We start from the raw sequence: 125,546 nt of genomic DNA, 5'->3' as shown, positions 1-125,546 counted from the left end.
CCTCATTACCCATTTTTGACTTACCATTTCTGCTATGAACGCTCATGTACTGAGCTTCGGTGCAATACTTCACGAGCTAATCTACGGATAAATCTTCGCACCAAAATGACCTGCGTAAACTCCGGATAGGGACGTAACTTATTTGTTTAGTTTGTGTAATTTATTGTCAGAAAATGTAAATCAATAACCCGAATGAACAAAATAGCTCGTATCTGGGCACAGTTCAACAATGAATGCAGAATTATCAACTTACAATGCAGCACTAAGTATGGCGTAATAATTTTAATGTAAGCAAAAAATACGTACAGCAATAACAAGAAATAACGTGAAAATCAGGAAATTATGTCCAAATATTGCTGTACATCCAACTGCACACTAATGCAATGTAAACATCAAAACAACTGATCAGTTGCGAGTACTAGACGAGCTGTCTGCCATCCGGACAGTGATGCCAGATTGTCTACGTGACCTGACAATCAATGTTTCTTCAGTCGATTAATTCGAAATCTGTGAATTTTCTAATTAAAATACTGCTGCAACGTGAACATAATGTAACTTTTATATTTCAACAACAATGTGATTATCTTTAACCACACACCCGTCAACAATGGGTATTCCACTCAACACAAAAGTCGTTATTGCACTCCACAAAACGACAATGACAATTCATATGTATTATTGAGAAGAACAGTTTACTCCTAATTTCAACTTTTCACAAAGCACTATGTACAGAATAAAACTGTCAGTTCACAGTTCGTTCGCCTTAGCTAGTTCTTCTAGCTCAGTCACTCAAGTTCACTGTACGTCGAACCCAAGCCTTCCAGATGCATTTCACTACACATCGAACCCACGCCTTCCGGATGCGGTTCCCCACACTTCGAACCCAAGCCTCCGGATATGTCGTACTCGCCTGGATACTGCCACAGTCATAGACTCATTCAAGTTCACTGCACGTCGAACACAGGTCCTCGCCTGGACGCTGCCACAGTTATGGTCCTCACACCGAACCCGGTCTCGAAGGCTGGCTTCCTTGAACACTCACGTGTAGACTGACTAACTGCTCCGACGACTAACTCGAACTCAGATCCACCTTGCTTGCTGCCCAAGGCTGGCTCGCTCTCTCGCTACTGATTCACTGACTCACTTCGCCGGCACTCACTGTGTTATTTATCACGATCACCAAGAATGTTCTGCGTCGCGAAGCATCTGGAGCTCCATAACAATCGGTTTCCAGACACTTCCGCCGTGCTGCCCCGTAGCCTTGTTTCCCTCCGCACCGCGTCCAAGCATCTACCAAAGCCCGAGTTCCGCTTCCCCGCGCCTCCCTCTCTGCCAGACGCGCGCGAAACTCCCTGACGCAACCAGATATCACCAGAACGTTCCAGATGGGTGCCACAATAACAAACGTTCTCTTCGTTGTTATACAAGAAATTAAACCGTATTTTAAACAGTATTCGTAAAATTCTCGATCGAAATGTCGGCATAAAAGTATTATTTCTTCAAAAACCTCGCAAAAATGAGCAAAATGGTATTATACTTTTTTGTTCGTTATATTTCAAGGAATCACATCCTACAATATTAATGTACTACCTTACTTTCCACCCTGGATTCGCCCATTCATGGTACATGCCCTGCCCATTTCAAACGTCTGGATTTAATGTTCCTAATTATGTCAGGTGAAGAATAAAATGCATGCAGTTCTGCGTTATGTAACTTTCTCCATTCTCCTGTAACTTCATCCCTCTTAGCCACAAATATTTTCCTAAGCACCTTATTCTCAAACACTCTTAACCTATGTTCCTCTCTCAAAGTGAGAGTCCAAGTTTCACAAGCATACAGAAGAACCAGTAATATAATTGTTTTAATAAATTCTAACCTTAGCTTTTTTTGAGAGCAGACTAGACGATAATGCTTCTCAACCGAATAATAAATTGCATTTCTCATATTTATTCTGTGTTTAATTTCCTCCCGAGTGTCATTTATATTTGTTATTGTTGCTCCAAGATATTTGATATTATCTACCTCTCCAAGGATAAATTTCCAATTTTTACATTTACATTTCGTACAATATTCTGGTCACGAGACATAATCATATACTTTGTCTTTTCGGGATTTACTTCCAAACCTCTCTCTTTACTTGTTTCAAGTAAAATCCCTGTGTTTTTACCTAATAGTTTGTGGATTTTCTCCTAACATAGTCATGTCATCGGCAAAAACAAGTACCAGTAGCTGATGTAACCCGTTCAATTCCAAACTTCCTCTGTTATTCTGGACTTTAATAATAATATATACAGTAATATGTACAGACTGTCTGTGTTCATTAGTCCCACTTGACAGGTCATTATATAGAATGAATTCCTCTTCAAAAATACTAGGGTTTCAGCCCGCCTTGGGGAATAAGAATGATCTCCTGTCAGAAATAATTTGTCCTGCAGCAGAAAATATTTAAATACAATAATACCTTCGTCGTCGTCTGCTAGACCGAAGTGAAACACGTGAACTCTGTTTGAACTGACCGGTAACGGCTACGGTTAACCGAGTAACTTTGGTGCTCCGCTGCAAGCACATTAAACTGCTAGAACCGAGTTACTCAACAGTTCTACTCGCTCTGTCCCGAGCTCTAGTCTTTAGCAGGTATTTCTGGTGACTGCACCCTCTCGTGCGACCATCTGCAATTGGTTTAGAGAATTCCGAAGAGGTCGATGGTCCGTTGAAGATGAATCTCGCACAGGCCAGCCGCACACTGCAGTGACCCCCAATAACATTGAAGCTGTGCGAAAAATGATAGTGGAAGACACACACGACCTACGTAGAGATTCACAGGTCCTAAGGTTGGGTCGACAGCTATCAACACCATCTTGAAAGATCACCTGCAAATCACAAAGTGTTGTGCTGGTTTTGTCCCTCATTCTCTGATGGAGAGCAAAAAGCAGCTCGTGTTGAATGGTGCTATTTCATGCTCCAGAAGTTAGATAATAGGACAAGCAGGGACGATATACTATTATGGTCCGAAAACAAAATGGCAGTCGGCACTGTGGTGCTTTTGAGATGTACAACCACCAACAAAGATGCGGCAGAGCAGGAATTCAGGCAGAAATATGGTGGCATCTTTTTTCACTAAAAAGGGCTATTTAGGAACTGACTCTTGACACACAGACAGAATTAATGTGAGCCACTGTATCGCTGCACCCAAGGTCGACGAGTCCTCTGCAGCTTCACACCCCATCCACACAGCAGTCAGAACTCTCGATTCCTTGACCCGATTGTTACCTCTTGCCCCCTTCTCTCCTTTTCACAAAAACAAAAGGCTTCGTGACACCAGTTTCCATCCCGTGCAAGGCAGTTGCAGCTTATCTGGAGGCTGTTAACAGTGTTCCTGAAGAAGCCTTCACTTGGCTCCGGCGGATGGAAAAGTATATTTATGTTCATAGTGAATACTTCGAAAAGCTGTACAAGTTTCAAGTAAGTAAAAAATGTGATTGCTGATAAAAATTTTCAGAGTGACCCTCATATTCTGTCACCTCTGGTGCAAAGAGAGCTTCTTGGAATGGTAGTGATTTAAATTCGAATTTTACAAAGAGTATCAAAACTCAAGTTTCTGGATAGCAATAATTCTCTCGCAAAATTTAGTATTTGCTTGGGATCCAGCATATAAATATGGGATGATTTAGATTCGAATTTTACAATCAATGCCAGGTGACTACATGCTGGGTTAAGGGTAAAAAAAGGACAGTGGGCAATTCCACGATGTCCTCACATAGTGACAATATTTTGTACAATTCAAGTATATATACAGGTCATTATAAAATGGGCCCATCTACAAAATTAAAAACAAAATTTTTCAGGAGAAAAACTGAATACCATTCATATTATTTTCTACGCATCAACACAACTTTCTTGAGACTATAGATTTAATGGAACTGTAGACTTCTGGCCCATAGAGCAAATATTAGTGAACAGAATAATAATCTAATCAGATGATGTGGTATGCGAAATGCAGTGATTTCCGAACTTACGAAATTAGATGGAAATCTGCCAACTACATTTCACAGCACAAGTGACTTGGCAGATACCCCTTCAGAAGACACACTGACAGGCCAGACTAAGAACATTACAATCCACACAAGACTTTAAAATGCTTCTTACATCATCTTTATGTTTTATTTAACACTTAGCCATCATAAAAACTGTTTAAAAGAAGTACATTTAAGAAAACACTTGGCACACCGGGAATCTTGCATCTATGCCTCACATCATAAGACACTAATAATTGTGAACAGTTACCTCACATGGTGGCACACGAAAATGGATTTCTTCCATTCTGTTGCCAGTGTCAATGTTGTGCAAGTAAAATGTGTCAAACTTACTACAAAATATAAGTTACTGTTAGCAATTAATATATCAATCAATTAATACATCTTGTCCCAAGCAGCAGTTGATACTGACCTGCTAGTTTTGCTGACCACTACTCCAATGATGAATGAACTCTTTCCAATACTTGAGTAGCAATCTCTGTACAAAGACAACACAATGCACTCAACCTCGTAAGTGAAGGCAGCCATATCCAACATGAAAGAGCTGTGACACCAAGCTTGTTAATTCACTAGGTCACCACGACTCTAAAGAAAGGAAAGGCTTGACAGGATGACAGATGTAATAATAAGACAGTGCGAGTTAAAATCTGTATAATAATATAACATACAAACTCCAGGGGCTCACAGTTTGGTGTTTCGTCCTCTTTACCATAAAAATATATTTTGTATATAAATCTATTGTCAGTGCAACTCATACATGAGGATCAAACAAAGCTGTTCTTTTGGAAGACACCAGCTCATGACACCGACCCATCTGTCCAAGGCACATCACATCAAGCAGCATATTCCATCCAACACAAATTTTATTGCTGTTTTGTGGTGTCTACTCAACATGCATGAAGCAGAAGCGGTGCAGGAGCTCTGGTGGCTCCTCCAACAGAAATGTTAAGGTGGTGACATTAGTAACCTATGATACGAGAGTTGTGGTAAGTATATGGCAGTGCACGCACACGCAGTCTGGCGGTCCACTACAACACACAGCACTTCTTCTTGCTCTTCTTGTAGTTGGCCTTGAGTGGGGGCCGCTCGGATAGCTGGAACTTGCGCACGATGCGCACAAGCTCGTGGAATGCCTGATCCACATTCATGCGCAGCTTGGCACTGCACTCAATATAGGGTATCTTCAGTTGCCGAGACAAATTCTGTGCCTCCAGCTGTGACACCTGCAACCAGACAGATAGAGTGGGCCACAGTAAAGATAGCATCAGGTTCTGAGTGTTCTATTACAATTATTGTAAGTAACGCTGATTAAATTTCCAATTTCTTTACTGTGTTAATCTTTAGGATTTACCTTGCTTGACTAGTTTCGAAGTCTTGTGTTTCACTGTCCAAAGCCTGGAGATCCGAAGATAGCACGGGATTCCCACTAGGCTTTGGACAATGAAGCACAAGACTTCGAAACTAGTCAAGCAAGGTAAATCCTAAAATGAACACAGTAAAGAAATTGGAAATTTAATCAGTGATATATGTGTTAGAAGTGTATGTAGAAAAATGAAGATTCTAAGTAAGCTTAAGTCATCAAAACAGTGTTGAAATAATCTTCAGTTCTTCCTCTCTATAAGTAACATATAGATCTGGTGAGTCTTAAAAGTTACATCTAACAGGAAGCAATAGGAAAGATCAACTAAATTCATTGCGAGCATCTTTCAATATAACTTACACAGTAAACTTTCCGCCCAGAATACAAAGGGATTCAGCTACTGCAATAGACAACATATATCGTAAAAGAAAGAATAGGTATATCTCAAACAACCCCAATAATTAATGGTCTTTCGGATCGTGATGCTCAACTCCTACTTACTTACTTACTGGCTTTTAAGAAACCTGCAGGTTCATTGCCCCCTCACATAAGCCCGCCATTGGTCCCTATCCTGAGCAAGATTAATCCAGTCTCTATGATCATATCCCACCTCCAGCAAATCCATTTTAATGTTATCTTCCCATCTACGTCTCGGTCTCCCCAAAGGTCTTTTCCCCCCCGGCCTCCCAACTAACACTCTATATGCATTTCTGGATTCGCCCATATGTGCTACCTCCCTTTCCATCTCAAACATCTGGATTTAATGAGGTGAAGAATACAATGTGTGCAGTTCTGTGTTGTGTAACTTTCTTCATTCTCATGTAACTTCATCCCTCTTAGCCCCACATATTTTCCTAAGCACCTTATTCTCAAACGCCCTTAACCTAAGTTTCTCTCTCGAAGTGAGAGTTCAAGTTTCACAACCATAAAGAAGACCGGTAATATAACTGTTTTATAAATTCTAACTTTCAGATTTTTTGACAGCACACTGGATGATAAAAGCTTCTCAACCGAATAATAACAGGCATTTCCCATATTTATTCTGTGTTTAATTTCCTCCCAAATATCATTTATATTTGTTACTGTTGCTCCCAGATATTTGAATTTTTCCACCTCTTCAAAGGATAAATTTCCAAATTTTATATTTCCATTTCGTACAATATTCTTGTCACGAGACATAATCATATACTTTATCTTTTCGGGATTTACTTTCAAACCTATCTCTTTACTTGCTTCCAGTAAAATTCCAGTGTTTTCCCTAATCGTTTGTGAATTTTCTGCTAACATATTCACGTCATCCGCATAGACAAGCAGCTGATGTAACCCGTTCAATTCCAAACCCTCTCTGTTATCCTAGTTGCTTCCGCCCCTCAGGCAGGCCAGCTTGGAGCAGCCCCAACGAAGCATGCACTCGTAACGGGAACTTTGTAACACTTTGTGAATTTCCATCGGTAGTGAATGTGACATTGCACGCCGTGAACCATGGCAGTTGAGCACTGAAGTGATTCAAGTTGTGGGGCCCTTTGATGAGGGCCCAAGCTCACAATATTTAGTGTCATACAATCTTTGACGTTTTACTGACACTCACTGCATAATGTGATGAAATTTACTGAAACAATTATGAATCCAGTGCACTGTCTTGAACAAAATTTACGTATTTTAAACGCGAAAAAAAGTAATGGGGACGAAATATTGGTAGGGCACGGCCCCGGGCGCTCCTGATGAAGCGTGATGTGTGGGACAAATTCTTACTTGTGACTTCACAGGATGATAAAAAGGTGGGTTACGTTTCTTGTAAACATTGTTCAACTTTGTTGTCATTCTCTTCTGCTACAACTCATCTGAAGACGTGTGTAAATTTTGCTCAGAAAGAAGAAGATCTGATTATGTGCCACTTCGTATAAAAGAGCGATTCCATGAAAATGGAACATTGATGTGAATTTTTTTAAATTAACATGGGAATATTTTTGTTGAAGAAATGTTTCTTTATGGTGTAAGTTTATTTATTCCATTAGCTAATGTTCCAAATACTCTTTGTTTTAGTCTATCTTATCATATTGCAAACACTTAAAAATGACGGAAGGACAATGCATATTTAATATCACAATTTGGACACGTCAATTTTTTTTATTTCAATCGCTCTTTTTGTAACCATATTTTGGTCTTTCCTTGAACAAAATATGAAGTAGTTGGAGTATCCTAAGGTTCTAAGTAACTTAAAAACATTACAATTATTTGTACTGAAACTTATGGTCAGTCAGTCACAATAAATATACAAAAAGTCTTCCAAATAGCACAATAACTGACAGATTACAATTTTCTTTGAATTATCACTACATCACTAACAAAAAATTATTACATCGCTAACAAAAAAGTATTAGAAAACTTTTTTCTAACATTATTTCATTTTCCGCTGCAGCACCATTCCATTAGGATTAGACGTTTGTTATAAACGCAGAAAATAAATCCTTATTTTTTACGGTGTTAGCAAGATATTTGTGTATCTTATCTGTCGCCTTCCATACAAGATAAGACATGTCGGTGAGATGACCTTGTACTGCGCTTCGTGTTTCTTACGAGGTGTTACGACAGATCGTATCTCACTTGAGGGTGCGACACTCGACCGAATTGAAGCAAGGGGGAAGAGGGGTGGAGAGGGGGAGGGAGAGATGTACAAAAAGCATCGGACTCTGGATTAAATATCTGCAGTGTACACTGCCAGTCACAGCGTCACATACCAACACAAAATTAAATTATTTTGACAAGTAAAATTTAATTTAATATGAACTCCAAAACCCGGATAAAAACTACAACAGTTACAAAAAATTGATATTAAGAGAAATGTGCATACATTTCTTAAAAGCTTTTTGGCAATAAATGCATAAAGAAGGCTCTGCCAACCCAAGAATATCATCTGGCATCCAGTATTGCAATACTGTACAAAGTTGTACATTTATAATTTCGTAATCAACATAACTGAAAACAACTCAACTTATATACAATCAGAATTTTCTACTTGGGAACCAATAAATTAAGATGTCCAACAAGGTTGACACGCACGCGCATGCGCGCACGCACACACACACGCGCACACGCACACACACACACACTCACTCTCTCTCTCTCTCTCTCATTTAATCATTCGACATTGGCATTTGGCAGTACATGGATCCATCACACCCTGGATACTGTGTTATATGCACATGATAAAATCCTTTTTTGTCAATATCGAAGATGAATTGCAATACTCTACCCAACACCTACATCTCATAGCAAAAAATTACAATTCAAAAATCTCAAGAAGAAAAACAGGTAAGTTAATGGCTTTTAAGGATAAACAGCCAGTGAGAAGTAAGATTTGCATCGATAATTTCATGCTGGAGCAGGTCAACTCCTTCAAATATTTAGGTTACACCTTAACATATCTTGAAGAGAGTGATATTTATAATAAAATACAAAATTATAATAAATCTTTGAGAATCATTAACCAAGTCTTTCCAGTCACATCACAAGAGGAACACTGACGTTATAGACGAATTAGAAATAACACCCGTTGCACAAGACTGGCTTCAGCATGTGCATATAGACAGATGCTTCACTATACACCATGAGGGAAAAGACTTATTGGAAGACCTCACAAGAGATGTTGAAGACTGTAACAGGCCACTAGGCCTACTACTTGAAAGATTATTATTATTATTATTATTATTACTACACATATTTATACTGATGGTACTCTGTACGATAATTTATAAGAAGACAGTGCTGAAGCAGGAGTCCACTGTAGTCTGTTCAGTTTTTGTGTGTCAGCAGGAATTAACACAACTCATTTCCCAGAAATAGATATACCTTGTCACAACTACTAGGCAGGGTAAACATGTTCAGACAGCAGTAATTATTATTAGTGATTTTTCTTCTGTTATTCAAGCTATAAGTTAGCATCATGCAAAGTACCGCTAGCCATAAAATACTAGACACCCAAAAAGCTATTAATATTCTTACAATGGATACATGCACACTACAGCCCACAAGGGAATGAACAGGTAGATACTTTGGCTACAAGGCTAATTTTACAAAAACCATTGTCGTATCGTTCTGAAAATTAATAATAATGTAGAAATTTCCAAAAAGAAATACCTGAAAATTTTAAAGCTGGAAGTACACATAAAACATGGTCAATTCTCCTAAATGACTCTATAATATCAGAATCACCTAGACAGAATTCAGCGGCAATGACTGGTCATGACCGCTTGGCAGCACACTTATACACAATCTGCACTGACACCAAAATTGTACTGGGAAGTGAGAAGGCGAATGGAGGTCATCCAAGAGCCTGGCAATGCTAATTATTGTGTCCCAGTGCAATTAACAGTCAGATATCAATACACATGGTAACATGTATTTCTCATTACACTATTTACAAGTTCTTACTTTAGCTGTAACTCCAATGATAAAAATTCTTTTCCTATCACGGTTGTGGTTACTTCATGTAGAATCAGCCATATTAGATTTCACTGGATGCATTATGGGTATTTATACAAAGCTACTAGTACCCTCTAGTATTGCTTGATGCCTAACTAGCAGCACAGAATGAGTGCTGATTCAAACAAGTTTTCTCATCAAATTCCGACCAGTATTATTATGAACTGGTGCCCACCCACCATCATGATGAATTTGATGAACAAAATCTGGTTCTGTGAACCAGCTATTATGGTGGAAGAAATCATGCTAACCACACAATACCTCTGTCTTGAGTCAATGAATTGTCCAACCTCTCTGGCGAATGTGACCCAAGGCCAGCATTGGCTTTACGGGCTGTCACATCCAGGATTTTATTGCAACTCATATAATTCATTATTTTATTCACTGTGCTAAAAAGTAAGGAAAAGTAGCTGGTCCTTCAAGTCTACATACATCACCTGAAGATGTCAATAACCTGTCATGGGGCTGCCTTCAATCCCAGCATAGCGCCGTGCAACATAATCACACGGGAGCCTAAAACCTCGAAGTTACTGAACTAAAGGTGTCACACGCGACAGTGCAGTAGGTATCCTGTTCATGACTTTAACTACACTTAAAATATTACAATGCTGAAAGGATATGCGCACCAGCAGAACTGTTTCACAACTTCAGGAAAACGCAAATTAATACGCAAAGAAGGAAGCCTAAACACAAATGGAGAAGATCTGCAAATTGAAAAAGAAAGCACTCGTCAGGAATGATTACATCCAGCAAAATAAGAGAAGAGGGATAATAAGAAATATGCTGTCAATATCTCCACAGATGGGAGCAAAATTAAACAAGATGTAGGATCAGGAATAATAATGTACTTGAATGTTATGCCATTAAAACAATATCTCCACAGATGGGGGCGAAACTAAACTATCTCCTCTAAGGATGACGAAAAGGGAAATTTCTTTCTTTTCTCAGTAGCTGTGACTTGTCCAGAGCAATGGGTGTGCATTTTCAAACTACATTCCTACTTCACTCTCCTAAACAATTTACTGTCATTATTACGTACATTACAAAGTAACTACAGTTGGCTTTTAATGTTGCAACATCAGTTTCAAGTTACATAAAAAAAAAAGTATTTTCTGAAGTTTTGAGCTTTTGACCTCAGAAACCATCTACAAAGCTTACTGATTGTACCACAGAGATATAGCAATATTGTATGCTACACATTTCCAAATGCATCGCTATGCCACATGTAGGTTCAATCAGTGACGTACTGGTCCAAAAAACATTTCACGCCATTACGTGCAAGTTTGAATCTGCAGATCCCTAGTTCCCATCTTAAAACACTTGCCTAGGAGCCCTCTACAACCCCTTAAATTTATTCAGTTGAATTCTGAAACATGCTGTATATATCAGCTAATTTCAATTTCAGAAGATTATACAACTTCTACAGATATGAGGGTTGACCCCTATGCTGTGGCACACAAATGACTGGAATGTGTTATGACTACATGTCAAGTTGCAAGTCTGCACATATCCACGTTGGATCATAGCAGGTGTGCAAGTGCTGCATCAGTAGAGAGCAAAGAGCTGCAAAAGAAGGGAATGTCTCCATCTCAAATTCACCAGATATAACGGGTACTTTGACAGAAACTACTGTATCTTATGGTACACTGAAAGGCAGTGTCGAATGTTTTGGAATACCCAAGGTGTTATTCTGACAGGAACCACAACAATAGGCCTTTATTATGCAAAATGAATAAAAGAAATTGCGGTACGTCATGGCAAATTGAGGCTAAAGGTTCTTTTCCACCAAGACAAGTTCCAAGTCACAAGTCCTTAGTTGCAAAGGCTGCAAATTCAACAGCAGGATTTGAATTGCTGGACCATCTACCCTACTCATCAGATCTGGTATCCAGCAACTTCAGAAACTCAAATAACATCTGTGTGGGAAGAAGTTTTGATCCAATAATGAAGTCGTGCAGTCAGTAAACCAGTGTTTTGCAGAGCTGTAAAATGTTGGAGCACTGCAGGAAGAAGTGCATCAATCAATCTACTAGGGGACTATGTGGAAAAATGAAGTCAGTTCTACAACATAGGAACCACGAGGTATTGGGTTTACTTTAAGCACAGGTTTTCCTTGTTAACTTTCTGCACTATGCTGACACTTTGCATTGTCAATGTCCATTACTGAGTTCTCTGAACTGCATTTTAAATAATTTTCCTTGTTGAAGCATATCTGCTGAAGAAAAATTCGTACGATTTGTGTTTGTGTTTCATACATTTCTCTCATTCTCGGTCTTTAAATGTACTACCCGATGAGACATGGAATTTATTCTTTTTAGCCACATTTTTTATATTACAGAGAATGGATTTTGCTTCTGCATTGGACTGACACCATACAAACAACAACTGAATAGACTCAGTCGACTATAGTGGACTTTATGCTCGACCATGCCAAAATGTAGTAATTATACACCTGGCAGCAGTCCTTTAATGCTTGTCATTAAAGTATACCTACTCATTAAAGTACAGGTGTTCAGCCAATGACAACTCAGCTTACAGGTGTTCAGCCAATGACAACTCAGCTTACAGGTGTTCAGCCAATGACAAGTCAGCTTTGTACCGTTATAAAACCACAAGTATCGATTATTCTCGGATATGCAATCGAAAGAGAATTAGCGAAAAATCACGGAGGCTGGAAATCCAATACTGTCGCAGAAGGTTATGTTCTGTTACTATAATAATTAGCGTTAATTGTAAGTAATATTCAAATAAATTCAATTTGTCATCTCGTTTTTCAATGTCGAATTCAATAATCAAGGTTATATCAAGTTTAACGGGATTACATCAAGGTTAATGACATTATTGTTCCTCGGAAAAAATCAATACTTTCGCGTCTGCGCACATCTCACAATTCACGACCTAGAACAAGGTCATTCCGATCTTGTCAGATACAAATAAAATGTATACATCTGAATAATTTCAAGTTAGAAATATGGTTGAGCATAAAAAGTCGTATGAAACTTGCCTATAATGGTAATTAAGACGCTCGTATGAATATTATGAAAATCGCTTAAGCTCATTTCATAAATATCCATACTTGCGTCTTAATTACTATCATTATAGGCTCGTTGCATAATGTACTATTATGTTGTCAGCAAAGAGCTGGATACATTAGGAAGATTGATTCTTATTCTCATACATTTCTCTCATCAAGAAAGGTACCCGTTTCTTGCCACTTACGCAGCAAAACCTGTGTAAACAGAACTCGTACAGCTTCTTCTACTAGATATGTTTCAGCACAGCAGCGCTGTGTATCTGTGATTCAAAATAAGTTTTCCTCACTACAGTTCAGGTAACCCACTGCAATGCAAAGTTCCAGCAGAATTGTTCTGCTGGCTTGGTGCAGACTCTTGCCTATGCACTGTGTCCTGCACTGGACTCAACAGGAAAAAACTACCCAACATGCTACCTGCCAGCAAAAATACTGGTTACGTTAGTTCTGACTATCTCTGCATAAATCCAAGAAATTAAGGCATTTGCTCAAGACAAGGAATGAAACATCACCAATAAATACTTTCTTGGTGATATACCAAACAGTGCACTTGAACCAAATGTAATCTTTTTGAGAGATTTCATTGCCGAGCATACTCCATTTTATAACTGCAAGATAAACAATCGGCATGGAACAAATATTGCTAGAATTATACATAGCACCTCCTGCTATGACACATATTACACTAGAAACTAACATATAATTTTATGTACCAGCTGTCCATCAGCTTGCCGAAAGAGGACCTACTGAACAAAATGACACCAATGGCCTACACACGGGAAAGAATAGTGGTACTGAAAATAATTATAAATTACGAAATAATCTAGCACACGATTATGAAACATATTTAACACAAAAATTGAATTTTTAAAGCATGTCACATGACATCATAGTGAATTATTTTCTATTTACATAATTTAAAATACAACAGTTGGTAATTCATGTTCATCTACCACACCCACCAGTCGCTGGTGCTCCAGGTCTGCCTTGTTGCCCACCATCAGCATGGGAAACTCATCGCGGTCTTTGACACGCAGAATCTGGCGGTGGAACTTGTACATTTCGTCAAAGCTGGCCTTGTCTGTGACAGCGAACACCAGCAGGAAGCCCTCCCCCGAGCGCATGTACTGCTCACGCATGGCACTGAACTCCTCCTGGCCTGCTGTGTCCAGGACTGCACACAAACATCAAGCAGAGAACTCGGATCTATTTTATTTACTGTTCATGTTTACATTAGGTTTGTTTCTGCAGCAGTTTCCAACTCAGCACGTGCACATCGACTTTTCTGCTCGTGCAGCAATAACTTCAAACTCTTACCACTTGCTGGTTGAAGTCAGGCATTCTTGTAGCAAATCAAACCATGACCAAACCATTTCCTGATGACCAGAAAAAATTGCGGATCAAGTGCAACCAATTTAAAAAACACACTGAAGCATGAACATTAAGATGGAACATTGTGCTTTACTTTTATCCACTGGACTGGTACACATGTGCTTTTTGCATTAATATTTTATGTTTCCATGGTTATCTATATTTACATATTCAATATAAGAGATTAGAAAATTATTTTACAGGACATGAGTATTCATCCAAAGATTGTTTGAAATTAATTTCAATTCAAACCGATCGTCTCTGATCATGTGCAATAGTTTAGGTTGGAACAGTTTTTCAAACAGCTGTCAAACCATCACAAACTCGCTGCAGAAAGAAACCTAATATGTTATAGATATGCTAACCATTCTGACTTGGTCACTGGAAACAACATCATTCACAGCTTCCTGGCATGCACAGACTTCCTTGTCCTCTAATACAATCCACTCATTTGTTCTTATAGAATGTGATGCTGGTCCATACCCCAATGCAGGTACAAGACTGTCAGAATGTTAAAAACCAAGACTCAAGCTATCTAGCACAATATGCTGGTATTCATTTTTACCATTGTTTCTGGGTTTCAAGTAGTAGAAATTAACAAGATTCTTGCTATGTTGTGTTACATTTCAATGTGCTTCGTAACCTATGTTGGTAGGTTTCTAGTAACTAGGTCACTAGACTAACTGAAATCCATTTTCAATCTGAGCAAGAAGAAACCAGAGAAAGCACAAGACCTCACTAGAAGTCAGAAACTAGTCACTAAAACGGAGTACCATAACCGTTTCATTACTCAACACAAGTTTAACCACATCATTAGTGATCAGGGTTGCCAGATTCTACCATGAGGAATCCAGGACAGGTGCGTACCTTAACATGACTACATATTGCAATACAACTAATTTTATTCGTTTTATGTATTTCAACTGAACTTTTAATTTTGTTACTAATAGCTACATTATGAAGTTTCCTTTATAAATCATTATAAAGTCTGGAAAATATTGTCATATTACAGCCTGATCTATATAGAAAAAATGCAAGGTTCACAAGGTTCGAAAACTCAAAATAGGATTCAAACCATTATAACAAAATAATAATAAAATAAATCTATACTCGGAGGTGGTGATACATAAAGGCGAAATAGGCTGCCACCTACAGTCTCGCGCCTGAAAAGGCTGCATGACTACCAGTATTAAAAATTTGATTTTTCATTCAGATACCTGTGTTTCTTTTTATTTACTGTTATTTCTTCTTCTGTTTCCACATTCTTATTTATTTTCATCCTTAATGAAATATAATAACAATTGACACCAGAGTCTAGTTTTCAAAGTGCAGTCAACACTGCATCCATTCATTCATTCCTTCTCACTCGATTGTCTTTCTTGGAACTCATATTTCCATTCCTCCACTCCACGTGCACGTTCGATTAACAATGAGATATTATAAACAAAGATAAAACTGAAATAATTATCAAAATTATTAAATTAAATTTGAAATGTTCAACACACTTTATACAACGCAAGTAAATATATATTTTCAGTAATTATAAAGTTTATAAATATTCCATTATGGCTATCTAATAATGAATATAAAGTTACCTCACTCTGTCACTCAATATAAATTACAATTAGCCATATTTATGTTACGAGCAATATCATAGTTAACATCTGTTCTTGTTACAGTAAAGTTCCAGTGTAATTTATTCATTTATACTTTCCCAATAGTTTTCATTTTCTTTAAGTTTACAGTATTATGTCTTCGTTGTAATGTCCGGGAGAGAACGCGGCAGAGGTAAAAAATTCTAATCAGGCCATTTAAAAAGGCAAAAACGGGCTGCAACAGAGCAATTATTGAGAAAACAATTATGCAGTTCAATGTTGAAATATATTAAGATTGATGAAGTACCTGTAACTGAGCATTCTGCTATTCGACCCTTCAAGAACCTCCCACTTCTACAAATAGTGAGTACAATCAAGTATTGTAAATAGTGACACTAGTGGTGCGTCTTCTGATGAAAACGCTAATGCAGCAGGTGCAATAGTATTAATTTTTGTAAATTATTCATTGTAATCTGTGTCCTCCATTTTGTTATTATTATTTTCAATTATTTAGTTAATTCGTACCATAGTTGTTCATTTTATTGTATTAATTGTATCACTGTGCTGGACTTTTATTGGCCAATGGCTGTTGTCCAGCACATAAATATCAATAAATAAATAAATAAATATTGGTAGAGCACCTTGAATATAAGTTTGTCTACGACCTCGCAAATCCTAGTACCGCCACTGTCTCTAAATGGGTATATTTATTTTTAACTTCAATCAATTTTGCTACTTAAGTATAAAATTTAAATGTGCAGCTTTGGTATATTCAGTTAATATTCTAATATGTACAGAGCCACTAACGAATGCAGCAAAATGTCTTTTTGGGTTGCTAGACCTAGCACGCATGGAAGAATTCAACTGATAATTTCCAGTAATAGTAAAAAAAACATATTAGTCATAATTTTATTGCAACACTTTGAAAGGGCTTTCTTCAACTTGTGGTAATCCTTCTTAACTAAATTTTTCTCAGACTTCACTTGCTATATTATAATGAGGAACAAAGACACAAAATAGATATGATCCATTCCTTTATTATCCCACCACTCTCATCGTATCTTTATTAATCATTCAAGATCACATTCAAATGTTTGCAACTCTCACTGTACATCATTAATTCGATTTAAACCTGTGTCACAATATTTAAAAATCTTGTAATTATTAACCAAAATTTAACAAACCTCTTTTTCACTGCAGTACTCATTTCACTTATACCATTAAAACTAATCAAATAAAATATTACAACTAACTTTCATGCAAATTTGTATAATTATTCATTTTATCATCATTACAGAATGTACGAGTATTTAAACTTTTTTTTTCGAATAGGAGTGAAGTACCTTTATAATTTCCTCGTCCTCCCTATCTCTTAGACATTTTAAAACAAAATAAAAGAAGGCTATTTCATAGTACATAGAATTTATGGCTGTACTCGTACAATATAAACAGGAGTATACTATCATACTACAAAATAGTAACAGAAAACATTTCAACAATGAAGTGCCTGCGTAACACAGGCAACAATGCATTGCCACATGTATCCACAGATCTGTCTTGCACAATATTTTCCTGTATGAAAATTATATGGACAGTATAGTCGTTACAAGTCCCTACGAACATCATTACATTTCATAGACAGGAGAAGGAAAAAGAAAAATTTCATTTCACCATAATTATCTGCATAAATACTCACTGTCGAGCTTGGCAGGGATGTCATCAATGACGCACTGCTTAGTGTACGAATCCTCAATTGTGGGATCATAATCCGTCACGAAGTAACTCTGCAACAAACAAAGTTAAACCCTTTCTGTTTGAATATTAATAGTGGAATCTATCACAACTTGAAATTGGGAATTTTAACTGAACACTAGACCTACAATTTAAACACTCAACTGTTTGCAGATCATGAAGTGGTATCACATGATAAAATTACAATGAGTTGTATCCCAATTAAATAAAATGGTAAATAGAAAATTTGAAGCAAATTTCAAATTTTCAAGAGAAAGCCGCTAAATTAAAATCCACACCTGAGAACAGTAATAAGTACTGGACTCATCTAAAAGCTGTACAAGGGGCAACAGCAGAAGAAACAACAGGATAAGAATTAAGAAACCTTGGATCACAGAGAAAATGTTGGAGAAGATGAAGGAAAGGTGAAAATGGAAGAACATCAACACAGAAAAAGATAGAACAAACTACAGGAAACTTAACATCGAACTAAGAAGAGAAAATGATACGGACAAAGAAGACTAGATGAAAGAGAAATGTAAGACATCAAAGATCTAGATCTAGAAAAGAAAGATATTATTTAATGTACCGCAAAGTAAAATGTTTGGACTTCACAAATAAGTGACAAGAGATAGATATACTGTGTGCTTCACTTGTAAAGGACAACACTGTGACAAGAGATAGGTATATTGTGTGCTTCACTTGTAAAGGACAACACTGTGACAAGAGACAGGTATACTGTGTGCTTCACTTGTAAAGGACAACACTGTGACAAGAGACAGGTATACTGTGTGCTTCACTTGTAAAGGACAACACTGTGACAAGAGATAGGTATATTGTGTGCTTCACTTGTAAAGGACAACACTGTGACAAGAGATAGGTATACTGTGTGCTTCACTTGTAAAGGACAACACTGTGACAAGAGATAGGTATACTGTGTGCTTCACTTGTAAAGGACAACACTGTGACAAGAGATAGGTATACTGTGTGCTTCACTTGTAAAGGACAACACTGTGACAAGAGATAGGTATACTGTGTGCTGTGTGCTTCACTTGTAAAGGACAACACTGTGACAAGAGATAGGCCCACTGTGTAAGGTAAGAGCACCTATAGTCGATAGGACACCTATAGTTGACACCAATTTTTTAAATATTTGAAATAAGGTTAAATGTATCTGAAGGAGATCATGAATAAATCTGCTAACACTGTTGAACCCTTTCCTCTGCAACATCATTACTTGTGTGTCCATTACATTTGGATCATGGTGGACTGAAGAAGTGTGTGTTTAGAATGAAGTAGATATAGTGAATGGCTTAACAAAATCACAAGAAGGTATACATTTGACTTTTGCTTAAGATACATTTCTTTGCTTTTATATACTAGTTACATGCATTTTAGGATACAGAATATGTAATATGGTTGTTATTTCTTGTTGTTACAAAAAAAAAAACACGTTCTTAACCTAGTAGTAGGGATGTCAGGCATAGGTATTTATAATTTGTGTTTTCCCTAAGGCTGACAGTTATGTCAAAACTTTAAGTTCTCAACTAAATATTACATTTTATAACTAGTTTGAACATGCTTCCCACAGTGTGCATGAATATCTTCATTTTTTTTGTCTACAACTCTTAGAACCTATAGTTGACAGGGTCTGTCAATCTTAAGTACCCAATGTGTCAGCTTTAGGAGACAATATTGAAAAATCTTTTTTTAGACAAAACATGGCTCCTAAAAATAATTCAATAATATTCCCAGCATTCAACAGGTAAAGCACGTCTGTTGGAGAAGCATGTATCTGGTTTGATGAAGAAATTGGGATGGACACGTTGAAAACTTTCCAGGAAAATAATGGAGCCTGCCAAGCTTCACAGAGGATTCTCTGGAAGAAGGTAAATATTCTACAGCTACAACAAAACATACTAATAGATATGAATTTATTAGAGCTACAACCTCAAACAGAAGCTCCTAGGCCCATGACAACACAGCCAGTTCAACCAGAATCACCTATGCTCACATCACAGCCAGTTCAACCAGAATCACCTATGCTTACAACACCATAGCCAGTTCAACCAGAATCACCTATGCTCACAACAACACAGCCAGTTCAACCAGAATCACCTATGCTCACAACAACACAGCCAGTTCAACCAGAATCACCTATGCTCACAACACCACAGCCAGTTCAACCAGAATCACCTATGCTCACAACACCATAGCCAGTTCAACCAGAATCACCTATGCTCACAACACCACAGCCAGTTCAACCAGAATCACCTGTGCTCACAACACCACAGCCAGTTCAACCAGAATCACCTATGCTCACAACAACACAGCCAGTTCAACCAGAATCACCTATGCTCACAACAACACAGCCAGTTCAACCAGAATCACCTATGCTCACAACACCACAGCCAGTTCAACCAGAATCACCTATGCTCACAACAACACAGCCAGTTCAACCAGAATCACCTATGCTCACAACACCACAGCCAGTTCAACTATTAGAACATCCTTCACTGTCAGAAGACAAAGCACCTGAAATGGCATCCACAAGCAAGGATTTTGTGCCTTCACCGTTCAAAAGGAATTTATTTTGGCTCTGCCTTGTTGAAATAAATGCCCCAAAAAGAAAGAGAGAAAGAATGTCTGCTGTAATTACCTCACCATAAGCATTAGAATATCTTTAAAAGGAAGATAATAACAAGAAACTAGAAAAAGAGAAAAGAATGGAAGAGAGCAAGGAAAGAAAAAAGGATTGTTCAAAAGAAGAAAAAGTAGCAGCAATGGAAGAAAGAGAGAGAAATGCCAGAGTCAGAAAGCTCAGACAAAAGTGCAGTTTCATTGATGAATACTAGTGACTCTGAATGGTGTGAGGAGGATTCTGATGAGATGACGATAGAAAGTCTTGAGCAAGGAAATCTTAAAGAAGGGAATTTCATAGTTTGTGAATTTGCTGGGGGAAAGAGAAGTACATCCAGACTTACTTACCTATGTATTGTTCAAGAAATAATAGAATATGTAATAAAAGTAATGGGGTTGAAAAGCGTTAATGCAAGTAAAGCAGAATTTGAAGCTGATGAAAATGACATTTCTTGCATACTGGTATATTATAATCAAATAATTGGGTATGTAGAGACTCCAGAGCAGACTGTAAGGGGGGAATGGATAACATGTGTGTTCAAAAAGCGACAATGTCAAGGAGAAATAACTGGATCTTTCTTTGTCTTAAACTGATGTTTTAAAGTCTTTGTAATAAATTAAACTTGTTTTGTTTTAAAGTAATAATAATACAATTAAAGCTTAGTAACTTATATAAGGTCTTTTATTATGTATACATATACAAAATACCTCTAAATCCTACTCACATAATTTTCTTGAGGATATGAAAAATGTGTCAACTATAGGTTCTAGACATGTCAGCTTTAGGGTCCGTTCTATTTTCAGGTGCCAACTACAGGTGCATGTCAAGAGGTTATTGTTAAATTTATTTTTGAATATAACTATTCACAATGTAACTAATAACACTTATGTAGGTTAAAGTAGGAATTTTCAGGTGTCAGAATTCTTTCTTACGGTATTGTACAGTCGGAGAATTGAAAAAAAAAAAAAAACAAGTACACAATTCCTTAACATGTCGACTACCAGTGCTCTTACCTTACATGACTTGTAAAGGACAGCACTGTGAAAAGAGATAGGCCCACGGTGTATATGACTTGTACAGGACATTGTGAGTTTAAAGAGATAGCTAGGTCCAGTGTGTACATGACTTGTAGGCCTACAGGCCAACGCTGTGAGTTTCAAGAGCTAGGTCCACTCTGCACATCACTTGTCATTTTTCATTTTTGTTTTGTTTGCTACTGTAAAGAAAATAAGTACGAAAATAGACTGTGATTGAGGAAGACTTGGAAACAAGTGGTAGGATGTCAGGATAAAACTCTATCTTCAATTTTGAAACTTTTGTCAGATGTGATGGAAGAAACGCAGATCTTTCTGAACATCTTTTGGCAATTAAGCACAATAGAGATCCAGGGCACATACATAACCGAATATAAACATATATTTTAATTAAATGTTCGTTTTCTCAGGATGGACACATTTTCAGCCTCTTCACATCCTAACAGGAAAATATCTCCTGGACCTCTATTATGGGAAAATGGTGGCATGGCCAATGCTTACTACATAATTATCCATCATCTCTTAATGTAGGCCTACTCAGTTGAAATATGTCCTATCAACACCAGTTTCTGGAGCAAGACAATTTTCTAATGGACAAAAGACGAAGTACAGTAGTGTTATTTTACACACGATTATTACGAGGCGTGTTCTTAAAGTAAGTTCCGTTTTCAATTATAGCCGTCACTTTGCTGCAATCGTTATTTTGCGCATGCGTGTTTTCTTCTTCAGTCCTCAGGCAAGCTGTGCCTGCAGTTTCAGAGCTTCAGTCCGTGTGTGTGGTTAGTTGTGATCAGTTGAAATGTTTAAAGTGATCGAGCACCCCGCCAACTGTGAGATGCGGTCTGTTATCTGTTTCTTGAATGCGAGAAACATCAAACCAACTTTGTGAGGTGTATGGTGATGATGCCATTAGTGATGGAATGGTCAAGAGATGGGTTAGGAAGTTCAACGAGGGCCGCGTCTCTGTGCATGACGAGCAGCGTACCGGTCGGCCATCTTTGATCAATGACGATTTGGTGCGTGCTGTCGATGAAAAAATTCATGAGGGCAGGAGGTTCACAATTTCTTCACTTTCCTTGAATTTTCCACAAATGTCGCGGAGTGTTCTCTACAAAATTGTGACAGATCAATTACGATATCGAAAATTGTGCTCACGATGGGTACCCAAGATAATCACCGAGAAACACAAAACCAAACGAGCTTCCAGTGCATTGAGCTTTCTCACACATTACAGTGAGCAAGGCGATGAGTTTCTTAATCATATCGTGACAGGTGACGAGACTTGGGTGTCTCACATGACACCTGAATCGAAGCAGCTGTCCATGGAATGGAGGCACACTTCATCGCCAAGGAAAAAGAAATTCAAACAAACCATGTCAACACGCAAGATCATGTGCACTGTTTTTTGGGACAGAAAAGGAGTCCTACTCATCGAATTCTTGCCTAGGGGTAAAACCATTAATAGAGAAATCTATTGTCAGAACTTGAAGAAGCTCCATCGCGCAATTCAGAACAAGAGACGTGAGATGCTGACTGACGGAGTTGTGTTGCTTCATGACAACGCTCGGCCACACACAGCTCATGACACCCAAAATCTCATCTCGAAATTTGGCTGGGAACAAATTGACCATCCCCCTTACAGCCCGGATTTGGCTCCGAGTGACTTTCATCTCTTCCTGCACCTCAAGAAGTTCCTCGGTGGTCAACGTTTTGATGGCGACGATGAAGTGAAAACAGCAGTGCAGGAGTGGTTCGCATCGCAGGCGGGCGAATTCTACAATGAGAGGATAGAAAGACTTGTGTCACGACTCGATAAATGCCTCAATAATGGTGGAGATTATGTTGAGAAGTAATTGAAGTGTGGGGAATACAATGCAACAAAAATGGTTTGTAAATATCTTCCAGTTTACTTACTGCACCCTTTTCGAACTTACTTTAAGTACACGCCTCGCATGAGTAGGATGCAATGCCAATTAGGCCTATGTCAGATTGAAATATTAATTCTCATAATTTATTATTAACAGAAATGTCAAATGTCTAGTACATATGTTTCATTATTTTGCCGGTCACCGACTCTTAAATGTCAAGCAGCTTATCTCAGTCATGGGCGTCAGCAATTAAAAAAACATTAACAAGCTTTTGCTATCTCTTTTCACCCTCACCGATAACTGTGACGTTGCATACATGAAATAAAAGATCTGTGTATTTTAGGTTTTATAGTGCTCCAACCAGGAGAATATGCGGCGAGGCGCGCAGGGGCATCTATCGCTCGCAGATGAATTCAACACATGTGATTGGCCGTCGATAAGACGAGTCTTTCAACTACATCAGACTTGAAAACATTGCCCTTGTATTGCTCAATAGAACATTACATTACGATTTTGTGCCCGACTGCTGCTTTCTTGTTGACTAGTAGCGTGGTATAGGCTGTCACGCCTCGCCCTAGTGTTGTTCAGACGCGTTCTCCGGTTGGAGCACAGTATTTGGTCACGGAATTTATTTTAAGTGCCGAAAGTTTTCTGTTTCAAGAGCTAAAAATCTGAAATGCAGTATTGATTCTGTATTGTTGTGGAAAATGCCAAATGAATCACTTTATAAGATTTTTCTCGTTGTTTATACCTAATATGGGTTGACACCGTCCGCAACAGTCACTTTCCACAGTGACGTCCAAACGTGGGAGGACCGCCGGTGACGTCACCGACTTGCGTCATCATTTCCTGGCGTCCGGAGAGCAATTGACCTTTATCAGTGGGACTGACCTAGATTCGCAGCCTTCCCGCCCACACGGGTCGATCCCGGTCCATCCTCGCACGGCGCTTTGGGGTAGGTCACAGCCCCTTTACTTACTACCGCTGATAAGGCGTAAATGAGTAATGTGACAAGTGACGTAATCCGGAGACATACGAAAAAAACTTGAAGAATTTGGTTGCGGTGGCCTCGCTCCTTATATGTGCAGAGAGAGCGACGGCGTCTGCGAGTTGCTCAGGTGGGAAGAACGATCACAAAAGACAGCATCTATTGCGATTATTTGCACCGACCAATGTTTACGTTGGCCCAGACAAGGATAAAATTAGCCACAACAAATAAATAATACGTCAACATGCTATCTTTTATAGATCCTGAGTCAACTGTTGTTTTTTCATGTTTTAATAAAGGTTCAACTACACTGATAACTCAAATCTACGTAGCAATCATATACGTAAAATGGAATATCTCGTAATGTCACTTACCTGGATGAACTGTATCGTGATGGCTGACTTGCCAACGCCACCCCCACCCACGACCACCAACTTATAAGTCTGCGCGTAGCTGAGCCGGTCGCCCTGCTTGGACATCTTGATCAAATATCACCGAAGCACACTCGATTACTAAACCCACTTCATACTAAATAATGGCTGCGGATACTCGATCTGCCCACTTCCAAAGCGGCAGCCTTCGGAGTTCAACTTTTCCCCATGCTATGCCAAATACCCAATAGAGTGCAGCACAATATGAGAGAGATTGTACTTTCCCAACGAGTTAGAAAGAGAAAGATATCCTTCTCTTCCTAACTCGTACTTTTTTATCCTCTCAGTACTTTCCTATATAGGGTGCAGATACTTGCATTGGTAATATTTTTGTTAACCTCTCAGGTAATATCCAAAGAGTTTATTTGTAATACTCACTAGAGACCAATGAGCTCGTTGCTAGAGACATTAGCGTAAGTGGAAGAAAAATGTCAAAAATTGAAAGGGGAGGGAGCGTTTGCGGCGCGACATTTGAAAACAGCACCACAACAGTACATTGATGCAGTCTGGTGACAGGCACTATTTTAAACTTCTTTTACCAAAGATGGGTTGTGATGAAATAAAGGTGAATGACAGAGGAGCGCTATATTTGTTGAAGTATTATATGACTCATCTTTGGCAATATTATAAAATAAATAAAATTATCCATATATATATATATATATATATATATATATATATATATATATATATATATATATATATATACTCGGGATAAGTAAGTGAAATACTGAATAATGGCAATGCCAACTGAATTTTCAGTATTACCACAGTCTAGTATATACAGTCACGAAGCTCAATGCGTAGGGAATATGCATCTATAGATAGTTGATCGCCACTATCGCCTCATCACATACAATGTGAAACAGACCAGCACAGTCTATTGTTCCTAGTACCCTCATCAACTCAAACTTCGTGACTGTATATTCTACACTGTGGTATCACCGATATTGTTTTAAGGACATAATAATTATTATGTTATGTCCTAGATCATTTATGTTACATTATATGATCTAGGGTTATGTGCTGTAATAAGGGAAAGAGGAAGGGAAGAAACCAAAGATGGGAAAAGTATGAGAATTAAGGAGGAAAAGGAATTGGCTGGGTCACTGGCTGAGAAGAAACTGCCTATTGAAGGGTGCACTAGAAGGAATGGTGAACGGGAGAAGAGTTTGAGGCAGAAGAAGATATCAGATGATAGATAACATTAAGATATATGGATCATATGCGGCGACAAGGAGGAAGGCAGAAAGTAGGAAAAACTGGAGAATGCTGGGTCTGCCCTTGGGCAGAATACTATGAATGAATGAAAAAAAACAGTCCACACCTGTGGAGTAACGGTCAGCGCGTCTGGCTGCGAAACCAGGTGGCCCAGGTTCGAATCCTGGTAGGGGCAAGTTACCTGGTTGAGATTTTTTCCGGGGTTTTCCCTCAACCCAATACGAGCAAATGCTGGGTAACTTTCGGTGCTGGACCCCGGACTCATTTCACCGGCATTATCACCTTCATATCACTCAGATGCTAAATAACCTAGATGTTGATACAGCGTCGTAAAATAACCCAATAAAATATATAAAACAAAGAGGAAGGCAGAAAATAGAAAAGATTGGAGAATGCACTGTTTGCAGTGAAAGACCTGCCCTTGGGCAGAACACTATGATTGAATGAATGTCTCAATATTAAATACTGACGCATGTAGAGTTCACTTAACACTTTCCCATTGTATCATTTAAGCTCATCTTACCTCCATCATAATTTTGATTTAGATTAGGAACTACATAATTATGGTATTGAAAATGTATTGTTTATCATTGCTACTTTACATTAAATATTTTGACTGTTACGATGTTAATTTCAATCCCAATAAGGAATAGGCTATTGAACTTTAAGTAAGTTTATTGTAATAAATGTACACCTACAAATATATTGCATTAGTATCTATTAATTTGCTTAATGAATAGCGATATATCGAATCGTTCCGATACACCGATATATTTTCTGCAATATACATCGTTTATCGAAATTAGGTTTGCAATATATTGCAATATCAATATATCGGTATTTAAATTATTTCCTCCATCTCTAATCTTATCCACTTCTTCAAAATGACTTTGATAATATGAAAAATTTAGCATCTCATTTTCTATTTACTGGAGATTTAAACTTTGCAGTCCCAACAACAACAATTAAGGAAATTTCTATGATAGCTTTGAAGGGTCTCTGCAGATATTACGGCAACACTTGTATTTCAATTCAAATTACACTTGAATTTTCTCATTCTATTTTTTTATCTATATTTTTTATTTTACTACAAATTTTCATTATTGTGAAATATTATCTAGTGTAAATTTCAGTTGTAAACAAATTTCTTGTAAGACATTTTTAATGTCACACGTTAAATGTTACTGTTTAACATTCTTTGTCTTTGGCAACCTCACCAAGTTGAGGAAGATTAAATATTAAATTTTTCTTTACAGACTGGAATTCCAGGTTTACTAATAAAAGAGGTCGTCAGCTTGCCAAGCACACTGAAATTAATATATATGGAGAATCTACTAGAATGTAGTTCAGATCATTTGCCTGTCATTATGGAAATAGACTTAAACATTCAACGAAATATATTTTAGAACAAAATTAATGATCATAACTAATTAACTGGCTTCTATTTATACTAAATTTAGCTGATGTTCTTCCAACGTCTATTAACATCAATACAAAGCTACATTTAGACGACGAAATTAATACTCTCGTAAATACAATAGTCCAAGAAAAGAAATTTGCTATTGCTATAATAACACCTATAAAGTTAGTGCTAAATATATAATACCAAATCTGGACCAATTACTTTCCTATAAGAGACAAGTTCGTAGAAGATACAGACGATTTCGGCAAGCAGAAGACAAAACAGAATTAAATGCTCTGACCAAACGAATTCATAACCTAATTTTAAGCCATCGTCTTAAACTATTAGATGAAGACATTGAAGAGGCAGTTTAAAAAAACAATATCTGGCCAGTGGTGAAATGTTTAAGTCCCAAAACTAAAATGCGTTCAAATGCTATTAAAGGACGTTATGGCATATTATATATATTTAAAGATAAAGCAGATGTGATTCAGACGTTTTACAAGAACAGTTTCAGCCTCATTCTCCTCATGATGATTTAGATACCGGTACCAGAAGAAATCATCAGGAAATAGAATCTGCTGTACTTGATTTTTTTAAATAAACCCTCATCTCTTGGTGACATTACTGGAACAGTATCTCAAATAAAACTCTACATAAAACATACAAATTCTAAAAAGTCTCCAGGTCCTGATAATTTTACCAATGAAATTCTCAAAAATCATAGTCATAAAATACATTACAGAATTAATAAACGAGGCACTTTCTATTAATTATTTTGCAAACCTTGGAAAATTGCGCACATTATATCAATTCCAAAGCCTGGAAAAAACGCAATATATCCTCGGAATCTGAGACCAATTAGTCTCTTAAGTAGTATTGGAAAAATATATGAAAAAGTAATTCTTGCTCACATGACAGCCACAATAGATTCTGTTATACCAACACCCAATTCGGTTTCATGCCACAGCAACTTGTAAGAGTTGTAGAATATATACAATCAGGATTTAACTCACAAGAACATAGAACAGCAGCTTTCTTGGATGTCGAAAAGACATTTGACATTGTACGGCACACTGGGCTTCTATACAAATTAATACAATTAAAAATTTCGGAATCTATTATTTTCATACGTGCATCATATTTACAAGATAGATTTTTTTCAAGTTAAAATGGAAACAAAATTGTCATCACCCAGAAAAATACTGGCTGGTATTCCTCAGGGCTCAGTCTTGGCTCCTGCACTTTACAATATCTACACATCTGATCATGTCAAGTTGCTCAATACGCAGACGTTACAGTAATTTATTTTAGACATTTCAGTATTATACATTCAACAAATACAGTCCAAAGTCATTTGCAGAAATTAACTCAATGGTGTACAAAGTGGAGAATTAAAATAAAGGAAGAAAAGTCAAAGTTTTCACAAAAAGAAGACCTTTAATAACACCTCCATTACAAATTAAAAACAAAGATATACCATATGCAACAAACACAAAATATCTCGGAATAAAACTTGATAGAAGATTGACATGGCAGTATCATAGCAGTTACATAAGGCAGAGAACATTACAAAGAATACATCAATTGTATCCCCTGCTTTCCTCTCCGGTTCTGAAACTTCAGTTGGGTACAAATGTCTCATTCTTCCAGTAATGCTTTATGCAGCGCCTGCAGGAAAGACATATCTCCAAAGATTACAGGTCCTTCAAAATAAAGTTGGCAGAATAATTTCTGGAGCAGATTACGACATTCACATTGTTCAATTACATGAAGATCTTGGTTTTAAGTATACCACACAAGAGATTCAACAGACAGCCAGCACTTTCTACCTTCAGACTAGTGATAACTTCAATCCAATTTTCTCAAATTTAGGACACTATGATCCTCGAAATTTCAAGTACAAAATGCCTAAACAAATTTTAATAACAACTCCGTAAATAAATAAAAACACTGGTACCATGACCACCTCATCGGATCGCAGTGAAGTGTTATCATCCCGTGATCATATCACCTGACGTGTACTTTGTGGAGCGAGAGCTCGAAACTGTGTTCCACCATCTTTGAAGAGAGTGACTTTGATTCAAATCAATTAATAATCACCAATATACCGATACAACATGACAAAGAGTGTATACATTTTTTTTGCGGACTCTGCACATTACAAATGTTTTAGTAATATCAGAGCCATCTATATCTGGTAGTAGGCCTATTGGTACTGTATTTATCAACGAGTTGGAAAGAGTCTCAAAATTCACATTAATCCTACAAACCACATCATTGCAATCGATTCAATATTCCTAATGTTGTTAAAAATAGTGAACTTCGACTTAACGGTACTTTTTACCCTGCACCAATAATACAACCAAAGACATTATATTACACTATAACCTACAACGCCAACAAGGATCCTGTTCGACCGGACTGAGATCACTGTTGGTAACGAGTAATCCTGGAGGCCATTGAAATTAAATTAGAAATGAACAACTTCAACAGGGATGGTGGCCTGCAACTCAGCAAGGCCTTGAACAAGCTAAAGCTGTCTACACTAGATGATGTGGAGTCATTCAAGAGTAATCTAGAGGCAGCAGAAGACGTCATTGCAGTCATTTCAAGGTCAGTAATTTATACAGAAACCAGGCCTCAAATTGAATACTAATTCATATATCACAATAATCACGCTTATTTTCCCACACTTATAAGAGAGACAGCACAAAATTAAAAAAGTTTCGTATCAAAATATGCAAAAACTGACAAAACTGGAAGTTGTTTATAAATCGTCTATAGCAACGCATTGCAGATCAGGAACAAGGCAAAAAAATCACAATTTTCCAATAGCCAGTCAATAAATCATGATGCAAATATCACTATCAGTTAAAAAGAATAATTGCTGTGCATATGTTACAAGAAAAAGTCAAAACACCTTAAATGATACTAATAAGTACACATAAATTAACGTCAAACTGTTCTCTTTCTCCAACTCATTCCAAGGACCCTCTGTTGTGTGAATGAGGATGGACTTTGGAATTTGTTCCAAACTATAAAACTCAACTTCACTATTATTCACTTATTCAGTAGGTAATTACTGCTGACCTATTTCCTTAGAAAAATATTTAACAGGCCTATCTGTAAAGAAGAAAGTAAAATTCATTACAAATGATCTAAAAGTTCTTCAAAGAATTAAAAATGACCAAAAAATGACGAAAAAAATATAAAAATGACCTGTTAGTTCAAAAACGTCAAAAAATGCAATATAAGAAATTAATTTTTTACGTTGATATTAACATAGGCATCGTCCTAATGTGAAAAATAAGATTATGACTTTTCATTAACATTCGCCCCATAGTTATCACTAACAATGTCGCTACTTCTCAATAATATTGAGAACGAGGACGGGAGAGAGAAAAAATTAAATTTCTTCTGGTAATGACATCACAGGTAAACCATCATGCCCATATGTTGGCAATATTGTCTGCTTACTGTTATCATCATAATGGCATGGCTGAAAGCTGATGTACAGCTGTCAAAAAAAAAAAAAAGTGGCTGCACTTGTGAACAGCAAATATTTTCTAAGTCCACTTCGGATCACGGTGATGTTACATGATGCAATGCACATGCAGAAGCAGTTTCAGAACTATGGAGTTATTCAATATCTGCATCTCGTAGAGCTGCGGTAGAGAGCTTGCTTAATGGTTCGAGTCTTGTTCAAGTTATGATTTTATTTTGTTATCATTCGTTAGCGATATATATAATATTCAAGTTATCATTTGTTTTCTGTTATCGTTCTTTAGTGATAAAAATAATATTCCAGTTATCACTTGTATTCTGTTATCATTCTTTAGTGATATAAATAATATTCAAGTTATCATTTTATTTTGTTATCGTTCGTTTGTGATATAAACAATATTCACATCATCATTTTATTTTGTTATTTTCGGTTAGCGATATAAATAATATTAAAGTTATAATTTTATTTTGTCGTTCCTTAGCGGTAAGTATAAATTAATAATATTCGAGTTATCATTTGTATTCTGTTATCGTTCTTTAGTGATGTAAATAATATTCAAGTTATCATTTATATTCTGTTATCGTTCTTTAGTGATGTAAATAATATTCAAGTTATCATTTATATTCTGTTATCGTTCTTTAGTGATATAAGTAAAATAAATATAATATTAGATTTGGAACAATACAGTTACATAATACTAGTGTTAGTTTTCTCTTCTTATATTATTACATTATACTATCCTGTAACACAATAAAATGAAAAGAACTAACAATAATTTGGACCTGAGACGTTGACATCTAAATTCCAACTTTCTTCCAATTGAGCTATGGGAGAACAAGTAAAGAAGCATATGCGGAAAAACTGGCCCAATCCCTCTCCAAGACACCCTGTTGATTTGTGGAAACTCGTCCACGATGCCTGGGATGCCATGGCTGAGAACTGAAAAGACTAGTCAAGTCCATGCCCACTCGACTGCAACATATGATCGAGATGGGAGAATGATGGACTAAATATTGAATCGTGGCTTTTTGTTTTCTTTTTAGAACTTTTAATTGTTTGAATTTTCTAAGGCAGATGCCAGTAAGTTTGTTTTGTTTATGCCATAAAATATATTTTTGTTGAGAATATAATCTTTCTCTCTTTCCATTTGCAGCCATAATGTCATAATAAATAATGATAAGTCAGGGCATAATACATTCATGAACCTGATATTAATTACCAAAACAGTCCTAAAAGAGACAGAAGGAATTATATTTTCTCTTTCTCTTAAAAAAGAAAACATAAAAAGTACCAGCTTGTGTTTGAATGCATGACCTCACGAATATCAATCTGAAATGCTACCAATACACTACAAAAGTACGAGTGGGAATACTTTAATTATAACTGTAGCTATCAGGCAACGTGGTCCAACAACATGTAACATCGCCTGTCTCCGAATTGCAGCGGAGATACCCGAAGGAAACTTTGTTTCTGGAGAGCAACCACTTTTTCTTTTGACAACTGCACCTAATTCTTCGGTTTAGCAAAATAAATTAATTTTATTTGAGTAAATAATAATAGTTTCATATTCACATACTGCTGGGATGACTGAACATAAATATTGAATATGAAAAAAATCCTTTCCCTATCAGTAGGCCATTTATTCTATCATGGCAAAATTATCTCATTGTTTTTAATTGTCGAGGGAGGATATCATATCAACAAAGAACAACTCTCAAAATCACAGACATTTCTTGTGGAATATGAATAATGAGTACCAGGTAAATAATCTGAGGCAGTGCATAAACATGTAACAGATAATTTACTGAGACTCAAGTATGAAATATTTCTGACTAGGAACATGATGAAAGTCTACGAACTCAAGGGGGGCCATACAAAACTGAGGCACAATGGAACGGCGCATCAACAGAGCTTCCACAGAACTCACGACGCTCAGTTGGTAAGGCACAAACACAGTGCTGCAAGTCGTGAGTTCGAGATTTTCCCACGGATGTGCCACCTGTTGTATAAAAACAAGGGAAGACAAAAAATGCTATGAACACATCCCTGACAAATTCTAAAAGCATAGAAAACAGTTCATACTCACACACACATTGCAGTGCTAACTAAATCAGTTGGGTTGATATGAAATAGTTATGTTTTAAGATCTGTTCTCATTTATGTGCGGCCATACCGCAGCTCGAAAACGGAATGAGATTAGCAACAACATGATGACAAACAACGATATATAGTGCTGCTATCACGCTGCCCAACAACTATCACAGCGCTATACACTTACTCTACTCTAAATGCAATTTTGTACAACTGAAATGCTAGGGCTCCACAGCGTGACAGCAGGATTGCCAATTGTTCAGCCCAGACCTGCCATCTTTTCACAAAACATAACCATCTTTGGACCACCCACTAATCAAAATATCTTGTCTAATTTTCAGTATTCCAATGCTCACCTTCATTATGGAATTGCCATTACAGATTAAGAAACACAGCATTCCCAAGGTTAGGAATTGCTTGTTAGCATTCATGGAAGCTTAAAGAATGAAATAAAAACATTTGAATGAAGCAACTGAATAGTAAGAATTAGACAAGAAACTCTGCCTTTCCAAACTTGCTACACAGACATATGCTGCAGCAGACTGGAGGGTCACTACTTGATGGTGGGTGCCACCAGGCCCTGCAACATGTCGAAGGAGTTCCCGTCTGGATGGACGCTGAATATAGCCCCATCCTGGCCTCGAACCTTCAGGAAGCCGAAGTCATCAACTCCGATGACTGTTGCCTTTTGGCTCGAGCCGCGTGGTCCAACAACAGTGATCTCGGCATCTCTGCAACGAATATTAATTCACCCTGAACGTATGTCAAATAGCATTTACTTATCTTGCAAGATTTCTGTGTCTGTGATGCAATCTCATGGTCACAAGATCTCAAACAGAATTCAGACAAAATTATTCCAACTTAGATAATCTGATTATTTTTTGTGCAATTAGGTCAATTCAATTATTATTTATTTACCTACAGTTAAGACAAATGCACATCCAAATCTTCAAAATTAGAATCAATATGGTGCGAAATGTTTGGGTATTTGCACTCTGTCACACATTTCGACTCTACATCAGGGAAGCAGCGAGATAGGACAATAAATCTGTTGGAAGCATTACCGAGAGCCACTGTCCAGGACTGGATCAGTACTCAGACCTTAATGTGCCCATAGCATGATGACCACGTGGTTTTGTTATGATGTTTCTTGTGTTAATTACGTCGTGAAATGGGCAGTTTGTGTTGTAATTCTAATAGTGGATATGTGTCTCATATTTCAGCATTTAAGTTTCTGAAAAATACAACTTTACTATGCGACAAATGGTTTAGGTGCATAATCGTGACAATTTCCAAGTTAAGGAAATTACAGTTTGTTGTTGTTTAGTCAACTGTCCGAAGACAGGTCTGAACCTCACAAATGATACCAACAAGGTACCACTTATGAGGCAACTAAGCCAAGAGATAATGGGGTAGGGTGGCCAGTTCCTATCCTCCTAAAATCCAAAATCTGCTACTGACAGACAGCATTCAATAGACATGGTTGCGAAGATGATGGCCAGCCCTAAAAGGTCAGTGTGCTACATGGCTCGAGAAAGTATCAGTGGTTTCAGTAGAGAATCTGTTCGCAGAATATTGAAATCTGCACGTTTTCACCTCTACAAATTACAGCATTTACACACAATGCAAGAAGAGGATCCACTCAAGAGGTGAACATACTGATCAATCCTTTCTTCAGCCTGTTCTGTTCGGTTCAGTGTATGGGAAGTAAAGCCAGTACCCTCCACATTTGCTTCAACTCACGTGTGCAGCCAGAAGCTGTAGTACTGGTCCAGCACGTGTTGCACTTGGCCCGTCTGCACGGCATTCAGCAGCACCTCGAGTTGTGTGAACGTCAAAGCCAGAAGGCGCTCACGCGACAGAGGTGGCGGACAACCATCAAGCTGTGCCACCATCTCGTTGATGCAGGTGGTGGGCGTGCGGTTGTCTAGGTTCACGCCCAGTCCCACGTTGCACACGGCCGTGGCACCCTCCAGCACGGTGTGCACCACCAGGCCCCCTAACTTGGCGCTGCTCCCCGCGTAGACGTCGTTGGGCCATTTGAGGCGCAAGTCCAGCGCGTCGTAGCCGGGCAGGCCGCACACGGACGTCACGAGGGCCAGGGCCACCACGTGCTGCAGCAGCGAGATGTGCTGCCCCAAGTACGAGGCCAGCGGCAGATGCAGCTGCAGCGAGAACATGGCGCAGCCCTCTGGACTGAGCCAGACGTTGTCGCCGCGCCCTGCACCACGCGTCTGGACGCACGGCACCACTGCTAGACCATGCTGGAGCCTCGCCCCCGTCAGCACGTCCATGGAGCTGGACATCACCTGCGAGAAGATGACGAGGCGCCCCAGCACCTCAGACTGCAGGCTGTCGAAGTACTCGATGGTGGAGAAGTTGGTGGGGCAGGCATGCACCAAGATAGGTAGGAGTGCAGCTGTGGCACGCGGGGACTCCACCCCCTTGGCAGTGCAGAACTGCAGGCTCAGGCGCGTTAACTGTAGGGTGTTGTCATGCTCCAAGCGACTCTTCAGACTGACAAGGAACTGCAGCTTCGCCTCATGGCGTCCCAGGAAATAACCTGGAGTGTAGGCAGGGAGCTCGACCCTTGTAGAGCAGACCAGGCCCAGGTGCGTGGACAGCAGGTCGGCCAAGATCTCCAGGCGCGCTGTGTTGCTCTCCTCAGCATCGTATTCAGCGGGATCCACCTCCAGATGCACCTGCGAGAACACCACACAACCCTCGCCACCACTCACACTTGCCAGCAGTAGCGATGGCGTGTGCCATGTCTCCTCAGCACCTAGAACCTGTGAATCAACAAGCAAGTCAACCACTACACATCCCTCACCACCACTTCACTTGCCAAAAGTAACGATGGTGTGTTCCATGTCTCCTCAGCACCCAGAACCTGTGAACCAGCAAGCAAGTCAACCACCACACATCCCTCACCACCACTTCACTTGCCAAAAGTAACGATGACGTGTTCCATGTCTCCTCAGAACCTGTGAGCCAACAAGCAAGTCAACCACTACACATCCCTCACCACCACTTCACTTGCCAAAAGTAACGATGGTGTGTTCCATGTCTCCTCAGCACCCAGAACCTGTGAACCAACAAGCAAGTCAACCACCACACATCCCTCACCACCACTTCACTTGCCAAAAGTAACGACGACGTGTTCCATGTCTCCTCAGAACCTGTGAACCAACAAGCAAGTCAACCACTACACATCCCTCACCACCACTTCACTTGCCAAAAGTAACGATGGTGTGTTCCATGTCTCCTCAGAACCTGTGAACCAACAAGCAAGTCAACCACCACACATCCCTCACCACCACTTCACTTGCCAAAAGTAACGATGACGTGTTCCATGTCTCCTCAGAACCTGTGAACCAACAAGCAAGTCAACCACCACACATCCCTCACCACCACTTCACTTGCCAAAAGTAACGATGACGTGTTCCATGTCTCCTCAGAACCTGTGAACCAACAAGCAAGTCAACCACCACACATCCCTCACCACCACTTCACTTGCCAAAAGTAACGATGGTGTGTTCCATGTCTCCTCAGAACCTGTGAACCAACAAGCAAGTCAACCACTACACATCCCTCACCACCACTTCACTTGCCAAAAGTAACGATGACGTGTTCCATGTCTCCTCAGAACCTGTGAACCAACAAGCAAGTCAACCACCACACATCCCTCACCACCACTTCACTTGCCAAAAGTAACGATGGTGTGTTCCATGTCTCCTCAGAACCTGTGAACCAACAAGCAAGTCAACCACCACACATCCCTCACCACCACTTCACTTGCCAAAAGTAACGATGACGTGTTCCATGTCTCCTCAGAACCTGTGAACCAACAAGCAAGTCAACCACCACACATCCCTCACCACCACTTCACTTGCCAAAAGTAACGATGACGTGTTCCATGTCTCCTCAGAACCTGTGAGCCAACAAGCAAGTCAACCACCACACATCCCTCACCACCACTTCACTTGCCAAAAGTAACGATGACGTGTTCCATGTCTCCTCAGAACCTGTGAACCAACAAACAAGTCAACCACCACACATCCCTCACCACCACTTCACTTGCCAAAAGTAACGATGACGTGTTCCATGTCTCCTCAGAACCTGTGAACCAACAAGCAAGTCAACCACCACACATCCCTCACCACCACTCCACTTACCAAAAGTAATGATGGTGTGTTCCATGTCTCCTCAGCCATTTTCTGTCCAATTTCTGCTTCGTATTAAGAGCGAGTTTATTTCTTTCATGAACTATTTTCATTGGTGATTATTTCGTGTCTTACTTGTGATTGGATGCTTGATTTAAAAAATTTGTCTGTTACGGTCGTCTTTCCGGGACGTTTTGGGACGCGGAGCGGGAGCTCAGTGACTGATGGGAGTTCAGAGGAGAAAGTCACTCGGTAGTGACTGATGGGAGTTCAGAGGAGAAAGTCACTTGGGAGTGACTGATGGGAGTTCAGAGGAGAAAGTCACTCAGTAGTGACTGATGGGAGTTCAGAGCAGAAAGTCACTCGGTAGTGACTGATGGGAGTTCAGAGGAGAAAGTCACTTGGGAGTGACTGATGGGAGTTCAGAGGAGAAAGTCACTCGGTAGTGACTGATGGGAGTTCAGAGGAGAAAGTCACTTGGGAGTGACTGATCAGCGCTTGACCTAGAAGGTTGAGATTCGGCGATGGGACTTGAGAGGAGAAAGTCACCCACGGAGTGACTGGTTGGCGCCCAATCGAGAAACTTGGAATCCAGTCTGGGGGAGAGTTATCGGTTTACCGACATTACGACCTGTCATAGTGACTTAGCCCTGATCCAGGGGTTTGGAACTCTGTGTACTACTGCCTGACGATGTGGTGTGTATGACCGATACAAACTGGAGGGAACTTGCTTCGTGATGGGTGCAAGCAAGACGAGTTCGAGTGGAGCTGCAGATCGCCATATTATCTGGTATTTATTTCTTGCCTCATTTTTGTTCAGTGTTATTCTAGATTGATTCATGGCAGAATTGAGGAGGAATTAAACTTTATATTAAATTTGTGTAAAATCTGTTGCTTCGAAATTGGTATTTGTAATGGCGGATGCCAGCGAGGTCAATATGACTCGGCAGCTCAGTTTGCGGAGGCATAGCAGTTTAAAGGTAGATTGATATTTAGGCTTTGTCTGGCTTTAGTGCAGATGGTTTTTTTTGGGACACTCCCTTTTTTAATTCTAGTCAAGTCACCTTAGTTATTTTTATTAATTTCTTATATTATGTAAAGATTCATATTTCTAATCTATTGTTGTTTTTTGAATATAGTTTATATAGATATTACCTGATTTTTACTTAATAAATGTGTCAGGTAAATTGTAATTTTTAGGTGTTGATTTCATTTTCCCTCACCCAACGAGATATTCAACCTTATCCAACGATTTACGGTGGGGTTAGCCAGGGGCATCCGTTTCAATATTTTATGGGCTATTATATTCAAGTAAATATGGTACAACTTCATTCAGTAAAATGAAATGGGGAAGTACAAATGAAATGCTGAACCAAACCTACACTATACACATGAAATCTATTAGGAAAGTGAAGTCCTAATAACAGCCAAACGAACAACAATAAGTAAGTGTGAATGAAGTCAGAACAATGCACTCAGATTAATATCAGGAGCAGTAAAAACACCACCAATTTCAGCAATGCAACAATACACAAGTGATGCACACAACAAGCAATAAAAACATACATAAATACAAAGTCCCTCCAAGATCAAACATTGATAAGTAAATCACAATACCTGATAAAACTAAAAACGCAAAAGACACCAATCACACAAATCTGATATAAAAACCATACATCCTACATCCTACTCTGTAACCGGAAAACCCACTAAATTACCAAAAAATAGAAAGTCATCTTAACCTTAATGAAAGCAAGACACTCAACCAGACAGCAGTTCGATTTCCTACAGGAGATACAGGAGCAGGTATACACTGCAAATTGTTTTTCCATTATATCTCAGACAAACTTCATGGCTGAAATACAGGCTATACAATTTGCCACTCAACAGTTAATGCTAAGAACACACACAGTCAAGAAAGTGATCTTCCCAGTCGATTCCAAGGCAGCAATCAAAGCAGTAATAAATAACAACAAGCCATAGAAGAAATCAGAAAGAAAATTAAAACCTTACACCTAAATTAATATTGCAATAGATATCATTGCGTGTTGAAGTAGCAGGAAACGAAACAGCTGATTTACTTGTGAAAAAGTGAACGAAGCTACAAGAGCAAATTAGTGAACTTGACAAAAAATTAGTTAAAGGGATACACAGTACAATCAAACACAAGGAAAATCTTTGGTAAAATACCAAAACCAAGCAGGAAAGAAGCCCCACCTCTAGTCTGTTCTGGTCTTGACAGAAAATTACAAGAAGCAGAGAACATCTATTGGTCTGCTAGGCAAGAAATGGACTTATTCTGCAATGTTGGCCATTAGAAAAAGGAGATAATAACGATAAATAGTAATAATAATAATAATAATAATAATAATAATAATAATAAATGTGATAAAAGTTGCGGAATTTTCATTAACTGAAAATTAAATCAGAAGTGGGCCAGAGTCCTCACATACTGACTCCGTAGTTCATACAGATATTGAATATGTAAAGGCTCACTGCTGACAGCGACAATGGACTATGTTCACACTTACCATCACTTTCAAGATTGCTTTTGACCAAACATATGCATCTGCTTAACTATTCCAAGACTAAGTAAATAATTATGTTTGTTAAGGACTAACCTGCACGCGCAGGGTGTGGGCGTGACCCTCGGCATCCTGCACCTGCACAGATGTGGGGGGCTGCTGAGCCTCCTTTGGAGAGAACCGTGAGCGCGCAGGCGAGGCCTGGTAGCAGAAGATGTGGTGCAGCAGACGCACCTGGTGCCAGCGTGCGTAAGAGAAGCGCACCAGCTCACGCTCCCGCACCTCGGCCGTGTGGAAGGCAGGCAGCATGACGCTGAGCAGGTCGGAGCACAGGCACAGCACACGGCCCCCGCGCAGCAGGAAGCCCAGCACAGCCGGCGCCAGGGCTGCGGCCAACGACCCACAGACCACCAACAGTGCCGTGTGCTCCGCCCAGGGTGCCTGCAGCAGCGCTCCTTGGCTCACTGGATATATCGTGTACCTGCAAGTATGGCATATCATGCAATGCCTCTAGAGGGGTCACAGAAAAATAAAATGATAAATCCCCTGAAAATATGGAGGAGATATGGACACAACATAAATAAAGCACTCACCATATTCAGACTACACAATTCTAGCAATACTGACGGTAAACATTCATTACACTGCGTCATCTGCAATAAGAGTGACTAAAATCACATTTAATGTGCAACAATCAAATAGAACAAAGAATAATGGCCATCATTCTAAATCTCTCATCAGTAACAGTTGTAACAATGAGATCGTAAGTATTTTGTTACGTAATATAAAATACACGGCGTAATCATTATTATCATAACACAACCATTTCTACTTCTTCTTTACTATTACCAAAATCTTATCTATTGCATCACCATCCATTATCAATTATCACCACCATTATCAATAATAATAATAATAATGTTTTCAGAACATGGGAGGGGTGATAGGAGGAGGAAGAAGAATAAAGTGCATAAAATTTGATGATATGGCTTCTAAATCTCTCGTCAGTAACATTTTTTTTTCTTGCTGTTATTTATACTTGCTTTAACATCTTTGGTTATATCGCGAGTTAATGTTTGGTTGAAATCTGAAGGCCTGTGAACAGGGGCATAACGAATGTGATACAGGCCCACCTGCAAAAATAAAATTTCGGGCCCCTAAAATAAAATGTATTGGTGCACCCAAATGTATAACCTATCAATAACTAACAATAACATAAATATAATTACAGCAGATAGAAGTTCAACTTTAATGCAATATATTTCCACGTTATAAGAACAAAGGGATTAATCGTTCATTATTGTAAGATTATTAAAATAATAACAATTGTTAATAAACTTTATTAAAAAACATATAATATATACTTTAGTGATTGAAATTAAGTAGGCCTATCAACAAGTATACACTTCTATCTGCTGTTTGTTGCACTTATAAAACTTCACTGTACTCACATTGAACTCTAGTGAAACTGGACCATGCAGCGTGCTATCTGTGATCCGAAAGTATTCATGATTTCAATGACAGCCTATTTCTTTTTTCAGAACGTTCCTGAAACCTATTACCTGGTCTGGGAATTCACTGGATAAACCTTCCTCATAGTCACTTTGAAGAACCACTGCTGCATTGCGAATCTCTTCGTCAAAAACAGAATTTAGAAATTTTGGGGAAATAATTTTGAAGAAATGGTAATCATTGTGCATACCCTAAAATCTGTTTTTAATTGGGCTACAATAATGTGCAAACAGCCATTAAAAACAGTGGTTCTGAAATATATCTTTGGATCTACTAGCCGCTCATCCTAACACAATTCATCAAAATGTTTTTTTTTTTTTTTTTTTTTACTTTTCGAATGCTTTTATTTTCAAATTGTGGTGGAATGCCCCAGCTCTTTGCCAGAGATGTAGCTGATGACATTGCTTCTTCAAAATTATTTCGGTAACAAGATAAATAATTATTGGGTGCATTCTGAATAAGAGAACACACTTTATCAATCTGTACATTTTCCGACTGCATAATTTGTGGTGCTAGATTAAACACTATTTGAAAAATGAATTGAAATTTCTCTAATTGGTTTTTCAAAGCAACAGCTTGTTCTCTTTCTTCCCATTTTTTCTTTTGGACAGAGCCTTAAGTACATCGACATAAGCATAATGCAGGGCTTTAACAAACTGGTATCTCGAAGATCAACGTGTTGGGCAAAGTTTTTTTAAGGTATAAAAAGATACCAAATGTTCCCATCTTTCAATACTATGACTGAAGAAAAGTTACAACATTTCTACTGTGTCATAAAAGGATCTAACTTCTTGAATTCTACATGCAGCATCGTTAAATACTAGATTTAAATTATGTGCTGCACAATGCACATATTTTGCAGTTCTTTGTCTTTGTTCAGTTCTCGTTCTGATGCTTTGTATACGCCTGACATATTGGCACAACTGTCACACCCCTGACTACGGCATTTAGTTAATAAGAGTCCCTTTTCGTCTATTGCACCGAGTATTTCCTTCTCTATTCCTAATGCACTTTGATCTTTTATTTCGCGAAAACCTAAGAAGCTTTCATTTATCTTCACGTCACAAGGCTTTCCAGTTACATCATGTAAAACTGTAACATATCTAAATATCTGACCTAATTGTTACGTCCTGTGTTGTATCTGTAATTATTGAAAAGAATGGGGCAACTTTAACGTCATTAATAATTCCTTTTTCAACTGCACGGGATAAAACATTTATTAACTCATTTTGAATAGAAGGGTTTTGGTACTTTCGTGTATATTTTGGTTTATTTATGAGATCACGTAATACAGGATCGTACTTTGCGAGAAACCAAAACCACGTAACTTGTTTCAACCAGGATTTGAATCCTGGCCCCTCATTTCACGAACAGATATGCTAACCAATTACTCCACAACAGCGGACTCTCAGATTTTCGTGCACAGTCTTGTCCCCCCCCCCCCACCTGAAAATTTAAAGATGTCGGCGCTTATGAACACAAGTCCATAATCCAACACACTCTATTTTGCTCACCTGTCTGGCTGCAAGGTGGCGTGTAGCACGGTGCGGGCGTTGTCCAGTGCAACACTGCTCTCGGAGTAGACCAGTACGTTGGGCGGCTTGGTGCTGGCGCTGGAGCTGAAGGCCCTCACCTGCCGGGGCGGCACCTTGCAATGCGACGTCACGGACACCGTGCTAGCAGAACCCAGTGAACAGAATGAGTCGCTGCTCTTCGACTCCCTGGCAGAGATCAACCTGCAGTTAGAGCCTTGCTCACTCGCCAGGACATCTACCCTGCACCGCAGCCGCACTCACCTGGGGGACGCAGGCTGCTCCTCCTCGGGGATGGGGCTGGGCCCGTTCTTGGTGGGCATCTCGTCATCCATCTCCTCTGTCAGACTGTAGAACGAGTCGATGCTCTTCTCTTCATGCGGGCCTGCAGCCTCGGGAACAGCAATCACTGTGGGGGAGTGCAGACCAAGCGGCTGCGTGCCGGCCACCAGTGCGGCCGAGGTGTGTCCCCCCACCAGCACCTGCTCCTCACCACACGTCACACGCTTCGCAGCCTGTGTGAAGCTCTGCAGAAGCTCCAGGTGTGAACGCCACTGAACTGGTGACATCTGCACACCCACACGCCACTCACCTGAACATGCAACAACTTGGTTCCTACTGTTTCTAGTTTATTTTCTTCAACTTTATTCCAAACACATACACAGATGTTGTTAACTAATACAGTAAAGCCATCAACTCTCTTGTTCTCAAAAATCTATAACACAAAGGACACAGACATACATAAATGAAATCAATGGTGCACCCAGGAATTTCTGTTGGGAGTGGTCCAGTAAAAGGATGTTAAGTTACATAAATGCACACATACACATACAAACATACCTTTGTCTATTTTTTTACAAAACAAAGGCCAGTCTTCTTGGCTTTTTCTTTAGTTCGTTAACAACAACTTGTTGAGACACTGTGACATCATGATGGATGTCAAATCAAAAGTGTTATGTACATGTACGTGAATCATTTCGGTGAAATTATAGATAATGGAATTATATGGTATCAATGCTTAAAAATTCAGTAAAAATGTTACAACTTATCGCTTTGACAGGGGATCCGGGCCCAATGGACCCCCTCCCCCATCGGTGCACCCTTGAATGAAGTCACTTAATATGCATCAAATAAGAAGATGAACTTCAGCTCTGTGTCATGTTGTGAATGATATTACTGTTTATAGTTTATTTTCTTGAACTATTATTCAAAAGACATACATAAGTGAAATCATTTAATATGCACCAAATAAGATGAACTTCAGCTCTGTATCATGTTGTGAATGATATTACTGTTTATAGTTTATTCTCTTGAACTATTATTCAAAAGACATACATAAGTGAAATCATTTAATATGCACCAAATAAGATGAACTTCAGCTCTGTATCATGTTGTGAATGATATTACTGTTTATAGTTTATTTTCTTGAACTATTATTCAAAAGACATACATAAGTGAAATCATTTAATATGCACCAAATAAGATGAACTTCAGCTCTGTATCATGTTGTGAATGATATTACTGTTTATAGTTTATTCTCTTGAACTATTATTCAAAACACATACATAAATGAAATCATTTAATATGCACCAAATAAGAAGATGAACTTCAGCTCTGTATCATGTTGTGAATGATATTACTGTTTATAGTTTATTCTCTTGAACTATTATTCAAAACACATACATAAATGAAATCATTTAATATGCACCAAATAAGAAGATGAACTTCAGCTCTGTATCATGTTGTGAATGATATTACTGTTTATAGTTTATTTTCTTGAACTATTATTCAAAACACATACATAAATGAAATTATTTAATATGCACCAAATAAGAAGATGAACTTCAGCTCTGTATCATGTTGTGAATGATATTACTGTTTGTAGTTTATTTTCTTGAACTATTATTCAAAACACATACATAAATGAAATCATTTAATATGCACCAAATAAGAAGATGAACTTCAGCTCTGTATCATGTTGTGAATGATATTACTGTTTGTAGTTTATTTTCTTGAACTATTATTCAAAACACATACATAAATGAAATCATTTAATATGCACCAAATAAGAAGATGAACTTCAGCTCTGTATCATGTTGTGAATGATATTACTGTTTATAGTTTATTTTCTTGAACTATTATTCAAAACACATAAATAAATGAAATCATTTAATGTGCACCAAATAAGAAGATGAACTTCAGCTCTGTATCATGTTGTGAATGATATTACTGTTTATAGTTTATTTTCTTGAACTATTATTCAAAAGACATACATAAGTGAAATCATTTAATATGCACCAAATAAAAAGATGAACTTCAGCTCTGTATCATGTTGTGAATGATATTACTGTTTATAGTTTATTTTCTTGAACTATTATTCAAAAGACATACATAAGTGAAATCATTTAATATGCACCAAATAAGAAGATGAACTTCAGCTCTGTATCATGTTGTGAATGATATTACTGTTTATAGTTTATTTTCTTGAACTATTATTCAAAAGACATACATAAGTGAAATCATTTAATATGCACCAAACAAGAAGATGAACTTCAGCTCCTTTATCATGTTGTGAATGATATTACTGTTTATAGTTTATTTTCTTGAACTATTATTCAAAAGACATACATAAGTGAAATCATTTAATATGCACCAAATAAGAAGATGAACTTCAGCTCTGTATCATGTTGTGAAAAATATTACTGTTTATAGTTTATTTTCTTGAACTATTATTCAAAAGACATACATAAGTGAAATCATTTAATATGCACCAAACAAGAAGATGAACTTCAGCTCTGTATCATGTTGTGAATGATATTACTGTTTATAGTTTATTTTCTTGAACTATTATTCAAAAGACATACATGTTTTTGTTGTTGTTTTCTAATGCCAGCCATTTGAAATAAAGTCATTTGACCTCTTGCACTCCAATATTTTTCAAAGATATTATCATGGCCAGCCACTGAAGCACAGATTTTGAGGTGTTCTGAATCCATTTCTTGGTTTGAGTTGCACAATGGGCAGTTAGGGGACTGATATATTCCAATTCTATGCAGATGTTTGGCCAAACAGTCATGGCCTGTTGCCAATCTAAATGCAGCTGCAGACGATTTGCGTGGTAAATCGGAAATTAACTGTGGATTATGATGCAGAGTTCCATTTTTTCCCTTGAGATTGTGTTATCAAATTTTGTTTGTTGAAGTCTAAGCATGTAGACCAGGGGATGGTGTCTTGGCCCTCTTTTTATGCAGCTGTTCGAACTTCCGGATGCTGCAATGCATATCCTCTCCGTAAAGGTGAACAATGTATGACTTGAGGCTTTCCCGGCATTTGATGTGGAATACTCTTCTCGGGTTCTCAGCCAAGTGAGTTGGAAGCAACTATCCAATTCACCTGGCCGAGAAGCAGAGCAGAGTATTCCACAGTTAGAAATAAATTTCAAACCATCATTGCTGATCATGTGCAATAGCTGAGGTTGGAACAGTTGACAAACCATCACAAACTCGATGCAAAAACAAACCTAATAATCCCAAAAGGAAGATATTTTATTTGATTTGATAATGGTTTAAGTATATGCACGCCATTGACTTTGCATAAATTCATATAAAATAGCTATTTCTATATTGCAATCATTGGCTAGTTCAGTCTTCTTGGCTGATGTTATACCACCAGCATTCCATTGTAAAATGTTTAGTTGATTCTGTACCATTAAAGTAGTCCCCGCCCGGAGATCCGATTGGGGGACTATTTTACCTCCGGATAATTTTACCTTAATGGTACTCATTTCATATTGGAGTGGTTAAATGGTTAATTACTTCACCTTTCATAAACGAAATAGAATATGTTCAAAACCAAGCTCTCAGTCTCATTACTGGTGGAATCAAAACAACTCCAATAGATTCTATGAGATTCCTCACTAATATTAACGACATCAAAATGATAATAGAAGAAAAAGCACTGATTCAATATGAAAAACTTATCAGATTACCAGGTAACAACTGGCATTCATACAGTCCTCTCTGTAGATTGAAAACCCAAAAAAGTTTCATATCCATTGTTCAAGAATTAAAACAGAAAATCAATATCCCGAATTTAAAAGAAAACCTACAAATTAAACCAAACCCTTTAACTCTATTAAATATAGAATATAATCTAAATTTAACAGAAGAAATACTAAAATCAGAAGTAAACACTGAAATACTAAAACAATTGTCTTTAGAGACAATTAATATTAGGTACCCTCCACAAAACTGGCTTCATTTATACACTGACGGATCCTTGATCTCCAGAGAACAAGGTGTCGGTGCAGGTGTTACGTGCTGTCTCTTCTCACTTTATAGATCTCTTGGATATGGAACAAGTTTTGATGGTGAAATCATTGCAATAAGGGAAAGTCTCAGGAATCTTCTATGCCACATCAATAAATTTAGGAATGCAGTTATATTGTCAGACTCCAAAGCAGCTATTCTATCAATAGTCTCTAAACACACACCTTCATCTCAAACAGCAGAAATAACTAAAATGCTCTCTCAATTAATATCACTCAATAAAAAAATTGTATTCCAATGGATACCATCCCATTGTGGAATCCTGGGAAACGAGAATGCAGATGCTTTAGCAAAGAAGGGCAGCACTGCTACTTACAGACCTGTTACTAAATCTATATATGACTCTGTGAAAAGATTTATTAAATCTACATACTTAGACTTCACCAAACAAAATTTGATAACACAATCTCAAGGGAAAAAATGGAACTCTCTGCATCAAAATCCACAGTTAATTCCCGATTTATCACGAAAATCGTCTGTAGCTGCATTTAGATTGGCAACTGGCCATGATTGTTTGGCCAAACACCTGCATAGAATTGGAATATATCAGTCCCCTAACTGCCCATTGTGCAACTCAAACCAAGAAATGGATTCGGAACACCTCAAAATCTGTGCTTCATTGGCTGGCCATGATAATATCTTTGAAAAAATATTGGAGTGCATGAGGTCAAATGACTTCATTGTCAAACGCCTGGCATTAGAAAACAACAACAACATATTGCAATCATTTTTCTACTTACTAAAATGGGCACTTGCAGGTGATATAAATACTGGTACTTAAATTATTAGTGGTTTATAGAAACTGGCCACCCTACCCCTTTCCTTTATCAATTGGCTAAGTTGCCTCATGAGTGATGCTTTATTGGTGTCACTTATGGTATCACAACCATCGTAGCATGCATGTTTAGTGGGGAGATCTGATCATTCTTTTGCTCGGAAGGAAAACGCGAATCAGGGGTGAATGGCAATGATGTGGGCTTATACTCCTGCAGAAATAATGCGCAAAATATCATTAACATTATATCTTTTCTTTTCCTAGTCTCCATTTGTGAAGTTGACTACATCAGAGTAAAGCTTGTGCTGAAAGCTGCTAGACAGTGCTCCATGTACAATAGAAATACCGGAAAACTTTTGGTAGATGGTGCCATCTGTCCTCGACCATCAGTATGAAGGTGAGCATTTTGTTTTCCACATATTGTTTTCTCGACTCTTTGCAACTATGTCACTTTCAAGTGTTTTATGCATTTCTTAAGTTACTCACTGATTGAAGAATGAGGTCCTGCAAATCTGCACTCTTTTCTGAGGTTTTCCCGAGAACTTTCCATTGCTGTATTCACATCATCCACCATCTTTGTGTGTATGTGTATACTGTATGCATTTAATGGAATAGAAATTCATAGTGAACACTAAACTATAAATGGTGAAAAACAGTTCCTATGCAAAACTGGAGAAAAGAGATACCACAAATGCTCTGTTAATTGCACGAGTGGTACTTCTGCAGTACTCACCTGGACTCCTCTGTGCTGCTTCCTCCCCCTGGCGTGCAGGTGACCGCGTGACAGGAATGGACTCAGTGTGCAGCATCAGACAGGGGCGTCCCTCCACTTTTATAGCTGAAAGTTGAAGGCACGCTTAGGTCTATGCAATGTGTGAAATGCAATATGCAGAACGTGAGGTTTATCTTTCTTAAATCTTTTCGACGTGAGTTGCTGCACGACTTAACAACACTGTTGCTTAATAACAAGAACTGTCATACATTAGATAACTTCTCTGCATGTTAACAAATTTATATATACGTAAGTTCTGCTCATTGGTAAATCATAAACAATAAAATTCCATGTAGGACTTGAGGCTTCCCGGCACTGGATATGAAATAATTCTTCTCGGGTTCTCAGCCAGTTGAGTTGGATAGTTGCTTCCAAGCTTTCAATGACTAGCGATTGAAGCTATGTGTGAAATTCAATCCCTGAAGAAGATGGCCGATAACCCGAGAAGAATTATTCAATAAAATTCCACTTTCGTCGATATCAACCTGCATTACAGCAAAATTTCAAGTTACAGAAACTTGGGACTCAAGTATAAATTGGCAAAGCGAGAAGGAAGTGACCTTCACTACATCCTTATCTTACAGTTCACAGGACTGATATGTCCTGTCAAAACACAACTTTCATGTGCAGGGGGGAAATTTTGTAATATTGGAGGTTCTTTGTTAATACCAACATTCAAAAGATATGAACTGTTGTGCACGATGAACATGATGATAATGATGACGACGAAGACAATGCCAATGATGATAATACAGGTATCACCATTTCATATCATTATTATATTATGATTAATACTAGCAGCAGCAAGCTGGAATGTAGCAAGTCATGGATCTTGTCCATTGACCTAATCCTTCCAGCTCTGGGGTTACTCAGCCTCTAAAAGCAATGAGTACCAGGGGCATCAGACTGACACCCCTTGTACTAGCAGCTTTCATACTCACACTGAATGCGCACAAGCTCCATGCCGTCGTCGATTGAAAGTGTGCCCGTCATGAAGCGGCTGCCTAGTGTGGTGAGATGTTCCACGTCAGTCTCCAGGATTAGGCGGAACACGTCACCTGCCTGCCACACACGCAACGTCCCGAATTGTTCCAGCTGCAAACAAGTCAGCATCAGTGTTCTGTGGGTGAAATTTAAGAAATTACTACAAATATATCAAAAGAATAAAACTTTCATCACTTTTCTGCTACCATGTTCAAAACTGAAATAAATGTACTCAGTATTGTTTACAATTCATTAATAACATCAGATATCTTACTACTGTGATAGGATATTTAAAAATATGTCTTTCATACGTTGAGACAAAATTTTAATACTTATTACAAATTCGATAGAGCAAGCACCTTATCGCCTCAACTCTATGAACAGGCTCATAGATGCCGAGAAGCATAGACCACTTAGTCAGAGACTATCCACAAGCGATGAATGATGATGATGATGGGAGTTCTTGGGGAACCGGAGTGCCTGGAGAAACTCCTGCGTTGCCTAGACCAACAGACGTTATAAATTCAAGGTAGAGCAGGATTTGAACCCTGGCCCCCAGGTTTATAAGTGCAGCGCCCTGGCACTGAGCCAGAAATGCTTCGGAATGTCCTGCAGTTAGTGACGAAAACTGTCTGTTTATTAAGCTATGTCTTAATTTGGCAAGTTCTATAATATGCTGGTAGAAATATTAATTTTTCTGAAAATTTTTTCCTAACACATTTTTCTTGCTTACTGATTTTTTCTAAGTTTTATAATTTTAATGATATAATAATTTTATTACAAATTTCCCTGACAATTTTACCTCTATCACGTATTTCCCAATTATCCGGTACAATACATGGAACATTTTTTTATTTGCAGAAAATTTCCTTCTCATATCATTAGTACAGTACATTCAAGATATATGTAATGCAGGTTCTTACAAGTAAATAGTGGTTAGGTTAGGATTGACAATTTACTTTATGGACAGTATCTTCTTCTACTTCAAGATTTAGATCCTCAGGCCTGTCCGACTTCAAGATGGCTGAAACTGATCTTACCACATGGAGAGAAGTCGACCTCTATCTTTATGGCCTTAAGGTTTATAATTAAATAAAAGTTTAGGCCATCTGTAACCTAGCATCCTTGTCAGGCCTACATGTTGGTAGCAATTAATTCTTAAATAGTGTGCGCATTCTGTTAAATTATAACTTGTAATTCTTCACTTGTATCTGTATTTCGTTTTCTTTGTAGACAATATAAGGATTAATAATCCTCACAAATTATTTACTTACTGGCTTTTAAGGAACCCAGAGGTTCATTGTTGCCATCACAGAAGTTCGCCATTGGTCTCTATCCTGAGCAAGATTAATCCAGTCTCTACCATCATATCCCACCTCCCTCAAATCCATTTTAATATTATCCTCCCATCTATGTCTCTGCCTTCCCAGAGGTCTTTTTCCCTCCAGCCTCCCAACTAACACTCAGTATGCATTTCTGGATTCGCCCATACGTACTACATGCCCTGCCCATCTCAAATGTCTGGATTTTATGTTCCTAATTATGTCAGGTGAAGAATACAATGCGTGCAGTTCTGTGTTGTGTAACTTTCTCCATTCTCCTGTAACTTCATCCCTCTTAGCCCCAAATATTTTCCTAAGCACCTTATTCTCAAACACCCTTAACCTATGTTCCTCTCTCAAAGTGAGAGTCCAAGTTTCACAATCATACAGAACAACCGGTAATATAACTGTTTTATAAATTCTAACTTTAAGATTTTTTGACAGCAGACTGGATGATGAAAGCTAATCCTCACAAATATGTAACAATATATTATGTATAGCCTATATTCCAATATATAAATATTTTATTACAGTTCATTAGAATTGCTTCTGCAGGGAGAGGACACATCACTTTCTGCAGAGCACAAGAACAGGCATTCACCTGACAGTAGTTGGAGTCCCTGACGCTGGTGGCGTGCAGGTAGTCAGCCTCCACAAGCACGTGGAACCTCTGGTCATCGCGGAGTTCTGCCCCCTGTCCTCGCATCTCGATGGGGAAGGCTCCCCCTTCACTGCGAAAGCTGATCCAGCGTGACACGTCCACATGTTGCTGTGACGAAAATAAAAGTAGGATCTAAACAGTAAATACATCAAAAATCTCAAACTGCAAACCAATGTTCATCTATGTATACTGCATTAGGGTTTTAATTGTTGGTAATAAGGGCACTTAAGAGTATGAGATTATTATATTGTAACTTAAAATTTGTATCTGATGATGTCGTCCTGAACGATGAAAACGTTAATACTAAAATAAATCATGTAGTATAAAGGCTTATACCTTACATACAAATGAAGTTAAGTCATTGACTGAAAATATAAGTTAATGTGTATGACATGAGCAATGAGGATTACAGGAATGTAAGGAAGAAAGATCAGTTGTGGGATGAAGTAGGAAAATAACTGCACATCACTGCTTTATTACTATTTACTGTTTGACGTGTGTGTATACAAGCTGAATCTCAACCAGCGTTCGTATTTTGGTAGGTCCAACAATATGTAACCTAACAACAGAATACATATAACATCGTGTATTGCGATGTTATATAATTTTACCAGATTAGGACCTAGCAATAACAACATGGAAAAAGGGCATTCTGGAAGTGAGTGAGAGAAGACAGTTAAGAGGAGAATAAATTGTTAAATATAAAAGAGTGGTTTCTTGCAGTACGAGAAATTTATTGATTTGGCTGTCAGAAGATGTCAATATACATTGTAAACTGACTGAATAATAATAATAATAATAATAATAATAATAATAATAATAATAATAATAATAATGTAACAGTTTTATAGAATTACAGTAGCTTATATATTTACTCAGAAATTCTTCAAATAAATAGGTACCAAAAATTACATTAAAGTAGCCTATTATGCTCATTTTCAGAGTGCTGTAAAGCACGACTAATTAATTTGGTGCAATATTGTGTGCACGAAGTTTTATCATTACAAATGAACTCAACTTCAAGACCTCTGACACAGCTGCATTTATGATAAAGTAATGACAGTTTCTTCACTGATTACTTTTTAATCCCTGCTTTACGAAGAAGTACTTCTTCATCACAATACTTTTTAATCCCTGCTTTATGAAGAAGTACTTCTTCATCAAAATACTTTTTAAACCCTGCTTTACGAAGAAGTACTTCTTCATCAAAATATTTTTTAATCCCTGCTTTACGAAGAAGTACTTCTTCATCACAATACTTTTTAATCCCTGCTTTATGAAGAAGTACTTCTTCATCAAAATACTTTTTAATCCCTGCTTTACGAAGAAGTACTTCTTCATCACAATATTTTTTAATCCCTGCTTTATGAAGAAGTACTTCTTCATCAAAATACTTTTTACACCCTGCTTTACGAAGAAGTACTTCTTCATCAAAATACTTTTTAATCCCTGCTTGACGAAGAAGTACTTCTTCATCACAATACTTTTTAATCCCTGCTTTATGAAGAAGTACTTCTTCATCACAATACTTTTTAATCCCTGCTTTATGAAGAAGTACTTCTTCATCAAAATACTTTTTAAACCCTGCTTTACGAAGAAGTACTTCTTCATCAAAAGAAATCATATTCGTGACTGTGACCCGCTTTGGTGTGAAGACAAGGACGAATTTCGCAGCAATCGCAGGATTACAAGTTTTGCTGTCGCCCCCGTGTACCGCGATGGTGTGAGCGGACCTTCAAACGTACGTACTATGTTGTTAATAGGCCTACTTAATAAGTTGGACATTCCTGTTTTACAACTAAAGATGCTGATCCGAGTTTGTCACCCCTTAGCTGCATGGCACGTGAATCTCCCAATTAAACATTTTTAACGATGTTGCCAAAGCATGTCGTACATGATGATGTCTAGCATTGGTCAGCAGTTCATGTGACGATCTCAATGACTTCGATAAAGATGTGTTACACCGTACAGTACTTAAATTTTATGACAGGAGTGAATATTCGACTTTATCTAAATTAAGTAAAGTCATGGCAGAAAAAATTTGATTCCAAGGATCACAATAGTCTATTTTAAGAATGTTAAAAGAACTGGGGATTACGTACAGAAGATGTAAAGAAGAAAAAAGATTTTTAATGAAAGGACGAGATACTTCAGTGGCAGGAGCTGCTTTCTTGAGAAAAATTCATAACATCCGACCATTTGAAGATACAAGGCCCATATTTTGTTTGGATGAAACATGGGTCGAAAAACCATTCACTGAAATACATATGGCAGGACTCAAAATCATTAGGTGGAATGAGGATACCTGTTGGAAAAGAAGGGAAACTTACTGTATACCCTGCTGTATCGGACAGGACTGATTTTGTTGCCAAAAGTAAATTGATATTTGAGGCTAAAAACAACACTATCATTTAGAAATTAATTCAGAGCTGTTCAAAGAGTGGTTCGTGAATGATTTCTTGAATTATCTGAAAGAGAGTTCAATAATAGTAATGGATAATGCAAGTTATTAACCAGTTCAGTTAAATAAGATCCGTCCAATAACACAAGAAAAGCAGATATGAATTATTCCTTGGCTCACTGCTGCCGCTTCCACTCTACATCTGCGAGCATGGAAAATTAAAATATATGCACTATATATTTAATAACATATATGGGCTAATATTTTCATAATGGATATATTTCCGATTTCCTGTATTTTATTTAAGGCTAAACTATGTTGTGCAGTCACATATTTAACATAGTTATATGGACCAATGTCTCGAAAACATGTATTTCTGAGTTTTAAACAATGTCTGTATTGTACTGGGAGTTAATTTATTTTTTGGAAGCGTATATTAAACATGTGTGGGTCAATGTTTTCATAATATGCATAACTTATTTCTAATTTTTTTAAGAACTGCTGTATTACACAGAGGGTTAAACTATTTTGTGCAGGTATATTATATTAATATTAGTGGTTGATGTCTTTATAATGAGTATATTTCTTCAAGAACAGTTATACAGAGCTATTATTATCATAGCGGATGGCCGGCTGCGCCCTGCGTGGTTTCCACCGGGCGCATAACCATTTCTCCAGCACTTCTCCAATGTATAACAGTACTAACAATAAATGTTCAATAATTTGGACTTACCATGCTCACAGTCGTTGCTGAAAACGACCCCCATTTGCCGCCATACACAACTGATATCTTTTGATAAACGAATGAACAACACTCTGAAGTTTCACATCATTGATAGCTTGGATTTCTTCTCGTATATAGTCTTTTAGTTCATCTATAGAATGAGGATTTTTACTATAAACCCTACCTTTTAGTGTTCTGCATAAATAAAAGTCACAGGGTGTTGTATCTGGGCTTCACGGAAGCCACAAATCATTACTGACTGGTCTCGTACCGAAATACGCCTCAATCTCTCACTGACACGGCAGCTGTATGAGCAGTCGCGGAATCTTGTTGGAAATAAACTGACAATCGTTCCGCCTAAGAACACTACGTTTTCTGCCTGATTTTCGATTCTTCACTGAGCCTGTGTCTTTAAATCTTTTAGTGAGTAGTCTAATTGTTGGCAGAAGGCACAGGTCTGTTTGGAAACTTTATTCGAAATTTACGTCTTGTTTTCGCACACGACTTTCTGCCTTTTATGTACGTATGGTACATATACACGCATTCACACAGTGAGAATTTGTTGCTAGGCATTACCTAAACACACAATAATCACTAAACTTTATACACTAACGTTGTACACTTGAAGAATTGAGAGTTTCATTACATGACTTCTAAGCACACTGAATGCCATATGGCTACTGGAGGTCTATTGCACGGGAGAAATGGTTAGCGTGCGGTGGAAACCATGCAGGGTGTGGCAGACCAGCCGCTCTTTTCTGGAACCTATGATAACAATAGCTCTGTAATGTACTAGGGATTAATCTATTTCATGGAGGCATAACTTATGCAGTAAATAATATATAGGCCAATGTTTTCATTCATGGCTGTAACACGCAGCGCATGAAGTCTGCAAAAATTTCTCTTCCCGTAAACATCTTATGACTGAACCAAAGCGGCAACTATGCACTGACCTTGAAGTGAATAATCAGTTGATGCGGACTATAGTTCTGGAGATGACCTGCAACGATCAGTCTAGGCCTATAATTTAAAATTAATTGCTGACAAATTTTACATGAAAATGTCCACTGATAAAACTAAAAGAATGGCTTTCTGTGTCAAAGAACCAGTACCAAGTAAAATTTGTATAATTGATAACATTTAGAAAGAGTTAATGAATTCAATTATCTACTGGTTGGCGAGTTGGTATAGTGCTGGCCTTCTATGCCCAAGGTTGCGGGTTCGATCCCGGGCCAGGTCGATGGGATTTAAGTGTGCTTAAATGCGACAGGCTCATGTCAGTAGATTTACTGGCATGTAAAAGAACTCCTGCGGGACAAAATTCCGGCACACCGGCGATGCTGATATAACCTCTGCAGTTGCGAGCGTCGTTAAATAAACCATAACATTTTTTTCAATTATCTTGGCTTCAAACTATCATTTTGTCCACACCTGTGGAGTAACGGCTAGCGCGTCTGCTGCAAAAACAGGTGGCCCAGATTCGAATCCCAGTCGGGGCAAGTTACCAGGTTGAGGTTTTTCCTGGGGGTTTCCCTCAATTCAATATGAGCAAATGCTGAGTAACTATCAGTAACTAACAGTGCTGAACCCCCGACTCATTTCACCGGCATTATCACCTTCATTTCATTCAGATGCTAAATAACCTGAGATGTTGATACAGCATCGTAAAATAACCTACTAAAAAAATTATAATTTTTAGGAGATTTAGATATTTCTGCAAAAATTTTTTAATTTAATAAAGCCATGGGCATCATTAAGAGTGTAATGAAACCTTCCCTAGTCCATGCCTGCTGTCGTCTATACAAGCCAGTCCTTTGTCATGGCAGTGAAGCTTGGACTTTAAGAATGATGAAAATAGAAATGAAGTTCATGTGCCAAATGGATCACAAAAGAAATGAAGACATCCTACAACTCAAAATGGAACCAGTACAGCAGTATATAAGGTACACCAATATCAAGATAACTGGCACTGTCATATCAAGCATATGCACAGAACAAGGATCCCTCAAGCAGTCTTGAATTACAGACCAGCAGGAGGAAGATCACAAGGACGCCCTGTGAAGAGGTGGAAGGAAAATGTTGTAGATGGTAACAGTTGTTTTTAGGACTATTACCTGTTAGGATGATGACGACGATGACGATGATGATGATGATGATGATGAAAAAAAGGAGCAGTTTATTACCGTACGTAGTGTTATGCTTTTTAATGGTTACATACCTTACTCTGAATGTACACATTTCGTAAACATGAATACAGAAAAAGAAATCATGTGGCAGAACAATGGAAAACTTCAGACACACTAATTTTTCTGGCCACCCAGTTCCGTGTAAAAAAAATAAATATTAAATTTAAAGGATAAGTTTAAATGGAACAGATTCTGTAAATGATGTAAGGTAGCCTATGAATTATGTATCACACAAGATGGGCAACACTACTGTGTGAAAGGTCAGGATCGAAGGTGAAACTAGCGCTGGGTTTGTTTTGATGATTGCGGAAGGGAAAATCAGCCACTACTGACATCACAAAACAAAAAAATCACGGACCTTTGCCCAGCGCTTGAAAATCCGTACGTAAGGCATAATAAAAGCCTAAACTAACCTAACTTAACCTAACCTGTTACAGATTCGTATATGCAAGGCATAACAAAATACTGAACTAACCTAACCTGTCACAAATTCGTATATGCAAGGCATAGCGTGAAGCTTTCATAATGCCACCAAAGTTATGTTGGTATTACCAAGGAGACAGCTGAAGATGTGGAACTGGAGTACCTACTAGGAACAAACGCTGCGTTAGTTTAGCCGAACCGAATGTTGACATAGTACGGTACGTAAGTTTTAATCCGGCAAAGCGCCATGAGTCCGCGGATGCAAGCAGTGACAGTAGCGGGGAGGGGGTCATGCCACTGGTCGGCTGAACGTTCGCTGGGACTCACTGTACAGGACCGCGAATATTACCATCCTACTTTCATTTAAACATCCAATGTCACTCATTCCATATACCTTATAGGCAGTATCAAATAGGCCCTACTCATAAAAGATTTCGTGTAAGAAAAGACTTAGGACGTGAAAGTTATCGAAACACCAGTAGGTATGCATAGTTTCCCATTTCATGAGGTTTCTTTGTCATGTTTACATCACTGACCTGATCGTTTGGGGCGAAGCCCACGCTGTTGCCATGCTCACCTCTGGGAACACGGAGCATGCGCGCTTGCCGTCCGCATACAACAGCAGGTCGCCGACACGGGCATCCGCCCTGTTGGTGCAACAGGAGGAACTTACACCCAGCATCAAGGGGCCCTGCACCTCAGAGGGATCGGCAGGGGGTTCCTTGTAAAGCACGAGACTGCCCTGGCAGCCCAGCAACTGTGTGATCCTGGCACGCATGGCACTCAAGCGCCAAGACTGCACCCAGGTGGCAGCCACATAGTATAGCGTCAGCAACATGTCCGGAAGGTTAGGACTGTGCAACGAGTTCAACCCGCCCACTGCTTCATGCTACATTCGTTTGTGGTTCACAATGCCGATGTTGTTCAGCATCATAACTCTCCATTCCCTTCTTTCAAAGTCGACTTTGGCACTGCACCTTGGTTAAATCGCCATTGTTTCTTAGTTGCGTTGCGATGCGCCGCACCGATTTTGGCACGACTCCCGAAGCGGTAGTCTACGCATGTCTGGTGGTAAACCCTGCTACAATGTCGCCAACACGGTGGTTTACCCACTAAATCTAGTTTTTTTTTGTCCTTTTGTCAGTGGCTAAAATTCATTAAACGATGGGTAGGAAATCTAGTTTATTTTGTCAGCAGAAATTTTGAGTGATTTTGCAATAATTCTCAAACACATCTGTAAGGCAGATTGCATATAAAATACGACTCTTTCGACGATGGCCATTATCTTTTCAAAATACTTGTCTTGCAATATTAGATGGTTATCAATGTATTCTGCAGTTAACTGTATAACAACCCAATAATGGCTTGAACTGAAAATAGAACAAAGTCTTAATACACGAAGTGAGAAATTAATTCGATGACGGCGCGTTTCTTTCGTTGTTCCTCCGATCAAGCAACTGCTGAAAAGATTTTATAAATGTATGGAAATACTGACAAATGTTGCTAGACCTACAACAAATCAATGTTTTCTTAATTCAATACGACCCAAAAAGTTACTGACAGCGTTTACGTATAATGGCGCGTGATGAACTTAATGACACGAAAACATTTCAGCATTACTACTACTTATAAGGTTTTCCAGTACAAAGAGGTATCAAATAAGAAATCAAATAAAAAGAATTACCGAGTTCGCGTCATCAATGTGATTAGTGACTGTAGTCTGTCACAAGTATTAGGGTCTATGTCTTGCTTGGTGAAATTCAGAAGTGGGTTGAAAGTATTATCACAGTGTATAATGTGTGTGGTGTATGTTATAATTTTTAATGATTATTCATACTATTGTATCTTATTTGTGCATTATTTACAATTATGTGCAAAATAATCTATATCTATAGGAACAAAATCTGGTGGGTTTTATGACATATTTAGTGAGTTCTTTAAGCGTGTAGTGGTTTCTCGCAAAGTGGAGTTGGCAACTAGCCCAGCTGATTCTTCAGGTCGCCATTACTCAGAGCCTTCATTACTACAAAGATGCCAGGTAATGCTTTGAGGAAAGTTACTGGGATTCCCCACAAGAGTTGACGGACGCAAGTTTTGGCTTAATTGTTGTGTTCCGCAGGTAAATAAGTCAAAATTGCTATTGTAATGTAAACTACTATAGTAACAATATTAATTCCGGATTATATGGTTCGCATAATAACTTAGTCAATTTCGCAGCAACCATAATAAAATTATTATCTACATTATTTGTTAATCTGTTTGGCGAACATTACTTCCTAAATTCAAGACAAACAATTTCTATTATACGATGCATGGAAACATCATATGTACTTCGGTACATTAAAATATAATAATAATAATAATAATAATAATAATAATAATAATAATAATAGTAATAAATAAAGTAATGATAAAATAATATATCCATTTCTATTATGATAATGTTATTTACGGGCTTACGTCAGATAAGTAAAATAATATACTTGGGCGCAGATTGTCAGAACTGTGATTAAGCTTAGTTGGACAATGTTTATACCAGCGTTATGAATTGAAATAGGCCTACATGTGCCCTCTGTTTCAACGCATTGTCATCAAAGCTATTATGATAATGTCAGTTATGAGACTTGTAACTATAGCGCAGATTGTTACAGTTCATACTCATGTGGGTACTCTAACCTTAACCTTAATCACAGATAATTGGAACTTACAAAGAAATTATTAATTTGGTTTTATCAAAATCTCTCCTGTAACTGCGCACATCGTTAAGACTTGTATACACGTGACGGACGGAAGAATGCTGCTAAATTGGAAATAATATCTATATATCTTCGTCAGTCATCCCTCGTGACTCGAAGGCAAGTTTCAACACAACACTAGTCACACGAGCGAATCTCAAGGAATCCTTTGGTGCCAAAATGTTAGATGAGTGTGAACAGCATTCATAGTGATCACATTGTGTCTAGGGTGGTATGCTATTAATTTGAGATTATTTTAAATTATTTAAGTAAGTTTTTTCTGCTGTGTGGTGCCTAGAGATTGAAGATTCATCCTTTCAAGATAAAATCGCATATTACATATCTGTATATTCTGATGCACTGTTGTAGCCTCCACCCCCCACTTGTTCCACTTATTACTAATTACCGACGTAACATGCTAGAGGTCCAGGGCGAATTACTAGGGGACCTCTCGAGTGTCACTGCAGTCTCGTTTTGTACTTGTGACTTTTGTGTCCTATAACTGCTTCTCTGTTAATAAACATGGGAATGGACAATCGATCCTCTTCTGTTAACATATATAGGGTATTCTGAAAAAAAAAAAAAAGGTTCCTGTGTTTAGAGAGGATGTAGTATGCATCAAAACAAGAAATAAATGTCCTACAAACATGGGCCCTAAATTTAATATTTTCTGAGAAATGAGCAAATGTGTACCATCATTGTAAGAATAACATATCTTCCACTGTGAGCTCTTCGACCTGTGCTACGTATTACAGATACAGAAGTAACTTACCTGACTGGTACAGTAACACTAGCCTACTGCAGTAGTATGATTATGAACTCTAACATACTATCACTGCTAACCACGTGACTACGGCGAGGCAGATTTCCGAGTGTTGTAGCAATCCAACCTAACTATCCAGGAAACCTCGCTTTCCCCCTCTCTTGTATACCATCATACAATGCTGGCCAATAGGAAAAAGAGATAGGAATTTCCAGCAGAATAGATGACACCAATGTCGAGTAGGTCGAGCCGGCGTGCACGGCACACAGTGGTTACTAATTTTTAATAAATTCAATAATCACGTGCATTATAGATCATCCGATCAACTCGTCTCATATTGATTACTTTTATAAAAATATGAAATGAATATGAAGAAATAATTTGCTATTGATGTTACATGTTTACACATACCGGTACTTTATTTGTCAATGTCATGTTTATGAAACACTGTTGACAATTCACAAATTGTGTTTGTCAAAGCAGGTAAGAAATGCTACAGAATTGTCATGATTGTAGGACTTGTCAGCTTTATGAAACAGGGCCCAGGCTGTAATATATTATGTTTCCAGACTTTATGAATAATTGAAAGGAAATTTCATAATCTAGCAAAAATGTAATAAAATTAAAAGTTTAGGCTCTATATAATTAGCTTTTGGTATTCTGTTTGATATTCGATTTACATATTGGAGCCAATAAATTTATGTATGTGATCTCATATATAAGAAATAATATAATGGCTTACTTATCATCGAAACCCTTGCTATACCAGGATATATAAATACCAACCAGTCCACCGCTTTAGAGTAATGGTTAGCATGCCTGGCGGGCCCAGGTTCAAATCCTAGTTGGGACAAGTTACCTGGTTGAGGTTTTTTCTGGAATTTTCCCTAGACCCATTAAGAGCAAATGCTGGGTAACTTTCGTTGCTGGACCCTGAACTTATTTCGCTGGCATCATCACCTTCATTTCATTCAGATGCTAGATAACCACAGCAGTTGATAAAGCGTCGTAAAATAAACTAATTAAAAGAAAACAACAGATAATAAAGAATACACTTGTATCAACCTAACCACCAAAATCCACACCCATATAAATAAACTAATACACCAACCATCATTAGAAAATGCTCAGTACTTCCCAGCAAACACTAAAAACTAATCACAATATCTGATGACGTCAATCTTACGACATCATCCATTTTCCCATCTAGCCAACATAAATTCTCATAACTCGCTACTGTTTTTGACGCCAGTTTCAGGATGCCCATAAACTCGAGAGAACTGCTCAACGTGGTGACGCAGTTGACAGAGGACAAGAATGTTCGTGTGTGTGTGCGGGAGTCCTTCAAGGGCGGTTGTGTAGCAGGCACCACGACGATAATTGGAGGTCTGGTAATGGGGCCGCCAGGACTGGCGATTGGGGCCACTCTGGGCGGCTGTGCGGCAGCCTTCATGAGCCGAGACAAGTTCAAACCAGTGGCTCAAGTGATCATGCAGGACATGAGTCACGCCCAGCGTGAGCGACTGGCGGCAGCCGTGTCGGCAGTGGTGGAGGATCTGCGCGTGGAGGACGTGGCTCTGCTGCTGCCCCTGCTGCTAGGCAACCCTGGTGCCAAGGAGGCTGTGCTGCGCGAGGTGTTCCTCTTCCTGCAGAATGAGATGAGCCTGCAGATTATGGACTGAGGTCACTTCGTGAGCCTTTCTTACAGTTTTGTAATCCATGCGGACCCTGTAATGTATTGAGGCAGTCTGCATCGCCAACAAGCAAACATGGAAATGAACTGAGTGTGGCGACTACTTGGCATATATATCAGAGGAATACAGGATGCTGAAATCGAAATATGGCAGTATCCATGTTGGTAGATTTGGGTTCGCCTTTTTTCAGCCACTCCATAAATGAAGAAAGAATCAGAATAATCGAGTAGACTGTTTTAAGTTACGTAGTTTATAAATCTGTAACTTTGTCATTTTTCATTCTATTCCTCTTCCCCTACAACAGTATATATTGTCCCATTATTTTGCAAGCAAATTCCTGGAGAGATGAAATCTTAATCTTGCTGTCGTAGGAAGTCTTGAACTCTTGTCTTCATTTGTTTATTCCTCTGAGTGTCTGTCATAGAAGCAAACATGTGGCAGAACCTCAGAGCCTATCCTGAAGAATTACAACTCGTCTAACCCCTTCACGATGTCTTGGCTTCACTTTGCTATACACGGTATGATCGTCATCTTAAGTTGTCGTCACTTTGCCTTCAGATGGTTGAGATGTGAATTTCTTAATAGCTGAGAACGGACACTATGTCTCTTGGATTCTTGCTGGAAATGATGTATCCACGTTTCATCACAGGTCATAATTTCTTTCATTCAGCCAAATAACTATTTTCGGACCACTTTATATCCCCATTTCTTTGTTCTCATCTCTAAGCTCCTTTGGGACTCTAATAAATTTTCTGGTATTTCAAGCGATTATGAATAATTTAGTGCACAGTTCCTATATTTACGTGAAATTTTACTGGCGTATCTTCAACTTTTACATTCCTACCTTTCCTCTTATTATCTTATCTGTATTTATTTAACACTAAACTTGGACTGATCTTCCTGGGCATTCTTCATGCTCAAGCACAAAGCTCGTTTTACCATTTTTAAACATATCAACACCCTTTTGGAAGTTGGTACAGTCTGCCGTACAGTTGATACCATATTGTTTGCACATTCTTAAGTAGGTTTTTGCAGGTCTTATACCTTCCACTACTACAAGAAATCACATCCCTGATTGAACAACAATCAATGTGCATACTTGAAATGGACGCATTACTTTTGTATATTTAACATGTTGTTGTTTTCAATGGCCCAAGATTGGCCTGTGCCATTTTCATATTATAATAATTTGTCTCCTAAATTACTTAGTAGCTCGTGTGTGTATGCACATTTATAATGAAATCGAAGTTAAAAATAAATAAATTTATATTCATTACGTTGGTAGATCACTAAGCAATGAAAAGTTCTGACTTAAGCAAATGTAGGCTAAAGCAACTCATCCTAGGAAAATTATTGCCAGGGCATATTATTCAATGTGACTATGGTGACAAATGTTAGCTTACTTCATTCTGTAGCAGTGGATACAGCATGTTATTTGTAACAGTGACAAAAGACGCACAGAGAAGTAACAGTGATTGCTTTATTCCACTTTCTTTGCAAGACAGTCACAGACATGGTCATAACTAAAAATCTCTTGTAGTAACTTTTTATTGAGAAAATTTAATGCTACATAATTATAAAACTTGAACTTCTTAGTATCATCTCTTGGATTTAACGAATACTCTTGATTTGTTTCAATGAAAGATTTGTATTGTTTATATTTGGTCGTCATTGCACCATATTTTTGTTTCAAGATTTTCTGTTAAGATATTCCTTGTGATTAGGAAGATCTCTTTTTCTTTCTGGAGTCTCAAAATTTTGTTATTTTGAAAATGATTAGCAAATCGTAAAATATAAATATTATCATTTAATATCTAACCTATATTTTAAATACAAATCAATTGAAGATGCTTATGCATAATATTAAAAGCCAATATCAGTATTAATAAATTAACACAGGCTATCAAAAATGAAGATGTAAATGGAAATAACTCAGCTCCCAACATTTATACATGTTTACTTTTGCATCTCATTGTTATCAATACCTGAAATAAGAAAGTGCAGTCCACACCTGTGGAGTAATGGTTAGCACGTCTGGCTGCGAAACCAGGTGGCCTAGGTTCGATTCCTGATCGGGGCAAGTTACCTGGTTGAAGTTTTTTTCCGGGGCTTTCCCTCAACCCAATATGAGCAAATGCGGAGTAACTTTCGGTGCTGGACCCTGGACTCATTTCACCAGCATTATCACCTTCATCTCATTCAGACGCTAAATAAAGCGTCGTAAAATAACCTCCTTAAAAAGTGCACTAGTGGCGTCAAAACATCAAAAACTCAATTTTGCTTGTATTCATACCAGTACCATAGATCGCATATTCAGTATGTTGGTTGGATCAGCTTTAGGAGACCTAATGTTCTTTGTAAATTCAATGTTTACATATTATACAAGACTACTAATACCATTTCAACAGCTCACATAAGTACTGGGCCGTTCACATGCTAATTACTGTTTTCATAACTGTACTCACTGTAATTACACTATGTCCAGTGTTCGCCAATATGATCATCATTACATCAGACAAACTAAGTGTTCACCTTCCTCTCTTTAAAATGCGTCAGTCATGTTGAAAATATTGCTTGCTGTGCTAATTGTTGCAAAGATCCCTATATCACCAATTTTTTCCTCTGTTAAAACAGAATTGGGCCTATGTCTTGTTTACTTTTGTCTGTAAGATACCATGTGTTCACAATTTTTTCACTACATTAAAAATTGTTTGTGATGATGGAACGTGTATTCTGGGATAATTTCATCTTCCAGGATTTGTAAGAACGCTTTTCTACATAACAGTCATAAATGAATACTCTTTGTTCTAAATTATATCGAATTCTTACAGTGAACTATGCAGAGAGCAAAAAATGTGTCAAACTAGCACCACACTCGATTACATGCAAAACTGGCACAAGAAAGACTCATGATATGACAACCAAAGTTATATACAATACAAGAAAGATATGTGTTGTCCCACCAACTGTGGCTTAGTTCTAAAGTTCATATTCCTTGAGCAGTTGAACAAAGCATCTGGTATTTACTGCGATTTGTGTTATAAGTCACTGCTGGAGTATCAGTTTGATGCCATTGTCTCAGAGATTAATGAATTGTTTGTCTGCATATGTGTGTGTCCCTAATAACTTTTAACATCTTGACGCAATACAAACTCGTGAGGTGTAGTGCTGCTATCAAATGTTCAGACCTAGGAAATATCCCGTGTGCAGCTTCCATTGAAGGAAAAAGCCTTTGGCTCCGTATACTAATTACTACATATAGAAGTCTTTTTTTTTTTTTTTTGTTCAGTAATAAAGATCAGTAAAAGCAGAATTCTTTGTCCAGACCTGCCATTACTCCATTTAGATGTCCTCATGATAATTCTGGAAGCAACTTGTAGAAAAGAATGAGAACATGTTGATTCACAAACTTCTTTGTGTAATGATACCTGCCATGTACGATAAATTGAAAATGGGTGCCAGAACAAGACTAGTCCCAGTAGTGCTTGCTACAGGTAAAAATAATTAACCGAGATCTGCTTAATAAGTTAACTGTTGTGCGTATAGTTACCACTTTACAAGTCAGTTATTACATATGTTACACTTTCCTCTGTTACTACCTCCTTTCACAAAAACAGACCAGCAATACAATGCAAGCCATATAATATTGTAGTAAACGAGGTTCTGTTTCCAAGTTTACCCGTGACTTGATGAAATATTACTATTTCGACATAAATAAAATTCTGAAGCAGGTACTCTATAAGATTCTGTACAAGTCAGCCTCATTTGAGGATATAGGATTTCAGTAAATCAATGTATATATAATTATTTTACATTTCTGTTTTAAGCATAAATTGAGTTAAAATGATGTAGAGTATAAAAGGACATATGCAGTATTCTGGCACAAAGAACTATGCTCTTTTGCTCTTATTTACCGAGCAGAGATTTTCTGCAAACTTTATGCATGCCAGAAGTTCCTTTCATAAGTACAGAACAGTCCTGTGTTCCTAAGATTTGGGTATCATATTTCAGAAAAATTTGGGATTGTGTTCACTGTTTTTATGTAATGATAGAGCAACTTTTATTCAGATAAGGGGGAGGGGCAGCGCAGCATGCATGAAATGTACATCATGTGACGACAGTGCTCAGCATTCTGAAAACAAGTGCACTGTGAGTGTTACTGAGAACTGAATTGAGTTGGATGTACCATCAGGTGACAGAAGAGTTCCTTTGCAGCCACTGTAATAATAATATAAAAATCATTCTTTTCAGAAAGCATGTTAAGACAGCGGAGAATTAATATTCTGTGATGAAGAAAATTATACAGATCTTATAAGATTTGTAATAGACCAAGATCCTTGAACACGGTTCTGCAAATCCACAAGACAATGGCTCAACTGAATCTATATTCATGTTCCTGATTATTGCTCAAAGTCAGTCTTCTGATTGTAAATAATATATTGTTTATGACATCGAAAATAAATATTATATTACCAACAATCTCGTACATCATTCTATCACAGCACTTGCTATTGGGCATGTCCATCTTTTGTTGCTGTAGTTTAGTATTCCTTCTGCTTAATGATGCTCAGTATCAAAATTCAACACAGACTGCAAAGGAGTGGACAGATTTTTGCTGCTTGGCATAAATCTGTGACATACTACTCAGAGTTTTACTTCTCTTCAAGAGGAAGTCCTGCAAGCGTTCATGTAACGCATGTCTGGTGGCATGTGGATCATCTCATATGAGACATCTGCAACTTGGTTTCTGGCGCAAGCAGCTGAGATTCAGTTGATAACTCTAAGTTTGTAAGATCTCACAGTAAAATTTTGCATGCTACTGTCTTTCATACTTGTGAACAAGATAAACTACAATTGAGGACCGTTTTTGCAAAACTTGCTAACTGCAAAATTTGCAAAATTGAGATTTTGATGGATTCGTTAACATAAGGCAGGCCTCTACATGATGTTCAAAGCATCTTAGTAAAATTGGGTTATTTCTCTTCATTGTAATGTGTCAAAGTGTAATCGTTTTTTCAAAACTTGCTTTCTGCTATAAGACATACAGGAAAACTTGCTTACTATAGTGTTTTGTCTCTCCTGTAAAATTTAGTTTTTTCAGTTACAAGTTTCGCAAAAACGGTCCTCAATTATTTCTGTAACATTTATAGTTTATTTTTAAACAATTTTTTTTTACCTAAAAAACACTAAACATTTAACTTCGCATAAGAAATTGAAAGAAAAAAACACTTCTGTTGTAGACGTTTCAAAGACGTTCATGTTCATTTGACATTCAGAAATGCAGTACAACCCCAATTATCCGTCACCCTATTAACTGACTGGTGGATTATCTGTCTTTCTCTCACTTTTCTTTTGCTGCAGAAATATATGAAGTACTGTACATTACATTAGAGAGGGTTTATTACAAGACTTTACCTTTACACAGTCTGGTCTATGTTCGAGTTGTCATACTGTATAACTTCTATATAAAAGTCTTCTACGATTACCAAAAGAAATCTTGTTGTGCTAAGTATAAAAAATGCAAATAACTGAATAGTTTGGGGATCGAGAAACTGTGGCTCATCTCAGAATACGAGATTGGAGTCACAACTGTGTGCAATTTAATAACTATCATGATTAAATTATATAGTAGTGTAACTCTGGTAGGGACTGGATTAATCTTGCTCAGGAAAGGGACCAATGGTGGGCTTATGTGAGGGTGGCAAAGAATCTTTGGGTTCTCTAAAAGCCATTTGTAAGTAAAGTATGTATATCTAAAATAGAGACCTCCACTATTCCTATCTTTCCACAGACAGTCATTTATTACCAGAAGTTTCCGTGCCCTTTAAAAACCCAATGTAAGCGTTATTCACTAAAATCTTTTATGGTACGGATTATCCTATTTTTTCCGCCCACCTCCTTCATTAGCACAAATAATAGAGGTTCTACTGTAAATAGAAAAAAGAAATATTCATATTTGTGGATATTATCATAAAAACAGCACATCAGTGCACAAAAACGGCCACTTTTTTGTTATGATAATTACTTATAATGCTGTTAACTTTTAGTAAATCTAAAAATAGTCTAATAGTACTTCCATTTCTAACAACATTACTTTGAGCTGGCTCAGACTCATCATGCGCTAGTTACGGGCATGTCCTGTTCCTCCACTACGTCATAGCAGCAAAGGTACACTGGTGGGAGCCAGCGAATCCCAAGACATATTCACTCGTCATCTAGATTATCCGTAGTATGGGAAGCCAGAGGTTGCTGGCTAGTGGGAACATATACGAGGATTGTAAGTAAAGTATTGGCAACATATTGTTGAACTTATATGAAAAATACATTTACATTCCTTCAATATAATCACCAGTGTGTTTATCTTTTGCCAAATCCATAACCGTTGAATGCTGTTAGCAAGGTTGTTTGATGGACTGCCCTACTGCATGAAGCAATATCTGGAAACCTCTCGTCTCTAAGCGGTTCTTTCAACCATGGAAACAAGTCATAGTCACAAGGACTCGTGTCAGGAGAATATGGAGGATGTTCCAGTACTTCTCAATCCCATCTCTGTAGCAATTCAGCCACTGCTGACATGACGAGCATTATCATGCAAGATGAAAGGTGGATTTTGTCTCAGAAAATGTTGGTAATATGCTGCATTGACATTTTGGTCTTGAGATACGGCATGCTAATGATAACATCTTCACTGTCGTATGCCACTATCACCCTAGAGGATTCATATCGCACTTGGTGATTAATTAGACTGACACTTTAGTTCAGGCTTGCACATGTCTCGTCAAGGCAACAATATATTGCAGGAATACATCTCTGTAGGTGAGTTGAGCTATTGCGTATTGATGCCACTTCTGTGCTTTGTCAGGTTATGAGGAACCCAGCATGCTGCATTTTTTCTCATGTGGAGGTTTTCTTCAGGATGTGCCACACAGTTTGATGGATAATTCTCGTACAGTCCCGTGATGGTCAACAGCAAGGAGATCTCGCACTAATTCCACTTGTTCATCACAAATGGACAGGCAACGTGTGAGAGTCACATGTGCCGTCTCATTCCGACCCATATACAAAAATGCAGAGACCCATCTTGCAACTGTCCGGTACAGTAGTGCATCATTGGTACAAGCTTCAAGTAAGCCTTATTAACATTGGCGTGCATTTCTACCACAGGCTACCTCGATTTTTATTCACGATTGGTGCTCAAGTTTAGTAAACATGCTTTAGAACAGTTAAAAATAGTCCTCTACATTTAATCACGCACAATAACATGTTGTCATAGCAACTGGTTTTATCATTAACATTAACAATATCTCCACTAGTTGTCTTGTATCGCATGCAAATGCACATGACCCATTCCCAACAGTGTTGCCACTACTTTATTTACAACCCATGTATATTTATTTGGTTTGGTGACTTAGGACTCGTATGAAATACCTTATAATTTAGTAGAAAGGCTCCTCCTCTCGTTTACTGATTTGGACCACTGATAATTGTAAAGTACTGTACAGGATCATATTTTCTAATTCTTAGAAGCCGAATTATAGTTTATAGCTTCTGTACTTGAGCACATTTGTACGTGAATTCTGGAAGGTTCTGTGCTGGATTGGTTATTATCATTATAGTCTGTGTTAGTTTTGATCACATTTACTTATTTATTGTATCATTATTATATATTTATGTCTGCTTGTATTCTTTATTCAATTATATCTAATTATTTATTAACATATAGCCAACCTTGGTTTGTTTCGTTGTTTCCACTGCACCATATAGATCAAATCCTCATTTACCTTTAATATCTGACAATGCAGACGTAATCCAATATGCTTCGAAACGCAGGTAACGTTTCACCTTCCTGTCGCTTTAAAAATTTGGTTCTTTTTCTTTTACCACTCTGACCAAATGGATTTGGTTTGGTTGAGAAATTCCATTTGGAATTTTGAAAGGATTCCCTGCCAGGTAACAAAACCAGACATCATAAAGAAAACAAGAAAGAAAGGAACATTGAAGACAGTCACTCAGATGTCAAAGGAAACAATAAAGGCAGGACTATTGAAGACAGTGTGGAAGAACATTCAGTCAATTTTCGTGAGTCGTAGCCCTGATCACATATAACAGATTGATCAGCCAATGGACTTTCAAGACAACCATGTTTATTAATTTCACTATGCTGCCATCTAGCAACTGCAAAAGTCACATTATAACCCTTATGGAATTTCATAGAACTGTACTTCTGTCTAGCGGTCGTTACAAAAAAGCCTTTTCAACAGTAGAGGCTCTGACAGTTCTCTTATGTTACCATTTCATAACATGGGAATGATCAAGCTGATATTTATGTGATCAGGGGTTGTAGGAAGTGTATGCACACTCTGGCTGCACAATTTGTGTGAATATATACATATTTGTATTTTATATTTCTGCAAGATATAAACTATATAAAAGTACAACTAGAATCACAATGGACTAGTGGTCGAGAATGCGCATGTTGCCTGACACAATCTTGTTCTCCAGCATGGCTCCCGAGGGAATGTCGATGCGGTCGCCGTGGTTGGCAATGATGATTACAGTGCCCTGTAACAGAGTGGAGAGGCCATCATCAGTTGAAACCTCTTCACAAATAATGCAATTATGTACTAAATTTATATGTGGACTACAGAAAGAATTCTTATGTAGGATAACATTGATAAATCAAGGAATAGAGAATGTATGCTATTATATATGATTTTTATATAGACGATTCTAAAATAAAATTACAAGGAAGATGAATTTCTTGTAAATACCTAAAGAGAAAGACAGTGTCAACTTGTAAATACAAGGTGGTTAAAATATAAATGGGACTGACTTTTTTACAAACATAAAACCCTATCCAGCACATTACTGACCTTGGAAGGGGGACATTGCTTCCCTCCCCTTCCTCACAGTCATGAGCTTGTTCAGTCTTGTCTGAGCTCTGCTAGAGGGATGAGTGAACAGAAAGTGCCAGTTAGCATAGAACAAAGCATTATTATCAAGTTTCTTACTGGGAAAGGAGTCCAGCCATCAAAAATTCTCCAGGGACTCGAAAAACAGTTTAGAGAAACATGTCTCTCCAGAACCCGAGTGTTTGAATGGTGTAAAAACTTCGGAGAGGGAAGAGAGAGAGTAGAGAACATGCCACATACTCGTCAACCGCAAACACTGATCACCCCAACCAACATTGACTGTGCTAATGTGCTTATATGGGAGAACAGACGCATTAGTGTAAAAGAAGTTGTTTCAATATTAAGTATAAGTGTTTGTAGTGTACAAACTATCGTACAAAAACATTTGCTCGTTGGGTCCCATGCACACTGACCGATGATGACAAAATGGTATGCAGTCAACTCCTGGGATGGTTTGAAGCAGAAGGTTAACAATTTCTAAGTCCACAGTCGCCACTGATGAAACGTGGGTCCACTATTTCATTCCTGCGTCTCAACAGTCAATGAAAGAGTGGATCATAGCTGTTCTCCAAAACCCAAGAAACCAAGGACAATCTCAGCTGGAAAAGTAATGGCAACATTCTTTTGGGATTGGGAGTTATTCAGCTTCCGGAACACAGGACCATCAATGCAGAATATTATTCCAACATTTTGTCGGGAGAAGTGAACAATAAGATCCGGTCCAAGAGGAAATCAGATTTCCCTCCTTCAAGACAATGCAAGGCCTCACATGCCAGAAAACTGATGTGGGACCTCCTGCCCTGCCCCATCCACCTTACAGCCCAGATACCGCACCAAGTGATTTTTATTTGTTTGGCGTCTTAAAACCGGCATGACATGGAGGGAATAACACACAGTGATCTCATATGTTCGTGAATGGGTACACACCCAACCAAAAGACTTTTGGGGAAAAGGGAATAAAACAGTTACCAGAACACTGGAAAGAATGTGTACAAGTCCATGGGGATTACTTTGAAGGATAATATGTAAAACAAGTCAGTTTGTAGTACAGTACTTTCTAAAACAAATTAGTCCCATTTATATTTGAACAACCTTGTAACTCTGCATGATGTGGAGTGTCAAAGTCAGACGAATGTAACATTGCAATCACATGTTATTATACAATAATTGAAGTTACAGGAGAATGGAGAAAGTTACACAAAGCAAAACTATACACATTGTATCCTTCACCTGACATAATTAGGAACATTAAATCCGGACGTTTGAGATGGGCAGGGCATGTAGCACGTATGGGCGAATCCAGAAATGCATATAGAGTGTTAGTTGGGAGACCGGAGGGAGAAAAATCTTTGGAGGCTGAGACGTAGGTGGGAGGATAATATAAAAATGGATTTGAGGGAGGTGGAATATGACTGTAGACACTGAATTAATCTTGCTCAGGATAGGGATTGATGGGCTTATGTGAGGGTGGGTTCCTTTAAAGTCGTAAGTAAGTATGTATACAATACTTGAAGTTCTATTTTCAAATACGAAAGTTATTATACAAAATTTCGATAAGTCAGATATAAAAGAAAATCCCCAAATGATCTGTATTGTAATAAAACACCATTACATTGGGAAGCAGGAAGAGATGAACAGGCCACTTCTTTCCATACTCCATACCTAGTTTGTTTCTCTTACTCATTTACTCTCTTTGACGACTGACCAATCAAGCAGATCAGCTGTGTATAACGACCTCCATGACCCACTTCTTCGAAACACTGTGATTTACTTTTTTCATCACTAGTCCAAACTACACCTATTCTTTGTATTTGCACTTTTTGATACTTCTCCAGTAATATCTTTAATGGCAAAAGATCAAGAGGAAGACCAATTTGACACTAAAGCAAGCAACTTTAAAATTTTCTCTTGGAGGCAGCATTATTTGCCAAATTATTGTTGATGCATCTTACCTTCAATGAGACCCCTCTTCCAAATGTGACGTCGCCCGACACTGTCAAGTGGTCCAGTTCAATGAGGTCTGGTATGTTGGCAAAGCGAGCCAGGAACTCTTTCACCTGCAAGCAATGCCATCCTTATAGAACACGGGAAATTGTACCTCTACCATCTGCACTATGAGGAAATAGCAATATTGAAACATGCTGTACACCCCTGTGCAGTCTGGGGTCAGGAACTGCTCTCTACCCAAAATGTTGGATGACTTGCTAAGTCACTGTCTCAAATTAACAATCTGATACATGACTTGTACGTTGGTAGATACCATTACTAGAGGTGTTGCGATAAAAACAAAACTCTCTTTTCATACCTTTGTTTGCAATATCTTAGCATATTTTGGGCATTAGAACCGTTTGGATGTAAATTCAATTCGCGAAATAAAGCGAATTTTTAAAATAACGCGAAATATTGACACTTTATAATTATACAACATTCAATTCGCGAATTGTAATGCTCAATCATTTTTCACGCGAATTTTAGTGCCCATCTTTGTCAATAATATGGTAACATGTGCTTATATGGCATGGTCAGGTGTTGTCACATGCTCATGTGCTGGCAAGCAGCAGCTCGAGCCGTGATGTCACAGCTTCACACATGTGAACGCATGCTAACCGAAAAAAGATCTTTTGTATGTATGTAAGCAGCATCTACCTCTTGTGATAGCGCGTGGGTGAAAAAGGAATTATGCTGAAGCATTGTATTAGTTGTGCCGATAGAGCTAGGGAATTTAAATCTGAAGAGTTAATTGTTTCTGCTGAGATATTACTATGCAAATTTTGTATTTATCATTTAGATAAACACTGCCAGTCCGAGAAGCATGTGAAGCATAAGTCTGCAGATGTTCAAGCAAGTGAATCTCGAATAGCAACTTTAGAAGAAGCACTTAACCATGCGAAACAAGTGAAAGATTTAAAACAAGAATTTACTGTGGACACAGGGGAGGCCTTTGTGAAGTCCAATATTCTGGATGAAAAACTTGATCAGCCTGTTATTAGAAATTGGATGAACAAATATGTGCGTGGTGCAGGCGAACTACCTTCAGCAAACAGACTCGGACAACAATACATCCCTTTAGTTGAAGAAAAGAAGATAGAACAAATCGAAAGTGACATTAAAGAGAAAGAGATTTACATCTTCTGTGATGAAACCACTGACAAGAATGGAAATTGTATTATCAATATTGTCATTACGCCTTCGGTATTCACAGAAGCAGCTTCAGTCATTTTTGATGCAGCCAAAGCTATTCTTGATACTCTGCAGAAATACAATGTTGAAAGAAAGCATCTTGTTGCTATCGTAACTGATTCGGCAAAGTACATGACAAAGTGTGTTCATACACTGCAAGGTCTTGTTGATAACTTGAGTCACGTTCAGTTTGAGCACATAAAGTTAATAACATCGGTAATGTCTTTGAAGAGGAGATGGATGCCTTGAACACTGCCACTGTTAAAGTTAAGAATGCTTTCTTAAACACCAGGAAAAGGAAAAATAAATGCTTGCAATTTCTGAGGGAAAACATGAAGACTCAGATAATAAAGATATGATTGCTCTATTTCCAATGCCAATATCCACAAGGTTCAAGTCTGCATGTTACCTGGCAACTCATATTGAAGACAATGCAGAATTTAAGTCACTTGATGATGGCAATGCTTGTCATTGAAGTGAGACAAACTGTTAAGTGATGGTGTCTACAGTAAACATATTCTCCAAGAACTTCAATTGCCCCCGTCCCAACTGAAGACATTATAAACAAAATTTACACATCCTTCATAATCAGCTTTGGTGAAAATCCTGGATCCAGCCAAGAACATTGTTTGAGTCCCGCAACACTGCAAAAACAAATTCTGCAGCAGAGCTACTTGCCATACAGAAGGTACAGTTAATCCAGAATGGTCTCACGAGGAATGTGCAGCAGCTGCCGCTAGATGTATTTGGTTTCCTTGCTCTAATGCAGACTCCGAGAGGTCTAGTACAGCTTAGTAGTCAGCGATAGCAGCTAATGCAGAGGTACTCACGATGGTTGCATTTGAGTAAGCTATATTAATCAATTTTATTAAGGGCATATTGCATTAACCTAGTAAAAGTCATATTACATGAATTCTTTAAAAATATTAAAGAATTTATTTTTTCTCTTTTCCAGAATTGAAACCAAATAATCAATTCTCTACAGGCATAGACTGGGGACTGCATCTGCATTATAGGCCTACTATTTTACTTTGCCAGTTACATACCAGTATAATACTGTGTTGTAAATGTATTAAAGACTACATTATAATGTAATTAAATCTCATTTTGATGCTCGAGAATATTCAGCCGTGAATACAAACACAAAACACCATATTTTGCATTTCAATTCAACAAATTAAAAAAAAAAAAATTAACACCATTTTCAAACACCCCCAACTATTACACATAGAAGACCAGATCAATAAGATTTTAAATTAACGATTTTACACATATTTAGCATAGAAAGAGAGTATTATCTGGACTTGGTTGAAAATATCAAGAAAAGTGGCATTCCAAAAGATGTTCTAAAATAGGAAACTATTCATAGTAGATTCTGTAGCAAGGAATGACCTCTACTGTGCAAAAGAATTGAGCAGGTGCTGGTGCTACATGTCCACTTTTCTCGCTTTATAAATCCTTAGGTTATGGAGCTACAAATTTTGATGGAAAGGTTGCAGCCATCTATTCAAAACTTGAAAATCTGTTGCACTGAATGTCTTATTTTGAACAAGCTGTTATACTCAGTGACTCTAAAGCAGCCATTATTGCTGCAACAACCAATTTTTCACTTAAAAGTAACTGACTGTTGGAAAATTACACACCATCTGATGAACTTAATAAAAGGATAATTTTTTCAATGGGTACTAGCACGCTGTGGATTATCTGGTGAAGAAGCTCCTAACCATCTTGGTAAGAAGAAAGTAAAATCATACAAAACTCCATGTTAACTTCATCATTTTCAACAATTAAAACATTAATGAACTCGAAATATCAATATAAAATATTATATAATTTCCACAAAACTTCAAATAATAAAAGATGGGAGTGTCTCAATGTACAACAAAATATAATTCCTGAGTATCCGAAAAAAGTGCAGTTGTGCCCTTTTGATTACTCACAGGACATGACTGTTTATCAAAAACACTTAAACAAAATTGGAATTATTTCTTCATCACTTTGTCCATTGTGCAGTCTTCAGGAAGAAAGGAATCAGAATCATCTTCAGCAATGTCCGGCCCTTTCCTCCTAATATGCAGAGCAAGAATGGCTTTATTGTCAAGAGCTCGGAACACGTCTCTACCAGAGGTCTCTACAATCATTATTCTAATATCTTTCACTAATGGATGGAAAGAAGAGTAACACAGGGACCATTTATTACACGACTGAGTTGTCTCTGGCCACACTAAGAGCATGCGGAGTTAACTGATGGCACAGTCCGTTCTTACCCACTGCCAGGCTTCAACTGCCAACAGTTACTTAGTGCAAAGCAGTAATTATAACAGGGAAATAAAGCAGTTAGTGTAATGTATCCATACATTGAGACATAATCCATTCTGAAAATATGATGCAAAACACCTACAGCTTGAATACATATTAAGAAAGTAAACAAGCCAGAAGCAAATAATAAAGACTGCTTTCAATTACAGCAGGTTGGGTTGAGGCGCACAGCAGTGACTAATGTTTTCTTTACACTTCATATAAACACAACAAAAGTGCAAAATAATCTACCACCATACTTCAACATACAGTAGTGAGCACAAGTTTCAGACCCTCCATGTTGAAAATGCATTTTGAAAGATTTCCTTATAAATACTTTTACACATTATGCAAATAATATAATGCATCAACAGAAACTCTGGGACAAATGTTTTAACACTTGGTTCATTAATTTATCTATCATAGTTAAAAAAATTAGAGCTATTTTTGTAACTTACGATTTTTTTACATTTTGAATTAAAAAAAAAATCGAAAAGAAAACCTTGAACACTTGTTTTATGGTTGAAAAACTTTTAACAGGTTTACTTCTTTCATTTATGACAATTACAAGGACGATTCTGGTATAGAGATGCATCCCACAATGAGAAAAGTTACATTTTTACGGTTGGTATTTTCCATAATTTGTGCACTTCTTTCTGCAGTACTCAAAAAACTTGTTTGGCTCATCCCTTGCACTTAGCAGGTAGTGTTACTCTCACCACAACCCTCCTGAATGCATCTTTTTACTTGACCTCCTACAATACAGAACTTGCAACACCTCGCCATTGCAACCAGTCGTGTTTAATATTCTTATTCCGTTGTGAGAGTGAGATAAAACATGGAGAAAAGATCTATTGGTGAAGATATTAAGTGGTGAATAATGGAGTTGCATAAGGACAGAAATGCTATGCATAAAACTGTTCCCCAATAGGCCTGTGTTCGATGCCAGAAGGGCGGAAAGTATAAATCTGACTGCCTTCTATCTAGTGTCCAAAAGGCGCATCATTTATGATATGGGCTGAGAACATCCAGAGGCCCTGGTGAACTTAGTTTCGTGGGTAGGAACAGGAACACTAAAAAATAAAATGGAATTGTGGAGAATTATATGCTACCATCAAAAAGGAAGCTTCTGGACTGGTGTATGACTTGGTGGTACCAACAAGACAATGCGCCCTATCACAAGTTGAGGAGTAGTCTTAGGTGACTTTCCGAAAATAAGATTCTCTTCTTCCTTGGCCTGCAAGATCACCAGATCTGAATCTGATTGAACATATATGGAAGGCTAGAACTAATGATCCTTAAAGAACTAGTGCCAAACTTGGCAGAATTAAAAAATAAGATAGCTGCAGTACGGAGAAGGTGACTACTATAAAAAAAAAATTAGTGTCGAACTTGGCAGAATTAAAAAATAAGACAGCTGCAGTATGGAGAAGGTGACTATTATAAAAAAAAAATTAGTGTCGAACTTGGCAGAATTAAAAAAATGAGATAGTTGCAGTATGGATTCAGATAGGAAAAGGTGACTACTGTAAAAAAAATTAGTGTTGAACTTGCAGAATTAAAAATGAGATAGTTGCACTATAGATTGAGATAGGGAAAGGTGACTACTGTAAAAGAAAAACTAGTGCCGAACTTTGCAGAATTTAAAAATGAGATAGTTACAGTATGGAATGAGATAGGGAGAGTGACTACAGCAAAGCATAGTAGATTCCATGCCTGGCAGCGTGAAAGCCTGGTACGATGTCAAAGAATAAACTGCAAAATAGCAAATGGAGAAAAGTGTTAAGTAATGAAATAAATAATTTTTAATGAGAAAAAAACAGAGTCTGATTTTTCTGTACGGTTTGCATAACATTTTTAGGATTTGATTTCCTTCGATTTGATAAAAGCCATGGGATCTCTGACAGTGGTTTAAGCCCTATACAGGTAAGCCAGAATTTTTAAACCTCCTTAAGTGAGTGTTTTAAAGTAAAAAAAAAAAGCCAAAATTAAAAAAATCACGAAAATCCCGTAGCTGCTAATAAAATAATGATAGAGAGATAGTTAAAGTCTTAAGAAGTTTATCTTCACACCATCAATGATATACTTAATCAGTAGTATTTTGAGTACAGTAGAATTTAGTCGGCTCTCAATATACTGTTTTAGCTAACAGGGCTCTTATACTTTTGCTCGCTACTGTAGGCTCAACTTCTGTACTGATGTCCGAAGTTCAATGCCAACCATATTACCTCCCTGTTAACCTGTGTGAAATTAAACTGCCCTAGTCTAAGACAATACAGTACCTGAGTTTACAGAGAAGCGTTGGTGATCATTATGCCTCTGAGGCACCATTAGCTCAAAAGTGTCGGACGGTGTTAGGCAGTTCTTAAGGAATTACACCATGTCACCATCAGTCGTCACCAATGCACTCACCTTGGAGAAATGGTTGTCGCCCAGTTTGACGAGGGGCGTAGTGGGGAACATGCGCTCTGGACTCATGACAAGCGAGCCATGCTTCAGACTGTACAAGTTGCTCATCACGAGGAGTAAGTCAGATGTCTTCTTGACTGGCAGGAAGCGACTACGTGGTACACTGATGCCCAGGCCTCCCTCGAATGACTTCATCGCAGCACCAACGGCTGTCTCCAGCTGGATGACGTTGAGGCCATTTGCCAGCGACTTGTTGTTGACAATGATCTCCATATTGAGCGAGTTATTGTCCAGAACGCGCTCAATGGCATCCAGCTTTGCCCACAGGTTGTTGGTGTTGAAGAACTTGAATGTCTTAATAGACTTGAAGTCGTCCACGTGCTCCTTGGGCACCTGAGCAATTTCTAGCAGCCGCAGTTTGTTCTCATAGTTGATGAGCGTTCCACCCTTCACGTCTGCCCGCGTCTTGTCTGTCACCTCCATCACGAACTCTGTTGGATTGCCATCAGCTGGGTGCAGCAGCAGGTTCAGGATGTTCAGGTCCACCGTAGCACCCAAATTGTCGATGTTGGATATGAAGCAGTACTCCCGGCCCTGCAAATATTCGCCACATGTCAAGCACATCTGCAAATAGCGTCAATCATGTCGTCATCTTTTTAAGATTCCATTCAACATTACTGTCAAACTCGCTCTTCATGTTTAAAATTTCACTCAACAATTGTCAAACACAGTGACCTCTAAGATTCAACTGGTACATTCTATTGAAGCATGAAATGCAAACACATTCTAGTCCAACATATTGTCACCTTCAGTTTTGTATTTTCAATACTTTAGTGCTTGATCCTGAATTTTTTGTGTGGGAAGTTAGAGAAGTTCACATTGCATTCAGCTAACTCTCTGTCCATTGAAATGAAGTGTTAAACCTACATATTCATATAAACACTCATATTATGACGACACAAATCACGTATTTTATTTAACATATCATATGGGTCAACTACTATAATCAGATAACTTCAAATATAATGTTTTGCGGTAATTATGAAATACTGCATGTAGTTTTTGTGCATTCAACCTATTATCTCTCCGCGTGGTAATGTTGTGCAATGGAAAACTTGTTAAGGGGACCTGGTAGCCAGAAATCTGGGGGGGGGGGGGGAAATATATATATATATATATATTTAATATATTCGAAGTTAGACAGAAAAACAACAGTAATATGTGGTATGATGTTCTGTAAACAGATGAGACTCACATACGTTACGCTAGCATTGCTGCGCAACAGGTCAATCAATCAACAACAAAATGGAGCCAAGATTATCGTTTGAACAGCGGAAAGAAATTTTGAAGTGGTATTGGATAACCGAGAATGCTGTTGAAGTTCAACGGCAATGGAGACATGAGTACAGAACAGAACCACCAACGCGATTAACAATTGCACGCATTCGTGACAAATTTGAGACTCATGTAGGTCTACTGTATGCAATGTTTACAAAGGCAGATCTGGAGACCTCACACATCAACAAGCCCCGCGTCCTCGGCTATGGTTTTGGAACTTTTGAGCACTCACCGCAGAAATCTACAAAGCAATGTGCATATGAGACTGGGATTAGCAGAACCAGTGTAGGTCGTATTATTAAAACAGCAAAGTTGAAAGTTTTCATCCCAAGACTTTTGCATGAATTAAATGAAGATGACCTTGATCGGAGAATGCAGTACTGTGAGTGGTGTCGGAACATGGTGCAAGAGGATGAGGCCTTTATATGGAAAGTTGTTTGGTCCAATGAGGCACAATTTAAGTTGAACGGAACTGTTAACCAGCATAATTGTGTCTACTGGTGTGCAAACAATCCACATATTTTTGTGGAAAAGGCTGTTAATTTACCTGGAATTAATGTTTAGTGTGGGTTGTCATCTAGGGGTCTAATTGGACCATTCTTTTTTGATGGAACAGTAACTGGCCAAGTGTACCTGAACATCTTATGCCATTCATACACTCTATGGAAATGAGGAATTTTACTTCCAACAGGATGGTGCACCACCACATTACCACCAAAATGTACGTACGTACCTTAATGACAATCTTCCAGGGCACTGGATAAGACAAAAAGGTCCGACTGAGTTTCCACTGCGTTCTCCGGATCTAACTCCGTTGGACTTTTACCTATGGGGGACTCTTAAGAATGTTGTATACCGTAGAAAACCAGCTACATTGGCAGCACTTCGGGAAGAAATTGAAACGGCATATGCTGCAATCGCTGCGGACTCTTTCGCAAATGTTGCTCGAACAGTAGTTCAACGTACTCAGAAGTGTGTCGACGCCATGGTGGGCATTTTGAGCAACTGTTGTAACTGTAAAAGTCTAAGATGATTAGTGCTCATCATTTTCTGTTTGTGTGAATTCAGCTTTGTTATGTTAACATAGTGTGGCGCCATGTTGAAAAGCCTGGCCGCGTCGGGAGTCGAGCACACGTCCGGCAGAACGGAGAGCGCGCGGGAAGGCAGCGCAAGGAAAGGAGAGGGAAAGCTGCGAGACGCTGGCCGCTGGGTGGGGTGAGAAGGGAAGGAGGCCGACTGCGGCGGAAGTGGAGAAACATCTCTAGTCGATTGTTGGAGAAACTTCGGGATACAGTACATTCGAGAATGTGTGATCTAACAAATAAAAGCGAGCAGCCTGCGAGTCTGAAGCCAGTTTAGTTTGGACAGCCAGTTCGGTTTGTGAATCAGCAGCGTCCAGGCAGAAGCAACGCGTCTGGGAGTCTGGGGTTCGACGTGCCGTGAACTTGAGTAACTATGGCACCATCCAGGTGGAAGCAACTTCTTCTGAGCCACCAAAGCAATACTCTCTCTTGTAACCATTGTGTATGAAAGTCCAACATAGAGAAGTATGGTAACGTTATCTGGTTGGAAAACAATGAAGTCAGTCAACATGTCAAGGTAGACAGTACCATTAATGGAAGATTTTGAAAACAAAGCTGGTCTAGGAATAAAATATAAACTTTGAGTGGTATTAATTTTTACGCACAAACAGTACACCATGTAATTTAATCACATTAAAGTTTTAAAGTTTAATGCACTCTGTATTAATGCAGTCAAACATCCCTCCATCCCAAATACAAAGAGACTCACTGCATCAATGAACTTGCGCAGCAGTCCTGAGTTCTTGAAGCTTTCATAGAAGTCGCCGTGGCCAGGTGGGTACCACGCCTCTATATCAGCCTCGATGTTGCAGTTCTTGGCAATGGGCAGCAGTGACTCACGGTTGATGCGAGGGAAGCAGCTCTGGTTGAAAGTGTACATTTCCACCTGCAGTCCCTTGTACTTGCGAATCACTTTTTGGGTGTCTTCATCCGTATTGAAAGAGTTCATGAGCACAAGTGGCACGTTAGCCTTGTACGTCTTGTTGAGGTGCTCAATCTGCTGCACCGTTAAGTCCAGAAAGGTCAGGTCGCTGCGCACTGGTATCACTGACTTGGGGCCGTGGCAGCCCATGGATGTGCCGAGTCCTCCATTCAGCTTCACCACCACTAGCTTGTCCAGCATCGTGTGCACCTGGTCTGTGGATGGCTGCGGCAGGGTGCTGTAGTCACGCACCTGAATACGCAAAAAAATAATGAAACAAATCTATTCCAAAGCCAATATAAACAATTAGACATCAGAGGAAATATTAATTTTGGAGTAAAAACAGAACCAAATTTACACAACTTTATAACATAACCTAATTTTAAAATCTTCCAGAATGAAAGTATTTAACACATAATATCATTTCCAGCTTGGTATATGGCAGTGAAATTTGGAATCTCAAACAAAAAAGGGAGGCACACACTGAAAGCAGCTGAAATAGTGAAACAGGAAGCGTCATCAAGATGGCATATTTTGTCATCTCTGTTAATTCACTCGACAGGCACACTTCTCAACACAAGCATATTTCAAAAAGAGCAGGAAAAACGAGGAAGGTGAGGCATGGATGCTCTGCAACAAGAAATGCGTTTCATGTACAGCTGTTAAAAGAAAAAGTGACCACTCTCTAGAAACTAAGTTCCCTTCGGGTATCTTTGTTACAATTCGAGACAGGTGATGTTGCATGTTGTTGGACCACGTGGCCTGATATCTACAGTTATAATTTAAGTGTTCTGTATGTTACTTTGTAGCATAGTGGTAGCATCCAGGCTGCTATTCATGAGGTTGTGTGTTCAAACACAACCTAGTGTTTTTTACGTTTTTAAGAAAATATAATAAAATTGCTCCTATCTCTTTTATGACTGTTTTAGTAATTAACATCAGATTCATGAATGTATTATGACTTTATCATTATTTATTCTTGACATTATGGCTACAAATGGAAAGAAAGATTTTACTCTCAAAAAATATCTTTTGTAGCATACACAAAACAAACTTACTGGTGTCTGCCTTAGAAAATTCAAACAATTAAAAGTTAAAAACGAACAAAATGCCAAGATTCAATATTTAGTCCAATCTTCCTCCCATCTCGATCACATCTTGCAGTCGAGTGGGCATGGAATCAACTAGTCTTTTCAAATAACGTGTGTTCTCAGCCACGGCATCCCAGGTATCCTGGACGAGCTTCCACAAATCATCTTGGAGGGGGATGGGTCAATTTTTCCGCATATGCTTCTTTGCTTGTGCCCCCGTAGCTCAGTTGGAAGAATGTCGGAATTTAGATGTCAACGTTTCAGGTTCAAATACTCGTCATTCATTTTCATTTTATTGTGTTACAGGATAACTTAGTATAATGTAATAATATACAGTACAGCATCGATTATCCGAAACAATTGGGGATGGGAGGTGTTCAGATAACTGATCATTTACAAAAAACAAATTGTACCGATGTTATAGGAGCAGTATGAAACAAAGAAACACAAAACTGTACATATAATATATATTTTGTATCACACAGTTGGCAGGGAGGGGGAAACTGCCAAACCGGCCAGCCCGGCATTACAGTGCTAGCATAACTTCTACATAGCGCGTGCAAAGTTGAATTTGCCGACTTGAAAGCTTTCGATTGATCGGTATTGAGGTAATCGATGCTCTACTGTAATAAGAAAAAAACTAACACTAATATTATACAGCTGTATTGTTCCAAATCTAACATGAAATTTGTATTATTTATATCGCTAAAGAATGATAACAGAATACAAATGACAACTTGAATATTATTTATATTGCTAATGAATGATAACAAAATAAAATAATTTGAACAAGGCTTGAACTCACAACATCTGAATCACTAAGCTAGTACTCTACTGCTGCTCTACGAGACGCAGATATCGAATGACTCCTGCTTCAAGTGTGATTCTACAAGCGCATGCATCATGTAACATCACTGTGTTCCGAACTGGACTTAGAATGTATTCGCTGATCACAAGTGTGGTCACTTTTTTTTTGACAGCTATACAGAACAGCAACATAGAAAAGGTTTTGTGAAAGAACTCTCACATCTAATTATCGATTGTAGACATGAGCATAAATAACAGCAAAACGCCAAGGAAATTCTTAAAGCCTGCATTCCTTCTGATCAAGGACTGTCAGAAAGATGGACAAACTGTAACAGACCAAAATGTTTAATACTGGATTATGCAGTGGATGTGTACTCACAGCATTCTCGGGCAGTTTCTCTATGTGGTTCCAGTCCACAGACGGACCTTCCTCCTGCAGGAAGCGATGGAAGAGGCGTGCAAAGCCATCCAGCTCCTTCTTGACGGCCGGCTGTCGCGGCTCAGGCACGGTGCCCAGCAGCTTGTCCAGCTCGTGCTGCAGCTGGATCTGTGCATCACGCTTCGTCAGTTCCTTGAACTCCCGTGAGCCAGATGGTGCCCGCTGGTGGCCGCGCACCTGTATAAAATTCATTGTTTTGTTATTGGTTTATTTAGTGTCATATTTGATTGCAAACATAACTACTCGACATATCTCAAGGAAAGAATGGTCCACTGCATAAAATTATGAGAGGAAAACCAAGAAATGAAGCAGTAGCAATATTACGATTATCTTCTTGCAGAATATTTATAAAATGCTCCGGCAGTCACTGTAAAAAAATCAATTATGAAGAAGAAAATTACTAAAAATATATGGTATAAATCAGATGCCAATGTCTGCTTGTTAATGGTCTTGTGACTGCCGTGCTGGCGGTGAATTATTTACGAAAAAGTTCTTCCAATGAACAAGTAGGACTAAGCTAAGTTCAGAAATATATTTTTAAGTATTTCACATCCCCAGAGGTCTAGTTCTAAAGACACATATAAGTGAAGTCATGAGCCATAATCTTTAATTCTTTTCTTGGTAAACAGATGTCACCACAACTGTCAGTGAACAAATGGGTCCAATCAAAGCCGAGACCAGTCTAGACGAATGATTTGGTTGTCAAGTACTTGGCAGAGGAAGGAAAAAGATAATAAAACTAAAGGCAATCTATTCTCACAAAAATATGGGAATTATATTCTTTGGAAGATGGCATATTCTGCAAGGTGTAACAAACAAAATTATTGAAAATAATGCATATTTTGTACAATTTAATGATATTGCCACTTTAAATAAGCTATACAGTTATTTGGGGTAACCTTGTACCAGTCAGTGTAACTTTGTACCAGTTCCCAATTTTACTATAAGATTTAATTTCACATTTCCGAAGTGTAATATCACAGTCTAATATATTGTCACGAAGCTTGAGTTGTGAGGGTGCTAGGAACAATAGACTGTGCCAGTACTATTTCGCATTGTCTGTAATGAGGCGATATTAGCGATCCTAGTGGTTAGCAACTATCTAACTTATGGATGCATATTCACTACGTATTGAGTTTCGTGACTGTATATACTAGACTGTGGTAATATCTTTGGACTGAGGCCATCTCCATAATCTACGATCTCTATGCTTTGCTTTCTATTTATTATGTCCAGTCCCTGAAGATATTTAACGCTCCACATGGTTAAGTATTGCATTCTGTTTATAGTAGCTAGTTTATGAATGATTTTCAACTTTATATTGTAAGTATATAATTTTATCTTACCGTTACAATTATTGTAAATGTTAATGCTTATCCTCTCTTCTTTAAAATACAATAATAACCTCATGACTAGAGAGCGGAATTTAGGCAAAAACCTACTTTTTTCTTGATTCATACAGTCTTGAGATTTAATATTTAAATTTTTCATGGAAATATAGGTATAAATAAAGGGTCTTATAGTGCCTAAAAATGCCTATTTCGACGTAGTGCCTATTTTTATTTTTTAATTTTTGTATCTTTTTCGTAACTGTTTACAGTTTTTCTTAACATCCTATACTGTTTACATTCCAAGATGGATAATAACTCCTTCCTAGCAGTGAACGACACAATAGAGAAGTACCTCCGGGCCACCCCTTCTCATTCTTACAATCTTTCAATCCTAATATTCCAACTTTCAGTCGGCCTGGGTAGCTTAGTCAGTATAGCGCTGGCCTTCTGTGCTCGAGGTTGCCGGTTCGATCCCGGCATTTGAGTGTGCTTAAATGTGACAGGCTCATGTCAGTAGATTTACTGACATGTAAGAGAACTCCTGCGGGACAAATTATTATTATTATTATTATTATTATATCTTCCTCTAGCTGTCAGCAATTTAACACAAATTCGCTGGGTTGTAACCGAATAAGCATTCTCTTACATTGCAGGACAGATAACAAGCCCTTCTTTTTTCTCACCATTTGTAAGTACAGCAGTGAGCTGTGCAATAGGTACTGATCTTCTACTGTGAAGCAAACTATGGAAATGTGATCGGTGACTGAAAAACACTAACTTAAAGACAGAATGTCTTCATTTTTTGTATGCATGTGTATCCTTGTGAAATGTGTGGAAGTTCCTTTTAATCCAAGAATTTATGCAAAATAAATGTTGACTCTTATATTAGTGACATTCTTTAATAAACAAAAAAGCCTATTTTTTATTTTATAGAGCCTAAATAAAGCAGGTTAAGAGCCTATTTTACGCGCCTAAAATGCTACTTTTCAGGGCCTAAAATTCCGCTCTCTACTCATGACATACATAATCCTATGTCTTGTAAATTATAAAAGTAATTCGACAATGCTGTTTTGGTTCGATTTCAGGGTTACTCTGTACCACTACAAAGCCTGCATGATAACATTGATTCTATCATAAGCATTTAAATTTGATTATATGAACATGTTAAATTTGTTTATTGAATAACATGAGACAATTATTACATAAAATTAATATAAAATGTAACTACTAGATCTACTACAGACACACTTTAAGTTTACCTATATTGAAGAATTAATTTTTTTACCAAGTCCCACATAGCTGGCTTATTAATGAAATTTCTTTGACCTTGTTTATTCAACCACTGTTCTAATTTTTACATTCGTCTTGGATTTCCAGTATGCATTGAAATTTTTAGATGGCAAGAGGTCAAAAGGATTCTCTAGAGAGAAAACATTATGCAATGAAGACAAGGTATTCCAGTGAACACTACAGCAAGCACTAGATGATATGAACACCGGAAAACTTGGTCAACGAAAAGCTGCACATTTGTATTCCATCCCAAAGCAAACACTAGTGAATAAATTGAAAAATAAACACAGAAATAATTTTGGGAGGCCAAATATGTTTTCACTGTAGAATGTTGGTGCTCTGTGCTAGAAGGACTTTGTAATAGTCTCATATAAAAGATCAGGCCTACAGACATTGAACTGCATGGTCCCATCTCCAGGTACAAAGTCAGTTGTAAGAAGAAGAAGGGAGTGTATTCGATGTGGCCCGACCAGTTTGAAGTAATAAAGAAAGTCAATAAATTGATACATAAAAAGGGCACGTTTGAAATGATTATGTTAAGACTGTGAAGAATTTGGTTAGTGAATTAAACCTAGGATCAAAGATATAACTTATGTAAGTTAGGTGTATTCAATAAAGACATAAAAATTGTGTTATTTTATTTTGCAGTGCTAATATATTTTATTGTTATAGTAATAAATGTTCTACGTTTTCAATAAACTTTTTTTTTTTTTTTTTTTTTGTGATTTCATATTAAATAAAATTTTACGCAACTTTTCTCTTATTGTGTGGTCAAAAGTTATCTTGAATTTGAAGGGCAATATAAAGAATTGAATTTACTAGGAAAACACACAGCCCAGCCTACTTATGTGGTACAAAGTTTTCCCAATCAGCCGTGCAGCTTTGCTCCACCAGCAAATGTCAGATTTCACCTAATATGATCTTTGATGTTTATTATGTCTTAACCCATGAAGTAAGTAGTTTTCTAAAATAATTTACTTTTACACATCAATTTCAATAGACAATATTTTAGGTTAAGTATAGAAATATTATAGAAGTGGTACAATAGCCTAGTATCACTAATTTATAGCATTGCCACACTCGTTCATACCTACATTACTTTACATACAGCTAGTGATTAACAACTGCCTTCAATTCGTTTCTACTAAATTTTGATTTATAGATAGCAATGGAAATTTTTCCTGTTAAGTGTAAGTATCAAGCATGGGCTAATTTAAAAAATCTGTCTTGCAAAAAGTTTCATTCTTAACATGAAGTAAACCGACTCATCAGTACTGAAGATACAGTACAAGTATCGTATATAACAGTGTTGTTTGTACACTTCATATAGGCTATTATTAAACTGACCTTTGAAATGACCTTAAAATTAAAAATATATCAATAAAACTAAATTCATTATGTTTCATGAGTTAAACACAGTGACATCAATAAAATTAATTTACATACACCGGTTACTTACATAAAAATTTGAAACTACATATTCCGTGAAATTCATGTAACACCGTTGTTCATACACTTACACCACAGACACAGGGTAGTTACTGTTCGATGCACAGTAAACAAGCATGCAGTGCGCACAGGGTTGTCTTTCAGTGGAGGTCACTTGCTGTTTGTCTGTCATTCAGAATTGTGTACAATGGAGTCATAAGGAGCTCAGTTCTGATTTAAAGAAAGTTATTGTTCGCCTGGCTCTGAAAGGCTATTCCTATAGAAAAAAATAGGTAAAGTAGTGCATAAAACACATTCTACAGTACAAGACATTGTGGAAAAATTTCGAAATCACGGAACTTGGAATAACTTGGCAAGAAAAACCAAGCAAAAATTGCTAAATACACGTGACGAGAGATTCATAGTTAATCAAGTTGTCAAAAATCCAAGAATAAGTGTTCCACAAATTCGAGTCATGATTGAAGAATCTACAAACACGAAGATCAGTAATCAAACTATCCGGCGTGTGTTGTGGAAAAATGGTTATCATGGCAGAAGACCACGAAAGAGGCCATATGTTAGTGAAACAAATCAAGCTCGAAGATTGGACTTCGACAAAGAACATGTTGGTAAGGTTGAGGAATTTTGGAACAGGGTGATTTTGTCGGATGGAGATAAATTTTTATGGTTCCGATGGCATTCATAGGATAGGCCTATGGAGAAAGCCCAACACAGATAACGAAAGAAACAACACACTACCTACAATGAAGCATGGGAGTGGATACATACTATTGTGGAGATGTATGTCTGAAAATTGTGTGGGGAATATTGAGTTCAAAGATGGGATTGTGGATAAGAATGTGTACAATAACATTTTAAGGTCAACTGTTAGGCAGACTGAACAAAAAATGAGGATGCCACTTGTGTATATGTTCCAACAAGACAATGACGGTAAACATACTGTTCAAATCAATAAGGAATGGCTCATATGGAACATTTCCCAAACCACCTCAATCACCAGACTTAAACCCTATCGAATATTTGTTGGAAATTTTGAAAAGGAATGTGAGAAAGCAGAGGTGTACAACCATAGAGGATTTCAAACGTGTAGTGAGAGAAAAATGGGCTGAAATCAAACCAGAACAGTGTAAGAACTTGGTAAAATTAATGAGAAGGAGATGCCAAACAAACAAAGTCGAAAGGTTATGCTACGAGATATTAATTGTTTTTCGAAAATGTAAGTTAAATAATCAATGTGTACAAACAATTGAACATGTTTTTGTTAATTTTGTTTTGTTTAATGTATTCAGAAGTTTATATTTAATTTTTTATTTTAATATATTCCAAAGTCCATGTGTAACAGGCCACCTAGTTCTCTCATTACTTACTTACTTACTGGCTTTTAAGGAACCCGAAGGTTCATTGCCGCCCTCACATAAGCCCGCCATCGGTCCCTATCCTGTGCAAGATTAATCCAGTCTCTATCATCATATCCCACCTCCCTCAAATCCATTTTAATATTATCCTCCCATCTACGTCTCGGCCTCCCTAAAGGTCTTTTTCCCTCCGGTCTCCCAACTAACACTCTATATGCATTTGTGGATTCGCCCATACGTGCTACATGTCCTGCCCATCTCATATGAAAAGAAATTAAATTATATATTTTTATAAGATAAATTAGCGTTTTATTTGGAAAATGGAACTTACAAACAACACTGTTATAGGCTATACTACAGATGCACCCTGAGTGCATTAATTAGTGCATCAATTCAGAATTACTTCTAAAGTTCAAATGATGAATGTATTTAAACTTGGAAATAATTCTCTCCAAAGCAGTAAAACTTTGAGTTCATACACTAATGCACAGAGGGTGCGATTCAACAAAGGCAGGATATTATGACAAGAACGCAGAGTTAAAAAAAAACTGTATCAATAATTTCTAACATTAACCCCTTACCGCTTAGGACAGTTTTGCACACACCGGTTTTATATTCAAATAGCCTAACTTAAGTAGTTCTATCTTTCTCAACTGATGTCACATATGGTAAAATCCAGTTATTGACAGTCTGACATATATGTCCCAGTATGCGGTTTGAAATATTATATGCTTATATTATAAGTTATATAAATATAAAACCGGTATGTGCCATATCTGTCCCAGTATGCGGTAAGGGGTTAGCAGACAAGTTTTCCTAATATCTGACTTCTTTATTACACGTCTTGCTTTTGGAAATGTAGAATGATAACCCAACCATATGAATGTTTCCTTTCAGACTTTGCTGAAAGTAGCACTGAGGTAGATACGATGATTTAGAAAGTGAAAATAGTTGAATTTATAAGTTTTTTTCTTTTTCTTTTCTTTTGTGTGTGTGTGTGTGTGTGGAGGTGCCGTTCATTGTATATGCAAGACATAACAAAAGCCTAAACTAACCAAACTTAATCTGTCACAGATTCATACAAGGTGTATAAGCACAGTACGCAGAGAACTACCTCAGCGCTAGTTTTGCCTTTTTTTTAATTCTGCAATCGTATGACAATTTAACAAAAAATACCTTCAGTAAATGTGGATCCTTCACTGAAGAATTCTTGTCTGTAATATTGACCCCTGTCCAACCCTTGCTCGCAACATGTCCGTTGGTTTCAGTAGCCACTTGATGTAGCACCATTTTATAACGTTGCCAAACACACGTAACCTCAACCCGACTACCGGTACGTGCAACGCATTAACTACACTGTCCAACTACAACGAAATAGGACTGCTTAAAACTGGGGGAACACGCCTCCTTTTTCCCCTTCCTGTACAACACAACCTGCAACAGCGACCTCTCGTCTACGGTGAAGTCCCATGACGAAATAAATATTCCAGATAAGACCGCACATTTATCCTCATGACTTCATGTTGTATCGCAGTGGGCAGCCCTGACAGACGAACGGGGCCAAGTTCAAATTCTCTTATCATTAAAACATGTTCCTTGGCACTATCAATGCGGACACACATTTAATCCAACTCATGACGAACGTAAACAGAAAAAATACGGACACGGAGTGCGCATGCTCCAGTCACCAATGCCTGCCTATCAAACCAAAGAGTGAAGTTGGGGAAAAAAACGAACTTCTGCAAACAACGTGACCTTGACAAATAAATTAACAACGCATTTTGGCATAGGCGTGGTGGAAATCCATGAGGTACAGAGTACCACAGCTTTAAGTGCACCCTATGTTGATTAGCATGTGTGACGTAATAAACATGGTGACTTGCAGATCCAGTATTGCGCAGTGGCTTAGCTTATCAAGCCGCAGACAATTCACGTTTCATATTTCCTTAATATATTCCCAGGACTTGTGCGGAAATTATTTCACTCTATGCAATATCTGATAAGTACGAACAAATGACGAGGCAGCATTAGCGACAGGGGATCTATTCCACCATCAAGCTTCTCAACCTTTTCAATTTACATTGCAGCTTCTGTTCCACTATCACTTAAAAACTGGTTCGCAAAGTAAAAAGGAAAAGCAGGGACAACTTTTCAAATACATTAAGACTTTTGTTCCACCGTTACAATAATTCTGAAAAGTGCAAAGAGATATGTTCAAAAGTGAATGGAAAGAGCAAAGTCTGTCATTAAGATTAAATGCTTTATATTCAATATACTGAATGTCAGCTTTGGATTCAAAAAAATTAAGAGAAGAAATATGAATTTAAGCTTGCCGCTTAATTGGGACAGCCCCCTTCTTTGGCTCAGGTGTACGGCGTTCCCAGGCACGCGCAGAAGTTCCATATTTTAATCAAACTTTACTTCACAATGCAAAAATCAATAATTTCTCTAACTGATGTTTACTTCATAAATTAATGTTGAAATTATTATTTTGATTTTTATAAATGTTTGCACATATTTTACTTCGAAATCAGTAAACATGAATGAACTATGAAGCGACGTAAATTGACATGAATAAACATTATGCAAATCTAGCTTTCAGGTAAAGCTCCGTGAAGCAGACTTGAATAATTTCAAGGGAAAAATTGTTTCGGGGCCGAGAATCGATTCCGGGACCTTTGGCTGAACGCACCAACGCCCTACCAATTGAGCTACCCAGGAACTTCACCCGACACCGTCTCAATTTTTCCCTTTATGTCCACATAACTCGAGTGGGCTGACAAGGTGCCAGAAACCCATATCGAAATTATTCATGAATAAACATTGTTTAAAAGGCAATATTGTTCTTTCTTTTGTTGACTCCCTTGTTTCAATCTTGCTTAATAGTTTTAATACTTTTTTCAGCGGCTTCTATCTTCAATTTCCTTACAAAAACCCGATAGTACAGCTGTCCCGTATTTTCACGAGCCATTTATGGCAGGCTTATTTATTTATTTACTTACTTTCTCTGGTGGAGTTAAGGCCATCAGAAATGGAAAATAATATGCAAAAAAGAAAAAGAAACAAAAAAGTAGTAACATATACAACAAATACAGACACAAAATAACAGTGACATTCAGCATCGTTGTTATTAACCAAGGGACAATAAGCTGTTCTAGTATCCTGGCACAAAGACAAGAGAAAGGGTTAATCTGACAAAAGGAAATTATTGTCAAAATACTAAAGATAAAACTTCGGCATAAATCTAACAACTTCTCAGAAACGGATTTCGTGAGATAAGACATTCTTTTCTAGTTTACTTTTAAACTGTGACAGTGTCCGGCAATCCCTGACGTCACTAGGTAACGAATTTCAGAAGCGAGGCAATGATACAGTATAGGAAGAGGAGTATAGGGAAGTTCTGTGACGAGGAATAGAAAGGGGAGATTGATGCTGATTTCGGGAAGTAGTTAGGAACTGAAAGCGTGAAGAGAAGTAATTTGGAAAAGAATTGTGTAAAATTTTGTACAGAAGTGAAAGAGCGTGTATGATTCTTCGTTCCTTTAGACGAGCCCGCGAGAGCAGCTCAAGAGACGGTGTCACGTGGTCGTTTTCGAATATTACAGACAAATCTTATACATACATTATGAAGACGCTGCAATCTCTCATTTAAGTTAGAACTTAAGTTTGTTAACAAGGAATCACAGTAATCGAGATGAGGCATCACGAGTATCTGTATAAGATTCTTTTTTATGTAAGTGGTAGAAAGTGTTTATCAACACCTATAGGCGGAACAGAGATCTACATGCCTTGCAGAGATCAAGAACTTTTACATGGATGACGATGATACTACTTCTTTAGATAAGTTAGGTAGTTTTCGTGTGCTCTAAGAAAATCTCCTTCCATTCTCTTTATAACATTGTTCTAAGTATGGAATGGAACTGGTTTTAGCTCCACGAAACTCTATCGAATCTACGGTCATAATTTGGATTTCGGGGAAAAGAGCATATATTTTGTTACCGTAAACTTTGTTTCAAAATTTTACCTTATAATACAGTATTTTGAGATATTTGATGACAAAGTTAACGTAAAAAGCATCTTTATCGAGTTCTATGATGCGTGTCGCTATACTTTTATCTACTGCACTTTTTTCCTGCGACTGCAAATAACTTTTTTCTGGGATCCGCAGCTTTTGTTGCAGATAACAAAGATAACCATCTGGTTACGTGTCTCAAATTAGGAGAACACTCTGTTTCCAAAAATTCAAACAAATATTTCACATTCGTCAATATTGCAGCTGAATGACAAAGGATGACAGCGAATCTTCAGCATAGGCGGCGATAGAGCGATTTTCTTCGAGGGGGAGCAAACAGGAAGATAAAGTAAGCCACAAACACGTACTCTCATCACACTCATAAAAAACATTCACTATGTCCTCTGAAACCTATACATTGCTTGGCTAAGTACAGCAAAATGTCAATTATAAATATTGTCGAGTTTAGTTAAAAACATCATATTCTCTTAATCTCCTTTGACAGGAGGCGCACAGACTAGTGACTGCCTTCGCAAGTAGGCCGATTCGATGGACCCATTGTACTGCTACACTATTACATTCCCCCCGTGCTATGCATTGCCTCCGAACTCCCCTACAACGTACCGAACCCTTTTACCTTTCTGCATAGGCATCACTGCGGTTCCTCAACCCGAGGCTCGTGGGAGAGCCCACTGTACATAGCACTACCACCAGCAACTAAAGGCCACATACCACGGGGTCCAAGTTGGGTGGGGCCCGCAGTCGACTCTACATCGGAGCAAACCGACATGGGAGAGAAACGGAGAGGGATTGTCATTATGATGGCGAGGTTCAACGTCAAGTTATCCAGCAATTCTGCTTCAGCTGATTGAGGGAAAACCTCGGAAAAAATCTCAACCTGTCAGGCAACTTGTTCCAACCAGGATTTGAATCCGGGCCCACTCGTTTCACGGTTACTCCACAGCGATGGACCGAACAAGTTCTTAAGATCCTCTTATGAACTAGAACGCTGTGCCATAATATTTGTCCGCTTCGCTATTTTGTATGTTGAATGTCATCACCCGCAATAATACAGAATGCGGCAGAAATAACTCCCGAATTTGCCACAGTTGTTTCTCTGACATCAGTGGTGAGGAGTGAGTCACTGTCACGGCATGGAGTGGAGAGCAACGTGGCTTCGTGATTGAGACTTATTTAAAAAAAAAATTTACGTTGTACTTAAATTTCCTTCTTTCCAAATTTCCTGACAGTTTTCCCTTGTCGGAAAGTTTTCATGTTGTACTTCTATATTTACAGCGCACCAGACCATTCTAAGTGGACAACTTCGTTTATCCTCTTGTGGGGATTACTTCACTTAACTGTTCGCTTTGAACAGCCAGCCGCCACTGAGCAAGCGCGACCTTGGGTCGAGGTCGGACGTCACGCAGCAGAGGACGCGGCAAGGTCGGGCGCAGCTTGTGAAGCACCCGGTGATCGAACGCTAATTCGCGAAGATGTCATTTCATCACGTGGCTCAGGGTCGCGAGTTAGCAGTGGCGGAGCTACCGGCGACGTGTCTCATAGTCACGCTACCTAGATGAAACTGAACTGAAACGTCGGCAGAATGAGACACTTCCTGTTTCATACGGATCCAGCTTGCAGTGATGCGACATATTTGAAGCAAAGAATGGATTCTTTAGAGGACGGCATGAACTTTATTTCCATAGGGACTTTTAAGGAACCCGGAGGTTCATTGCCGCCCTCACATAAGCCCACCATCGGTCCCTATCGTGAGCAACATTAATCCAGTCCCTATCATCATATCCCACCTCCCTCAAATCCATTTTAATATTATCCTCCCACCTACGTCTCGGCCTTCCCAAAGGCCTTTTTTTCTCAGGTCTTCCAACTAACACTCTATATGCATTTCTGGATTCACCCATACGTGCTACATGCTCTGCCCCAATGAGGGAAGTGAGACGGTATTGAATACCGCCACTGGTTTCTATGGCCAGAAAACATACCGTTAGTGAAAAATGACATACAGTCACTGACAAAATGTGATCATAAAAATTTGTTTATACATTTCTTCACAGCAAAGAGTACTATCTATTTGCTTCGTAAACCTAAACCGCAACCTTCTGGAACTGTAGGCCTATTCAACGTGTATTTAGACACGCTTATTTGATAAGCTCAACCCCTGGAATGTTTACAACGGTAGTATTTCAACTATAGAAGGCTGTGGTTTGTAGCTTGTGGTGGCCACTGTTGTCAATTTAGTGACTGCATCATTTTTTGTTGCACTTTTTATTAATAATTAAGTAAGGCACTTTGAAGCTTTAACATTATTTTAAATGATAAGTCTCAGTGGACATTGTACTGTAAAATGATCTAGTAAATAAGAAATGTAATGTGTTGCGTAAGCTTAAAGATTCGTGTTACTGGCTGCACGAAACAATTTATTGTATACATCATTTATGTCTATGTTGTAAGGGGGGTTATGCCTTCTTTTAAATCGAGGTATGCCAGAGGAAAACCTTGGCATAGCATACCGCCTCTGGTTTTTTCACACTTACCTCACTGCCCTGCCCATCTCAAACATCTGGATTTAATGTTCCTAATTATGTCAGGTGAAGAATACAATGCGTGCAGTATTGCACTGTGTAACTTTTCCCATTCTCCTGTAACTTCATCCCTCTTAGCCCCAAATATTTTCCTAAACACCTTATTCTCGTACACCCTTAAATTCTGGTCCTCTCTCAAAGTGAGAGTCCAAGTTTCACAACCATATAGAAAAATCGGTAATATAACTATTTTATAAATTCTAACTTTCAGCTTTTCTGACAGCAGACTGGATGACAAAAGCTTCTCAAGCGAATAATAACAGGAATTTCTCATATGTATTCTTCGTTCAATTTTCTACGGAGTGTCATTAACACTTATTACTGATGCTCCAAGGCAAGGGCGTCAGAACCCCACCCCCTCTGAACTTAAAAAAATGAAAAATTTAGATTAGACTTTTTTAATCCATAATCGTTTTTCTTCCTTTAATTTTTCACTGTGAGAGTAACAAAATCTATAACGACATAAGACATAGTCCTCCTACCCCTCATTCAATATATTCATCATGTCAGTTTCATTCTTCATCCTTGGTGAGTTCGATGTTCCATTATTGTGCTTATAATTACATTTACTTCAATATATTTGATTGTTTCCATGTACTTTCCTGTTATCTAAAGTAAAGTGCCTTTCCTATCATATACAAAGGACTGTTGACTACATAATGCCTATAAATAATTACTGTGTAAGTGTAATAATGACACAAGTATTTTTATATTATAGATTTATTAATTTGTCATCCAGAATAATATCTGTAATATTGACAACTATCAACATTTGAAGAGAAAAATTCGCTCTTATTAATTTGTCATCCAAAATTATATCTGTAATATTGACAATTAATATTTGAGGAGAAAAATTCTCATAGCTAGCAGTGCATATGTCTGTACAGATTGCTGTGCACTTAACTGCGGAATCCCAGCCAAATAAGTCACGAGTGCGCTCCTAGTATAATGGCAGTTGACATTGGACATAGCCTATACGTCGACATAATTATATGCCTAACTTGGAGTCAGGCCATAAAAGGAAACATTGAAGGAGGAGAATTCGATCCGGTGGTGTGGCTTGAATTCGGCGTAGCTCAGTGGTCAGAGCGCTTGTTACGTAGAACCAAGGACCCGGGTTCGATCCCCGGCGCCGGAGCGAATTTTTATCCTCAAATATTAATTGTCAACAAGTATTTTTATTTACAAAATTAAAAAAAAAAGGCAAAAATTTATTAAAAGTAGGATGTCTGTGAAAATATTACGTTTCAAAGATTTTATAAGGCTATTCATCAATATAATATTAATAAATATACCATAACATAATAATAATAATAATAATAATAATAATAATAATAATAATACCGGTATATAAAATTTAAAATACCGACAATACAAATTGTAAACAATTTTAATAATAACCTCCCCCCCCCCCTTGACAAAATCCTCCATATGCCACTGCTCCAAGGTATTTCAATTTTTCCACCTTTTCGAAGGATAAACGTTCAATTTTTATATTTCCATTTCATACTATGTTCTGGTCACGAGACATAATCATACATTTTGTTTCTTTCGGAGTTTACTTCCAAACCTATCTCCTTACTTGCTTCAAGTAAAATCCCCCTGTTTTCCCTAATCGTTTGTGGATTCTCTCCTAACACATACACGCCATCTGCATAAACAAGCGCTGATGTAACCCGTTCAATCCAAAACCCTCTCTGTTTTTCCGGACTTTCCTAATTTCATATTCTAGAGCAAAGTTATTCATATTCATATATGGGAAAGTGTAACAGGAGTCAATAGCATCTTATTAATTAAAAAAAGACACCGAGGGTAATATTCAACAAAATACCAAGGAATCATGTAATATAATATTTACAAAGTTAAACAGAGGTAATGCCAGTTTACAGTCTATTCATTTGCAGAACCTTGATCTTCCTTGAATACATGTAAATCTTTATCAACCTAGATCAGATAATTATACAAAACATGTCTTTAACACTATAGATAAAGATACATTTTATTATACAAGGTGCAGATATAAAAAAATTGACGATGATGATTGGTATAAGCCCTATGCTCATAATATTGCAGATGTGGTAGGGTATGTTTTAGTACTTGTTAGCAGTAAGTGGCTAAAATTTTAAGTCAATGTATGCTATAATAAGTGAATAGTGTACAGGCATGTAGTGAATTTGTAGAAGATTTACTCTAGAGCATCGTTTCCCAACCTGTGGTTCGCGAACTCCCAGGGGGTTCGCCAAAACTTTTCCGTAATGGCGAGTTTCGAGGTTGGCCTATTGTTTCCTTCATTTCTGCGGCATTGTCACAACAACAACAACAACAACAACAACAATATATCACTATTATTATTATTTAAAAATTAAATTAACCCTATAATGCCCCTACGAATGTCTTCTCCAAAACTTGCTAAAAAATCACAAAGTTATTTCACTGTCAATCACAAGATAAGACGCTTGATCAGGCGTTAGCATTTTAGCCTATATTAGTGTAAATTAATGTAATCTACTGCCAAAGAAATGGATTTCAAATTATATCTCCCGTATCACGTCCTGTGCGAAGACAACTCATTCTTCAGCCTGTATTAGATATCCCAGTTGGACGGTCAGTAAATAAGGGCGTGGCGTAGCCGATAGTTCTGCATATCATTAAGAACGACCGACGATAATATGCACGATCGGTCGCTGCCGAGTATTCTGACTCCGCAGAAAGCATCACAGACGACCGTCGTCCCGGTGATATGTGGGGTATCACGCTGTTTACAGGATGCGCTATTAAACTGCCTGTTCAGTGAACCTAGAAGGTGTACAGGTGAATAGAAAATTACAATAAAGTATTTAAATAATAATAAATTAATAAATCAATAAAATAAAATTTTAACAAACTATGTTGTCTATAAGAATATAAATATAAAGTATAAGCAGCACTAAAACAAGACAAAAGAATATGTTAGTCTTTATCCTCTAGTTAACTTATAATATTTGTAAGGTTACATTTGTAGTGGCACAGGACTAAAGTAAATACATTAAAGAAAGGAAGGAAGACATTCTAGATAAGATTCAATAAAAAATTATTAATTTTAAAACCAAATGACGATCTTTCGATTGATTCTTTTAATTTTGAAATACTTCAACACCAATATTGTTTGCTCCATCTTCAACATTTCGTGATAACCGATTGAGCGTCACAACCGAGGAATGATCGACGAGTTCGGTCGGCCGTTTTCAAGAGAATGCAGAGGTCTAGTAACCAATATAAACAGCGGGCTATTATAATATTTATACCAGATGGTACGGTAAAATTCGAGAACATCATGAACGAAATACTGCCGTCATATTAAATTATTATTTTCCAAAGAAACTAATGAACTAATAAATAATGAAGTAAAAAAATAGACACTCAATTCGCTTCTTTGCTGCCAACTAGTAGTTACGTACCTCTATGTTACATCACCTAAAGAGATGAATCTAGAGACTTTGCTCAACAAGGCTGTTGACCTAGGGTATGTAAGGTGTTTGGACTGTTTACTTTGAAACGGCAGATTAGAAAAAATAATGAAAAAGTTACAAATTAAAACAGAAAAAAGGACATTCAAGAATTTTTTCGAAATAGAATGGGTCTTCTAGTGATCAGGCTATAGGTCGATCAATGATTGTAATACTGTCCCTAATTACACTCTCTAAAATGAGAACTTTCTCCAACACAAACATAATGAGAGTTTGCACATAAAAATAATATGCTAGTAATTACTATATACACAGTGGACAAAAAAAAAAAAAAAGGCACAAAATTTAAATGGTTATATTCCAGTAGCTAATGATTCCACTTGAAAGTTTATTTCACAAGTAAATTTCACAGTCCTTGTAGACCGGGAAAGTACTGTAATATTTTATTTTTTACCATTTATTAAACATTATTTTTTACTTTTTATACGACAGTGCGAAATCAATTGTTTATGCCGAACTAAGCATTATGGTCTTACGAGTTCAGCAGGCCAAGCCGTTTGTTGTGCTATCATCATTTGTTTTTTCCGTTTTGAGTTCTCATTTTGTGAATAATGGGTCGCTTAACGAACGAAGAGAAGATTTTCATTAATCATTTGCACCAATATGATAATTCATCTGCCCGTCAAATTGTAAGAAACTACGCTCAGCGAGAATGGTCTGTTTCAGGTGTACAACGAATGATTAGCAAGATACGGACATGATATCCCTCCTGAGAGATTACTGCATGAAAGATCGTATTTCTCAGATACTCTGATGATTTCCGCTGGAGTTTCAAACGACATCTTAATCCTGTGGACTATTTTATGTGAGTCAACTACAAAAAGCAGTTTACTACAAAAGAAGAATTCGTAATATTGAACATTTAAGACAACGCCTTCTTGAATGTTGGGACCGGCTTGATCAAAGACAGATATCCAGTGCTATCAAATATTGGACAATGGAGAAGACGCCTACAAATGGTTGTGCGGGCAAATGGCGGTCACACAGAGCATCATTTTTAATTTTATTTGAAAGATCATTAATTTATTAATTTTACCAACATTCAGTTTCTGCATTTTGAAGCAATGAATTGTCTTCAAAACCAAGATTTTTCGCATCATTGTGTATTGACCTCCTAAGATTTTAACTGAGTCTCAAAAAAAAAAAAAAAAAAAAACACAATAAAAAGTCCTGCTCATCTTTAAAGTCTACTCTTTCCAACAGTGTATTCATTATAAATTAATGTTATGTATTTCCGAAAATAGAGTATTTCTAATTTTGTGCCTTTTTCGGCCCACTGTGTGTATATAACTTCATTAAAATCTGTCAAATATGAGTGAATTGTCTAATTAAACTCCCTAGGAAGGGGTAGTTTCTCTTACCTAATGTAATATGCTAGCAATTACTATATATAACTTCATTAACATAATATGTGAAATAGAAGTGAATTGTGTAAATACACCCCCTAACAAGGCGCAGTTTGCACATAAAATGTACCATATAGCCTATATAACTCAAACAGCAGTGCATTTGTAACTCACCCTGGGGGCCTCCAGGCGGTTCGGCTCACCCATGGCGACTGAAATAAGAGCAAGCGTCGCACTTGGCGAGTCGCCGCGTGACGTCACATCTCTAAAAGCGACGTTCAACCTGTGCCAGGTTCGATTCTGGGCAAATCAAAAAGTGGCAACTCGACGTAACGATATTCATTCCTGTACTCATAAAGCAGTGTGGCCACGTAGAACGTCACAAAATACAAACTAATGTGTTCAGCTCCATCTTACAGTCCTCCATCTGTTCTCACAAACCTCACAGGTCTCTTTATTTGATGAGTGAATTCACCTTGCAACGTCCATTTTCATTTCTGTGCCTTTTCTCTCTAGCTCAGCGGTCATCAGCATAGTGCACGCACTCTCGGGCTAGCGTCTGCAACTGCGCAGGAATAACGAGAGGCAAACAACAGGTGCGACTTAGGCGAGATGCAGGAATATACTGAGTGCGCACAAGCCTTGGGCAAGTATGCGCGAGTCCCCCGCTCTGGTAACTACCCGCTTCTTCACCAGCTGATTTCAGGTCTTCCTAGGAGCTGCTGTTTTCATTCCAAACATTTGTACAGGTTCGGTGCATTGGACTAGTTTGTCCAGTATTTTTGATAGGTTATCTGTATGTGAGCGCGATGAACTGGTCTAATGGGAAAAGCGTACAGGAATTCTGCAATGCTTGGGAAAAGTGGCATAAGTCAGTTTCCACAATATATATATATATATATATATTAATTTATTGACAACTTACGGATCATTTGCTTCTCCCATTAGAATAATTCATATAAAAGAAAATCAAATCGACACAAACCAGTGTGAAGACAGTTTTTTTCCTTCTCCTGTAAAATTAACATTTTTTACTTGTGCCACTTTTCCCGAGCACTACAGAATTATCCTTGTCTTCGGCGAGCCTCAGATCCGAATTATAAGGACCGTCAGAAAAGGGGGGATGCCCATCAGTTTTTAGTATGAGCTGGGATTTAGAAAATGCAGTCAACAACAAAATAATTATTAAAAGTTTCAAATGCTACTTTCAACACTACATCACCGTAATATTCGGAATATATATACAGAGTGTTCCGCTTATAAGTATAACAAAAGAAATAGCTATAACTTCTGAATTAATACAAGTATATAGTTGAAACCAACTGCTACAAAGAATGAAAACTGGGAATTTTTGTTACCTTATGTTCCATAAACCTCAACATGGCTTCCATTGGTGGCACGGGAAATATCCAACCGGTATTCAACCTCGACCCAAGTGTTATGAAGCATCTGTGGTGTAACATTGTTGACAGCAGCATAAATTCTTTCTTGTAAGTCTGCCAAATCACGTACTGGCGTCCTGTAGACCTGGTCCTTAACAAACCCCCACAGGAAAAAATCAGGTGGTGTTAGATCTGGTGATCTGGCAGGCCATGTGATGTACGGTGATCCTCTTCCGATCCATCTTGCAGGGAATTGTTCGTCTAAGAATGTGCGAACCATGTTGGCAAAGTGTGGTGGAGCCCCATCTTGCTGGAAAATTGCTCCATCTGGGAGTTGTGGCACAGCATACAGTTGCAACATATCCAGGTACGTGTTTGCAGTGACTGTCTTTTCAGCAAAGAAATAGGGACCAATGATTCTGTCACGCATGATCCCACACCAAACATTCCATTTAGGGGAATCCCGTTGGTGTTCAATTACGACACTTGGATTTTCCGACCCCCAGATGCGACAATTGTGTCGGTTTACTTTTCCACTGACGTGGAAGGTTGCCTCATCTGAGAAACAGACTCGAGTTAGAAATGTGTCGTCATCGTCCACTTTATCCAACATTGTTTCTGCAAAGCGTTTTCGTTCCAGTTTATCATTCGGCGTAATCATCTGATGAAGTTGCAGCTTGTACGCTCGCAAACGCAATCTTTTATGGAGCACTGTATGCACTGTTGTTGGTGGGATGTTCAACTGCACACTAGCCTGTCGAATGGATTTCCGCGGTCTTCTCTGAAATGCCTCGCGAATGCGTTCGACATTTTCGTCAGACACTTTACGCTTGGAATGTTTACCTGCATTAGACAACAAACTTCCTGTTTCTCTGAGCTGCCTATCCCATTTCATTATTGAGACGTACGTCGGTACAGCTTCCCTCGGTCTAAGATTGTAATGACGGCGAAACAAGCGCTGTACACGAATTATGGATCTATGTTCTGCTAATGACAGCACACAAAAGGCTTTCTGCTGTGGCGTCCACATGCTGACTGACTAAAGATACGATACGAATTCTCTTATTTAATGATCTGCGCATGCGTGAGTCTTCTAAAAATAAGTAACAACAATGGATTAAAACTTCCCAATTTCCTCTTTACAATGGTACCAATCTTAACCCATTTGCATGCATTGTTATGAAATTATAACTATTTCTTTTATTATACTTATAAGCGGAACACGGTGTATATGTTTTCACATGTTAATTAACTAGGTGACCTTCTTGATAGTTTCAGTCTGTTGTAGGCTATCTTCAGAACTGGGTGGTCGTCCCGCCTTCTGATTGCGTTTCCTGTAGGAGTGTGCTTATGTAGTGTAATGTGGAGTCAAAAAGTGTGTGTTCTGAAATTAAGTTGTTTGTTGAGGATTTGATGCAGGTGTGTTTTTGTGTGTGTCTGTATTGTTCTAGTGTGTTTAGTTTCTGGTTTTTCGGTTGGAGATGTAGTATTTCCATATCCGTGTTTATGTTGCTGTAGCTGTGGTTGGCGTTTGTGACGTGTTCTGCGTATGTGGAAGTTTTGTAATTTCGTTTTGGCTGTGATGAGTTCTTTGTAACGTGTTTGAAATGATCTACCTGTCTGTCCTATGTACAAGTTGTTGCAAGTACTGCATTTGAGTTTGTATACACCTGTCTGGTTGTTAATTTATTTATGAATGTACAGGGACATCATTTTAGTTTTACTTCAATTTTTATTGTACCTGAGTTTTTTAATGTACTTCACTCCCACCCCCTCTACTAGTGAACTTCCAACTGTTCTCCTCACAGAACCAAGTGTATACAGTCAAAGTCGCCTTAAGGTCGTAGAAAACACAAACAGTATTGAGTTAGTGAGTATAGTACGTTCCAGAAATATGTTCGCGTTTTCCAGTGACGAAAGAGCTTTCAATATTGAATCATACTTTCGCACAGGTGGTGTCGTCCGTTTGCCTACGTCGCATCCCGATTTCCCTCACCCGCAATTGTTTAAAATAACTAAATAAAAGTAATTAAGTGTCACGTGATTTCCCCCCTTTCTACGACCCTACGACATAACCACTTGGACGGACAGTAGATTGTCTGAGTAATGTTATCTGTGCGGGTCGGACAGAGGTGAAGATTTTATTTTACGCCAGAATCATCGAACTTCAATCATGGAAGGGGGTAGCAATTCCCACCACGAGCAAACGGTGTTTCCGGCTCTGAACCATTAATCCAAAGGTATAGCCAGGTTAATATAAAAAATGTTAGTAAAATTAAAATGATGTCCCTGTATTTATTTGTTTAGTTATTCACTTACTCAATTATTTATTCATTTATTTACTCATACATATATTCCCTTATGTATTTATTTATGTATTTATTCACATATTTATTTATTCATATATTTATTTATTCATTAATTTATTCACTTATTTATTTTACTGTATTAGGTTATTTTACGACGCTTTATCAACATCTTAGGTTGTTTAGCGTCTGAATGAGATGAAGGTGATAATGCCGGTGAAATGAGTCCGGGGTCCAGCACTGAAAGTTACCCAGCATTTGCTCATATTGGGTTGAGGGGAAAACCCCGGAAAAACCTCAACCAGGTAACTTGCCCCGACCGGGAATCGAATACGGGCCACTTGGTTTCGCGGCCAGACGCGCTAACCGTTACTCCACAGGTGTGGACCTTATTTATATTACATATATATGTATATATATATATATATATATATATATATATTTCTTTATTTATCCACTTATTCACTCACTTACATAATATTCACTCACTTATGCACTAATTTATTTTTAATTTTACTTGAAGCAAGTACAGAGATAGGTTTGGAAGTAAATCCCGAAAAGACAAAATATATGATTATGTCTCGTGACCAGAACATTTTACAAAATATAAATATAAAAATTGAAAATGTATCCTTCGAAAAAGTGGAAAAATTAAAATATCTTGGGGCAAGAGTAACAAATATAAATGACATTCGAGAGGAAATTAAACACAGAATAAATATGAGAAATGTTGTAATTATTCGGTTCAGAAGCTTTTGTCATCCAGTCTGCTCTAAAAAAAAACTGAAAGTTAGAATTAAAAAAATTATATTACCGATTGTTCTGTATGGTTGTGAAACTTGGATTCTCACTTTGCGAGATGAACAGAGGTTAAGGGTGTTTGAGAATAAGGTGCTTAGGAAAATATTTCGGACTAAGAGAGATGAAGTTACAGGAGAATGGAGAAAGTTATACAACGCAGAACTGCACGCATTGTATTCTTCACCTGACATAATTAGGAACATTAAATCCAGACGTTTGAGATGGGCAGGGCATGTAGCACGTATGGGCGAATCCAGAAATGCATATAAAGTGTTAGTTGGGAGGCCGGAGGGAAAAAGACCTTTATGGAGGCTGAGACGTTGATGGGAAGATAATATTAAAATGTATTTGAGGGAGATGGGATATGATGGTAGAAACTGGATTAATCTTGCTCAGGATAGGGACCGATGGCGAATTTATGTGAGGGCAACAATGAACCTCCGGGTTCCTTAAAAGCCAGTAAGTAATGGATTATTTGCCCTCCTGTTACGTATTACACTCTGTCCCCATAATCCAATTAATCATAAATAATTTTAACCAGATAATTATTGGCTCCTTCTGAAAAAAAAAAAAAAGAAGAAGCTTGATTGCAGAAAAAAGACTTTTATTCTATTGTTTTATTTATTTTTGTTTATTGGCATGTTTCACAATAAAAACTTTAGTAACATAATAATGATAATTTAAAAATCTTACTTTTACGTGGATTTAGACAGCCTTCAAGATCGTCGGGAAAACTGCTTTTATAGCGTGACAATTTGAAAGTGAATCTTAAATTTGGAACGCTGTCACCAGTGGCTGAAAACCTTACACATATGACCAGTCTGGTTACTGAAACTACTTCACGGAAAAAAAATCTTTTTGGTCCAATCAATTGTAATTTAATTTCAAAATCTGATCTTGAATCCGCGTAAATTTAAAACAAGTGATTTTTCGGCCAGCTCACTTTCATCATGATTCTAGTTTCATCCCTTCCTTTGTGATATTTGCTTATCCAAAATGAATATGTGCGCAAGAGAATCTGCAGTCTTTGCCTCTCATTATTCCTGCGCAGTTGCAATAGTGGAAACGTGGCTGTATAGCACCAGCGTGCTGGCGTGCATATTGCGACTCACTCCCATTTCAGCGAGTACTGAGCATTCTTCTTGTAAGTGAACATGGCTCTACAGCTGCAGCCACACGGTTCAATTTTCCATGCGCGTACGCATGCAATCTGGGAAAAATAATCTATACTAATAATAAATCTGTAGCCGAAATTTTTCTGGTAATTTTCGATTTTCCAAAAATAATTGGTCCTAACACATATAATTAACCACCCTGAAACCGAAAATCGCTTTTTTGAAATTTTTGTTTGTATGTCTGTCTGTCTGTCTGGATGTTTGTTACCTTTTCAAGCGATAATGGCTGAACGGATTTCGATGAAAATTGGAACATAAATTAAGTTCGTTGTAACTTACATTTTAGGCTATATGGCATTCAAAATATTTTATTTAAAAGGGGGGATATAAGGGGGCCTGAATTAAATAGACCGAAATATCTCGCTTATTATTGATTTTTGTGAAAAATGTTACCTAACAAAAGTTTCTTTAAAAATGATTTCCGATAAGTTTTGTACCAGGCAAAATTTTGGTAGGCCTGATATTTAAGGATGTACAAGAGTTTTAAAGTAATAATACAATACATTTCCACCGCCGCCTCAGATTATAGTGTCGTTGTTCCGTAACTTCTATGTGCAAAATATTAATTTTTTTTAGTAGAAAGAAAAACAAATTTAGTCATTCTATGGCAGTAGTGCATAGGAGATCGTGAATTCTTACATTTTCGAAAGAAAGAAATATAATTAAGTTATATATAGTAGATTGTATTATTTGCTGCATCACTATTTAAGTTATTTGATAGAGCAAAAATCTGAAAATCGATATGTGACATAGGAGTTATTTCAGGAACGACGACGATGGCTACAATGGAATCAAAACAAATGACTCCGTCTATTTAAGGCGGCCTTGACATTTATCAATATTAATATACAGAGAATATTTTGTGTGTTTGTATGAAGTAATCTCAGAAGCTAATTAACCTTCACTATTTGAAATTTGTAGTTTCTCTAGACGGATGTAATGCTACAAATGAGGACTGAGGTAAGATGAAAAGAAATCTGTACTCACAGAAAACTTGATATTCTGCGAAATATTGTATAACTATCAAATACGAATGTTCCCTGGACCCTATGTTCTATTTTAATTATGTAATTACTTTATATTTATTTCTAATAAGTGCAGCGGAGCGCACGGGTACAGCTAGTGAAATAATAAATTTTAAAAGACGCGTTCAATTACGATGCATGAAGATTTTGTGTTAGAAGCACCTTAAGCCTGAACCGAGTTGCGAGATACTACAGTGAGGTGTGCGGCCTCGCCCTGCAGTTGAACGAAATGCTATGATTTGTCTTGACGACCACGAGCTCATGATTGAACAAGGGCCGGATTGTTTCTACTTGCTTAAACACGTCATGTAATGATAATGCATTATTGAAATCGAATTATTATTATTTTTAAATAGGCTAAATATTTATTTTTGTCACGCCGAAATTTTTTCAAAATTATATCTGGGACTATAAAACGTAAAACAGTATTTCGACGTCCTCTGTGGTCCCGTTCATAACTTCTGTTTACATTGTCCCCTCTATTGCACACATGAAAACTGTTTTTTTTTTGTTTTCCGTATAAAGATAAATACCAATTTAGTCACGAGATAACAATTTAATGTTCTTCTTTCTCAGTTTATGGTAGAAATAAAGATTTGAAATTATGTGGGTAATAGGTACTAGGATGGCTCTCATATACACGACAAACTGTGCAGTCGTTAGTTTTTAATCAATTAAATATTCCAAAGCAATGCTTGCAGTAAGTTACGTTTTCATGGAGTACTGAAATCGATTTGAATTCGTTTACCGTATTGAATAGGACAGATCCCTGTTTTCATGCAATTTTCGATGCGTATTAAAACGATCTGAATACGGAAGCTGAAGTTTCGAAAGTAGATATCTCTGTGTATGATCGGTTGGTTAACATGCCATCGACATTTCTTAATGAGGCGCATGAAAACTTAATATTCTGCCCGTTAATGGAGAATGGTAATAATGGCTTTTATCAAACTACTGTATTATGTATTATAACATCACTTTTCAACATACATAATTTATTGCGCTCGCTGTTGATAAAACAGATGACATTCCAAACAAATGACGATCGTTCACGCGCTTATCGTATTAGATCGTTTTGAATACGATTCGATCCCACTTTCAAGGTGTATCGATCTTGAGACTGATCGTTTTGAATACTCTATGAAAACGTATTATCATTCATGCACCAAAATCGAGAACAAATCAGACGCAATCTTTCAACTTAGGAAATACGATCGCGATGCCTTGACACGACACGTGATAAGCCAGGGGTGGGCAAACTGCGAACACTATTACTATAATACAGCATATCCGATTATCCGCTATGAAGAATTAAACAGAGTGCTTTCCAGATAAATAGCTCAGTTTTGCTCAAGGAGTTATGGTAATTCCGCCATTACAAGTTTAAATTTAACAGCAGATATAATCAAAAACCTGAAGTGATCTCTTCCGCTTTGTTTTATAACAGATTTCTTCAGCGAGATAGAAATATGACGGTGTCAATAGTGATACAGGAAAGCGTTGTCACTAAACTATACATACAACAGGCATTACAGACGAATTGTAAGAAAACGGTATCGTAGATGACATTACGCAGATTTATCAAAGAAAGCTTGAAGACTGAGCCTTGGAGGGCTCGCACTTAGCACTCACCCTGTTCAGGATATATTCCATGCCGGCCGACTCACTGAGTTGCCGGCAGACGAGCTGTGCGTTATATAGGCCTACGTTAGTCTCGTCTTATCAGATAACGAGCTGCCAGGGTTCGAGTCCCGACTCATCCTTGAGCTGTCGAGTGGTGACGTGCACAAATCGCGGTGCGATAACGCGGGATAAAATGAAGTAGAGTTAAGCAATATCCGAAGCTATGGGTTACAGTGTGCGTGAACCGTCCATATTACTGAGCATACCTAAGAACACTCACACTGAATTTCCAATTCGGCTTATTTTATTGCTTGGGATTTAGATTAAAAACAATTGAAGTGGTTTCTTACTAGTTAAATTATGAATTAAAATTTCTGATTTCTAGTGAAAAGTATACATGTTTAGGCCTATAAACTGAATGTATAGTACGAAGTATCTTATGATTCTGTTTAGCATCAACTAGCGAAGTTGAATCTGTCTTAATTGCTTCAAAATCTGAATGAGGACTGAATAGATTTAAGGTGCAAACTCGGGCCTCAGCTTTCCTGACATGCAGTAGCAGCGTACAGAACAACGCTCTGTCCCTTCTTTCATATTAGCTGTAGTGAGACGTTTATGATAAGACATGCAATATTAAAATAATGTTGTGAGAACTGTAATTATTTTACTAGTCCGTGAAGAAAGGATTTTTGACGTCCCGCATGAGGTCAATAAGGAACAAGCTTTCACTGTCTCAAATACAAGATGTCAACCTTATGGGAAGCCTGAACAAGTCCGAACGTCATACCATTACATATTCTAATTATTATTCGCATTTACACAATTACAAGCCTTTGATCTATTCATATTTAACATTGTGTCCTCAGTATTCAACAATTTCAGTTTTTGTACCCGAAGGTATCATTCTTTGACTAAGATTACAATTAGCTACAGCTTGTTACAAGATCAGCTAATGAGCACGCACTCTATTCATGATTAGAGGGGAAATATCTCACACGGACAATGCATTCGTATTAGCCTAGATCATATATTATGTAACAGATATGTCGAGCTTATAGGCTTTGAGGTTAATAACTTTTGTCAGGTTTACTACGCTGCCATCTAGTTGTTACATAAGGAGTCACGTCATAATTCCCATTTGAATTGCATTAGCGACTGTGCTGCCATCTCGTGTTCGTTTACGGCGGACGGGTGGCGATCCTGGTGGTTGTTCTCTTCAAAGTGCTGCCGATTTTAGCATAGCGAGGAGTTATCTGTTACATATATGATGTAGGGTACTAGGTACGCCTACTTACAATTTATTCCAGTGGTAAAATAACTTTAAAACTCGTTTTAGCAATTTATTACACTTGAATGTTGAGTTTATATCGGCGATTAAATATCCAGATCGGAAACTTAATATTCTGTATTATAAGTATAATAATCGAAGACTATTGCTTCGTTCGCTACAGTTGCTAAGTTTTCAATAGGTCTTATTTTATTTTATTTATTTCAACAAAGAGTACAGAATAGAATATCAGGCTTTTGTTTATTATGCTTTGTCCAATGAGACAGTCCCGTCATTGGGAAAGAGTGTCTTTCGATGTGTATGTGATAATTACAACAATAGAAATAGAAATAAAATAATACAGACAGAAAGAGGATACAATATTAACAAATTCTGAGGAACGAATGAGCAGCGCTCATGTTCGGTCGCAGTTCAGACACATTAACAATATATGAGGAATATAGAAAATAAAATAAAATAGGAACTAAAATTAAAATTACAGCTACAATGAAATTATACAATATTAACATAAGAGAATAATAATATCGTGCGTGAATAAAGTAGGACAATTTATGAAAAATATATGAGATGGTTATAATTTGTTAAGCTGACGGTGTTTAGTGTGGCACAGCACGGACTCTAATGATCGTAGCAGTGTGAAACTTCGTAGATATAATTAAGCAATGCGCTCGCGAATTATGAAAAAAAATTATTAGTTCCAAGTCTTGCCACCAGGTGGAAATATAGCGCTGTAAGCAGTCAGAATGTGGTATGGGCGCAGGAAAGATCAAACACATGATAACGGTGGTCCTGGCTGTTTATTAGGAAGTATGGTTACAAGCACTGTTCAACAAGGCCTTCCATCTCAGCAACATGTTGCATCCGTAACATGGTCGACAGTTGCTGGCAGCATATCTGCTGAAATCAGAGCGACATTTCGTTATATGCTAGCCTTTAGATCAGGCAGAGACCGGATATGTCCCTAATAGACACGATCTTTCAAATATTCTCACAACCAGAAGTCACATGAATTTAGGTCGGGGGATCTTGAAGGCCACGCATTTGGAAATTGTCTAGAAATGATGCGGTCTTTACTGAAAGTTTCTCGCAGCAAATCTGTCACCTGGCGAGCGACATATGGTGTTGCCCTACCTTGCATGAAAATAATGGTGTGGTCACAGTTGCGTTCTTGCAAAGCTGGAATCACGTGTTGCACAAGCAGCCCTTACAACGTGCAAATATCACTGTGCACCTAACAGGCTAAGATGTTGATAAAATAACCTACTAAAAATAATGGTGAAGTTAACACGGGTAATTGAGGTTCGTTTTCCGATCAAAGTCATCAGTAGGTACTTTCCAACAATGTGGCCTCCGCGATCTCCAGATTTCAATCCGGCCGACTTTTGGTTGTGAGGTTACCTTAAAGAACGAGCTTTCCTGACAATCCAACAACCGTACTGCAAACTGAAAGATGCCATCTAGCAAGAAATTGCCAATATTCCAAGACATTATCTGCAAAGTGCTGTGCATGGTGTCGCAAACAGAATGCTGTACGTTGAACAAGAGAACGGTGGACATCTTCCCAATGTTTTGTAAACCCCGTTGTTTGTCCAACACTGTGATGTTTTTGTTTTTTCCCTATCTCAAATATTATAATATTTATAGCGGTTTAATGTTTGAACTGACTTTTGAAATACCCTATATATTTGATAATAATTTTGAAAGTATTATTCTCAATTCCATCTATACCAGGAGGAACATCATTTTTTAAGGTCTTAAAATAATAATTTAATCTTCAGTTACAGGGAACAGAAACATGGAGGAAGCTAAATGTTCATTTTGTGTCTCATTATTATATAGAAGAGTTAAAATTTGATGTATTAATGTTAGAAGTAACTCTGTGCCCTATCTCTGAAAAATAATTATTAAATTCGTTTGCAATCTTTCTTCTGCAATTTAATACTTCGCCCTTATCGTTTTTTAATTCCTTGATGGCTGTTTATTTGTACATTTACATCTACAGCTTCATTTATAACTTGCCAGATTTTTTTTGGGTCATTTTTGTATCTATCAAATTTGGATTCATAATATTTAATTTTCGTTTTTCGAATGATAAGAGTTAACATATTTCTATATGCTCTATAGTATTTTTTTTAGTTTTAGATTACTTGGATTCTTTGTAAATTTTAAAGCAAGTTTGTATCTTGTACAAACAGAATTAATAGGCCTAATGCCTGCCGTGACCCAGGATTTTATTTTCTTGGATTTACTAGAAATCTTCTGATTACTGTTTATAATAGTATTTTTATCTATATACTTGCCTATTAAATTGTAGAGGATTTGAAAACAGGCATTAGCATCATTACAATTATAAACCGATTTCCAGGTTTATTTTTTAAAATCAATAATCAAATCAGGATAATTAATTTGTTGCATATTTTGTGATGAGAGAGTAACAGATGGCCTGGAGTTGTATTCATTGTTAGACATTTTTAATAAACTAAAAACAATGATCGGTAATAGCACTAGAAAAACGCCACGTATAAAGCTCCATTTATTTTGAGTTTTTAAAAATATAATTATGGTCAATGCATATGCCAGAAATTAATGAAGGCCTAGTGATGGCATTTAAATATTTCACAAAACCATATTCATGGAGAACATTAATATTACTGCCAATTAAATATATTCCATTATCTAATGTATCTATGTTTATGTCTTCAACAATAATATGGCTGTTATAACCCTCTAAATAGGATAAATATGCTCTAAATTGTCTATAAAAATCATTTTTACTGTTTTTAGGGGATCTATAAATGGCCGTAAAAAAATTTACTTTTATCAAGCTTAATCTTAAAATGAAACTAATTACAGTGCCCAATTTCAGCTTCTATTACAATAATATCAATGCTATTTTTAAAGTAAATTGCCATTCCATTACATTTATTATATTAAATTAAATTTTACCAATTTATTGTATCCATTAATATCATAGCCAAAATCACGACATAACCAAGTTTCCGTTAAAATGATATCAAAATCATGAGTAAAGTTTTATAATAATGCACATAATTTCAGGAAATTTCTGTTTATACTACGTATATTTAAGTTAATAAATTTGAAATCATGAAACAAGTTACAAATGTATTTGAATCGGTTATTGTTGAAAGGAACTAAGTCCACTTTTTAAAGTTTTGAGATAATCGAAAAATACTGTTCTGTGGATAATCTATCGAAGATTAAACCATCACATATCGTACATCCCAGTACCGGGACAGATTCTCCAGTCCATTGTTCAGCCCTACAATATAAAGGCGATGGGTTTATCTTCCAAGACAACACAAGAGTGCACCGTGCCATCTCGTCAATGGAAGACTGGCATACAAAGAATGGAACGTTCTTCGATCAACCCAATTGAACATGTTGAAATGTGCAGTACGATGCAGCACACACCCTACAAGCCTCAGGAGTGCTGCAATGCCTCGCCCATCTTGTGGACGGCTGCTGAGGTGGATGCAAGCATGCTCCAAGCAAGGGGTGGAGTAACACGATACTACAGTCCCCCAGAACAAGTTTTTGATTTCGATGATTAGCATAGAAACACTTTCCAGCTAATTTTCTTTGTTCTGATTGTTTGTACAGTAAAGTTTGTGTTTTGTTTTCGTAAGGTGTGCCAACTGTGATCCACACACTTCCACCAAAATGGAGATGGTGCAGAACTTGTTTTGAACAAAAATTCAGGTGGTGCAAAACTTTTTTTTGAGTGGTGTAGAATGAAAATTGAAAGACGTCATACTATTATATGCATTAAATTCGGCTTGAAAAGAGTAAAAAAATGCTGTCACAGCTACAGTTCACCAGAAGATGTAGATGGAGGACGTTTTTGTTGTTATTTACGTCGGTGTAAGAACAATCACAAAGTGCTTCATACAAAAGTTGTTTAGTTTTTTATGAGGAATGAGAAAACAACATAAAAAACGTACGTTCCTATTTAAAAAAATTAAATTGACCCAAAAATAACCATCACAATGTCCTTCAAATAAAACACGACAAATGGTATTTACTTTCCCCCATAACATCAAGCAACTTTTATTCAAGACATTTATTTCTACAACGCTTAGTTTTGGAGATATTGTACAGTATCAACTTAAATGGTCCACCAGTGGCGGCTGATTGACCGAGGCAAATGAGGCCGGGCCTCAGTCACTTGGCTTAACTGAAATCAAATTTTGTGTTTTTATATAATGTATTAGTTATTTGAATGAAGCATATATCGCTGTAGAAGCATTTGAAAAGTTTGACGTATATAGACCTATTTTGCAGTAAAATTTGTTCCTGAGGCCAGAATCGTTCGTGCCGGGTCTGGCTTAATGCATTTCATGTCCTTTCGCGGGCTTTGAGTTTACGCTTAAAACGTTGTAGCTGAGGCACAATCCGTCTGGCCTGGTCAGGTTTCACTCCTCCCATCCATGGGCCGGCCTCAAGGGTAGAGTGGGGTGGGAATAGCAGTGGTGACTTGTCTTCCTAACTAGGTCATAAATAACAAAATTCCAGCTCTTTGGCAGGCAGAGACCCACTCGATTCTCTCCCCTTATGTCTCAGTTTATGACATAAGCGAGGGTGTTCTACTATTGTACTTGGTAGTACAGTAGTGAATCTGGGCCAATGTTGTTATGTATTTTGGGAAAATATAAACAGAAACAAATGAGAGAAATAATGCTGGTGCAGTTAATTCATTGTTAGAGTGTCCTTTTTCGAGAAGAAATAATACTAAAAGAAAGGAAGTTTTAAATAAAGAGAGAGACTACCGAGATACCTACGACATCGCTGATAATTTTTCTGACACATAATCTTAAAACGCGAGTTTCTATTGCATCCTGGTATGGGCAACGTAAATGGTTATGTGGTAATGTGATCCAAAATAAACTTCTCTTGGCCTTGTTTGTTGCTGCCAAAGGAAAAACATAAAAAGAAAAGAAAGAAAGGGGAATTTCAACACATAATATGGGATGCTTCATCACACTGAAACAATCACAAACTCAGAGCATAGCAGGTTATTTGGTGAGTGAAATTATTATTTTTCATTGATAGTAATAAGAATAGACTAATAATAATAATAATAATAATAATAATAATAATAATAATAATAATAATAATAATTCAGTAATAATGACATTAATAATATAATAACAATAATAATTAATATCATAAACAAACATTTCCTATCGGAGGCACTTAAACTAGTTGCATCTGGCCTCACCGAGGATTTCGATCACCGGCTGCTACTGTGGTCCACCCCGTATATCTACCACACACGAGCAGAAAATTAGGATGTCAACATCCAACTGGTATTCTGAATGAGGACTTGCAGCTCAAATAACATAATAATCCCAACAAAACGTTGTAAAAATTTACCTTCAACCAAACAAATCAGAAAGGAAGGAAAAAACTATCTCATTATCTACTTATTATCTATGAGGAATATTGTTACCATACACTGTTGTTCTTGGTGTTGACGATGACAATTTTAACAAAGCTCATTTATACTTTCTATAGCATATTAGAATAAAGTACGTGATTTTGTCTGCAGGGAAAACACCGTCATTAAGTGCTAAATAAAACCCAAATACTAACCCAAGCGATAAAATTGTTGTTCATTACCTTGCTGTATAATTCTGGAAACTATTCCACAAATCGATGTCATGTCGTCACCATATTACTAAACATATCTACATGACAACCACTGTTTTAATTCCATTCTGATATTAGGATATAGGAAGGTGCAAGTTGACACAGAGGCATTACTAAATGTATCAACATGACAACCACTGTTTTAATTCTGTTCTGTAGTCTGATATTAGGATATAGGAAGGTGCAAGTTGACACAGAGGCATTACTAAATGTATCAACATGACAACCACTGTTTTAATTCTATTCTGTAGTCTGATATTAGGATATAGGAAGGTGCAAGTTGACACAGAGGCATTACTAAATGTATCAACATGACAACCACTGTTTTAATTCTATTCTGTAGTCTGATATTAGGATATAGGAAGGTGCAAGTTGACACAGAGGCATTACTAAATGTATCAACATGACAACCACTGTTTTAATTCTGTTCTGTAGTCTGATATTAGGATATAGGAAGGTGCAAGTTGACATAGAGGCATTACTAAATGTATCAACATGACAACCTCTGTTTTAATTCCATTCTGCAGTCTGATATTAGGAGAGGCAGAGTATTGGAGCTCAACAGAATTAATGGCACGCAGAAGACTTGGCAGTAATATCACCAACCCTTCTGAAAGAATGTGACTATCCCAGTCTGCTCTTACCTGGGTTTGCTCCTTGGCCTCACAGACAGGATATTCGTCCTCCACACTACCCACACCCACACGTCGGTATTTGTGCTCCCCAAGAAGGAATACACTGACCTTTCTTTCTGACTCCATTGCACGCGCGTCGTCCGGCAACGAATTGACAATGAACGTCAATGAAGATCCCCAAACAAATGAATGTGTTTCAAATGCTTCAAATATATTTCTAGTGTTCGTTTCCTTCACGACTCGCAGAAGAAGAGACAGTCCATATTCATGTTTGTAATGTGGTGTATACATAAGTTCCAAGCTGCTTTCTAATAAAGTTTTGTCATTTCTTTTGCCATACATTTCTATCACGTCTCTACAATCTTCTTTACCAAGGGTTCGAATGTCCCAATGTTACAACTGTCAATATATTGTACATTTTAACACTTACCTATAATTTCCTATAAAGTTGCAATTTAGAAACTGAAATCTCGTTATTGAAGCAACGTTTTAACAATAGGGATGGATAATATTTTAATTTAATTAATTACTAGTGACTAAAGATTAGCTAATTCTTTCAATATAATTGTCTAGTCTGTTATTACCATAGTGTAATCTTTTCCCTTCTCTTCTCTCTCCATTGTCTTTTGTCCCTTACTAGGCCTATTTTGTTTCAACTTTTTCTTCTTCTTCTTGTCTTGTCTCTTTTTATTAGGCCCTATCTCTTTTCTAGTCTTTTTTTTCTTTTTGACGTAAATATGTCTATTCTTTCGGTCCGAGGTATAGATGGTAGTATGAAAACGACACGCAACACTTCTCAACAAGCCGGCAGTGGTCAACGCTTATATCTCAGAAACTACACAAGCTAGAGCTAGACATTGTGTAGAGGGCATAATTATTCATGAGATAACGTAACAATCACATCTGCTGATGGCGTCGACACAGTGCAGCGAGAAAAAACAAAATGGCGCCAATTGCAGCACTGTTTTTAGTATCGACTGCAACTTCAGACTGATGGGCATAACATGATCGAGGTGTCATTTGAAAGGAAATGAAGAGTTCGTTAAGGCACAATAAACTGCTGTATAGTGCATTTAAAACAAGCGAATGGTGCGCGTGTGAAGTGAAATTTGGAGACAGAATTTCAAAATGTCGAAGACTGTCGCTCTGAAAACCAAGACGAAATTGATTAAAGTTAATCAGGATGATAGAGGACATCGGGAAGACTCGACTGGTGTGCATAAATGCAACGCTCAACATTGTAGAGTACAGCTGAGCATCTAAACAGACATGATGCAAATAAAACTATATTTTATCCATTAGAATACACTGATAGAGTTTAAAAAATCGAAGACCCTGAGGTAAAGATTTTATTCGATTTGACATGCATTTATGACAGTACTTTGGGGAATCATCCTAAAGATATTCCAAGCAGAATGCTAGACTTCAGACTGTAAATATTGATGTAGGACAAGTATGCAGTTTGCATAGTCCATTATCCGATTCGTAATACATTTGAGAGAAGACTTCTTAAGTTTGAAGAGTTCATCTGGACATTACACTTAAGCATTTGTTGAAAGGAGATGAGAAAAACGTGCACGTCATGGAAGGGACAGTATAATCAATGCCTGCACCTTCAATGTGATCCTGGATTCTCTGTCAAAGAACAGTGTTCACTATAACGAACACCATGAAACATTTGGTTTCTTAAAAAGTCTGAAAACTTCTGAAGCAGCATCAGCAGCAGCAGAGAATCTTATGTCGATCTATAAAGATGATCTTGACTCCACCTTGCATGGTGAATGTTTGCATCTGAAATCTTATCTACAACTTTTAATGGTGGATGGAAATAACGCAATAAATTTCTCATATCTATGTGAGCTTCTTCGTAAAGAAGTGCATCCAAACACAGATACAGTTTTGCGGATGACACTAAGTACACCAGCCACCAACTGCTCAGGGAACATTTTTTTTCAACTTTGAGGCATATAACTTAAAGAATTAACCGACATCACTGGTGGGTGAGAAACGGATTTTGGTGTTGGCACTCTTCACTGTTGAAGGAAGGTTAGTGCAGAATATGAAATTTGACGATCTGATAAGATGATTTTGCTCGCTGTAAAGCAAGGAGGAAGGTCTTCTCATAAAAACGAGTTATGTTTTTTAGTTGGTTATTTAACGACGCTGTATCAACTACTAGGTTATTTAGCGTCGATGGAATTGGTATTAGCGAGATGAGGCTGAGTATTAGCCATAGCTTACCTGACATTCGCCTTACGGTCGGGGAAAACCTTGGAAAAAAAAAAAACCCAACCAGGTAATCGGCCCAAGCGGGAATCGAACCTATACCTGAGCGCAACTACAGAACAACAGGCAAGCACCTCAGCCAGCTGAGCTACACCAATGGCTGCGAGGTATGTTAAAAATAAATTATATAATTTATGTCGTATCGCTTTGCTACATTTTGCAGGTCTTGTTACCTCTCGTTTAATTAATAGTCTGCTGCACGACGTTATTAATGTGTTTTATTTAGGGAGCGGCAGAGCCTGTCTGGCTTAGGGGCAGCAAAGAGATAACTCCGGCCCTGTATACATATTGTGTAAATTTACATTTGTTACATAGGTCTATTATAGATCCTTGTAACCAAGGATGGTATAACCAATTTTGTCTTCTTAAAGTATACTGGTACTACTCACCTGAAGAGGAAGTTGCTCAGAATCTCAGAGCCACAATCACTTTCGTAAGAGGAGAGATTGGTATTTGTAGATCACATTCTGTTATTAATGGCACCAAACTGTTCACAACAGTCCATTTGTTGAAATCAAAACTATTCTTGAATTACTGTTCATCGCATACATGTAAGGAATTCTCCATATCCTCAATATATCGTTTTTATTTGCTCAGCATATGTGCAAGATAAAATTCAACATGTTCTGCGAAATCATCATCACCAAAATGAATGAGTAACACCTAAGTGGGCATCCTAGCTCACTTATTTGATCACTCACTTGTGAATGAGGGGCAACTATGAATATGAGCGCTGGCATAATTACTCATTTATAAGTGTTCACTATGAATTCAGCCCCTCGTTTCATTTCATCATAAAATAACGCAACATAAATCAGACGCGTGTGGTGTGTAGCGTATTCGAAGATTCACTATAAATTCTTTAACAAACAGAAGTTGAGATATATTTGCACCCTGCTTGGTTATCTGAGGGTTAAAACATGGGCACGACAGACACCAGACACGTAACCTCCCCCCCCCCCCCAAACGCACAGTCCTGTCAATTAGGGATGGGTCTTTTTTTTTTTTTTCACCACACCTTTTAATATGAACTCTGAACAGTCTGAAAATTAGAGGTTGGCAGATGAGAAAATGGCGATATTATGCTATCGTTATTATCTTATTAAACAATGAATCATATAGTTCATCCAGCATGAAGTAGATAACACTTCAGAACACGATTACCTTCCTTTCCCTCTCCCCCAAAATTCCAACCTTGTGCACATAAAATAAACTGTTGGCACTGAAAAGTGCCCTTTATCGTACGTATAAATGTGATGAGCAATCGACAAACAGACAACTCTGCTCTTTTTTTTTTTTTAAATAAATAATGGCAACGAGCTAATGGGTTTTCTATAGCACGCGACACTGAAACTTTCAACTTGCATTTTTATAAGTTCTACGTTGTGGAAATCTTTGACTGGTTTGGTTGTTAGTTTAGGCTTTCCGTATGCCTTGCATATACGAATCTGTGAGAGGTTAGGTAAGATTAGTTTAGGCTTTTGATATGCCTTGCATATACGAATTTGTGACAGGTTAGGATAGTTTAGGCTTTTGATATGCCTTGCATAAATTAAGTGAAGTGAAATATGCATTTCGCGTTCATTTTGAAATATTCTACCTCTTTATTTCACGTCATCATTTTTAGGTTATCTACACCGATCAATTCTTTACCACTTTTATCTACTTTATAATATACTTCTAATTCAACTGACGTCCTAATATATGAATTCTTCACATTCCAAACTACATTACCTCTGACAAACAATTTTCCCACTTTTTTCGACAAAAAAAAACTTCAGTGTCGCGTGCTATTGAACACCCATAACGTCTTGTAATAAGTACAGAGGACTCAAAACAAAAGGGTTTGCTTTATTATATAGCTCTCCAGACTCAAAATTTGCAATAAATGTGTAGGAAAATATGCACCACGCTCTTTAGCGAGAAAATGCACTAAAAAATAAGTTAATGCTAACCGGCTCATACAAAGCAAACGTCACATAGTGACAGCACTAAGAGATGAGATCAAACAGGCTTATCGGCGCTTATCACTTACCCCTCTCCTCTCTTCCGGCCCCAGCATTAATCTTAAAGAGTAAACACTGCTTTTATAAATAGGACTTGATCCTTCTTATCGCCACGGACAATAATAAAATTTGACAAATTGTAAACAGTCAACTTTCACGAACAAAGCATCTATTAATAGTCTATAGGCTACTTCACTACTTTGTACACATTCCTGTTTGCACTGGAGATCGCAGGTACCATTCATTCCACGGCATACTCGATAATATGTAAGTTGCTGGAATTTTCTGGAACGTCAACAGATCCCTAGAGAAATACCTACCACAGTCTGGTATATAGTCACGAAGCTCAATACGTAGTAAATATGCATCTATAGATAGTTGCTAACCATTATGATCGCTACTATCGCCTCATTATACACAATGCGAAATAGTACCTGCACAGTCTATTGATTCTCGTACCCTCATAAACTTAAGCTACTTATAGCACACAGTCTTCTAATATATACAGTCACGAAGCTTGGGGTGATTTTTTGCATTTCTCACGATAGTTGCTAGCCGCTTGGAGCGCTGTGAGTACTAGGAACAATAGACTGTGTCACTGCCATCGTGATCTAATACAGGCAGACAATGTGACTCGCTTAACCCGATCACGAAGGGCGGCGTTTCGACCATGTAATATATTAATTGGAATGCATAAAGAGTAACATATATGTCATATGGAAAGTATAGGTTATGTTTACTATATTTATCTTATATCCCTATATTCGCAATTATACATTATAATTACACATAATATAATGTATGACACCCGTCACATTCTATTTGTATTTTAATACTACAATTGAGTACTGAATTATTGTATTTACCTACTAGCTAAGAGACGAAGTAACACAATCGTACGTACACTAATTTCATAGGAGTGGTATGGTAAATTTTCTGTCTACAATTAAGGAAGGTAGATGTGCTAAATTAAAATCACAATATAAATTTGTTTTTATTGAATCTCAAAATAGCTTCCATTCTAAACTTAAAATGTTGATGTGAACAGATTATGTTAACGCGTAAAATTCTCTTCACATTAAAATAACACGGTTTTGTAATTATTTCTGCAACATATTATGCAACAAGAAGTAAACGGAACTTATGGACACATTACACTAAATACAATTTAGCAATGATACGCAATAAAGTTATAATATAATGTTTCACTGAGCTCCTTACACTGAAATAGAAAACCCGAACATACATTACGGCCTGGTCTAGATCGAAAAGGCATTGACTGTGCCGTATTTCGCTTTGTTGTGAAAAGTTATGTAAACTGTGAAATGTTTGTTATCGGTTGTAATAACTGTAAATGGCTAAAATACAATAATTTGAATAATAATATGGGACAAGGAGACGTTTGTGGTACTATAAATATTGTAAGAAAAAGAGGTCAGATTTATCCTTCTTCTGAAAAATCCAGGAAGGTGAATTTATAAAATATAATAATTATATACTTTATGAAAATAATATATAAACCTTATGTATTTCACATTTCAATAGTGGAAGGAAGGTGTTAATTTTTTCAAAAGAAAACTATATCGAAAGTACAATATATTTTATCGTCTGGTGGGGAAAGGGTCTGTGATGAGGCGATAGTAGCGATCCTGGTGGTTAGCAACTATCTATGGATGCGTATTTCAACTGTCTATGTTTGCATATTTAGTAAGTATTGAGCTTCGTGACTGTATATACTAGACTGTGCTAGTAGCACAGATAGCCAGTTGAAATATGCATCCATAGATAGTTGCTAGCCACCAGGATCGCTACTATCGTCTCATCACAGACTCTTTCCCTAGCAGACGATAAAATGTATTGTACTTGATATCGTGTTCTTTTGAAAAAATCAACACATTCCTTCCACTATTGAAATACAAAATACATAAGGTTCATATATTATTTTCATAAAGCATATATTATATTTTATAAACTCACCTTCCTGGATCTTTCGGAAGGATAACTCTGACCTCTTTTACTTAGAATTTATAGTGCAACAAACGTCTCCTTGCCTCATATTATTAATCAAATTATTGTATTTTAGCCATTTACAGTTATTACAACGGATAACAAACATTTCACAGTTTACATAACTTTTCACAACAATGCAAAATAGGGCACAGTCAATGCCTTTTCGACTCGGACTGCCGTAATGTATGTTCGAGTTTTCTATTTCAGTGTATGTAAACCCTGTTGCAATAATAAATTTGATTGGTCCTGGTGTATTTCGTGTATGTTAAATATGTTTTATCCATCATCAGGGCCGCTGATAGGATTTATGGGCCCCTATGCATTATTGTGCTCGAGCCCCATTGAAAAAAAAATTAAAAATGACACGTTACCAATTATTCTTACCATAATAATTATTTGCAAAATAAATAAAAGATAACCCCACACACAGATACGAATCTAAAAATATACACTTTTCTTACATTGAAAACTTTTAGCAAAACTTCACATTAGCACAATAATATTTTATAGTCATCGCGCTTTTTCAGTAGGGCCTACATTGCTTGTTTCGTGACGAAACTTTCGTCTTTTCGTGGTCGTTTCGTTTTCATAAAACCACTGCCTGCTGGATCACATCCTTTGGCTGCGTAACTGCCTGCTCATTCCTCTTCCTTAGCATTGAGTTTCGCGTGGACATTATTGTCCAGTTTCGACACTAGAGCGCAGCAAGTAACTGCCGTTGAATTGGCTGTACTAAATGTGTAGAATTAATTATACTGTCTTATTTGACATCTTAGAAATAATTATAGTGTTTGTAAGTTATTGTTTATTAATGCTATGATTTTCTTCTTTAAAATATATTGGAAGAAAGGAACATTCGGTTTGAAATACATTTAATTTTGTGAGATATAAAACTTGGTTTCCTGAAATAACAATATTAATTATAATATATTTACAGTGGTGTCTTGTTGTGTCCCTTTCTGCAAAGCGCAGAGAGGAAAATTGAAATTCAGAAGATTATCATTTTATGAATTTCCATCTAATAGTGAGCTGCGGGAAAAGTGGTTAAAGGTTAAATATTATATCAAGAAAAGGTGACAAAAGAGGAAGTAAGTGGATTCCTTCTGATCGTTCATGTGTGTGTAGTTTACACTTCAAACAAGAAGATTTTAAAGAAGATACAAAATATAGGAAACTGAAAAATTTGTCGATACCAAGTATATTTCCTGGATATCCTTCATACAAGAAACCTTCTAACAAGAGGAAGAGAAAAGTTAGAAACTCAAGTTCATCATTCTCCGAGAAGAACAAAGTCTCAAGATTGGCTGCACAATGTCAGGAGGACATTGAAGCTGAATATCGTGAGAAAGACATAGAAGCCGGAATTATAAAATATAAGGCAGATGTAAACGTATATTCCAGACATATTGCTGTTCAAGTAAATACTGTAAGATTAAGTGAACTGGAATATCATAAAAAATTAAATAAAATCTTCGAGCGAAAGTGTACAGACTCAAAAACAAAATTGTGGAAATAGAGAAGGAACTTCAAGAGGCGAAGGAAGAAATTAATAGCTATACTGAGAGAAAGTCAGTAAAAGGTAAAAGGTAAAGGTATCCCTGTAATATGCCATGAAGACAATTAGGGGACATGGAGGTAGAGCCCCATGGTTTCCATGACCTCGGCACTAGAATGAGGTAGT

General features: G+C 37.6%; 4 protein-coding genes and 1 long non-coding RNA gene across 13 annotated transcripts; 1 reads left to right on the top strand and 4 right to left on the bottom strand.

The window, feature by feature from the left end:
* Positions 1-4,670: 4,670 nt before the first annotated feature.
* On the bottom strand, positions 4,671-24,820 carry Ras64B (ras-like protein 2). Its single transcript, XM_069824894.1, has 4 exons — positions 24,510-24,820; positions 17,570-17,657; positions 13,870-14,081; positions 4,671-5,257 (listed from the first exon to the last, which is right to left on the bottom strand). Exons 1-4 carry the CDS (start codon positions 24,612-24,614, stop codon positions 5,063-5,065), a joined length of 600 nt encoding a protein of 199 aa, XP_069680995.1. The 5' UTR covers positions 24,615-24,820; the 3' UTR covers positions 4,671-5,062.
* Positions 24,821-28,609: 3,789 nt separating this feature from the next.
* On the bottom strand, positions 28,610-58,176 carry Hcs (holocarboxylase synthetase-like protein). 5 transcript variants are annotated; one of them, XM_069824882.1, is made up of 9 exons: positions 57,633-58,176; positions 51,303-51,470; positions 49,337-49,515; positions 48,357-48,461; positions 42,785-43,112; positions 42,503-42,709; positions 39,573-39,957; positions 34,532-35,577; positions 28,610-33,519 (listed from the first exon to the last, which is right to left on the bottom strand). In XM_069824882.1, the coding sequence occupies exons 1-9, from the start codon at positions 57,932-57,934 to the stop codon at positions 33,342-33,344; spliced, it is 2,898 nt and encodes a 965-aa protein (XP_069680983.1). In that variant the 5' UTR covers positions 57,935-58,176; the 3' UTR covers positions 28,610-33,341. The 5 variants fall into 5 exon arrangements, with proteins under 5 accessions (XP_069680983.1, XP_069680984.1, XP_069680985.1 ...); XM_069824883.1 differs by having other exon boundaries at positions 42,503-42,664; XM_069824884.1 differs by having other exon boundaries at positions 49,337-49,490; positions 57,674-58,174.
* A 766-nt stretch (positions 58,177-58,942) lies between these two features.
* Positions 58,943-66,767, top strand: LOC138698700 (protein Nazo-like). Of its 2 annotated transcripts, none has more exons than XM_069824893.1 (2): positions 58,943-59,134; positions 61,847-66,767. In XM_069824893.1, the coding sequence occupies exon 2, from the start codon at positions 61,854-61,856 to the stop codon at positions 62,274-62,276; it is 423 nt and encodes a 140-aa protein (XP_069680994.1). In that variant the 5' UTR covers positions 58,943-59,134; positions 61,847-61,853; the 3' UTR covers positions 62,277-66,767. The 2 variants fall into 2 exon arrangements, with proteins under 2 accessions (XP_069680994.1, XP_069680993.1); XM_069824892.1 differs by having other exon boundaries at positions 59,058-59,215.
* Positions 66,768-70,660: 3,893 nt separating this feature from the next.
* UGP (UDP-glucose pyrophosphorylase) lies at positions 70,661-122,074 on the bottom strand. Of its 4 annotated transcripts, none has more exons than XM_069824890.1 (6): positions 121,885-122,074; positions 84,707-84,943; positions 82,217-82,681; positions 79,091-79,681; positions 73,153-73,257; positions 70,661-70,850 (listed from the first exon to the last, which is right to left on the bottom strand). In XM_069824890.1, the coding sequence occupies exons 1-6, from the start codon at positions 121,909-121,911 to the stop codon at positions 70,743-70,745; spliced, it is 1,533 nt and encodes a 510-aa protein (XP_069680991.1). In that variant the 5' UTR covers positions 121,912-122,074; the 3' UTR covers positions 70,661-70,742. The 4 variants fall into 4 exon arrangements, with proteins under 4 accessions (XP_069680991.1, XP_069680992.1, XP_069680990.1 ...); XM_069824891.1 differs by lacking the exon at positions 121,885-122,074 and adding an exon at positions 109,980-110,119; XM_069824889.1 differs by lacking the exon at positions 121,885-122,074 and adding an exon at positions 101,833-101,971.
* LOC138698701 (uncharacterized) lies at positions 111,480-121,867 on the bottom strand. The gene is made up of 2 exons (XR_011331928.1): positions 120,239-121,867; positions 111,480-112,152 (listed from the first exon to the last, which is right to left on the bottom strand). It is a non-coding gene; the product is annotated as an uncharacterized lncRNA (long non-coding RNA).
* Positions 122,075-125,546: the final 3,472 nt, after the last annotated feature.

This window comes from Periplaneta americana, chromosome 4 (genome assembly GCF_040183065.1).
Source record: "Periplaneta americana isolate PAMFEO1 chromosome 4, P.americana_PAMFEO1_priV1, whole genome shotgun sequence".
Taxonomy (NCBI): domain Eukaryota; kingdom Metazoa; phylum Arthropoda; class Insecta; order Blattodea; family Blattidae; genus Periplaneta; species Periplaneta americana.
Note: the sequence above shows the minus strand (reverse complement) of the source record. Positions and strands in the feature narration are given on the sequence as shown.

Coding starts and splice junctions, on each gene's coding strand:
- LOC138698700 (XM_069824893.1), top strand. CDS start 61,854: ATGCCCATAAACTCGAGAGAACTGCTCAACGTGGTGACGCAGTTGACA.
- Hcs (XM_069824882.1), bottom strand. CDS start 57,934: ATGTTGCTGACGCTATACTATGTGGCTGCCACCTGGGTGCAGTCTTGG. Junction 51,471..57,632: donor GCTTCGCCCCAAACGATCAG/GTCAGTGATGTA, acceptor TTTTCGTCACAG/CAACATGTGGACGTGTCACG. Junction 49,516..51,302: donor GGGACTCCAACTACTGTCAG/GTGAATGCCTGT, acceptor TTTCACCCACAG/AACACTGATGCTGACTTGTT.
- Ras64B (XM_069824894.1), bottom strand. CDS start 24,614: ATGTCCAAGCAGGGCGACCGGCTCAGCTACGCGCAGACTTATAAGTTG. Junction 14,082..17,569: donor CATCCCTGCCAAGCTCGACA/GTGAGTATTTAT, acceptor GTTTGTGTGCAG/TCCTGGACACAGCAGGCCAG. Junction 5,258..13,869: donor ACCTGGAGCACCAGCGACTG/GTGGGTGTGGTA, acceptor GTCTGGTTGCAG/GTGTCACAGCTGGAGGCACA.
- UGP (XM_069824887.1), bottom strand. CDS start 91,481: ATGGTGCTACATCAAGTGGCTACTGAAACCAACGGACATGTTGCGAGC. Junction 82,682..84,706: donor AGAAACTGCCCGAGAATGCT/GTGAGTACACAT, acceptor TTGCGTATTCAG/GTGCGTGACTACAGCACCCT. Junction 73,258..79,090: donor GCGACAACCATTTCTCCAAG/GTGAGTGCATTG, acceptor CATTGCTTGCAG/GTGAAAGAGTTCCTGGCTCG.